The 144,179-nt window shown below is 37.0% G+C and overlaps 1 protein-coding gene across 2 annotated transcripts; it reads left to right on the forward strand.

Annotated features, from left to right (window-relative positions):
• Nucleotides 1–24,879: 24,879 nt before the first annotated feature.
• Nucleotides 24,880–65,435, forward strand: SEM1 (SEM1 26S proteasome subunit). Of its 2 annotated transcripts, none has more exons than XM_082846473.1 (3): nt 24,880–25,055; nt 41,957–42,050; nt 65,316–65,435. In XM_082846473.1, exons 1-3 carry the CDS (start codon nt 24,980–24,982, stop codon nt 65,386–65,388), a joined length of 243 nt encoding a protein of 80 aa, XP_082702599.1. In that variant the 5' UTR covers nt 24,880–24,979; the 3' UTR covers nt 65,389–65,435. The 2 variants fall into 2 exon arrangements, with proteins under 2 accessions (XP_082702599.1, XP_082702600.1); XM_082846474.1 differs by lacking the exon at nt 65,316–65,435 and adding an exon at nt 47,829–48,030.
• The last annotated feature ends 78,744 nt before the right edge of the window (nt 65,436–144,179 follow it).

Raw genomic sequence — 144,179 nt, forward strand, 5'->3', positions numbered from 1 at the left:
CATCTTTCCCTAGAAACTCCTCTCTTCTCATCTGCAAGACTGTTTGTGAGTGAATCATGTACTCTCTTCTACGTGTTTGTGAACTGTATATATATGGACACCATTTCTGCTTTAAAAGTTTAGACTAAGTACTACAGGAATGATGACAACAGAAAATAATATAGCAAGCATGGAGAAAGTTGTAAAAGCTAATAAATCATATAAAATTCTTCCAGTCATAGTCCCTTTGGCTACGATGACACCCTTTGGCTTTCAGTCCTTATTTGCAACAGTGAAGTTCAGAAGCAATAATAAGGAAAAGTGTTGACTGAGTTCCTATTTGTGGATAATATTTATTTTTCAGGAACTCTCATATGTGTGTTAAACAAATTCAGTGGGCATTTTCACAACATAGGAATCAACCCCATGAACATATTATTGGGATACTTACACCCCTTTCCAGAATTCTCTGAATGCTTAGGAGTTAATCAACATGCTAAAAAGGAGAATTTGACTTCAAATTTTATTTTTATCATGTGACTCACAAGAGTAAATAACCAGAATTTTATTAAATATAAATGTGATTGTGAAACAAATGCACAAGGCTCTGTGGCTTGGTTTCTAATTTCATTGTCACCTCTCTACCCAGCAATGTTGCCTGGACTTAAAGTTACTCTAGGATCTTCTTCCTTACTTAGTCCTTAGATCCAGAACTCCATCTAACAGAGGCTTATGTTCCATAAAGTCACCAGAATAGTTTATTAATTTATAATGCAAAATATTTACAATAAGAAAGTTAATATTTTCTCTAGGTATAGAACTCATGAGCTAAGGACAACCACGGGTTTAATGACTGTGGAGCCAGGGAACAAAGCAAAGAGAATGTTTTGAAGCTGAGGATAGCTTGCTGAAACTTCCTCTTACAGTTGAGACATGACAGAGTTCTATCTGCCCAGGAGCCTAAACAATCCTGTCAATGGTCCAGGAGTACTTAGTTTAAGGACATACCAAAAAATTCTTACTTCGTAATTTTCATTTTTTCAGATGCCTTATGAACCCACACCTTTTGAATTCTACATTTTCACCCCCATTGCAATCCTCTTAATAACATTTGGATAATGTGTTTTACATTCCATTTACCTGACTTCCTATAGAAAGGAAGTATCTATGTATCATTATATTCATTGCTGTCAGTCTACAGTAGAACTCACCTTTTTTTTTCTTTTTCATTTATTTTCTAGCATTCATCTTATTTTGGCCTGTTTTGTGTATCCAATTACTTTAATAGCATATGAGAGTAACGTACCACATTTCAAATTTGTATTTATATCATCATTTGAATGGGTACCATAAGCACAAATGAGCAAAATGGTGTTATAAAAATCACAAAGAAGCATCATCTAGGACAAACATTGCTCTGTTCCTCATCCTATAAGTGTGAATGGGAGAATTAATATAGGATGACATAATGGTGAGGATCTTAGCACTTTAATATGTAACAATAAGTAAGGGAGTACAGTTGAACAAACCTATCTTGTAGTCAGTCATTACTGACGTGAGGTTTTTATTCAGAAGATGTTTGTTTGTTCTAAATACAATGCTTACAATGCTTTGATAGACTAGTAGGAAAGCACCCAAAGAGGAAAAAACAGTATTTTAATTAATATTAATAAATATATTATAATTAATATAGCCTATGAAGTATTTTTACCTAAATTTTAAGAAGATCCTAGAATCAACAAGTGGTGCTGGGATAACTGTATATCCACATTTTTTAAAGAGAATGAGGTTGGACCCTTATTATACACCATATACAAAAATTAACTCAAAATGGATCATAGATGTAAATCTTCACGACCTTGGATTAAGCAATGGTTTTTAGAGGTGACTAAAAAGCACAAGTGATAAAAGGAAAAATAGCTAAATTGGATTTAATTAATATTAAAAACTTTTTAACAGTAACTATGTGAGATGATATGTTAATTAGTTTAACTGTGGTAATCATGTCACAATGTGTATATATATCATATCATCACATTGTGCACCTTAAATATACAAAGCTTTTATGTTAAAATATACAAATAAAAAAGATTTAAAACTTTTTGCTTCAGTGGACATCATCAAGAAAGTGAAAAGACAATCCACAGTATGGGAGAAATTGCAGATCATATATATCTGATAAGGGACTTTTTCTCAGACTATATAAAGAACACATCACAATAAAAAAGACAACTTGAAAAAGCTTTTAGCAAAATTCAAGACCTATTTATGATAAAAACTCACCAGAAACTGGGCACAGAGGAAACATACCTCAACATAATAAAGGCCATATATGACAAATCTACAGGTAACGTCATAATCAATAGTGAAAAGCTAAAACGCTTCCTCTGAGATCAGGATCAAGACAAGGATGTCCACTCTGGCCACTATTATTCAACACAGTTTTGGAGGTCCTAGGCATGGCAATCAGAGAAGAAAAAGAAATAAAAGGAACACAAATTGGAAAAAGAAGTAAAACTGTCACTGTTTGCAGGTGACATGACACTACACATAGACAATCCTAAACAGGCCACCAGAAAACTACTAGAGATAACAATGAATTCAGTAAAGTGGCAGGATACAAAATTAACACACAGAAATCTGTTGCAAGTCTGTACACTAATAGTGAAAGAACAGAAAGAGAAATTAAAGAAACAATCCCACATACCATCACATCAAAAAGAATAAAATACCTAGCAATAAAACTACCTAAGGAAACAAAAGACCTGTACTCCAAAAACTACATGACACTGATGAAAGAAATCGAAGATGAAAAGATATACCATGAAAAGATATACCACGTTCTTTGATTGGAAGAATCAATATGGTCAAAATGACTATATGACCCAAGGCAATCTACAGATTCAATGCAATTCCTATCAAATTACCAATGGCATTTTTCAGTGCTAGAAAAAAAAATCTTAAAATCTGTATGGAGACACAAAAGACCCTGAATAGCCAAAGCAATCTGAAAAAGAAAAATGGAGCTGGAGGAATCAGGCTCCCTGACTTCAGACTATATTGCAAAGCTACAGTCATCAAAACAGTATGGTACTGGTACAAAAAGAGAAATACAGATCAATGGAAAAGCATAGAAAGCCTAGAGATAAACCCACGCACCTATGGTCACCTAATCTATGACAAAGGAGGCAAGAATATACAATGGAGAAAAGACAGTCTTTTCAATAAGCGGTTCTGGGAAAACTGCATAGCAACATGTAAAAGAATGAAATTAGAACACTCCCTGACACCATACACAAAAATAAACTCAAAATGCATTAAAGATCCAAATGTAAGACCACACACTATCAAACTCTTAGAGGAAAACATAGGCAGAACACTCTATGACATAAATCACAGCAAGATCCTTTTTGACCCACCTCCTAGAGAAAGGGAAATAAAGACAAAATTAAACAAATGGGACCTAGTTAAACTCAAAAGCTCTTGCAGAGCAAACGAAACCATAGACAAAATGAAAAGACAACCCAAAGAATGGAAGAAAATATTTTCAAATGATGTTTGCAAACTTTACAAACAGTTCATGTGGTTAAATATCCAAAAAAAAAAAAAAAACCCAATCAAAAAAATGGGAAGAAGACCTAAACAGACATTTCTCCAATGAAGACATACAGATAGCCAAGAGGCACATGAAACAATGCTCAATATCACTAATTATTGGAGAAAGGCAAATCAAAACTATGATGAGATGTCATCTCACACCAGTCAGAATGGCCATCATCAAAAAAATCTACAAACAATAAATGCTGGAGAGGGTGTGGAGAAAAGGGAACCCTCCTACACTGTTGGTGGGAAGGTAAATTGGTACAACCACTATGGAGAATACTATGGAGTTCCTTACAGAACTAAAAATAGAGCTACCATATGACTCAGCAATCCCACTCCTGGGCATATATGCAGAGAAAAACATGGTTTGAAAGAATACATGCACCCGCTTGGCTGCATGAACACAGCCTGAACAGAGGTAGTACACCACAGCTGGCCAGGAGGGAGTCCGGGAAAAAGCCTGGAACTGCCTAAGAGTCAAGAGACCACTGCTTCAGGGTGTGCAGGAGAGGGGATTCAGAGCATGGCCTAAATGAGCTCCAGAGTTGGGCGCAAGCCATGGCTATCAGCGGGACACCAGAGACGGGCATGAAACGTTAAGGCAGCTGCTGCAGCCACTAAGAAGCCTCTGTGCAAGCACAGGACACTATCCACACCACCCCTCCCAGGAGCCTGTGAAGCCCACCACTGCCAGGGTCCCGTGATCCAGGGACAATTTCCCCGGGAGAACATACAGCACACCTCAGGCTGCTGCAAAGTCATGATGGTCTCTGCTGCCACAGGCTCACCCTGCATTATGTACCCTTCTCTCTCCACAGCATGAGTGAGCCATAGCCCTTTAATCAGCTGCTATTTTAACCCCATCATGTCTGGGCGGGTAACAGATGCCCTAAGGTGACCTACACGCAGAGTGGGGGCCAAATCCAAAGCTGAACCACAGGACATGTGAGAACAAAGAAGAGAAAGGGAAATTTCTCCCAGAAGCCTCAGGAGCAGTGGATTAAATCTTCACAATCAACTTGATGTACCCTGCATCTGTGGAATACCTGAATAGACAACAAATCACCCCAAAATTGAGGCAATGGACTTTGGGACCAACTGTAGACATGGGGTTTGATTTCTGTGTCTAATTTGTTTCTGGTTTTATGTTTATATTAGTTTAGTATTTAGAGTTATTATCATTGGTAGAGTTGTTTATTGATTTGGTTGCTCTCTTCCTTTTTTTTTTAATATATATATATATATTTTTTCTCTTTTTGTGAGTGTGTATGTGTATGCTTCTTTGTGTGATTTTATCTATATAGTTTTGCTTTAACCAATTGTCCTAGGGTTCTGTCTGTCCATATATATATTTTTTTAAATTTTTAATAATTTTTTTGTTTTAATAATTTTATTTTTTTCTTTCTTTCTTTTTTTTTTCTCCCTTTTCTTATGAGCTGTGTGGCTGACAGGGTCTTGGTGCTCCGGCTGGGCGTCAGAACTGAGCCTCTGAGGTGGGAGAGCCGAGTTAAGAACATTGGTCCACCAGAGACTACCCAGCTCCATGCAATATCAAACAGCGAAACCTCTCCCAGAGATCTCCATCTCAATGCTAAGACCCAGCTCCACTCAACGATAAGCAAGCTACAGTGCTCGACACCCTATGCCAGACAACTAGCAAGACAGAAATGCAACCTCACCCATTAGCAGACAAGCTGCCTAAAATCATAATAAGTTCACAGACACCCCAAAACACACCACCGGACATGGTCCTGTCCACCAGAAAGACAAAATCCAGGCTCATCCACCAGAACACAGGAACTAGTCTCTCCACCAGGAATCCGAAACAACCCACTGAACTAACCTTAGCCACTGGGGGCAGAAAACAAAAACAATGGGAACTATGAAACTGCAGCCTGTGAAAAGGAGACCCAAAACACAGTAAGTTAAGCAAAATGAGAAGACAGAGAAATACACAGCAGATGAAGGAGCAAGGTAAAAACCCACCAGACCAAACAAATGAAGAGGAAATAGGCAGTCTACCTGAAAAAGAATTCAGAGTAATGATACTAAAAATTCTTGGAAATAGAATGGAGAAAATATAAGAAATGTTTAACAACGACTTAGAAGAACTAAAGAGCAAACAAACAATGATGAACAACACAATAAATGAAATTAAAAACTTCTCTAGAAGGAATCAATAGCAGAATAACTGAGGCAGAAGAATGGATAACTGACCAGGAAGATAGACTAGTGGAAATAACTACCATAGAGCAGAATAAAGAAAAAAGAATGAGAAGAATAGAGGACAGTTTCAGAGACCTCTGGGACAACATTAAACGCACCAACATTGGAATACAGGGGTCCCAGAAGAAGAAGAGAAAAAGAAAGGGACTGAGAAAATATTTGAAGAGATTATAGTTGAAAACTTCCCTAACATGGGAAAGGTAATAGTGAATCAAGTTCAGGAAGCGCAGAGAGTCCCATACAGGATAAATGCAAGGAGAAACACGGCAAGACACATATTAATCAAACTATCGAAAATTGAATACAAAGAAAAAATATGAAAAGCAGCAAGGGAAAAGCAACAAATAACATACAAGGGAATCTACAGAAGGTTAACAGCTGATCTCTCAGCAGAAACTCTGCAAGCCAGAAGGGAATAGCAGGACATATTTAAAGTGATGAAAGGGAAAAACCTACAACCAAGATTACTCTACCCTACAAGGATCTCATTCAGATTCAACGGAGAATTAAAAATTTTACAGACAAGCAAAAGCTAAGAGAATTCAGCACCACCAAACCAGGTTTACAACAACTGCTAAAGGAACTTCTCTAGGCAGGAAACACAAGAGAAGGAAAAGACCTTCAATAACAAAGCTAAAACAATTAAGAAAATGGTAATGGGAACATACATATCGATAATTACCTTAAATGTAAATGGATTAAATGCTCCAACCAAAAGACACAGACTAGCTGAATGGATACAAAAACAAGACCTGTATATATGCTGTCTACAAGAGACCCACTTCAGACCTAGGGACACATACAGACTGAAAGTGAGGGGATGGAAAAAGATATTCCATGGAAATCTAAATCAAAGAAAGCTGGAGCAGCAATTCTCATATCAGACAAAATAGACTTTAAAATAAAGACTATTACAAGAGACAAAGAAGGATACTACATAAAGATCAAGGGATCAATCCAGGAAGAAGATATAACAATTGTAAATATTTATGCACCCAACATAGGAGCACCTCAATACATAAGGCAAAAGCTAACAGCCATAAAAGGGGAAATCAACAGTAACACAATGATAGCAGGGGACTTTAACACCCCACGTTCACCAATGGACAGATCATTCAAAATGAAAATAAATAAGGAAACACAAGCTTTAAATGAAACATTAAACAACATGGACTTAATTGATATTTCTAGGACATTCCATCCCAAAACAACAGAATACACTTCCTTCTCAAGTTCTCATGGAACATTCTCCAGGATAGATCATATCTTGGGTCACAAATTAAGCCTTGGTAAATTTAAGAAAATTAAAATCATATCAAGTACCTTTTCTGACCACAGTGTTATAAGATTAGATACAAATTACAGGAAAAAAAACTGTAAAAAATAAAAATACATGGAGGCTAAACAATACACTAATAAATAATGAAGAGATCATTGAAGAAATCAAAGAGGAAATCAAAAAATACCTAGAAACAAATGATGATGAAAACATGACGACCCAAAACCTATGGGATGCAGCAAAACCAGTTCTAAGAGGGAAGTTTATAGCAATACGATCCTACCTCAAGAAACAAGATACATCTCAAACAACGTAACCTTACACCTAAAGGAACTAGAGAAAGAAGAACAAACAAAACCCAAAGTTAGCAGAAAGAAAGAAACCATAAAGATCAGATCAGAAATGAATGAAAAAGAAATGAAGTAAACGACAGCAAAGATCAATAAAACTAAAAGCTGGTTCTTTGAGAAGACAGACAAAACTGATAATCCTTTAGCAAGACTCATCAAGAAAAAAAGGGAGAAGACTCAAATCAAAAGAATTAGAAATGAAAAAGGAGAAGTAACAACTGACACTGCAGAAATACAAAAGATCATGAGCGATTACTACAAGCAACTCTATGCCAAAAACTGGACAACCTGGAAGAAATGGACAAATTCTTAGAAAAGCACAACATTCCAAGACTGAACCAGAAAGAAATAGAAAATATAAACAGACAAATAACAACCACTGAAACTGTGATTAAAAATCTTCCAACAAACAAAAGCCCAGGACCAGATGGCTTCACAGGCGAATTCTATCAAACATTTAGAGAAGCGCTAACACCGATCCTTCTCAAACTCTTCCAAAATACAGCAGAGGGAGGAACAGTCCCAAACGCATTCTACGAGGCCACCATCACCCTGATACCAAAACCAGACAAAGATGTCACGAAGAAAGAAAACTATAGACCAATATCACTGATGAACAGAGATGCAAAAATCCTCAACAAAATACTAGCAAACAGAATCCAACAGCACATTAAAAGGATCATACACCATGATCAGGTGGGGTTTAACCCAGGAATGCAAGGATTCTTCAATATATGCAAATCAATCAGTGTGATAAACCATATTAACAAACTGAAGGAGAAAAATCATACGATCATACCAACAGATGCAGAGAAAGCTTTCAACAAAATTCAAAAAATTCATTTTTGATTAAGACCTTCCAGAAAGTAGGCATAGAGGGAACTTCCCTCAACATAATAAAGGCAATATATGACAAATTCACAGCCAACATTATTCTCAATGGGGAAAAAGTGAAACCATTTCCACTAAGATCAGAAACAAGACAGGGTTGTCCACTCTCACCACTATTATTCAACATAGTTTTGGAATCAGAGATGAAAAAGAAATAAAGGGAATCCAAATTGAAAAGAAGAAGTAAACTGCCACTGTTTGCAGATGACATGATACTATACCTACAGCATCCCAAAGATGCTATCAGAAAACTACCAGAGCTAATCAATGAATTTTGTAAAGTAGCAGGATACAAAATTAATGCACAGAAATCTCTTGCATTCCTATTCACTAATGATGAAAAATCTGTAAGAAATTAATGAAAAACTCCCATTTACCACTGCAACGAAAAGAATAAAATAACTAGGAATAAACCTACCTAAGGATAAAAAACACCTGTATGCAGAAAACTATAAGATACTGATGAAAGAAATTAAAGATGATACAAACAGATGGAGAGATATACCATGTTCTTGGATTGGAAGAATCAAAACTGTTAAAATGACTATACTACCCAAAGCTGTCTACAGATTCAATGCAATCCCTATCAAACTACCAATGGCATTTTTCACAGGTCTAGAACAAAAAATTTCAATTTGAATGGAAATACAAAAGACCCCGAATAGCCAAAGCAGTCTTGAGAAAGAAAAATGGAGCTGGACAAATCATGCTTCTGGGCTTCAGATTATACTACAAAGCTACAGTAATCAAGATAGTATGGTACTGGCACAAAAACAGAAAGATAGATCAATGGAATAGGACAGAAAGTCCAGAGATAAACCCATGCACATATGGTCACCTTAGTTGTGATAAAGGAGGCAAGAATATACAATGGAGAAAAGACAGCCTCTTCAATAAGTGGTGTTGGGAAAACTGGACAGCTACAGGTAAAGGAATGAAATTAGAACACTCCCTAACACCACGCACAAAAATAAACTCAAAATGGATTAAAGACCTAAATGGAAGGCCAGAAACTATCAAACTCTTAGTGGAAAACATAGGCAGAACAGTCTATGACCTAAATCACAGCAAGATCCTTTTTGACCCACCTTCTAGAGAAATGGCAATAAAAACAAATATAAATATATGGGATGTAATGAAACTTAAAAGCTTTTGTACAGCAAAGGAAACCATACACAAGGCGAAAAGAGAACCCTCAGAATGGGAGAAAATATTTGCAAATGAAGCAACTGACAGAGGATTAATCTCCAAAATTTACAAGCAGCTCATGCACCTCAATATCAAAAAACCAAACAACCCAATCCAAAAATGGGCAGAAGACTTAAATAGACATTTTTCCAAAGATATACAGATTACCAACAAACACACGAAAGGATGCTCAACATCACTAATCATTAGAGAAATGCAAATCAAACTACAATGAGGTATCACCTCACTCCGGTCAGAATGGCCATCATCAAAGAATCTAAAAACAATAAATGCTGGAGAGGGTGTGGAGAAAAGGGAAGCCTCTTGCACTGTTGGTGGGAATGTAACCTGATACAGCCACTATGGAGAACAGCATAGAGGTTCCTAAAAAAACTAAAAATAGAACTAGCATAGGACCCAGCAATCCCACTACTGGGCATATACCATGAGAATACCATAATTCAAAAAGAGTCATGTAACACAATGTTCAGTGCAGCTCTATTTACAATAGCCAGGACATGGAAGCATCCTAAGTGTCCATCAACAGATGAATGCATAAAGAAGATGTGGCACATATATACAATGGAATATTACTCAGCCATAAAAAGAAACAAAATTGAGTTATTTGTAGTGAGGTGGATGGACCTAGAGACTGTCATACAGAGTGAAGTAAGTCAGAAAGAGAAAAACAAATACCATATGCTAACACATGTATATGGAATCTAAAAAAAAAAAATGTTTCTGAAGAACCTAGGTACAGGACAGGAATAAAGATGCAGATGTAGAGAATGGACTTGAGGACACGGGGAGGAGAAAGGTAAGCTGGGACAAAGTGAGAGAGTGGCATGGACATATATACACCACAAAATTTAAAATAGATAGCTAGGGGAAAGCAGATGCATAGCGCAAGGAGATCAGCTCAGTGCTTTGTGTCCACCTACAGGGTTGGGAGAGGGAGGGTGGGAGGGTGATGCAAGAGGGAGGAGATATGGGAATATATGTATATGTATAGCTGATTCACTTTGTTATAAAGCAGAAACTAACACAACATTGTAAAGCAATTATACTCCAATGAAGTTTTTAAAAATAAATAAAACTAAAAAATAAATGTTCTCTTTGTATATCAAAAAAAAAAGGAATACATGCACCCCAATATTCATTGCAGCGCTGTTTACCATAGACAAGACATGGAAGCAACCTAAATGTCCACTGACAAATGAATGGATAAAGAAGATGTGGTACATATATACAATGGAATATTACTCAGCCATTAAAAAGAATGAAATAATGCAATTTGTGGCAACATGGATGGACTTGGAGATTATCATGCTAAGTGAAGCAAGTCAGACAGAGAAAGATAAATATCACATGGTATTTCTTATATGCAGAATCTATTTAAAAATGATACAAATGAACTTATTTACAAAGAGAAACAGACTCACAGACTTAGAGAAGCAATTTATGGTTAACAGGGAGGAAGGGTGGGTGGGGGGGATAGACTGGGAGTTTTGATTGACATGTACACACTGCTATATTTAAAATAGATAACCAATAAGGACCTACTGTATAGCACAGGGAACTCTGCTCAATATTCTGTAATAACCTAAATGGGAAAAGAATTTAAAAAGAATAGATACATGTATATGTATAACTGAATCACTTTGCTGTACACTTGAAACTAACACAGCACTGTTAATCAACTATGCTCCACAATAAAATTTTTAAACAAGACCTTACTAACCAATAAATGTCTAATCTGAATAGCTAAAAAAAGGAAAAAAAGACAACTCAATTTAAAATTGGGCAAAGGTTTGAATAGACATTTATCCAAGGAAGATATTCAAATGGCTCATAAGCAGTTGAAAAATGAACAATATTATTAGTCATTAGGGAAATGCAAATCAAAAGCACAATGAGATACTACATCAAAACCATTAGAATGGCTATAATCAAAATGACAGAAGATGACAAGTGCTGCCAAGATTGTGAAGAAACTGGAACCCTCAAACATTGCTGATGGGAATGTAAAATGGTACCATGCTTTGGAAACAGTTTGATAGTTCCTCAAAAAGTTAAACATAGAGCTACTATATGAGTCAGCAATTCCACTCCTACTGAATCCACTCCTAGTTACATCCTAAGAGAAATGGAAACAAATCCACATAAATTTATAATACCCAAAAAGTGAAAAACCCAAATGGGCATCAACCAATGAATAGATAAACACAATGTATTGTGCCCACACAATTTTATATTTTTTGACCATAAAACAGTAAGAAATACTGATACATGCTATAACATGGATGAACCTTGAAAACATTATACTAAGGGAAAGAAGTCACAACGAAGACCATATATTATATGACTCCACTTGTATGAAATGTCTAAATTAGGCAAATCCATAGAGAAAGTAGATTAGTGGTTGCCAGGGCCTGGTGGAAGGGGAAATGGAGAGTGAATGCTAATGGGTATTGGGTTTCTTTTTGGAGTGATGTAAATGTTCTGGAATTAGATAGTGATGATAGTTGCAAAACTGTGACTATACTAAAAACCTGTGAGTTGTACACTTTAAAATGGTAAATTTTATGGTATGTGAGGTAGGTATATGAAATCTCCACATTTATGGTAAAGAAACTATGGTTCAAAAAGGCTGAGAACTTTAAGACTGATTAAACCCGTAGGTCTCAAAATGTGGTTTGCAAATCACCAGCATCAACATCACCTGGAAATTTGTTAGAGACACACATTCTTAGGTTACACCCCAGATCAAAGGAGCAGACCTCTGGAGGTCAGGCTCAGGATTTTGTTTTAACAAGCCCTGAAGGTGATTCTGATAAACACTCAGGTTTGAAAGCCACTGGGTTAGTTACAACTTTAAAGCCTCATTGCTCTTCCACTCACTAGACTTGTAGTCTTTGGCAAGTTTCTTGACCTTTCTGTGCCTCAAATTATTCATCTGGAGAAATGATTCCTTACAAGGTTATTATGAGGATTAAATATTTAAATACAAGTAATGTGCTTGGAAGACAGCTTGCCACTTAATGAGTTGAGTATTCAATAAGAATCAGCTATTATTCTATCAATCAAATGCAGATCCCCTCATCTGGTGGAATTAAGCCACATATATGTTTAAATTTTCTAGCAGCCACATAAAAAAGTAAAAAGAAACAAAATTAACTAATAATAATATAATTTATTTAACACAGTGTATTAAAAATATTAGCATTTCAACATGCAATCAATATAAGAATTTTAAGATAGTTTACATTCTCTTTTCCAAACTGAGTCATCAAAATCCAGTGTACTTTATACTTAGAGCACATCTCAATTCGGACTAGTCACATTTCAACTGCTCAATAGTCACCTGTGGCTGGCGGCTATGATATTAGAGAACACAGCTCTTACTCAAATGCTGTGCTCTTTTCACTCTCTAAAGTTCCTGTGCCTTCAGCACGTAGTAATCTCTGCCTAAGGATTTTCAAAGAGTGGAGGGCCAAATGAAGAGAAGTCAAGAAGCATCCTTTCCTGACCATGTTCCATCTTAACAGGTGATGCTGGGTTGCAGATAGGCCTCCAACCCACGTTCTCAACTACATACTGTTATACAAGAACGATCTGGTAAACTGCCTGAGGAGAATTTTAATGGAGTAACAGATCCCAGGCTTTCGTGTATTGTTCACTCTGGTATCCACAGGGTCTAGAAAACTTGCCTGGCACACAGCAGGCACTCAACACATTTTTTTCCAGTTAATGAATGAATATTAACAGTGCTTTTCTAACTTAACCTCTAATTTTATTACCATTTTTTCAAATATCTGAAAACATCTAATAATTCCTTTAATATTGCCTTTATTTCTTATAAGCAGATCCATTTTTGTCTTCCAAACTGATTTTTAAGCTCCTCCTTATCTTTAAATATTTATCAAGCGCCTAGTAAAGATCAAGTTTCATACAGCATGAGCCCATAATAGAATTGCTATTAGGGGTTTATTTTCTGTGACAGAATACATATTTCATATATGTACAAACATCATATAAAAGTCACAGATAAAATTTTGTTTGGATTTTTCTATTGCTGGTCTAAGAATAAATGGAAGCAAATATCTAGAGTTCCAATATTGATGAGCATTCCTCATTCTTAGTAAAACTCTAGGACATATTTATACATTAAGGGCCCACAATGCTGCATAATGCTGACATGATTAAAACTTATAGACTGAAGGAGCATGCAGAAACAGTGCTGATGTGTGGGTGGAGTGGTTTCCCAGGGAGGCTGACACCTGGTATGAATTAGTTTCTTCACTGAGTTCCTAGGATTCTTGAAGCAAGATAGCGTGTGTAGTTTACTCAGAGTAAGAGATGAGGTCCTAATAACAACCTCCAAGGCCTCCCAGACCTCACTGTAGTAGTCTTCCTTAAGCTTACTCCCCTCCAGCCACACTGGCCTCCTTCCTGCTACTCAGACACACAAAGTTTGCTACAACCTTCCAGCTGTGCTTTAGGTTCTCTTGGACTAGAATGCTCTTCCCCCAATATCCACTTGGCTACCTCCTTTTACTTCCTTCAAGTCTTGCTCCGACGTGTTTCCTCCCTGAGTTCTACCCGGATTGCACATTAAATACAGTAAGCTTCCTGGATTCCACCCTTGCCCCTCATTTTCCTTACCCTGCTTTTTATCCTCCTTAGCACCTACCACCCTTTAATTTATATCATCCTATGTTGTTTATTGTTCCTCACACTAGAATGTAAAAGCCACAAGAGCAGAGATCTTGTCTGTTTTGTTCACTGATGTACCCTATCCTAGAGCACTGGCTGGCCTATAGTAGGCACTCATATCCTTGTACGATGAATAAATGAATTAGTTCACTCATAGACCAGGCACTTTTATAGATTTCTTTCCCTTTTCAATTTTTTAAAAATAAATTTATTTATTTTTGGCTGTGTTGGGTCCTCGCTGCTGCGCATGGGCTTTCTCTAGTTGTGGGGAGCAGGGGCTACTCTTCATTGCGTTATGCAGGCTTCATCATTGCAGTGGCTTCTCTTGTTGTGGAGCACGGGCTCTAGGCACGCAGGCTTCAGTAGTTGTGGCTCATGGGCTCTAGAGCGCAGGCTCAGTAGTTGTGGTGCACGGGTTTTGTTACTCCGTGGCATGTGGGATCTTCCCAGCCCAGGGCTCAAACCCAGGTCCCCTGCACTGGCAGGCGGAGTCTTAACCACTGCACCACCAGGGGAGCCCTCCCTTTTCAATTTACTAAATTTTTTCTAGTATTAAGGTCACCTGGGAGGTTTTGCAAGTCTGTCTGAGAAGTTGAACTCTCCCAACCTGTTGGTTGGTCTTGCTCACTGAAGGGTCCTGTCTCTGGAACTTATTCTGCTGGGCAAGTTGCCAAAGCCTAAATTTGTCCACCTTGGGGTATGATGCAAGATTTAGGTTCTTTTTTTTTTTTTGTCTCTTTGGAAGGGTGTGTTTCAATTTTGGCTGACTTCACTGTTTTGTCTGGGGCTTTATTCTTGTGTTGAGTTTTATTTTTTCCTGGGTTAATCAAGCAATTTAGCAACTATTCTTCCCAGAGCTATGGAATAGTAGAAATTAGAGCTGGAAAAGACCTCACAGTTGATCCAGTCCATCCCCCTTGCCATTGAAGTCTTGCTCTACACAATACAGTGTCCACGGCTTTGTTCAATGAGGTTTTAAATATCCTCAGAGATTCCTTTGGGAACCTACTCAACTAACCTAATACTCTTAACAATTAACAAAAATTCTCACTGTTTGTCTAAACTTTCCCTTTCATATTTTCATTTTATTTTCCCTCTTGGTAGTCCAAGGTAGCAAGACCTTTCTCTTTGGGGATTTTATACCTTTCAGAGAAGTGTGGACTTACATTTCTGCTCTGTCTGTTCCTAGCCAAACTATACATGTGTTCCTCCCTTAATCTTTCTATATTCTCTGTTTAATTTTATTTTTGCTTATTGAATTCCTTCAAACTCTTCATCTTGATTATTAGTATGTGTACTTTCACTAACCATCCATTGAACCACTGTAACATAATGCTTTTCCTTCTGAAAGCTGAAGACAAAGCACTGCCGTCTACCATGTGACATTGCAAATATATCCGATTCACTGTCATAAACAACTAGAGTATTTTTAGTCACCAGAATATTAAATAAGTTCTGTGCAATGCTCTTCACTTGAGTTTAAAATTTTGATGATAATTGTGTAATGTTGGATATCTCATTTAAGCCCTTTGCCCTTTTCTTTTTATATCTGCAAAAGGAGAGAATATCCGCTTCAGCCTCCTTTACTGTAATCTTAATGAAAGTAAATATATGGTTATAGGGCTAGAAAGAAATCTTTCAGGGATAAAAACCTTTCATTTCCCAGCTGTTTTTCAAACAGAATCACACAGGTTAAATTGTTTTCAATACTATGAAGTTCAAATGGCATTCTTTTTGTTTGTTTGTTTACAGTAATTTATGCTAGATCAATGCATCTCAAACTAATTGTAGTAAAGCGAAAATTTTTTAAATCACCAAATGCCATGGACTGAGTTTTGTAAAATACAAAATCACAGGGTTGGGTGAAGTAGTAATGCCAACTGCTCTAAGATTTTCAAATTTACACTCATTTTCTGTATTTATCTTGTCTCAGATGGGCACTGGTCCATGGACTTCATTTTGAGTAGCCTTGATGGACAATCATATTCCTTACCTTCAGATTCAGATACTTTTCAAGATAAATATTCTCTTCTGATGATTAACATAATACTTGCTTTTACTTTTCAGCTTGTTTTCTGCTCCCCTTCAAAGTCAACTTTTAAAAAATATTGATAGAAGAACCAATCAATTAATCATTTCCCCAAAACATCTAGTTATATGTTTCCCATTTATTTGTCTTCACTCTTTAACATGTAGTAATCCTTAATTTATTTCATAAAATTAAATCTGAATGAAAAATACTTTTAAGAAAGAAAACAACAACTTCTTGGAGTTTATACCAAGTCAGTGAGTTATATGATGGTTTCTTGGTCACACATGCTGGTAGCTTCACTTCTGGAACTCTCACTAGTCTCTAGCAATCCTGACCAAGGCCACACTGATAGCAGGCAGAAATCCACCAATCCAGGAAAGATTAAAAAGCACTCTCACTGGGGCTTCCCTGGTGGCACAGTGGTTGAGAGTCTGCCTGCCGATGCAGAGGACACGGGTTCGTGCCCCGGTCCGGGAAGATCCCACATGCCGCGGAGCGGCTGGGCCCGTGAGCCATGGCCGCTGAGCCTGCGCGTCCCGAGCCTGTGCTCCACAACGGGAGAGGCCACAACAGTGAGAGGCCCACGTACCGCAAAAAAAACCAAAAAACAAAAAAACACTCTCACTTATTTCACCCTGTCTGGCATTCTGCCATCAACTTGTAATTTTTGGATTCAAGACACAGATTATATGTCAACAATAACCAGAGTAGCTATTACATAAGCTGGTTATGGGATGCCATGTGCTTTCAACCAGTATCTTTTACAGTTTGGGTATAACAAAAATTTAGTTTTAGCACTCTCTTCTGAAGTAAGCTTCTCTTATTTTTAGTGGCTTTTAATTACTTTGAGAGGGATTTAAATAAAAATATACTGAACTATCATTTCTCCAGGGAATTAAAAAAATAAAGTTTATGGGAAAACATGAAATGTGGGGAAATATTAAACACAGTAAACTGCACAAATGTAATACATAAGTTAGACATCGAGCTTTTTATGATCTAAGAATCTATTCCAAGAAAAAGAAAAATTGAAATTCGAAGACTTATGAGCTTGTTTCAAAAAATAGTAAAAATAAGTTCCAGCTGGTGTAAGAGCATAGTAAAGGTACAACACAGTACGAGGGTAAATAATAGCAGAGGATGGGTGAGGCATTGGTAATGGGAAACTTTAAACATAGAACATTTTACACTGCTTTTTAAAGGGATTTTTACAAAGATAAGGAAAAAATATATACACACACATAATACACAGAAATAACAGAGAAAATGTATTACAACAATATATCAGATGAAGTTTTCTTTACACAATTTTCCAAGAGCAAGCATATGGCTAATATGGATTAATCACTAATGAATTTAATAACGTGAACAGATTATTAGCTCCTAAAGCTAGTTATTTTGTTTTCAAATGTTTCAATGTGCCAGATGTTTCATAAAAACAGTTTTTATTATTTAAAATGATTTATGAAGCTAAATGCCCAACTTTTATTTCTGTGTTAAAATTTAAGAGTTAAAAACCATTTAACAGACAAACAGAATTTGCAGTTCAGTTAGCAGTCACTGAATGTGAAAAGAGTTCTTAAAATGCTCCTCTTTAGAGCCATTCTCGTTCCCATAGAAACCAATGTGAGATCCAGGAAAACAAGGTAAGTTCTAAAATAATCACCATTATAAATACCCATTATATAAATGTAAATACAGGCAGTTGAAATGATTTAGATGATTTTGAAATTGCATATCATTTCCCAAACCATAATGATTCCTTCAGAGTGGTTCTTGTCTGTCACATAAATACAGCATTTACTAAATTTTAAAAATTCTTATGATTTACTTGTGAGACCATAATTGCCTTCTCAAACAAGTCTTGGGCATGCAAATATTGATTTTTGAACATGTATTCTGGTGCAAGATGGGTCTTTTTTTTGGCTGGGCTTTTACTTTATGGTAGATTAAGTACTTATCATTATTAGCATTTGAATTTTACGTAACCATTTCTCTATTCATTATTAATTGCTTTACAATGAGATCTAGAGATTTTAGTTATTTTACAATTACAATTTTTCTCATTTTTATTTGTCCAAGCATTCTGTCATGATAAAAGATCCAAGAAATCTTTTATTGGGATTGTAATTCCTCTCGAAGTCCAGAACCAATCATTGAGTATACAGTACTCATAATATTAATGAAGATGTGAATGTGAGTTGTTATAAATCCCGCTAAGAAGAGCTAAGCCTCCTAATGATTAAGGAGCAAGAACATTTCAGAGGAAAAGTTCCAACAATGAGAAGCAAACATTTGAATTTAGTATGGCTGTTGAAGGAGTTCTGGACATGCCACCCCAAAATATGCCGCTTTGTTATATTATTGTGAGCTGAACACCTGAAAAATGGCAAGAGCTTTCTCTGAACTTCCCTTTACCTGCCTAAAGACAGATCCTCCAAAAGGAATTCAATTGTCATAAACCCCCTCCCAAGGATTGACTCTTATCACCTGGGAAGACACTAGATGTCAACTCCAAACCCAGATAAACTTTGTCACAAACTATCATCATATCTCCCATCTATTCTTCTAAGAGCCCATTTATCATTCTAAAAACTCATTTACTCTCCCCTAGGTTGCCTATGTCTCCCACCTTCCCCTATTAAGACAGTATATAAGCTCTCAGATCTCACTGCTGTTTGGGGTGTTCACTTTTTTTTTCTGTGATGCCCCAGTGTGTTATAATAAAAATTAATAAATTTGTTTACCTTTAATGCTATTAATCTGCCTGTCATAAATTTATTTTATAGACCTAGCTATTGAACCTAGGAGAGCAGACGGAAAGTTTTTTCTCTCCTACAATGTTAAAAGAACCACAACAAGTTATGGACTAGTCACACAGTTTTGTTGGCTGGATGAATTTTCAGAAACTCAGATATTTTCCCTTACATTTCACTGAAACCCTCGATTCTTAAAATGTGGTCTCCAGACCAGCAATGTTGATATCACCCAGGAGCTTGTTAAAAAAGTAGAATCTCAGGTCCTAGGCAGGCCAAATGAATAAGAATCTGCATTTCAACAAGCTTAACATAGATTTGAACGCACATTAAAGTCTGGAAACACAGTCAGTCCCAAATATTTGCTCCAGAAAAATTTAGAAGTTTTATTCTGGTGGACTGATGGAAGCTAAAGAAGCTACCACCTAGGATGTAAATTCTAAATGGGGAAAGACCATGTCTGCAAGTAATTTTCTAGGACCCCTCAACTGGTAAGTAGCAGAGCCTGAGTTTGAACTCAGGTAGAGCCAAAGCTTTTTACATACCTTGAAAAGACATCATAGAGACTTGAGGTGTAGGTCGGCCTCCTCAGTTCTTCATGGCCAGCCAATTAGCTGCTCCCTCCTAAAGTCAAAAGGAAAGTGCCTTTGAAATCAGTCCTTCAGATATCAGCCATTTAACAACCCCTCACCTGGATATAGATATAGAAAGGTCAGTCTTATTGATCCATTCTGCCTAGTTACTGAATGGTCAACTCCACAGCAAACTTAAGGATTCAGGTATTTGTGAGTTAACTTATAGCATGTGGATCCCGAATGGAACTTTTAGGTTTCATTTGCTTGAGACAAATGGAATCACATACTATAAAATCTGCTTCTAACTTGAGTTCCTGTAAAGCCAAATGTAATCAACTAATTATAGATATGACCTGATATGTAGGTAAAGGCATAGTTTTAACTACAATGCTTCTCACTAGAGTTGTGGAGGGTTTCCCCTCCAGAGAGCTACGTCAATCCTAAGGTTGTTTTCTTCTTCATTCTATGGCTTTGCCCTCTGCATGTCTATCTACATTTATGTGTTTTTGCCATTTTCCTACATGTGTGTATGTTTAGTAGTGTTAGAAAGAAATGATTCCAGGCGTTCTTGTGTCAACTGTCTGCCTCTTCACACGTTGATATGGTTTGTTTCTTATCCTTTAAGAGAGCCCTTAGGATCTAATAGCTCCACCACTTCTTAGCACTGTGATTCTGGCCACATCACAACTTCTCTGTGCCTCAATACCCATAAGTATAAAATGGATTTTTTGGTTCTCACTTAATAGGGCTGTTGTGAGGAAGATTCAATAAGTAAATACACAGAAAGGGCTTGGCACAGTACCTCATACAAAGTAAACACTAAATACATGTTACCTATTATTACTTTATTATTATTATCATTGTCGTTATTATTATCATTATTATTAACTTGTGGAGGGCCTGACTTCCTTGCAAAGTATCACCAAGATACCATCTAAGAAACAAAACCCACGTTTAGAGACTTTTAGGAGGGTTGGTATGCAGGATCTGAGATATTTAAAATGTACTTCAGAGAAATTAAGTGATTTGCCTAAACCCCTGTTTAATAGGGATTTGGATTGAGTTTGGATTTATATGCTGGTCCATCAAATACATATTCTTATGTGCTTAATTTAACTAAGTAATAATGCTGCTTACACTTTAATAGCTACCATTTTCCAAAGTTTTTCCATGTGCCATGACCATTAAAATGAGAAGTTGTTCATTGTGCCATGTGTCACGATAATTAAAATGAGAAGTTATTTCAGTGGTTCCAGCTTTCTGGATTTAACGAATCAGTAAAATTTTTTAAATTGGGGATTTAACCTAAGGTTGTTTTTTAACAATTTATTGCCCAAAGACATATTAGTACGTATTTTGTTATCCAAATGTTACTGACCAGAGATGTATCAATATGTTTTCAGAGAGTGATACAATTAACATCACCCTGTGAAGTTGTTAGAGCTTAAAATTGATCATGGTTCATTATACAACTTATGTTGTTATCATTCATATTTTGCTCCGTTAGGTTTTTGTTCCAACCTTGTGTATATTATAAACACAAATTTATTACCGTAAAATTTTCAAAAATGACCATCATAAAATTTAGAGTGAAGAAGAATTTTTCAGTGTATTTTATGCAGACACTTTCTCTGATTGTCCGAGCGACATATATACTAGTGTCTCAGAAGATGACAGTTTTTCAGAATATAGTCCTGATTCAGATGATGTGAATATTCGACCCACAAAAAGACAAAATACCTTAGTGATTGATTTTGATATGGCAAGTGAAAATGAAACTCACAGTGCTGGAGAATGCTCCTTTGCTTCTACAGAAGAGTGGAGTGAAGACAACATTTCATGAAAATTAGAAGATCTTACAGGTGTGTCAGGTGTAACTACTGAATGTAATAACTTGCAAAGGGTTAGTGAAATAACAGAATTAATTTTTGGTAATGACTTTTTCGAGTTGGTCGCTTCTCAAACAAACTTGTGTCACCAACAGAATAAAAAAATCATATAAAAAGTATGATAAGACTTTAAAATGGACTGATGTAACCAACAGTGACATGAAGAAGTTTCTTGGATTAATAATTTTGATGGGACAAATAAGAAAGTCACATTGGAAAGAATATTGGTCGACTGATCCCTTACTTTAAACACTTATCTTTCCAAAGATTATGATGAGGCGAAGGTTCAAATAAATAATGACATTGCTTCACTTTAACGATAACTCAGAAACTCCACTTCCTACAGACAGAATTTCAAATGTTAAACCTCTTATGGATTATTTTCTACCAAAGTTTCAATCGATCTATATACCCAAACAAGAGCTAGCACTTGAGGAGGCAATGATAAAGTGGAGAAGACGACTCAGATTCAAAACCTATAATCCTGGAAAACTTGAAAAATATGGAATTTTGGTCAGGATGGTTAGCGAAACTGCACATATATATGCAACCTTGAGATTTACATGGGTGAAGGAAAGAAACTGCAAGAAACAGTATTATCAGTCCTACAACCTAATCTTGGTTCATGGCACCATATTAACCAGACAATCTTTACAACAGTGTGTCCACATCTGAAATATTGTTGAAAAATAAAACCAGAGTTTGTGGGACTATAAGAGAGAATTGTGGTCTACCAAACCAATTAAAGGAGAAATCTAAAAATCTACAGAGGGGAGAAATGACATTCTTACGGAAAGGAGAAGTGATTCTTCTCATAAGGAAAGACAAGAGGCTAGTCCGCATGGTGACAACTATTCATGATGCCTCCATAGCATCTACAGGAAAGGAAGACAGGAGGACTGGCCATCAGATAACTAAGCCCACTTGCATATTAGAGTAAAATAAATTTATGAAAGGAGTTAATCGATCCAATCAATATCTGGCAAACTTCAATATCCTCCGGAAAACTCGAAAATGGTATAAGAAAGTGGTTTTCTATTTGAGTAATTGCAGTTTATTCAATGCATTTAAGATTTATTGTAGCCTTAGTGCACAGAATAAAATGACTTACAAGCAATTTTTGTTAGCAATAAGCTAGAGAATGGGTAACTGACCATTCTGGTGAATGTAGTGGTACTCCCGCACCTGGTCCTTCTTGTGGCATTTCTAAGAGTCCCCTGAAAAGATCCACCTTGTCGACTATCAAATAAAATAAAAGAACATATTCTAGAGGAAATAACACCCACAGGAGTTAAAAAAAAAAAAAATGCCACCAGAAAGTGTAGAGTCTGCTCTTCCAGGGGAAAGCGCAGTGAAACACAGTATATTTGTAATAGATGTTCTGTTCCCCTGCACAGAGGTGCCTGCTATACTGCCTATGGCACTCTAACAAAATATTAGAATGCTTTAGTAAGACATGTTTAAAGTTTCAAATAAATACATTAAGTGCAAAAAAAGTTGTTGATATTTACTCAAACACGGGTGTTTCAATATTCACTTACATAACAAATTGCTGGCCACAGGCATTAGTCTCTACAAAAATCCCTGGGTCAGTAATATGTTAAAATTATTCCTTTAATTGAATATATTCAGTTTTAGGGGAAAATCATTATACTGCCACTGATTTTGTTCTTTTGCTAAGAGTTAATACAAACGTCATCACATATCAGATTATATAATAGGCCCAGAAACTAGAAATTGAAATTCTTGACGTCTTGGTTAAAAATTTTATAGCACTTCAAAAATTGAGATATACGTACTTCATGTAACATAAAACTAACCATTCTGAAGTGTACACTTCAGTGGTTTTTAGTATATTCAGTATGCTTTGCAACCATCATCACTATCCAGTTCCAGAGGGTTTTTATCACTCCACAAAGAAACCTTCCATCTACTAGCAGTTAGCAAATCACCCCTTATCCATCTCCTAGTAGTCATTAATGTTTCTGTTTCTTCAGATATGCCCTTGGGAAAATCTTTTATCTCTGCACAAAATGGCTGTCTCAGATCTGTGATTTGTTTTTCATTCTTTGTTGCCTAATCAAACTGCCCAAAACTTTACCTTGGTGTGTGTGTTGTCAGCAGCATATGTAATATGTACAATAGAGGGCATAATAGAGAGTATGAAACTCTAAGAGATCTCACTGTCTACATTTACTTCCAGTTTTAGATCTTCCTCATCTTTTCTTTCATTAATTTGGTATTTACTTATATAACATGCCAAATTACACATACTTTGAACTTAATTTGAAGACAGCTAATGTTTTCAGTAATCAATACAAGTCAAAATAGTATTATAAGAACCATCTTACTTTTTAAAATTTACATCTAATTATAGGTTCCCAAATTCTGGTCCAAATTTGTGCTCTTCTTTAGTTGCTCCATTCTCTGTATGCCCATACACTCTGTTCATTTCTCAGATAATTTTATTTTAAAATAGAGATTCAAATGTGTTACTATGTTTCATTGTGATTTATCTGTTTACATGTCTCTGAGTGGAATATGAACTCCTTGAAGGAAGGCCTTTGTCTCCGTATGTTTGATTTTCAGCACAGTGCCTAGTACATGATATAAGTTAATGTTGTTGAATGAAGGAATGGGATTTAAATATACAAACGTATGTATCAAAATTTACAATAATACCCAATAATGTATCTATATATTACACACTATTCCTCTATTATACTACATATACATATACCATGTCAAGTTTTATGTAGTTCACAACTATATTCAAAATGACTTATTTTGAACACCATAAAATGTTACATATATCGAGTTTTACACAGTATTATAATAACCTCTAAACTAGTTATTACACACACACACACACACACACGCAGCACAATGTTTAACAGGTTATTTACCACAGCTTAACCGCAAGACAGAAGAACACTGAACAATGGAAAAGCTTGGAGATTAAAGTCAGGCAAACAAATCTGCTTTTGGGTTGTCTAGCAGTACCTCAGTGACGTAGGCTATTTCTTTCTGAGTATTGTGGAGACATTTAATACCATGTTTAGGGAACTGGTTTAAGGGTGGAGTTAATCTAATTTAAGGGCCTGGCACTTGGCAGGCTTTTAACGAACTTTAGCCGGTACTTCATCCCTCAGCCTAAATCAAGTAAAGGTGGGTTTTTTTTCCACACGTTATGAGTCTTTTCCAGTCACGGAAACCTACCCTGTTCTCAGTTTGTCAAGTCAGAGGGTCCGCGTAAGACGGTAAACGCACAAAATAATCCACCTTGCTAACTCTGAAGGGCTGCTAAACCCGCAGGAAGCGCTGGGCGGACCTCCAGTATCCCAGCATCCCTCGCGCTATCCGGTTGCTCTTCTCCCGCGTCTCTATGATAGAGCCGGCCTGGGAGGCTGCAACGGCGGTGGGGGCTGTGGTAAGGCGAAGTGAGAGGTCCAACTTTCTTACTGGACTGAGAGGTTTTGGCCGCGGAGGGTCGCGATGTCAGAGAAAAAACAGCCGGTAGACTTGGGTCTGCTGGAGGAGGACGACGAGTTCGAGGAGTTCCCTGCAGAAGGTAACCGGCTCGCCCGCGGCCTCTGGGCCGCGCGGACAGTGACTAAGGCCTCCGAGTGGAGGCGGCGCGGGTGGAAGGGCTCGGCCGGGAGGCACCCGCGGGAAGTCTGGACCCCCGCTACTGGCTCTCAAGGCTCTGCACGCGCGACCCTCCACGACCGACTTCGGGTCGAGGTGTCACGGTGGGACTCACCTCAGCGGTGAGGCTAAATGCCTTCTGCTTCCTCACTGGGAGGAGCCACGGGGACCCTGGTTGCCTAGCCCGGTGTCCGGGATGGTGGGGCCTTTTCCTCTTCAGCCCGGTTACCGCCACCTCGTTCATGTCTACATAATCCCTTTTCCCTTTATTTATTGTTATTGTTATTATTATTTGTTTTAGCAGTCTTACTTTGCCTTGAACCCTTCCAGAATTAAATTGTTGTTCCGAGTTAGGCCGATGCTGCCTACATTTAGGACTTAACATATGAAGCCTGTTAAGTAGAACGGGAGGATCAGGTGTTAGTGCTTAATTCCCGTTATTGCCTTCCTCTTGTTCCTCATTAATTTTTGATCACTTAACTTCAAACTAACATAAGTTTAAGGATTTATAAGACCCTAAAACGTCTACATTTTTATTAGCTTCATGGTTACCAAGAGGAACTTTAGTTTTCTCATTGTAGATAACAGCAAATAGCTAACATTGTTTGGGTGGTTGCTTGTCTGAGTATTTTGCTTCTATTAACTTAATTCATTTTCACAAGCCTAGTAAGTAGGAGCTGGTATTTACATTTTTCAGATAAAGAAACTGAAGCTTGAACAGTTAAGAAACTTGCCCAGTGTCACGTAACTGGCTAGAAATGATGGACACCTGGCCCAGTTGACACTAGCACTCTTAAACTCTTTAGCTGTACTGCTTCTGTTTGTTAGATCATTGTTGCCAATCAGGGTTTCAAAATTGTTGGTTTTATCAACTAATTGCTATGCGTGAGGTAAACATTTATCTTATAAGAAAAGGAGGTTACTATTGGGTGACCTTTCTGAAGGTGTAGGAAGAGAACTGTGGTTAATGGTTACAAATCTGTTACATTAGTTACTGCTTCACCAAAATGGTCCTGAGTTGTACTCCCTCATGATCCTACTGTGCATAAAGCCACAAAGCTGTAACATTTGTTATTTTTATTTATAGTGTACTGGGTTGTTCAGTGGAAGACCTTGGAGCACATACTACACAAACTCGTAAACTAACCCAAAGCACATCTATTTTCAGTTCTGGGATTCATTATGTATTGTGGGGATTGTTTTTTGTTTTGGTAGTGGATTTATCTGTGCAGACATGTTTTCTTGATCTCACTTTCAAGTTGGTTCATAATCCTCCAACAGTGAGCTATGTAGTAAAAAACTGGCTTGAGATCAGGATCTGCTTCTAACGCAAACTTCATATTTGATATAGTTAGCGTTTATTGTTTATCATATACAAGATACCATGTTAGGCACTTTATCTACATTATATAGTCTAATTATCACATCTCTGAAGAAACTGAGGCTCAGAGATTTTAAAAGCTTGCCATTAAGTGGTCGTCAGGATCTGATAGGTCTTTCTGAGTCCCCAACCCAAGCAAACTTTAACTTGAATCCCTAACGTTTAGCAAAGTGCCTGGCACATGGTAGATGGTCAGTAAATGCTTGTCGAATGAGTGAACCTGTGTTTAAAATAAGTAGTCGAGAATTGACTGCTTAAAAAGGACCTAAAGATAACTGGGCCTGATGATACATATGATGTTTCAGCAACTTTCATTTCATCAGCTTTTGCAGAATATGTAATTCTTGTACTAAGTTTATGTTGGGAGCATCAATTTGTTCAAAATGTTGGTAGTTACCTAGTTAAAAAAAAAAAAAATCTCGTTAAAGTTAAAAGGAAAAGCAAAGAATATTTTTTCTGAAGACAGACCTCCCACAACAGACTGGTTTATTATCATAAGTAACTCACCATTTATTGGTCACCTTACAGAAAATCTGTCATCTTCAGGTTTGAATATGTAGAACCTCATTCATTCAGGAGATTTTCTATTTAGAATGAGCGGTAACATTTGAAATGCTTTTGCTTGTTTAGGTTTTTGTGTGTTTCTTCTCTGGTTTTTAATTCAGACAGGTAAAGTTGGAGAAGCAGTACTTTGAAACTGGCCTGTTTTGAATCTTTCAGTATTTGAGTTTTCAGATCAGTTATTAGTGCCCTGAATTACCAAGTCCTTTGCCTTCTTTGGAGATTCTTTTTCTTGTGATTGTCTTTATGTTGAATATGCCATTGACAGACTCACAAGTAGATACAACTTAAAATTGCCTGTAATCATCTAATCAATCTAGGGGAGGTCTTACTTTCAGTGGCCCATTGGGTCTCTGTGTTTCAGAAAGTGAATGATGTCCATCGTCTAGGGTAGCTTGCAGTTAAGAGCCTGTTACATGAAAGCATTACTGAAATTATGTGTCCCTGGTTTGACTACAGAATTGTACATTTTTTGAGGGTGTTGTTGCTACATCTTATTCCTGATAAGAACTTGTTTGGTAAGATGTCAATTCAGTCATTATAAGGAAGGGGAATTTCTGTTTTGAAAAGGAAACTAAGATAATGCGTTTTCATGGAGGCTTCATTGTTTCTTCTGAATAGCTCTTCTTCAGTGTGAGGTGTGACGTGTGGGGTGATTTTCTGAAGGTGCAAAGAAATAAATGCTCCTTTTTTATCATTTGGACTGTGGATCTGTGTTACATTGGCAGTTCCTCACAATTCTAATTGGTGGATGTGTGATCTGGTCATTAAGTAGGAACTGTTAAAAATCATGTTTAGGATCTTTGTGAATTCTGCAACTTCTTGACTGTTTAAACTCATTGACTATCAGATTTGTTGGAAGACACTCAACGTTTTGGGAATGATTTAATATAATTTTGGAGGCTTGGCATGGTTAGAATTTTAGAACTGGAAAGCAACTTAAAAGTCTTGAGAAGCTAGAACTTGTCAAGATCATACAGCTAGGTTAATAGTAGTAGGGTGGGGCCTAAAACTGAAATACTCTATAATTTATTTGAAACTTCAAACAATTTTTCAAATCAGACATATATTGAAAAGGTATTAAAATATTTTCATTAATCTCATTTCTCTTACAATTAGAAGTGGATGAGAGTGAAAATGGGAAGAACAAGTGGGCCTTTAATTTCTTTTATTCTGTTCTTCCTATGCCAGAATTGAGAGATTTCTTTCCTTTTTTTGAGGGAAAGAATATTTAAAATGAACCTGAGTTTGCCTTCAGAAGCAATGGTGTTTACAAGAGAATACTATTATACCAAGTAGTTTATAATTTTTCTATAATCACTGGAACTGCTGTGTTATCTGAAGCAGGCTGGCGGTTCCCTAATGCTGCTAGCATTCTGGAATAACTGAGGCACTCTCGCCTGTGCCTATCAAAGTAGGACATCTTATAGTGGTTCTTAACCAAGGAAGTATTTTGGGATATCACATTCACTTGTCAAGTAAGAAAGTAAAATAACTGCCAGCATATAGTGGGTAAAGTTCAAGGATTTTAAATACTTGCTATGCATAGACCAGTCCTGCACAAGGAAGAATTGTCCTATGAAAAATGCCACTGAGAAATATTTATGTGCACATTGGATACCAACTGGACTAAATCCTCAACAAAAGAGTTCCTTAGAATCTTAAATGTAAAAGGTAGATACAGTTAATACTGACTATGTCAGATACTGTACTAGTCAGTTTACCTAGAGCCAAAAGGGCTTTGGTATTTTCAGTTATTAAATGTAATATAGTGGACACATAAATAAATAATAATGTCACATATTTAAATTATGTGGTGGTAGCAAGAAATGAAGAATTCATGTTACTAAAATCTTTTAAGAAAAAAGATAAATATAATGAATGGTAAAGTGCCTATTCGATGTCCATTCATGGTAATCATATGCAAGAAGAAAATTTTTGAGCTCCAGGATGGAATAAGCATGATGAATCTAGGATCAGACCTAGGTTCAAAATCCACCATCCATCAACTTTGTTTTCCCTCAAAATTCACAATTTTATATGTTGTAGAATATGAATACAACAGAGAAGTCATTACCACCAAAAAGGTAACAAACATATCCATCACCCCCAAAAGTTCACTGGTGTCCCTTTATAATAATCTCTCCCTGTCAGTCCTCTCCACATCCCTTCCCATCCCCAGAAAGTCACTGATCTCCTTTTGACATGATAGATTAATTTGCGTTTTCCAGAATTTTATATAAATGGAATCAGACAGTATCTTTTTCCTCAGGCATCTTATACCCAGAATCATTATTTGGAGATTCATCCATGTTGTTGCATTTATCAATAGCTTGTTCCTTTCTCTTGCTGAGAAATATTCCACTACATGGATATACCACAATTTGTTTATTCTTTCACTTTCTGATGAACATTTAGGTCATTTCCTGTTTTTTTTCCAATTACCCTTTTTTTTCCCTTACAAATAAAACTACTATGAATATTCATGTAGAAGTCTTTGTGTGAACATATGCTTTCATTTCTCTTGGTTTAGCACCTTGTAGTGAAATGACTGAGCGGTACAGTAGGTTTATGTTCAACTTTAAGAAACTGCCAAGCTGTTTCCAGTGTAGTTATACATTTTACATTCCCACAAGCAGTGTATGAGGGTTCTAGTTACTCTACGTCTTTGTCAACACATGGTCATTTTAATTTTAGACATTCTGATAGGTGTAGTGGTATCTCATTGTGCATCAGTTTTTAACTTGTCGACTTGTACTAGTTACTTAAATCCTTTAAAATATTTTTGCAGCAAAATATGTAGGATAATTGTACAAGTAACTGCTTATTTAAAATTTAAACCTATGAAAAGTTATAAATTAAAAAGTGAAAGCACTGTTTCTCGCCAACTTTCCCCAAAAACATTTCTTATGCTCCAGTATAATCACTGTTAAACAGTTCTTTCAGTGTCCTTCCTGAATTTATATATATGTATACATATATATATTTATTTGTGTGTGTTTGTATATATCCTCACAAAGGACCATATTACATATACAGTTTTTCTTCTTTTTACATTATATATCTTAGATGTGTGTTCACATTAATATAAACATCTATCTCATGCTTTTTAATAGTTGTGTTCTACTAGTCTACTGTATGCACAATAAATAATCTATAAATATCTATTGATATCTAGGTGGTTTTAGGTTTTTTGCTTATTTTTATGTTTTGTTTTTTTCTGTTACAGAATATGTTGCAGCAAATATTCTTACGTCTTACATCTTTGTTTTTGTTCTTATTTATAAGATAAATTCTTAGGAAATTCCCAGATCAAATTGGCAGGTTCATTTTAATTTTTTTAATATAATTTTTATTTTGAAATAATTACAGACTTACAGAATAATTGAAAGTACAATACAAACAACCTTTTTTTCCATGAGCCAGCCTGATGTTCATCACCCCTAGATATTTTAATGTGTATTTCCTACAAAGACATAACCTCAGTACAACCATCAAAATTGGAAATTAACACACAGGTATATTACTGTCATTTAGTCCATAGGTCCTTTTCAGGTTTCTTCAGTTGTCTTAATAATGTCTTGATTAAGAATCATGGATTACATTCAGTTGTCATATCTCTAGTCTTCTTTAGTCTAGAGCAGGTCTCTGTTTTTGACTTTTGTGATTTTGACACTTTTGAAGATTACAGGCCAGTTATAGAATGTTTCTCAACTTGGATTTGGCTCACGTTTATATATGATTCGATTTAGGTTCTGCACCTTGGCGGGAATATCATAGTAGTGATGCTGTATTCCCATTGCATCCTGTCAGGTGGAACATGATTCTCATTTATTCCATTGCTGCTGATGGTAACTCTATTAAGGTAGTGTCTGTGAGACTTTTCCATTGTTAGATTACTGATTTTCCCTTTGTAATTAATAGATATTTTACTAGGAGGGACTTTGAAACTGTGTAAGCACAGTTTTCCATTCATTATCAAACTTTCAATTTATTCATTTGTGTATTTATATCAATATAGACTCATGAATTTTCATTTGATGGGTTATAATTTGTTGCTATTATTTATTTTGATATTCAGATTGTCCCAATTTGTACATGGGGAATCCCATCAAGCTGTCTTCTGTGACCTTTTGACAAGTCACCATTCTTTGTGCATTTCCTAGCATTCTGACACAAGTAGGTATTCCAAGCTAATCTTATACTTTTCCTGTTCCAGTCCTGGAATCAGCCATTCCTTTAAGGTGCATAGCTTTCAGTGGAGAATGATATTTGGAAAGTAAGATCTTACCTCCAGTTGTGCTGATGGCTTTTGGGATGCTGTCAATGGAAGGAACTAGGAAATAGACAAATGTATGTACATATATACATCTATTTATGTATGTGTTTGTATAAAACCATGAGTTCACATAGGTATCTCTAATTTACAGTTCAACACCACAGGGCTCATTCTAGTTTTTTCCCTTTCCACATTTGTAACTTTCTTCCCCAGCAGTGAGAAACCTGGCTCCCATTATTGTAAATATTGGGTCATTGTCTATTAGGTCATCCTCCTCCCTAACCAATGTTTGTTGTCCCCTACACCCACAGATCCCCTCCTTATCTCACTTTGGCTTCAACATTCTATGCTAGGCCACTGTCACTTCTCCCTACTCCAGCATTGGATGGTTTCTTGACTCTGTCCTGGCTATGACACACCAACCACACAACACTGCCCCTCCACAGGAATGCCTTCCTGGCTCTGCTTGGGCTCTGACACCTCATTCAGGACCAGGTGCATTTTGAATTTTGACATATTCTCAAATTACCTTTTACAAGGGTTACACAAATTTCCATCTACAGGTCACCTTTTACCTGCACTCCATATTAAACATTTTAGTCATTACAAACCTGAGGGATGAAAATGGAATCACATCATTTTGATTTGGATTGATTTCTTTGAGCAAGATTGACCATTGCGTTTTTCCTTTAATTGTTACTTTCTTAATCCTCAGTTCCTTCATGTAATTTGTGGGTAATAATCAGAGTCATGTAACGATTGTATGATTGTATTAGTCTGTTTGAGCTGCCATAACAAAATACCATAGACTGGGTGGCTTAAACAACAGAAATTTATTTTCTCACAATTTGTAGTTTGGGAAGTCCGAGATGGAGATGTTAGCCTGTTCAGTACCTGGTGAGGGTTCTCTTCCTGGCTTGCAGACTATTGCCTCTCATCATGTCCTCACAAGGTAGAGAAAGAGAGCTCTCTGGATTCCCTTCCTATAACAACACTAATCTCATGAGGACTCTACCCTCATGACTTCATGCAACACTAATTGCCTTCCAAAGGCCGCATCTCCAAATACCATAACATTGAGGGTGGTTAGGACTTCCTCATGTGAATTTCAGGATTGGGGGACACAAACATTCAGTCCATAAGAATGATATATGTGTAAAATGTGTAGCATAGAGTTTGGCACAAAGTTGGTATTCTGTAAACATTAGGCTCCTTTTTTTCTCCCTCCTAATCTACTTAGGGATTTGGATTTTGCATGATGTTTGGTATTTATTTAATTTGAACCATTTTCAACAAATATTTTGTAATTTTAGATGTATCCAAAATTAAGCTTGTTGAGCTTGAGAGTTATTTGATTATTTTTTTAATATTAAAAACTTATAAATTAAAAAATATTGTCAAAAGTTTTTCCAAAAGTACTTTAAAAAATAGTTTGATTATTCATATAAAATATAAAGATACATAACACAGTAGTATGTATTGTTTAAGGATGCATACAAATGTACAAGAGGTATAAAGAGACACAGTGGAATGAACCCCCCCCCCCCAATCAAGATATTAGTGCTTGCCAGGGGGTTGTGAGTGGTGTGACTCAGGATATTAAACAGTAAAAACTACTTTGAAAAGCTATTTGATTAGTTATTTAACTGGTTCAATGGAATGAAGAAGCATTAAGCAATTGTGACTGGTGTTCATTGTTACGTAGTAATGTTGTTTTTAAGCATAACTCATTGAAAGACATGAACAGTGAAAACAATGAGGGGAAAATAAAAGTTTCAAAAACTATACTTACACTCTTCTGAAGTATTAAAAATTTACCAGATATCTTTTTTTTCCAGTTTTGTGCTCTGTTATTGATGTAATGCTTGGTAGAAATGGTATCTTTATTCTGCAACCTGTTTCTCTTTTTACCTCCATCACCCCTTAAGTTTCCTTGGAGTGATTAGCCCATAATAAATGATTTATTCTTTCGATATATGTTTGTAGAGTGCTTCCTATACACCTGGCACTGAAAGGTGCAGAGCGAGAATGATTCTAGCTGCCGTTTATCGGTACAAAGTGCTTTAGGTACATTGTTTTATGTAATCCTCATAGCAGCCTTATGACAGCTTTATACTTGGGGCTCAGCAAAATAACTTACCAAGGACAAAGTTAACTAGAGGCTGCACAGAGGCAAATTTGACTCTTTAGATAGATATTTGTCTTTGGACTTAGTGATATAAATGTCAATGGAGATTAGTAAATTTTCATGCCAGACTTGAGCTTTTTAGTATTTTGCAAGTGCTTATGCTAGGAGGGGGCACTCCAAGCCTTTCTCTCCCCACACCCAAGTAAACCAGAACACCTTTGCTTTTGACTGTCTTTTTCTGTTGGGTTTCTGGGTAAGATTTCACTTGGTTTCCTTCCAGTGGAAGCAGGTGGTGGTGGTGGTGGTGGTGGTGTGGAGATTAAACCACTGATAGTAAAGTGCAACAGCAGCTGAAAAGAAGGGGAAATTATTTCCAGTTGTGTACCGCATGAGGCCGCAACATTTGAATAGAGCTTTCAAAAGGTAGAAGTGTAGGAAAGGGGTTTCCAGAAAAAGGGAAGAGGAGTAGATGCTTGGAGGTAGAAGATCAATGTGTATGTGTATTTTATTTGGCTGTGAAATAGTAGTTGTAATTACACAGGTAGTTTGGAGCCTAATCATGGAAGGCTTTAAGCCAAATGACCACTTTGGACTTGATCCTTAGGTAGATGAGATGTGGAGGGGGGCGTTGTTTGTTTGTTTGATATGTGTATGTTTCCTTTGGGCAGTAGGCAGTTTAGGAAAAATTAACCCAGCAGAATTTGAAAGGATAGAAAGTCAGGGAAGCTAATTAGCAAATTGTTGAAATAGCTTAGGTGAGGACTAAGGGCCTGAAATAGGTTGTTATTAGGGAAGAGTGATGCAAGAATTACAAGGGAGCTTTGGCAGCTATTTTGATAGTAAGAAATCAGGGATTGTGATTTTGCACTTGCATAATTAATGGAAGACTGATGGTTGAGTTCACATTGGATACTCTTTCTTTTTTTTTTTTTAATTAATTAATTTATTTTTGGCTGCGTTGGGTCTTGGTTGCTGTGCGCGGCCTTTCACTAGTTGCGGCAAGCGTGGGCTACTTTTCATTGCAGTGCGCGGACTTCTCATTGCAGTGGCTTCTCTTGTTGCGGAGCACGGGCTCTAGGCACGCGGGCTTCGGTAGTTGTGGCACGTGGGCTTAATAGTTGTGGCTCGTGGGCTCTAGAGCGCAGGCTCAGTAGTTGTGGCTCATGGGCTTAGTTGCTCCGCGGCATGTGAGATCTTCCCAGACCAGGGCTTGAACCTATGTCCCCTGCATTGGCAGGCGGATTCTTAACCACTGTGCCACCAGGGAACTGTCCTACATTGGATACTCTTGCCTCAATAAGATGGAGGATCAAAGTGAGAGAATCAGTATGAGTGTAGGGCATGAGTGCTTGGAAAAGATTAGAATAACTAATGGCTTTGAGGAATTTTATAGAATTAAAGGGAAATAAAAGCACTAATCAACCAAGAGAACCAAAGTCAGCATGTTTGTAGTGGAATCATTCTGATATATAATATATGCGCGCACACACACACGTGTGTGTGTGTGTATAAGTCGTTTTGGACCTCTGTTTCAGACTCAGAACCACAAACAACTGAAAGTTCACCAATAGTTTGGTAGCAACATCGTTTAACAGTTGCTTTTGGTTGGTTGCTCTGAAGTACCCCACTGACATGTTTGGTCCTTGTTGGAGAAAATATAAGTATAGTACAATGGTGCTATGCTAGTAGTGATTTCTTAGCCACTGAATAGACATTAGATTTCTAGGGTATATAGATGTTTTTGTATCATGATAACTTACAGAAATGAAATTTTATAAAAAATTTTAATCTGTTTTATACAGCTTAAGCAGGAACATGTGTAAATTTATCTCAGAATGACTAGATTTAGTGTGGCTTTATTATCACATTTATCAGTGTAATGGTGCTATTTGCAGCTATTGCTGTTTCACCTATAGCGGTGAATGTACAATTTAGAACTTTTTAGAACTTTCCTTTGTTTGTTTTATATTTTTCTTCATGTAATGTTCTGTATATACATGCACATTTTTTATTTGAAGCAACTTTGTTGGAGATTAGTTTATTTATATTCAGAGTAGCTTTACTGTTAAGGAATGAATGAGAGTTTGATTGATGCTCCTGAAAATCGCTTTAAAGTAGAACATTTGCAACCCTATTTGGTATAAATAGAATTTCCTCTTTAGTTTTCTCCAAAGTGGTATACTTTATACTTTTTAGAAATTTCATAAGGTATGTTGGAGGGTGGGGGAGAGTAAGTACTTTGAAAAACATTGAGAGAGAACCATTTTTCACACTTAAATGTTAAGGTGATACTTAGATGAAGTATGTGGCATCTTTGGTAACTCAGATTTGTGAAATTTAAAGCTAGTCCAAGATGTAATTCTCACTGGCAGATGTGAACAAAGTCAAATTTGGGGGCAAAGTCTCAAATAATTTAGAATTGCTAGACACTTATGTATTAGGCATCTGTTATTGGTTATTTCCAATTCTGACTTCTTGAAATATGGTAATTTTTTTTACCAGTACACATCTGGAGGCCTGCACACTGAAGTAAACACAGCTGTGGTTATTTAAATGATTAATCACAATCCTGGCAATGCATTTAGTGTTGAAGATAAAGTGTGTACTTTATAGTCATCTACGTATTGAAGGAAGACATTAGACATAAATCAGGTATCCTTGTTTGATTTTATTATTTTGCCCTTTTAAAAAAAGCTGTTTCTGGGTTTAATGCTTTAAAAGTAAGTGATTAAATAAAATTGCATGGTTAACAGTGCAGTGTTATAATTGAAAAGTAAAACACAGTTCAGAGATGCTTTGCAAGAGAAGTCTGCCAAATCCAGAGATTACAACAGTCACATGTTTTTTATGTTCCCCTTCATTTAGTTGAGTTTACATATATTGTAGTTTATATATATTGTAACGTGTATAATATGGAGGACTTATAAGTGTTGGAAATAAATTTGGGGATGTTATACCCTATCACTTAAACATTTTACGTAATATAGTTCAGTACATTCGTAGTTAATAAAGAAAATCTTTAAAGTTTCCACCTCAAATGGATTATAGATTCTGGTTTGTCTTTGTATGCTCAGTAGTGTCGTAATTGTAAAATGCTGTATAATAATACGAATGAAATACAGAGCTACTGTCATGAATCTTTTTGTGAGTGTGTTCTACCTAAAATCGTTTTTTTTTTTTAATTTATAAATTTATTTATTTATTTATTTTTGGCCGTGTTGGGTCTTCGTTGCTGCGCGCGGGCTTTCTCTAGTTGCGGCAAGCGTGGGCTACTTTACGTTGCAGCTCGCGCGCGGGTTTCTCATTGCGGTGGCTTCTGTTGTTGCAGAGCATGGGCTCTAGGCACACTGGCTTCAGTAGTTGTGGCACGTGGGCTCAATAGTTATGGCTCACGGGCCCTAGAGCACAGGCTCAGTAGTTGTGGCGCACAGGCTTAGTTGCTCCGCGGAATGTGGGATCTTCCCAGACTAGGGCTCAAACCCGTGTCCCAGGGAAGTCCTCTACCTAAAATCTTGCTCATAATACTGTTTTCCCTCCATTCATGAGCCAGTTTATTTTTCTTGGGACTTTATTTCTACCTTCTTCCCTTTCCTTTCCTTGCCATTAAAGTAACATGAGATGGTTGTTACCAGAGGGAGAGATACTTGGTGCTTATGCTGAATGATCATCAGAATTCAACTTGATAAACTAAAAATTGTACCAGTTTTAAAATTTTGAAAAAGATACTGTTCAGGGACTTACTTCCCTGGCAGTCCTGTGGTTAAGACTCCACGTTTCCTCTGCAGGGGACACCAGTTCAATCCCTGGTCGGGGAACTAAAATTCCCACATGCTGCTGCGAGGCCAAAAACAAAAAAACAGAAACAAAAGAAGACCGTGTTCAAACTCGTATTTCCCATATTACATAAAGAATTTGATTGGTTTTTTTCCCCTAGCCTTTATGGAGTTAAGGATTGGACCTCCTACAAAATAAGTTATTGAAGCTGTTACGTTTCTTGTTCTAGATTCTCTGAGACAGTAGGGTACAAATTAACAAGTATGTTTTTTTAGTCTCTTAAAGTTAAAAGAATTAAAGTCAACTTGAAGGTATTTGAATGACATCAGTATTAACAATATTGAAATCAACTTTTTTTTTTGGCCGTACCATGTGGCTTGTGGGATCCTAGTTCCCCAGCCAGGGTTTGAACCTGGGACCTCAGCAGTGAAAGCACAGGGTCCTAACCACTGGACCACCAGGAAATTCCCTGAAATCAACATTTTGAATCAAGCCATAATTAGATTAAAAGTCCTGTGGGCCCTGTATTTTTATTGTTCTGGAAAGGGTAGGGTTACAAGATGAGCAGAGAAATGTGAAATAAATATTCTTGTTTTTTATATTTCTAACTTGAATCTTTTGACATTTTATTTCCTTAAAAATTTAGGAAACTGGTTAGTTAGAAGTGGTTCAGGCTGATATGAGGCTTGGTGTCTTAGAACTTTAAAGTTCAATTGTGACTTGAGTTATGTCACCTTCTTTACTCAAGAGCATATTATACAGTTGTAACGTATTCAAATTATTTTGTGGGACATTAAGCTCTGTTAGATATCTTTATAAAGATTCCTTAAAATATCAGTGAAACAAATATTTCGTTTGACAATTCTTATTTCTAGGCTCAACCCAAGTACATTTAAAGTCTAGGATTTGAGTTTGTGAAATAACGGTAGAAAAAAGTTAATAAATATTTTCTTGTAAGACAGTCTTCACTTTCTGTTTTTTTGGTAGTGGTAATGGTGGTGGTTTCAAAGCAAAGTGGGGTATGCTATACAGTGATCTCTAAGGCTTTCTCTGTTTCCAAAATTCTGTAATTTTAAATAATCTTCAGTCTTAGCCATTTTATAAAAACTTGAAGTATAAAGCCAAACTTTGCTGCATTGTTTTAATGAAATAGTTTCATGTGAATTTTTTATACTGGAATGTTTAGTGTCATTAAAACAAATCAAGAAACAAAAACTCCTAAGCTGTCCATTAATATTATTAGATAGCTCAGAACTGTAGGTTATAGGAAGACTGGAGGGAATGGGGAGGAATAGCATGATTCACTTGCTATAAAAGGAATAATGGATTGCATTTTTCCATTATAATAAGTTCAAGGTACAAGAATCTGAATTTCTATGATTTGAAGTGTTTTATTTAATTTTAATTTAAAGAATTAAAATCATGTAGTTGATTCTTGATGATTTAGTATTAGGGAAATATATCTACTTTTTGAGCCCCTTTTTAATTTAAAATCTGATCTTAGCCTGCAACCTGTACCATCTTTACATAATGTTCCTCTCTTGTATACTTAATGCTTCAGTTTCTGCCCCCTTTATTTTTGCCTTAAAGTAGTTCCCTTCTTTCTGAGATTTCTCTGCTCTTAGAAAAACAAAAAGAAAATTTGTATACAACAATGTACATATTAAACAGTTTATTATTGATTGCAATGGCAATATGAGAATAACAGTATTGTTTTAGCCCTATACCTAATGATTAACTCTTAACTAAGTCACTTTGCTCGTTTATAAAAGTTCCGAAATGTTGTTTTTTATCTTTAGCTTTGGAAGTAGATATACTATCTTTATTTCTTTTTTTTTTTTTTGGCCACACCGGCTGGCATGCGGGACCTTAGTTCCCCGACCAGGGTTTGAACCCATGCCCCCTGCATTGGGAATGTGGAGTCTTACTTAGTGGACCACCAGGGAAGTCCCCAGATATACTATTTTTAAAAATTTGGTTGCATTAGCTTTTTCATCACTCTTCCGTAGACTATAGGAAATCCTAAATGTGATTTCCTTTGCTTTAACTTCTTAATCTACTCTCATTAAAAACTATAGGTGGATTCATAAATAGAATAAAAGTTTTCAGTTTGAAAGGTACTTCTATAAGAAAGGAGAACATGTAAGGATATCTGTAGCCCAGTCAGCTTAATTTTGAGATGTAATTAATACTTAGTATTGTTAAGTATTACTACTGTTGAGGACCTCAGAGAATAGTATAGGATTTGAATTTAGATCATTACAATATTTCCTTTTTGAGAATAATATTACTGGGAGATATAAGAACATTTAGGCCAATAAAAATCAGTATTTTTGATTATTGAAAGTTTTTATTAATGAATATACATTTACTACCCTATACCAATGATTAAAGTTGCGTATACATTTGACTGAGCTTCCTAGCAACCTGAAATAAATTGCCTAAGAGAAACTTTCATCTTTTCAGGCACTAATATCTTAAAGAAATTTCCCACATGATCTCTCTTCAGGGAGCATTCAAACAGATGATCGCAAGTCTCAAAAGTATTCTTAGAGTAAATACAGTTGAGAATTCTACACGACTCATTCATAATACAAGATATTGTTATTCTCTTCCATCTTGAAATATATACTCTTGACTTCACTGAAACCACACACTGCCCTCTGTTTTCTTGAGATTGACCACTCAGAGGAAGGGAACTTGAGAAACGTAGTTCCATTTACACAACATTTTTTTGAGTGTCTACTATGTGCCCAGTACTCAGCTATAGACATTAGAGTTGCAAATTTAATAAAATGTGCTTCCTACCTGAATGTTTTGCATAGTTACTTACAGGAATGGTGGTCATTTTGGGCATCAGTGGAAGAGGGTACAGACTGTAAGATTAGAGAGGAGGGGACAGAAAAAAGACCACAATAATAGTCCATGAAAGAATAATCCCTCCTAAATTAACATAGTGGCAGCAAGAATAGGGAGGAGGAGACTATAACTCTGTAGATTCTTGAGCTGAAATCAAAAGGATATAATGGATGGTTATGAGAGTTGAAGGAGAAAGGATAGCTAAGCTGCCTCCCAAATTTCTGGTTTGAGGGGACCAGGTAAATGGAGGTACTTTCTTATATTCTTAAAACATGATGTTGACATATGGCATTTAAAATTTTTTGTTAGATACATATGTAACAAATATAATACCCATATGAACCATTGTTGAATACCTTTAAATCTATATGTGCTTTATAAGAAAAGCCTAAATCATACCTTTTCTTATTGACTTCTTTTTTTTAAAAGATCGAAATGTTCTTAGCCATGTTTCTAATAAGTAATTACTAAGATGAAGCTACTAGGACACATTTAAGAGCATGTGTAACTCACGCTTACTGTTTTTGGAGGGGAGGGATCAAGCAAAAGTACACAAGGTCTGATTTAGAGTTCGTTGCATCTTTCACAACCAACTGTCGTGCATGTGCACAACAGGTATTGTTGTGGCTTAAAAATACAAAGGTAAATAAAAGAGTTTTATTCTTAAGGAGCTCAGATACTAGTAATGGACATAGGCATATAAACTGATAAATATGATTGTACAGTATGTAGGTGCTGTGATAGATATACACAAAGGAGGGGACCTAATCTCTGAAGGAAAGGAAGAGAGGGAATCAGTAAAGCTTCCAAAGGTGATTTCCATACTGGTTTTTTAAAAACTAGTTTTCTCAGATTTTAATTTTGAAACTTAACCCTATAGAAGTTTTAAATAAAGGACAAATGGGGGGAGTGTAATGGGTGAAGGGATCAAAAGATACAGACTTGCAGTTACAAAAATAAGTCATGGAAATGTAACGTATAGCATGATGACTATAGTTATTAATACTCTATTGCATGTTTGAAAGTGGCTAAGAGAGTAGATCTTAAAAGTCCTGATCCAAAAAAAAAATTTGTAACTGTTGGTGACGGATATTAACTAGACTCATTGTGGAGATCATTTCTCAGTGTATACAAGTATCAAATTATGTTGTATACTTGGAACTAATATAATGTTATATGTCAGTTATACCTCAAAAAACAAGAAGGCAACAAACACCCATGTTTCATCAGTTGTTAACATTTTGTCATATTTACTTTATTTCTATCATATGTATGATAGACATGTATGATATAAAATATATTTCAGAAGCATTTACAAGTAAACTTGTCAACAAAATGACACATGATTCTTAAATATTTCAGCATGTGTGTCTTAAAGAATAAGGACATTCTCTAACACAGTTTTACAACCATGTTTAAGAAAATATTTGGTTTACTTTTTGTTATCTGAGTATGACTTATCTTTTTTTATGTTTAGCAGTTTTGAATTCCAGGCCGGTATCGTCCTGCTACTCCTTTTCTGTTATTGGTGCTGTGTTTTGAAAGATTGTGTAATAGACCTTATAAAAATTATCAGCAAAGTAAATATCCTGCTGAAGTTACAATAAATTTTCACAGCAAATAGAATTTTTTGTATTAACTACTGTTTTAGATCTGCAAATTCAAGAATTGAGAAAACAAGATAGCATCAATTGAGATTTAAAGAGGAAGATTACCATTTCTCATAGATATGGTTTTAGATGTTTTGAATTGAGAGAGTTCAGTAGCAAGCTTTCTGAAGTTTTTGTATTTATGGAAATAATGTATGAGAAATATTTAAATGGCATCTGTTTCTGTTTTTAGACTGGGCTGGTTTAGATGAAGATGAAGATGCACATGTCTGGGAGGATAATTGGGATGATGACAATGTAGAGGATGACTTCTCCAATCAGTTACGGTAAGTTTTAAGCCAAATTTTTATATAGCTTAGTATTAATTGTAAGCATGGAATATGTAACTTATATATGACAATTGCCTTTGAAATAGATTTTTGAATTATGAAAAGTAAGATATATTGCCTCATCTCCTGTGTTTCTAAACATGAATACTTTGTGTAATTGCATAGAACTTTTGTTCTTTCTAGTCTCTTTATAAAAGTAGTTAACTAGAAGCATATTTGCTATTTTTTTAAATCCTTGTAGGTTTAATTCTGTCACTGTTAATTTTCTATCAATATTGAACAACTCAGCAGAAATTAGAATCATAGGGTGCTCAGACCCAATGTATTGGTGATTCTCAAACTGGAATGGAGAGTGAGGTGTTGGGAGTGTATTTTTCCATATTCATGTACAAATCTACCTAAAATGATTGGTTGATTGATTATCAATCGATTGAAGTAAAATTTATATAATGTAAAAATCGTTTTAAAGTGTACAATTTAGTGGCATTTTGTATATTCATAATGTCATACAACTATCATCTGTATTTAATTCCAAAACATTTTCAGCACCCTAAAGGAAACACCATATCTATTAAGCAGTCACTCTGCATTCCTCTCCTCCTCCAGCCCCTGGCAACCGCTGATCTGCTTTCTGTCTGTGGATTTTCCTGTTCTGGATATTTCATATAAATGGTATCACATGAATGATCTGTATGTCTAGTTTCTTTCACTTAGTATAGTGTTTTTAAATTTCATCCATGTTGTAACATGTATCCGTAATTTCATTCCTTTTTATGGCTAAATACTGTTTCCTTGTATACATAGGCCACAGTTTGTTTATCCATTCATCGGATGATGGACATTTGGGTTGTTTCCAGCTTTTGGCTGTTGTAAACAGTGTTACAGTGAACATTCATTTACACATTTTTGTTTGAATATCTCTTCAGTTTTGTTGGGATTTAGTGGAATTGCTGGATCATATTGCAATTCTGTTTAACTTTTTGAGGAATTGTCAAACTTTTCCACAGCAGCTGAATAATTTTACATTACTACCAGCAATATAGGAAGTTTCTAACCTCTCCACATCCTCGCCAAAACCTTTTTTTTTTTTTCATTTTAACCATCCTAGTGGATGAATTGGTATCTCATTGTGGTTTTGATTTGCATTTCTTTAATGATACTGATGAGCTTCTTTTCATGTGTTTGTTGTCCATTTGTATATCTTTTTTGGAGAACTATCTGTTCAAGTCCTTTGCCCATTTTCAAAGTTTGTCTTTTTGTTGTTGAGTTGTAAGAGTTCTTATTTATTCTGGCCCTTATGGGACATATTATCTACAGATATTTTGTCCCATTCTGTTACGTTGTCTTTTCACTTTCTTCATAGTGTTCTTTGCACAAAAGTCCAATTTATCTACTCTTTTAAGAACTCACTGCCAAATTCATGGTAATGAAAATTTATCCCTATGTTTTCTTGTAACAGTTCCAGAATTTTAGCTATTACATTTAGGTCTTTGATCTATTTTGCATGAATTTTTATATATGGTATGAAATAGGAGTCCAACTTCATTCTTTTCCATGTGGATATCCAGTTATACCAGCACCATTTGTAGACAATTCTTTCCTCCCTAATTTTGTTTTGATTCAACCCATACATTATCTATCTTGGCCACAAAGATATCTGTGTAAACTATCATTTGCTTTGCTCAAACCATGATATAGAAGTTCTATTGCAATCTTTTAATTTCCTAGTCTCTAGTACATTTTTCTAAAAAGTAGTGAGATAATTTATACTAAATTTTTAAAATTTATTTTTAGTAGTGGTAAGTAGCTTTTGTTCTAAACTGCATTTTTTTATGGGCTCAAAAACCCTACATTCTAAAGACTTTTTAGTATTTTGCTGGAAACTAATAACAGTTTTACCCATCTCATTTCTCCCCTTTTTGGACATAGTACAGTTTGCCTTTCACGGTTATTCTGGCTCTTTTACAATTCTCCATGATTTCTCAAAATTGCTGACTCTCATTTTTTTTCTTCTTTCAGTACTCTGAGATGTAATTATTCAGGCCTTGAAACTTTAAACTACTTTAATGTAGTTTGGAATTATCTCATCTGTCTTAATTTTCAATTTTGTCTTAATGATGTTGTTTTTCTTTTTGCAGTTTTATGGACAAGATAGAGCAGTAGCTGTTGAACAGTAATCTTGCTTCTTCTCTAAAATCTATTCTGAGCATTGAATCTCTCTCTTCTCATTCTTCTTTAGCCATATATGGCTTTCAGAAGCCCTTTTTGTTCTTTTTACAGATCTCATTCCATTCTGGGATTAAATTAATTCTATGTGTACAAGTTTTTGCCACTTTCTTTTTGTATTTATTTTAGGTTTATTTATTTTGCCACATCAGAGAAAACCTTGCTGCTTTTTTTTTTAATGCATCCCTTCTTTTCTTTCTCATTATAAACATATGCTGTTAGAATACTTATTTTCAGGCCTTACAACTCTGTTGATCCCTATTTTGTGTTTTGATTTTAATCATGTATCAATTTTTTCTTTTTGTTATCTTCTTGAAATTTTTAAAGTGGAAGCCAAATGAGTTTTCTTCCTTCGCTATTCAGAAGAGTCAGATTCCTCCCAAGTGGGTTTTGGGGTGAGGGTGTTTTTCATTAGTCAGAAAATAGCACTTTTCTCTTAACAATTAAATCGAGACATTACTGAATACTTTGGTTTTATTAGGGGACTTTTAGTAGTAAATGTACTGATAATTGGATTTCTTGTCACTACTGCGTCTTGCCTTTTTATTGGTTTTGGAAATAGAACATTATGCTTATATTCTTTGTGGCTTGTTGGTTTTATAATATACCTCCACAGTGCTCTTATGTTCTATGTTGTGTTTCTGCCTTTAGGTTTGTGGATTTTTGTAAGTGTATAAATCTTGATACCTCCATTAGTGAATGAGATTTTTCTTTTTATTTCCCTATTTGTGTTGTGAGTTTTTCTTTTTTAAACAAAGTTTTTGATGTATCATTAGTGCTGTCAAGTAGAACTTACTGTAGTTATGGAAGTGTTCTATAAGCTGCACTATCCAGTACAGAAGCCACTAGTCACATGTGGCTATTAAGCACATGAAATGTGGCCAGCACAGCTGCTAAACTGAATTTTTAATTTTATTTAATTTTAATAAATAGCCATATCTGATTACCATATTGGACAAGGCAGCCTCAGATAACATTTATATTCTTGCTTTTAAAAACTGTCTTGATTAACAAGTCTCCTGCAAAGATGTTCTTTTCAGTCTTTGTAAAATGCATCGAGGCCCTTAATGTGGTATTATAAGCCATGGTAAAGAACATGTTTTGTTTCGTTTTTTTGGCCGCGCCGCGCTCATCTTTTGGATCTTAGTTCCCCTACCAGGGATTGAACCCGGGCCCAGGCAGTGAAAGTGCTGAGTCCTAATCATTGGACTGCCAGGGAATTCCCAAAAAATGTTTTATTGTTTTCTCATATGATTGAGTCCTAATTCCATCTAAATTTAGAGAGGCAGTTTATACTCTAAAGTCAGTCAGATTCCCTGAGTTCCAGCCCCTATCTGCATCTTATTTAGCTGCATGGCCTTGGCAAGGACTTAGCCTTAAACTTTCCATGTTTCTCTTTCAGTGTAATTTACCTTCAACAAGTAGAAGTACAAAGAAGGCCAGCAATGTTTCCATGTAACTAAAGATCATTCTGTTTTTACTGCTTTTGAAACATTTGTTTATATACGTATCAGTAGAAATAGGTAGGATTATGAGATTTTTTGGACCTTTATCACATTTTACATAAAAATTCCAAAAAGCCAATAATTCCTGATTTACAATGTCAGATATAGCCAATGTCACATAGCAGAGTAGTTTCTTGGGTAATAAGAGTTCTGAAACCTACTAGTGGCTGTTAGTCTTATTCTTGTTTTGTTGTAAAAGGAATGCTGCTGTTTTTGTTTCAAATAGTGTGTATTCACTATGTGTGCCCTATGATATCTTTCCAATTGTGCTGGATTTCTTTACTTTTTCATCTCTGTTGTATTTTTCCATTCAACAGGCTCATGATATTAGTGTTTTTGTGTTGTTTTGTACTTAGTGGTGTTCATTTATGTTCCTTTTGGTTTCTTACAAGTCCTGAATTCTACCAAAGAACTTTCATCTTTTCTAAGAATTTAGCTAATTGAGAAATATCTCATACTCTCCTTTGTGTTTGTAAACAATTTATAAATGTAATTGGTCACCACCTCCTGTCATGAAGACAAACAGAGACACAAACTCGGATGGATTTGGTGACTTTTTACCTAAATCTTAGGTTGAATTTTAGGGGTTTTTTGTTGTAAAATAAGAGAAAATGAATAATCTACAATGATTTTGTTAAACGCAGCAGAAGTATTGTTTAAGAAAGTTTAAAATTATCTCCATTTTAAATAGGAAACATGAAAGACAGGTATTATAATCTTTAATTTCCTGGGGAGGAGAGGACAAAGGAAGCATTTTAGTTAAATTTAGCAAAGGAGGCGGTAGAGTCAGAAACTTGTGCTGATCTCTTGACTCCTAATCCAGTGTTTTACCACCAGCCCATACTGTCCTCTACACCTGAGCAGAAGACAAAGATGATTCATATGAATAAGCTCTGGCCTTAATATTATTCATGGACTTTAGGTCAGTATTTGTATTATAAATATCTAAAGATTTTAAGGAAGTGAAGGAGTTTGGGAAAATGAATAATAAATATTATACATCGTTCCTACCATGTATTTTTTGCATCACATTTACATTGGATAGTGTGATAGTGTCTAAGCGAAATTATGCTTGAGAACAAATGTCTTTTTATCTTACATGTAATGGTGTAATCATGCTTAACATTTGTACAATTTTATCATAGGTTGGTCCTCACATAATTTTATTGTGAACTTTTTATAAAATTCTGATTTTATAAAATCAGAATTGTGGCAGAAAAGTTGCTGGTGATATTTGGAATGGTAGTTTAAATAAGTGATATTGATTACAGGGCTAAACCTTTTTGTGCAAATGTTTATACAAGGCAGATCAACAATTGCAGTTGACATTTTCAAAGTATGACTGCAATTTCAGGTTGAAAAAATAAATTATAAAAAGTATCTTTTTAAAGTGTTTATGTTTATACCAATATACATTTTTGAGATTTTTATCCACATTTAAAGTTAGGAAAGTAAAGTCTTGTTTAATATTTTATAACTTATTTATTATATTTAGCCTATATATATTTAATACAGAATAATTTTCACACACCCTTACATTTGATTAATAATTTTTGATTTGTTTAGGGCAGTGTATATGTCAGTATGAAAAGCGATCTGTTTATTGTTTATGTGTAAATAACAGTATTGTAATTATAAAATCTCTAAAAGTTTGATAGCAGTGTCTAGTGTTCTTAGCCATATGGTTAATGATTCTTAAAATTTATGTTTAAATATTATGAACAGAATAATTGTACAGTATTTAGAAAATATCAATAATTCCCTCACATTTCTTCCATAAATAGATCAGAAAAATAAGGAATATAAAACATAAGTTTACTAATGGGAAAACAAAATTTTATTAGCATTATGTGGATTCACATCCAGTTTCCTTCTTATATAGATTTCTTTTTGGGGACTAAAGTAAAGCTATTTGGTAGTATTTTAAATTGATGTTTAGGCTTATTAGCTCAGTTATTTATTGTGTTATTTCTAAAAATCATCTGTTTCTTTAATTTATCATGAAGAATGTCTAGTGATGTTGTTCTTTTGTGTTTCTTTATAGAGCTGAACTAGAGAAACATGGTTATAAGATGGAGACATCATAGCATCCAGAAGTGCTGAAGCAACCTAAACTTGAACTGTTTACTAAATTCTAGAGCAGAGAACCCAGGATGGGACACTTAATAAAAAAAAAATGTTTATTTCATTACCTCCTTGGATTTATTTTTGTTTTTGTAACACACAAAATAAATGTTTTGATCTAATATTGGTTTGGTTCAGAAGTCTTGATCTTTTGACTCTCGTCATTAATTTTCTCATACTATTTGTGATTTTTCCAGAGCTTTATTATAGACAGATAGCAAAATTTCCTATTAATGAATTTGTTTTTTTTTTTAATGTTAACTGAGGCTCCGAGAGGTTAAATGATTTGAGGCCAGAATTCATCTGATTCCAAATTCAGTACTTTTCTTAAACCACATAGACTAAATGTTGGTCTTATTTATAAGGTACTCCTTTTTAAGTTACATTTAACCGTAATTTCATCTGTATTTTGAAAGCTTAGGCATTTACTGACATTTCTAAGGTGACCCTTCAAAACCTGTGTTTTTAAAATATTAATCATTTTAAATTGCTGTAATTAGTTCCTGAGCCATTAATAATATTAATAGTTGATAAAGTATTATTAGTTCTTAAAATCCAGAGTGGTTTGATCACACTTATAAGAATGATGTCTGTGTCAAAACTGGGTAAGTGGGCTCAAGATGCTTTGTTAACATGTGCATATTCTCAGATACTACAGAACAGATTCATTTAGTACAATTAAGTTTCTGCACAGTGATTACTGTTTCTACATCTACTTTTGTGAAGGGGGAGATTTAATTTGATTGGTAAAGGATTCTTATAAGACGTAGAATGGGGCTAATATATACAGTTTTAATTTGGAATATTTTCAAACTTGAATGTGTTACTTATTTAGAAGTAGAATCATTGGTACTGTGGAGTAATTTAAAATCTAAAAGTTACATAACATGATGTAGTATTGACACCAAAATAGGAGTTGGGCACCTGAAATATAATTTAAGGTATGCCTCGAAATGATTTTGAACATAAATAAGTTTTCTCCTACTAAGACAAACATGAATCTGCCTTGCCTACCAGGCAGGACTACTGTATGATCAGATGGAATAAAAAATAAGAAAGAACTTTGGAAATTATAAAAAAAAACTTATTGTTTTAATCATATAATGAAGCACAGGCAGCCATACTAATGTAGCATTTGAAGAAATATTCTGATGTATATTTTCTCAGTATTCTGGTAAGTGGTTTACAAGGACATTGTTAGACCCCATACCACCTTGACAATGTCAGATTAGTACCCAGAGGTATGGCCACTTCATATACCTTGAATTTAAATTGGTGAGGTACCATTCTGAGACCTCACAGGAATTGGGCAGAGGTTTTAATGGGTTACCTCTAGTTTTTCAGTGTTTTGTCCTTAATAAGTTTTCAAAATTTAGTTTAGGTGGCTTTCTCTGTTAAGGATTGAATACCTGAAAATTGATAGTTGGCATCAGGATGATGAAGCACATCATTGGTAGGAAGTTAGACTAGCCAGGCAGCTGAAGAAAATTATTTTTATGGGATTTTGCAGTTAGTAGATATTCTTCAACTTTTGATCTTCACAGTGAACCTGTGAAGCAGGCAGGAAGGGCCTGTCTATTGTAGACATCTCATGAAATAGAAAACTGGGTCTCACAGAAAATAAGAAATGAAAGGGTCCAAGGTTGTATAGCCAACAGTTGTCAGATGTGGATTAGAACCCAGGTTTTTTCCTTTGTAATTTTCCGTAATCACTTAATTCCATTTCATTTGAATCATTTTGAATTCAAATTGTAGATGTAATAATGGTCAGTATTTTTCATCAGGCCTTAGATTAAAATTGTTGCCGTTGGATGCCATGTCCCTTCATATTGTTCCCACTAAATATTTAATTTAGATAACTATGATAATGAGCCAACTCCCTTTTGAAAGATTGTATAGTGTATTAATAATGCTTTTTTTGTGGCATGTCAAGATCTGCCCTGTATTTTTTAAAGATATCCATATCTTTTTTCTCCCACACTTAACCTTAAGTTGAAAGAAGGAATATCTGCCACCCTTTGGCAGTGAGCTAATAATTTGCACTACTCTCAGTCCACCCACATATATGACATTGAAGAGTTGGACTAGAGTTTTCTAGCTACCTTAATGGCTCCTGTTTTACTCCACTTTTAAATCTTGGTATGGGTCCAGACTCTGCCCTAGGTCCACTTCTTGCTCTATCCATATACTTTCTTAGTAATCTCGCCTGGTCTCAGTTGCTTAAAACAAACAAACTCTGATTTGATTCTCTATTCTCAGTCTTGCCCTCTCCCTGAAACCCCAAACTCATAATCAGCTAACAACTCCATCACCTCTCCAGTGTCTAATGAGTATCTTAAAGACCACTTGGTGAAAACAGAAACCTTGATAACCTTTCTCAAACCTGATCTTTTCTCTAGTCTGTTGCATCGCAGTGGGTGCCCCCTTTTCCCTAATGCTAAAACCAGCACTGTTAGAACTGTTCTTGAATCCTCTCTTCTCCCAGTATTCAATCCCTTGACAAGCCCTGTCAACTCCATCCCCAAAGAATATCCCATGTATTTGATATCGTTGCCTGCCTACTCAACGTCTATTTCCTCCTTCCTCTTTTCTAACAAATACTCATATTTCCCCCTCAGGTATCCATCCTTCATTCACATAGGCCATGTGACTCAAGGCAAGCCAACCCCATTCCCAGTTCATCTCCTATACAAATGAATGAATGAGGGATGGACAGGCTTAATAAGTGTGGGCCAATGAAACAATGGGTTAGAGTCAAATGGCAGAGGGGAATTCTGGCTCTTGAAATAGCACATAAAGTGAGGCTCTCCCTCTGGATATGAATAAGGGAGCACCTAGTCTCAATTGCTAGTGGCAGTCGTCTAACAACCATTCCAGTTTGAGGGTCAAAATGATTAGAAAATCTGGAAGAACATGCTTCTTTGATGTCATTGAACCTACTCTAGCACTAGGCTTCCTGAAAATAAGCTTTTGAATTTCGTTATTTAAGACATCTTAGGTTGGGTATTTGGTTTCTTAGCATATCCAGAATCTGTCTACTTCCACTTACTAGTGTCTTAGTCTAAACCACCACCATCGTTGACCAGGATTTTCTGCAATGTTCACCTAACTGGTCTCTGCTGCTATTTTCTCTGCCCTATAGTCTTTTGGGAAAAACAGAGGAATCTTTTTAAAATTTAGATCCTGTCACCCCTTAAATGCCATCAAGGGCTTCTTAAAGCAGCATAAAATCTGAAGAATAAGTAAAAAATCACCTAAGCAGAAAATGATTAAACTGCACGTAGTTGCTTGAACATGCCAGGGGCCTTTGTACCAGTTGTTGCCTGCAATGCTTGCCTTCTTCATCCTCACAAGTCAGGCCTTCCCTATTCACTCAGTCTAAGGTATCCACCTAGTTGATCCGTAAGAGGTTACCAGGAAAAAAATGCTCTTCAATAATACTTGATTTTTCCATTAATGTTGCAATGCTAATGATAAGAAAAGTATGTTTTCAGAAAGTAATGGTGAATGATGACCAGAATATTGACTTGGTTTTACTCTGTCTGAAGTTGTCTTGGGAGGTTGATGGACTGCCAAAAAGGTTAATGCAGGATAAATTTCATTTTATGGTAGATATGGTTTGAATCCACTTGTCAGGTTGAATCACTATATTGTTATTCCTTTTGTTCCACAGATGTCATGGAATTAAATGAAGTTTATACTTCTGCCCTTTTTGTTACCCTTTGGCTACCGTTTATTATTCAGCAACTATTAGAACAATATCAGTAATGGCAATAAGGTAGGATGACATTTTAGAGTAAGGTGACTATTAGATAGTCTTACAGTTTTTTCCCAATGAAGATAATATTTAGAGTTATAGGAAGGACCATTACTAACATTGTAGTCGTACACAGAAAATTTAAAACTATCTAGATTGTTATCTTCACCTGAGCCAGCATACGTTTATTTACAATGTAATATTGTATATTTTTCCTCTTGGTATCGTTTTTGTTCTTTGGTTAGTTTGTTTTGTTTATTATTGGTCTCCTGCTTTAGGTTGTGAATTCTTTAAAGGTAGAACCCCTTTTGTATTCATCTTAATACCTCCTTGTCTTAGTTTGGGTTCTCTTGGAGGCAGACCTAGAGATAAGGATTTGAATGTTTATTACAGAGTTCACAGGGGAATTGGGAGAGTGAGGCAAGAAATGGAGGAAAGCTAATAAAGAGTGTATATCAAGTAAGTTACAACCTTAATTCTACCTGGGAATTCTGGGAGGCCATTTATAACATACCTCAGTTACTTGAACCATGGGACTAGTGGGCCAGGGTATTTACCAACTCCAGTCAGTCATTGGTTGAGGGTGAGTCTGAGAGTGGAAAATTGTTAATTCTCCAGTAATTTATGGTTTGGCCCATGTGCATGGAGAGTTCATTTCTCGCTGCCAGGGAAAGACTTCAGGCAGAATCATAGCTGCTGACAGTTGGAAGTGAGGCTGTCCTTGGAAATGGTAAGTGATGAATGAATAAGGACAGGACACTGACAACATCTGCGCATCCCTAGGCTGTACTTGATGTGTCATATTTACTATAAAGTAAATCTTGAAACCATTGATTAGGAGATCAGAAGAAGCATTGGCAGAATCAGCATAGACCAGGAAGTAGAGATATCTTTTAATAATGAGAGATGACTTTTGCCTTCCTTCTTGGTTATCAGACACAAATCCATATAAGTCATGTCATCTAATTGGTTGTACCAATTCAAAACTTGTATCCTGCTATAAGAGTTCATTAGGATCACCAATGACGATGAAATATACTTTTAATTGTTACTTGCAGGGAAAATGTCCTGCAGAAAAATTTTCATAACTTTTTGCTTTGACCAAAATAATGGCATCATTGAAGTTCAGTAACTATTCAATAAATTGATCACATGAATCTTGTTTATATTTTCAAGATTAATCTCAAGGTAAAATAATATGCTTTTATCTACATTAGTGTTAATAAGTAAATAAAGATGACCTTAATAAGGATGTTTGAATTTTGCAAACCTCATACTCAAAGACTCATGGTTGGCATTTTATGTGTAGAAACCTGTGGTCCAAGTTAATGGGAAGTATCTTAATGATGTTGATTATGATATTTCTAAGTAGAGGAATGGACAAAACACTGATTTTATGAGAAGAGAAATTGCTTTTCTTTGTTAAGGCTAAGAAGGTCACCATCATTAACCACAAAGTTGACAATTTATGTTTGTATCATTTAATATTTGTCAGTAGTTTCCCCTTTGGTGATTAAAAAAAGGGCAGATGCTAAATTACGTTGGCTTGGGAGACATATGTATCTTTCCTCTGAAGCAGGACTGTAGGAAAAAATTATACAGGAGAAAGATGTCTTGCTGAAATTTATCAAAATTATAAGCAAAATTTTAAATGCTATTGATTTATATATTGGAGAGTTTTCATATTTTACAATTTAGCTTGTTAAATAAGTAGTAAAATGTTTTAGAAGCTGAATTTTCACTCTGACACAATAGTCTTCATCTGTATATTACTAGTTGTCAGTGGTGTAGGGGATTAATTGGTGTTTGATTTTATTTTTCAAATTAAAATTACTTGTTGATAGACTAACAAATTGTCTAAGTCTTTTTAAAGCCACTGGAAGAGAGCGTGTATACTTTTCCTTTTCCGTGGGAAATTTTTTTTCTTAATCTTTCCTGTCTGAAATTGGTTATCTTGTTTTTAGAACTGTCATAAGGTTCAGAAAAATATAGGGATATTCAGTCAGGAATTAGATGAGTGATGTCAAATGGTGTTCCCAGGAGCCTGTGCGAGAAGGTGTGAGGATGGTGATCCACACATCCGTCTTTGTTTCAGTTGTAGTTTTTTGACCTTTATTTGTTTTAGACATTGGGATTCAGTGTAAGATTTTACTTGAAAAATTGATTCCACTGCCTTTCTTTTAACGTTTGATAACAGAGATCTAGATTTTCTACAATATTGGCAATTTCTCCTAAATACTACCAAGTAAGTTAGGTTTTACTTTCTGTCCAGATTCAGGGTAGAGCCACTTCATACTGTGAAAATTATAAGTATTTTTTTCTAAGTTTGCTGAGTTTCTGTCATCTATATATTTGTGACCATGATGTTAGGCTTATGGAATTGGACAGATTCTTAAAGCGCATGTACCTCTATCACTTCATTTTACAGATGAAGATATAAACCCAAAGCGGTTGTGACATGTCCCCAAGATCACATTGGGCAGAAGCAAGAAAAGATTATATTCCATTATTCTTTCTACTGCATTAAACTTTCTCTTTTAGAAGTTCCGTTTCATCAAATCTTGAATAAGAAGTATTTGTTAAAAGTGGGAAATATTAATGGCATACAGGAAAGGGTGAGAACAAATAACATTGCAGAAGTTAATCCATTCAAAATACATTTATTGAGGAGCTACCATGCCTCAGGTATTGTTACTTACTGAAACGAGGCTGTTAACTTACATGAAAAATCTACATGTGTTCTATGCAGTATGTGGTGTTAATGTAAGTTAAGCAGATGACTCCTGGCCTTGAGGGTTAAAATAATTTCCATTTTTAATACCATATTGGACATTGGTTTCATCTTGGCCACCTATGATACCTTGCCCTTTGTGTTAATAACAACACCCAGATTTCCTTATGGGTAATTAACACCACCACCTCCCTACTCCAACCATCCCCCACCCCCGACTCTACCTTTGGAGGGCCAAAAATCAAGTTCATCCATCCAGCCCTAACCAAAGGGGTGGAAAGCATATGGCCAGTTCTAGGCCAATTAAACTGTTTTTCCTGGGACCTTCTATCTCTGAGAGATACAAACATGGGGAAACTGTCAGAATTCATTCAGTCTTGACCACTGAATAGTTCCCATTTCAGAGATCCTCTCCTTGCCAGAGCATCTTAGGTTCCTTCTCAAGGCTAGCATTTCAGCCTCATCTTTGATTCTCATAACTCTCGTGTTCTTTCACTAAATTCCCTTAAGCTTACGTTAATTAAAGTTGGTTTCTCTCACTTACACTGATACCTTTCTGCAATTCTTTATTGGACATGAAACACAAACTGCTAGAGAAGAACAGGAACTATGAAGTTAGGGTCTTTGTCTCAAAGTCCAAAACCTGAGTCATTGTACCAAGAAATGACAACCCTAATATTCCACCCCCCCACACACACACACACCCCACCCCCCACAATAAACCTTTTAGCTCTTTGTTATATTAACAAGCTTGGTATCAGGAGACCTGTTGCACAATAAAGATAATTCCCTTCTCTAACTTATCTTCTCCCATTTAAAGGCTGATTCCTAAGGAGTGGTACTGGGCCTCTTAGGGCTGTGAAGCACTGTCATCCTTTTCCCAGTCTTCATTTTCATCTGTTAAAGTACCATCACACCAGCCCTCTGCTGAGTGCTGTTGACCTTGTTCGCTGATTGCTTTTAGTGATTCCCTTCAATGATTGATGAGATGACTGGACAGTAAAAAAAACAGAGCTGATTCACTTTGTTTTAGCAGGATTAAAGCCTGAAAACAAATTTAATTTTCTTTTATGGGGAGGGGAAATAGGAACAAAAGATTTTCATCAATGTCTTAAAGTAACATGAAAGGAAGACAGGAGGACTTAATATGGTAAAAGGAAACTTTGTAAAGGAAAGGAAGCATAACTGTTAGATTCCTAACGGAAGGAGTGGTGGTTCTCTAATTTCCTTTTTAACAGTAAATGCCATTCACATGCTAGGCATGTATATATACTAGTTCACAGACCCTCCAGATAAATTTGTGATCTAAACTGGGAGAAAAAGACATGTGGGGGACATAAAACAGTCATGGAAAAATTGAAGAGATTATAATGGAGCTTTGGTCAGCATAATTTGAGATCTTTCCCTTTCCATGATCTCTCTCTATAAAATCGGGAAAATCTAGCTTGTAGAAAATTAAGATATGTAAAAAGTTCTTGAGTTCTTTGAGTTGTTTTTCTGCCAGTGGTGATGAATATAAAGGGTTAACTATTAACTATATTGTAGCACAGAATGTTAGATATTTGTACATATTTTTAAAGTTAAAATTCTAATCCTTTTAATACTTGTATGCAAGTTACAGGTAGCTGTGAGTATGGTAGGCTCTATCATAGAAGGATGAACTACTGCAAGAACACTCCTTCTCATTTCAAATTTTCCTTGCAGGAATAAATAGGTGGTTCAATCTGTAGGTAGAGAAAAAAGCAGCAGAATAGCCCAATGCGATATCATTGCATTACTGTAATCACAGTTTACTTGTATGACTTAATCTCTAGGCCTCTGTTTTATAACTGAAAAAGGTAGGTGTATCAGTCAGGGGCAGGGCCACTGCCTGTCTATACAGTGCCTCTGTGGAAATTGGAAAATGCCTCTCTTTCCTCCAGTAGAATGTAGCCCCTTGGCAAGTGGAGCACAGGCTGGATTTCAGCTCTCCTGGTTTCTTTTGCTGGGTTCTCTTATACAAAGTACTACCTACATAGCTATACATAGTAGCCCTGGTTTGACTTTTTGGTTGTGTGCAGCAGAGACTAACCACAAATATTTTAAGCCAAAGGAGAATTTACTGACAGGATATTGGGGGCTGCAGAAATCTGAGGAAGTGACAAGAGCTAGGGCATCTCTGGTACCAGGAGTTAACCAAGATTTTCAACTCAGGAGCTTCCTGGTCCTTGGGTCCTGAGGGCTGCAATGGATTTGACATCTGCCTCTACCCTCTTCCTTTGTTTCACTCACTCAGGATTTACCATCCCAGGAGTGGTGTTTGATTGCCTGGCCCCTGGGTATTGCAGGGAGCTCGTGAAGGAGCAGGCTCCCCATTTCTGAAGTGGGAAATGGCAGTGAGAGGTGGCACTTAGTGACCTCCCACTGAGACTACACACCATTTGAATTATCCCCAAGGGGAGGCTGGTGTGCTATTAGGAAGGTGGGTATATGTGGAGAGAGTTGGGTGCTGGATAACTACAAAATGATAAATGTATGGTATAGGGCTTAGGTAATAATATCTGCTATTTTTACCTGGATAAGGTATTATTTAGTCCAAGCTCTGGTACAAAACCGCTGTAAAGACAGTGACATAAAAAGTGTAATAACTAAAGGCACTTACGTAACTAATTTTCCTGACCCAGTGTTGTAGTGCATGTCCTTTTCTCTGTGTATGGAAGTGATGGCAGAAATGGATAACCCAGGAAAGAAGAATCTCAGGTGAAAATGTGTAGTGAAATACTCAGAAAGTAATGTTGTGAATTCATGATTCCTCTTGGTTCTTTGTAGTCTGCCCCATAGGGCAGAAGACAGTTTTCTTTGAGAAAGAAGGAAGGTCCCAAATTTCTATTATCTCCTTTCTTACAGATAGAAATGCATTTATTTTTTACCTTTTCTTTTCTTTCTCTTTCTTTTTCTTTTTTTCCTTCCTTTCTCCATCCCTTCCTCCCTCCCTCCTTTCTTTCTCCCTTCATGTTCTTTCTTTTTTTTTTTTTGCGGTATGCGGGCCTCTCACTGTTGTGGCCTCTCCCGTTGCGGAGCACAGGCTCCGGACGCGCAGGCTTAGCAGCCATGGCTCACAGGCCCAGCCGCTCAGCGGCATGTGGGATCTTCCCGGACCGGGGCACGAACCCGTGTCCCCTGCATCAGCAGGCAGACTCTCCAATCACTGCGTCACCAGGGAAGCCCCATGTTCTTTCTTTTTTTTCTACTCTTTCTACCCTTTCTTCCCTTTCTTTCCACCCTTTCTTCCCTTTCTTTCCTTTCTTTCTGCCATACTCAGAGGTAGCAAAGAAGTGCTTGTTATAATCAACAACGTGATCTGCTGGGGGTGGGGTGAGGTGCTGTGTCCCTAGGCTCTTATAAGATCCAGAGCCTTCCACATGACCCTTCCTGGCTCCTCCCTCCTGGTGCTTTTGGACAGGGTTACTAGAATGGCAGAGAGTATAACAACGATTTTGGTTTTCGGTTCTTGCCCCTGACGCTCTGCTGATTTTCCTCTTAGCTGTGAATTTTTTCATGCCCTTGAGTTTCTTCTGTGTACAAAACTTTTTTGTAGTCAAGTCTCTGTACAGATTTCTGGCCCAGCATGTAGTCTAGTGGAACTTGTCTTTCTTCCAATGCCATTGCCCATATTATGAAACAACAAACTTCCTGCTACTTTATATATACTTCTTTTGATGGATAGATGTTAATTTATTTAAAAAAAATACAATAAATAAATAAATAAAAATTTAAAAAATACAAACACTGTTCTAAGACCTAATGATGTTCTAAGCCCTAGTTTATTTTTCTGTTTTATTGGAAAGTACAACCTAGATGTTCTTATAGATTTCTTGTGTATCTTATAGTCTAGTGGTGGAGACAAGGAAAAAACAAGTGGACAAATGTGTAATTATTAATTACAAATTATGAGGGAAATAATATTAAAGAAAAACAGCTCAATATTAAGAATAGTAAGGGTGGTACCTACTTAAGAAAGGATGACTATTAGGCTTCTCTGAGGAACAGATAAGTCATGATCTGAAGATTGACAAGGAACCTATTAGACAGGTGGATGGGGAGGTGGGAGACATAAGGTTGATGTGGGGGCGGGATGTAAGTGGTGTGTATTATTCAGGATGGGCCAGGCTTAAGCTAGGGTAGCAAATCATCGTAGCTTAACACTTAAAAGTTTATTTCTTGCTTACGTGGAGTATGTTCTGTGAGACAGCTATACACTTGGTGAGTCAGGTCCATCACATGGACTTTGATCTTGACACACGGGTGACACGACTTCACCAAAAGCGGGGAGGTTATGCGGTGCTTTTCTCCACTGTTAAAAGACCATTGACCCGATCTGAGTTCACAGCCCTACATAAGTGCAAAGAGCTGGTATGCTCAGGAAGGAGTAGAGAGCTGTGCATTGTTGAGCACGAGTCACATCCACCTCAGAGTCTGTGGGAGTGAGTCAGGAGCTAGAACATTCCAGGCAGAGAGAGCAACCTGGAGGAGAGTTTTGAGGTAAGATTATGGTTAGTATACTGCAGTACTATGGAGTCATAAGAGATCATGCCACCTCCTGTAGTTATGTAGAAGATGCAGAGTTGAAGAGTGACACCATTGTTTCAGTTACCAGAGTTCAGTGCAACATCATGTCTTTAATAATATGGCTTCTAAATTTTAGAGTCCTAGATGAGAAAGAGATAACTACTAATAATTATTAATCTTATGCTGTGTGTGACAAATGTAGCATATGCATTTTCTCATTTAATTCTAAGTACTGTTATTCCATTCTACAGATGAGGAAACAGATGCAAAGAGGCTAAGTAATTTACTTAAGGTCATAGAGCTAGTAAGTGATGGAGCTGGTGTTCAAACCCAGGCAGTCTGACTCAGGGCCTATTTAACTACTAACTCTAATGCAGACTGAAAATGTTTTCTTGGTCTTGGCCAGAAAGGGCCTTGGTGACCAGGTGTTTGACCCTGTAGAAGAGAAAGTGTTATTGCATCTCTCAGACACAGGACGGAGGACAGGAGAAAAGAATGAGTGTAAGGTGCTAATGAAGTTGTATTACCTTTTGGAGTTAGTGTTTATCCTAAGAAATGAATTTTGGATAGTGAGAAGCCATTACATTTTTAGCTTAACTAGATACTGTCCTTCTACTGTTGTTGTTGTTGTTCTTTCATACTGAGTGTTTTCGGAAACTTCATCCTGTTGTAGTTGGAGAGCCAAAGGTACCCTGTACTGCTCTAGTGCCCAAGTCATAGAGGCACCACCCAGGGGGTGGTAGTACCCATCATCAAAGCATAGAAATGAGGGGGACAAAAATTCAATGGGAGGAAGCTGGAAGTTCTTGAACAACTGCCTTTTCCCACCTAGAGTGTCTCCCCTCAAGGCTAAAACCTAGGTGGGTCTGAGGTTCTCTTAATAATGGAGGTTTTCCCCTCCAAACCTTTGAGTAATTGCCTGACAAATTCCATAACTTGGCACCCAGTTGTGACCTTGAGGCAGAGAGGGTACCATTCTTGGTTTCCTGCCCACCATTTTTCTTTCCTTATAGCAAGTGACTCTGGGATAGAAGTGCAAAGTACTGCCTAGAAGCCCTGGGAAGAAACGCCGGTGTGCAGGATATTCAGTAAATAATTTTCAGGGAATTATACTTGAGAAGCCATTGGGTTTCTATTTGTCTTACCTGGAGTCACAGCAAGCTTTCACTCAATGAGGGCACTGACCTGAGAACTGGTGTGAGCTGTGTAACCAACCAGGAGACAAACGGAGTATTTTGGTTTTCTAAACATAAATCCATTTTTATAGAAGATAGCTCTAGGACCAAATTCTCCCTCCTGATATGGGCATCATATAGTAACAATAAGTTTCCCAGTTACAGTGCACACTGAATTTAAAGCTTTTAACATTATTCTCCAGATAGTTAATTTTTTCCATTTAGGAAGGCATGAATTACAATTTTCAGGTTAATTCTGCTCTGTATCCCCATAGCATGTTTTGCCAGCATATTCTATGATATTTCCTGCCTCTTGGCTTTACTCATGCAGTTTCCCAAGCTGGGATGCCCTTCCTCCTTTCTTCAGTTGGATAAATCCTCATTACCATTTTAGGATTCATTTTAGGGCACTATCCCCTCTTGGAAGCCTTCTTTGGACCCCCACGTTGGGCTCAGTGCCCCTCCTCCAGCTTCCCATTGCACTCAATACCTTTATCTTATTTTTTAGCTTCATATAATTGAAATTATCTGCTTTGAGGGTTTTTTCCCCTCCCTTCATTAGAATCTCAAGTCCTCATGGGTGGGGTCTGTCTGTATTCAGCCTTTTCACCTTTAAATCTAGTAAAGTCCTTAATAATGTCAGTTGAGCCAAACTAAATGGGCAAAAGCTGGTCATAAGATGTAGTGAGAGTTCCATAATTCATTCATTTCAGCTTTGGAAGTGAGAACTGATTCTATATAGCCACCATTGAAACAAGGGAACCAAAATTAAGCTCCAGCCATCCCAGAGAAGGTAAATAGAAGACACTGAAGCTAGACTTGAATCGTATTGCTGACTTCTAATTCTAACTTGTTTTGAAGCAAGTTGTTTATTCCATGTGTCTTAATTTGCACAACTGCAAAATGACTATATTATATTCACTGAAATCTGTGAGGCCTGCTATTCTTATTGAACCATTGGATGTCAACCATTATGAATGCAGCTCATTATGCCAAAAACATAGCACGTGCAGTTTCATCAATGCAGAAGTGAAGACCAAGAGTCTTGGAACAGTTGTACTGATTTGACATTTTCCTGGAATCGACAAGGAGATATACTTCCATGTGGCAAGCTACTGGATCCCCCCCAACCTCCTCCTTTTTCAAGTTATAAACACTTTCCTCATTGACATTTATTAGAAAGTAACACAAAGCAGATTGCTGGGTTTGCATTCTGTGGACGTTTCATATTGGGCATATTGTAAGCTCTCTGTGTGCCAGGCATGATGGCATTCTTGGAGGTTAAGCTTTTAAATCCTGTTCTACCACTTAATAATTTCATTGACTTAACCTTTATATAGATGAAGTGTATAATTTCCTCAAAGAATACTTTGTTGCCCCATGCTCGCCGAAAGAATACTTCAGGTTGGAAATTCGGTCTGTGATCTGTCAGGTGATGAAACAAAAGGTTTAACTTAAACACAAACGCTTGGTCACAAAGGGACCTAGGTCACAAAGGATCCAGATGATTTTGTATTTGGTTACAACATCCTCCATCTCCCTGGCATCTCTATCCTTTCGTCTCTTTTCTGCCATCTGTCAATATACTTGAATGAGGAACTTAATCACATATGCTATCAACAGGTTGGTTTGGGTTTTTTTCCACCTTCTTTTTGATGAGGTGGTAATAAAAGAGTATATCATAAAACAGTATCCAGTTTTACATTGTTTTCAATTTTTTTTCCAGAGCTAAATAGTTTAAGACTAAGGCTGGACCCATTAGTAATTCCAGTATTTGAGTCAAAGAAATCAAATGTTATATTTGATCTAACTTAAAGAGGAAAATAAAATATAATTTTCTTCCATTTTTTTGTTCTTTCTGTTCTATCCATTCTTTCCATTCTATGGTGAATTGTATATTTGATTATTAATTGGTTCTTATTTATTATTAATAAAATTGTAGGTTTTGTTATTAATTATAATAATACAATTAATTATAGTAAATTACCACATTTGGAAATTGAACATTTGAAATTAACCAGTATAAGAAATTAACAACAGTATATAAAATGGCTTTATTTATGAACCTTGGAGTCAGAATCACCTGATTTATTCTGGGCTCAGTTAAGTACTAGCTGTGTGGCCTCAGGTGCATTGCTTAATCTTTCTAAGCCTCATCTGTAAAGGGGATATAGGCCTATGTAACTTGTGGGGTTATTGTATGATTAATGAGATAATTGTATACAGCATTTAGCAGAGAGCTTGACACTGTAAGTGCTCAATAAATGATAATAGTTTTCATTTTTAATATTTATTCTATTTAACTTTGACCACTAAAGTAAAGAGATAAAGTAATGAAATGCAGTTTTTAAAAAACCTACTACTCCATTTTTAAATGTGATTCTCAGATGGTTTTATAAAAACTATTTTTATTATACATAGAGAGATATAGCTCCATGAATACAATTATTATTATCTGCAGAAAGTCATCCACTGCTTAGCTTATGTGTCTTGGGTAAAGGCTGCATATTGCTCTTCTATCATGCTTTCTACCAAGTCCATTGTACTAATGTCAACAACTTGGAACAGGATTCAGCAAACTGCAGCCTGCAGACCAAATCCAGTCCCCTGTCTGTTTTTGTGTGGTCTGAGAGCTAAGAATGGTTTGTACATTTTTAAATGGTAGGGGAAAAAATTTTTTAAAGAATAATATTTTGTGACTTAGGAAAACTATATGAAATTCAAATTTCAGTGACTATAAATAAAGTTTTATTGGAACACAGCCACTCGCATTTATTTACATATTATCTAGGACAGCTTTCCATCAGCAGAGTTGAGTGCTTGTTATAGAGACTGCATGACCTGCAAGGCCTAAAATATTTATTATCTGGCCCTTCACAGAAAAAAGTATGTTGACCTCTGACTTCAAATAATAAAAATATATTTATGGATAAGTCTTTCAGAATCCAGTCTTCTCAATTTAAAGATTGTATTTTCGTTTGCTAAGGTTGCCATAACAAAGTACCACAAACTGGGTGGCTCAAACAATAGAAATTTATTGTCTCACAGTTCTGGAGACTAGAAGTCTCAAATCAAGATGTGGGCAGGCCATGCTCTCTCTGAAACCTGTAGGGGAATATTTCCTTGCCTCTTTCTAGCTTCTAATGGTTTGCTCACAGTTTGGTGTTCCTTGGCTTGCAACTACATAAATCCAGTCTCTGCCTTTGTTGTTGCATGACGTTCTCCCTGTGTGTCTGTCTTCAGTGACTGTCTTCTAATAAGGACACCAGTCATATTGGATCATACCCTACTCCAGTATGACTTCTGGAGTCATACTTCTTAACTAATCTCATTTGCAAGGGCCCTATTTCCAAATAAGTTCACATTCTGAGGTACTTCGGGTTAGGATTTCAAAATATCTTTTTATTGGTTGGTTGGGGAGACACAGTTCAACCCATAACTGTCAGGAAACTAGATTCCAAAAATATAAAGGGATTCCCTCAAAGTCACAAGGAGAGTTAGTGGCAGAACAAAGAAGAGACTTTGAAGTCATACAGACTTGAACCAGAACCTGGAAAGCTGAAATTCTAATTAATGAATAATCTTTCCACTACACTATATGGGTTCAAAGTGAATTAATCTCCCATACCTAATGTATATACAATATAGAACTTCTTTGAGTCCTTTTTAAGACATATACATGTCTTATATATATATAAGCATTAATAATGAAACATACTATTTAAATTTCTGGACTATTATTGGCTCAAATTCCCAGTACTATAATTAATTTGTATTTATTAACACTAAGAGAATGAATGTGATGAGTTTTTTCTTTCTATTTCATATGTCAACTGACCATTCCAGAAAACAGAGTAAACTGTATTCATAATCTACATTATGTAGTGAAGCTTCAATATTCTGCTAAACTGTCAAAGTTTACATTTTTATTCAGAAGTGGCATGCATACAAGACAATATTAAAGAGAAAAATCAGTAATTAAATAATAATTTAAGTTCTTTTAAAAATAACATATATAATTTTTTTCCTTTCCCAATGGCTATCACTTTTATCAACCACAAAAACTCAAGCTTAAAGTTATTTCTCTCTCAAAGACACTCTAAAAGTAGTATCTGTAGGTAGGTTCTCACCTCCAGAGGTCTGTTAGTGGTTGTATGCAAGGGACTAATAGAACTTCTCAGTGTTAACATATCGTTAAAATATGGATTATGGGAAAAAGGATCCCTTTAGAACTAAAAGTAATAGACACATGGCAAATAAAAGAAATATGTTGGTGTCACACAAGGGCAGGAAGCAGAGTTGGGAAACTTTTCACCAGACCTTGTTTGCCTGTGAATACCAACTATTCTACAGAGTATTTTTCAAACAGTATCAGATGCTTATGTTATGGGGAAGCCAGGGCACTTGAGGTTAAAGAAAGCCACCTGTGTGATTTAGCAATGCTGTCCCCTTGAGCTAAATCCAGGCTTTTTGGTTTAATGTTTTAGAACATGATTCTGCCTCCATCAGCCAGTATTAGGGCAATGGGGTACATGGCTCAGTAACCCTAGATATTAATGCCTCCAAATGAGCTTCCAGGTGTAACACTTGGACACTCAAAACATACAGTATTTTAGGATTAAATTACTAGACTTTGAAGGAAAAAGCTGACAGTAGCTTCATTACTGCACGGAAAGTTCCAGGTTTAGTGGGCCATGGGGTAATTAATTGTCATAACCTTTGCCTTTGAAGTAGGTGGAAGAAAGAAAAAGTTACCCCATTTAACTGACAGAAAAACTGAGACAAGGGCAGCTAACTTGCTTGTGGTTACCCAGGGAATAGTTGGCTCAGACTCCAGGATTCCTGACTCCACATTCATTGCTGTAACCACCAGACTAAAACCATCTGCCAAAAGCTGTAATTTGGTCTTGAGGCCGTGGCCATAGTTTAGAACCACAGTAGTGAGGGAAACACACTTAAAGGAGAACCTTGAAAATCTTTCAAGGGAATTATGCCTCTTTATCTATGTTGCTTATGCAGTGATTGGAATAAATGCGGGTTTGGGCCCCACCACATTTGTGGTTTGGGGTTAGGCTAGGGTCCCTTTCAGGAAACTGGGAAGGTTTGCCTCACCCTCAGGCCCAAGTTTTTAAACCAATTGTGTTGAGTATATGATGCACAAATCAATGTGTTAACATTATGCTTTTTATTTGGCAGAAGTCATAACATGGGTTGCCATGGATGTAACAAGATGGGCCAGAGAGGAGAGGATTGGAGACGTGGAAACTGAGAGAGCACACTTCTTGGGACCACACGGCGGTCTGGAACGGCCCTGAGGTGGGTGATTTGCAGGGAACTGAATGGGCATAGACTTTGCATTGAGAAAACCTTCAGTGTTTCCAGGAGAAGCAGCAGAAGTAGGTTCTGACCGTGGGTACCAGGCTGAAGTTCTGGAAGGCAAACCTCAAGCATCATGGAGGTTGGGCTGTTCATCTTTGGGGTTGAGGCTCAAAGAGTGGGTTTCAATGTCAACATTCAAGTTATTTTTGAAAGAATAAAGCAACACACTCCACTGGAATGGTATACCAGGTAATAATAATCATCACAGTAATATTAATAATAACTATATGACATCTACTCTTTGTTGAGCTTCTATAGGATGGGTATTATGCTACTAGCTTCTTATATTTTTTATCTTGTTCATTCCTAACTATGGCCCTGCAATATAGGTTTTATTTTTTATATTCTGTAAATGTGGAATTGAGACTCGGCAGGGTTAACTGACTTGTCCAAAGTCACAAGGATACAGTAAGACAGAGAAGGGATTTGAACCCAAGACTCCAATACCACTGTGCATGCTTTATGCTCCTCCTTACTGGAGTAGGGGACATGTCAGTACTTCAGTCCATAGGCATAAGGTGAGAGCCTAGTTATCAGATCTAGGAGGCAAGCCTGATGGATACAGTTGGCAAACTCTTAATGTGTCTTTTAAGAACAAGATTGATTCTAGAGATTAGGCCTTGGCATGTTCATTCAAGTAGGAATGAAATGGCTCTAGAGTAGGAAATTGAAGTTGCTAAGCAGGTCCTTATCCATATGTAAGTGCCTTTCCCCATAATGACAGCTTTTCCTCACTTATTAATGGTTATGTGCATGGACTTTGAAGTCATACAGATTTAATTTCAAATCTTGTTTCAGACCCTTACTGGCTGTGTGGTCACGGGTAATTTACTTAACTTCTCTGAGCCCTAGTTTCCTCACCTGCAGGGCTGGCAGTTCACAGGATTGTGAAGAGTCAATAAAGTCTTGTATACACGTTTAGCCTTTGACAGGTTGTCAGCAGTCCTCAACATTACATTACATTTATTATATTAATTACTTTAGAATCACCCATAGGGCTGTGAAACCCCTGATGGCTGGGCACATTCCAGATCACTTTTCTTTCTATGCTTTCATTTTATTTATTTTTTTATACAGCAGCTTCTTATTAGCCATCAATTTTATACACATCAAATTGTGTGTATGTGTGTACATACACATGTGTATACATGTCAATCCCAATCTCCCAGTTCATCACAACGCCACCCCCACCCACCCTGCTGCTTTCCCCCCTTGGTGTCCATACATTTGTTCTCTACATCTGTGTCTCATCTTCTGCCCTGCAAACCAGTGTACCATTTTCCTAGGTTCCACATACATGCGTTAATATACAATATGTGTTTTTCTCTTTCTGACTTACTTCACTCTGTATGACAGTCTCTAGATCCATCCATGTCTCAACAAATGACCCAATTTCGTTCCTTTTTATGGCTGAGTAATATTCCATTGTATATATGTACCACATCTTCTTTATCCATTCATCTGTCGATGGGCCTTTAGGTGGCTTCCATGACCTGGCTATTATCAATAGTGCTACAATGAACATTGGGGTGCATGTGTCTTTTTGAATTATGGTTTTCTCTGGGTATATGCCCAGTTGTGGGATTGCTGGATCTTATGGTAATTCTATTCTTAGTTTTTTAAGGAACCTCCATACTGTTCTCCATAGTGGCTGTATCAATTTACATTCCCACCAACAGTGCAAGAGAGTTCCCTTTTCTCCACACCCTCTCCAGCATTTGTTGTTTGTAGATTTTCTGATGATGCCCATTCTAATGGGGGTGAGGTGATACCTCACTGTAGTTTTGATTTGCATTTCTCTAATAATTAGTGATGTTGAGCAGCTTTTCATGTGCTTCTTGGCCATCTGTATGTCTTCTTTGGAGAAATGTCTATTTAGGTCTTCTGCCCATTTTTGGATTGGGTTGTTTGTTTTTTTTTAATATTGAGCTGCATGAGCTGTTTATGTATTTTGAAGATTAATCCTTTGTCTGTTGATTCATTTGCAAATATTTTCTCCCATTCTGCAGGTTGTCTTTTTGTCTTGTTTATGGTTTCGTTTGCTGTGCAAAAGCTTTGAAGTTTCATTAGGTCCCATTTGTTTATTTTTGTTTTTATTTCCATTACTCTAGGAAGTGGGTCAAAAAAGATCTTGCTGTGATTTATGTCAAAGAGTGTTCTTCCTTTGTTTTCCTCTAAGAATTTTATAGTGTCTGGTCTTACATTTAGGTCTTTAATCCATTTTGAGTTTATTTTTGTGCATGGTGTTAGGGAGTGTTCTAATTTCATTCTTTTACATGTAGCTGTCCAGTTTTCCCAGCACCACTTATTGAAGAGGCTGTCTTTTCTCCATTGTATATTCTTGCCTCCTTTATCAAAGATAAGGTGACCATATGTGTGTGGGTTTATCTCTGGGCTTTCTGTCCTGTTCCAGTGATCTCTATTTCTGTTTTTGTGGCAGTACCATATTGTCTTGATTATTTTAGCTTTGTAGTATAGTCTGAAGTCAGGGAGCCTGATTTCCTCCAGCTCCGTTTTTTTCCCTCAAGATTGCTCTGGTTACTTGGGGCTCTTTTGTGTCTCCATACAAATTTTAAGATTTTTTGTTCTAGTTCTATAAAAATTGCCATTGGTCATTTGATAGGGATTGCATTGAATCTCTAGATTGCTTTGGGCAGTATAGTCATTTTCACAGTGTTGATTCTTCCAATCCAAGAACATAGTATATCTCTCCATCTGTTGGTATCATCTTTAATTTCTTTCATCAGTGTCTTGTAGTTTTCTGCATACAGTTCTTTTGTCTCCTTAGGTAGGTTTATTCCTAGATATTTTATTCTTTGTGTTGCAATGGTAAATGGGAGTGTTTCCTTAATTTCTCTTTCAGATTTTTCATCATTAGTGTATAGGAATGAAAGAGATTTCTGTGCATTAATTTTGTATACTGCTACTTTATCAAATTCACTGATTATCTCTCGTAGTTTTCTGGTAGCATCTTTAGGATTCTCTATATATAGTATCATGTCATCTGCAAACAGTGACAGCTTTACTTCTTTTCCAATTTGTATTCCTTTTGTGTCTTTTTCTTCTCTGATTGCTGTGGCTAGAGCTTCCAAAACTATGTTGAATAATGGTGGTGAGAGTGGACATCCACATCTCGTTCCTGATCTTAGAGGAAATGCTTTCAGTTTTTCACCATTGAGAATGAGGTTTGCTGTGGGTTTGTCATATATGGCCTTTATTATGTTGAGGTAGTTTCCCTCTATGCCCACTTTCTGGAAAGTTTTTATCATAAACGGTGTTGAATTTTGTCAAAAGCCTTTTCTGCATCTACTGAGATGATCATATGGTTTTTATTCTTCAGTTTGTTAATATGGTGTAACACATTGACTGATTTGCATATACTGAAGAATCCTTGCATCTCTGGAATAAATCCTACTTGATCATGGTGTATGATCCTTTTAATGTGTTGTTGGATTCTCTTTGCACGTATTTTGTTGAGCATTTTTGCATCTATATTCATCAATGATATTGGTCTGTAACTTTTTTTTTTTGGTAGTATCTTTGTCTGGTTTTGGTATCAGGGTGATGGTGGCCTCATAGAATGAGTTTGGGAGTGTTCCTTCCTCTGCAATTTTTTAGAAGAGTTTGAGAAGGATGGGTGTTAGCTCTTCTCTAAATGTTTGATAGAATTCACCTGTGAAGCCATCTGGTTCTGGACTTTTGTTTGTTGGAAGATTTTTAATCAGTTTCAATTTCATTACTTGTGATTGGTCTGTTCATATTTTCTATTTCTTCCTGGTTCAGTCTTGGAGAGCTATACCTTTTTAAGAATTTGTCCATTTCTTCCAGGTTGTCCATTTTATTGGCATAGAGTTGCTTGTAGTAGTCTCTTAGGATGCTTTGTATTTCTGTAGTGTCTGTTGTAACTTCTCCTTTTTCATTTCTAATTTTATTTTTTTTTTATTTATTTATTTTTTTTGGTACGTGGGCCTCTCACTGTTGTGGCCTCTCCCATTGCAGAGCACAGGCTCTGGACGCGCAGGCTCAGCGGCCATGGCTCACAGGCCCAGCCGCTCCATGGCATGTGGGATCTTCCCGGACCGGGGCACGAACCCGTGTCCCCTGCATCGGCAGGCGGACTCTCAACCACTGCGCCACCAGGGAAGCCCCATTTCTAATTTTATTGATTTGAGTCCTCTCCCTCTTTTTCTTGATGAGTCTGACTAATGGTTTATCAATTTTGTTTATCTTCTCAAAGAACCATCCTTTAGTTTTATTGATCTTTGCTATTTTTTTCTTTGTTTCTATTTCATTTATTTCTGCTCTGATCTTTATGATTTCTTTCCTTCTACTAACTTTGGGTTTTGTTTGTTCTTCTTTCTCTAGTTCCTTTAGGTGTAAGTTTAGATTGTTTATTTGAGATTTTTCTTGTTTCTTGAGGTAGACTTGTATAGCTGTAAACTTCCCTCTTAGAACTGCTTTTGCTACATCCCATAGGTTTTGGATCATCCTGTTTTCATTGTCATTTGTCTCTAGGTATTTTTTGATTTCCTCTTTGATTTCTTCAGTGATCTCTTGGTTACTTAGTAACGTATTGTTTAGCCTCCATGTATTTGTGTTTTTTACGTTTTTCTCCCTGTAATTGATTTCTAATCTCATAGCGTTGTGGTCAGAACAGATGCTTGATATGATTTCAGTTTTCTTAAATATACTGAGGCCAAGATGTGGTCTATCTTGGAGAGTGCTCCCTGCGCAGTTGAGAAGAAAGTGTAATCTGCTGTTCTTGGATGGAATGTCCTATAAATGTCAATTAAATCTATCTGGTCTACTGTGTCGTTTAAAGCTTCTGTTTCCGTATTTATTTTCATTTTGGATGATCTGTCCATTGGTGTAAGTTACTGTCCACTATTGTTGTGTTACTGTCAGTTTCCTCTTTTATAGCTGTTAGCACTAGCCTTATGTATTGAGGTGCTTCTATGTTGGGTGCATATATATTTATAATTGTTATATCTTCTTCTTGGATTGATCCCTTGATAATTATGTAGTGTCCTTCTTTGTCTCTTGTAACATTCTTTATTTTAAAGTCTATTTTATCTGATATGAGTATTGCTACTCCAGCTTTCTTTTGATTTCCATTTGCATGGAATATCTTTTTCCATCCCCTCAATTTCAGTCTGTATGTGTCCCTAGGTCTGAAGTAGGTCTCTTGTAGACAGCATATATGGGTCTTGATTTTGTATCCATTCAGCAGGCCTGTGTCTTTAGTTGGAGCATTTAATTCATTCACATTTAAGGTAATTATCGATATGTATGTTCCTATGACCATTTTCTTAATTGTTTTGGGTTTGTTTTTGTAGGTTCTTTTCTTCTCTTGTGTTTCACACTTAGAGAAGCTCCTTTAGCATTTGTTGTAGAGTTGGTTTGGTGGTGCTGAATTCTCTTAGCTTTTGCTTGTCTTTAAAGCTTTTGATATTTCTGTCAAATATGAATGAGATCCTTGATGGGTAGAGTAATCTTGGTTGTAGGTTCTTCCCTTTCATCACTTTAAGCATATCATGCCACTCCCTTCTGGCTTGCAGAGTTTGTGCAAAATCAGCTGTTATCCTTATAGGAGTTCCCTTGTATGTTATTTGTCATTTTTCCCTTGCTGCTTTCAATAAGTTTTCTTTGTCTTTAATTTTTGTCAGTTTGATTACTATGTGTCTTGGCGTGTTTCTCCTTGGGTTTATCCTGCCTGGGACTCTCTGCACTTCCTGGACTTGGGTGGCTATTTCCTTTCCCATGTTAGGGAAGTTGTCGACTATAATCTCTTCAAATATTTTCTCGGGTCCTTTCTCTCTCTCTTCTCCTTCTGGGACCCCTATAATGTGAATGTTGTTGCGTTTAATGTTGTCCCAGAGGTCTCTTAGGCTGTCTTCATTTCTTTTCATTCTTTTTTCTTTATTCTCTTCTGTGGCAGTGAATTCCACCATTCTGTCTTCCAGGTCACTTATCCAGTCTTCTGCCTCAGTTATTCTGCTATTGATTCCTTCTAGTGTATTTTTCATTCCAGTTATTGTATTGTTCATCTCTGTTTGTTTGTTCTTTAATTGTTTTAGGTCTTTGTTGAACACTTCTTGCCTCTTCTTGATCTTTGCCTCCATTGTTTTTCTGAGGCCCTGGATCATCTTCACTATCATTATTCTGAATTCTTTTTCTGGAAGGTTGCCTATCTCCACTTCATTCAGTTGTTTTCCTGGGTTTTATCTTGTTCCTTCATCTGATACATAGTCCTCTGCCTTTTCATCTTGTCTATCTTTCTGTGAATGTGGTTTTTGTTCCACAGGCTGCAGGATTGTAGTTCTTCTTGCTTCTGCTCTCTGCCCTCTGACATTCCAGATCACTTAAATCAGAATCTCTAGGCATGGGATCCAGACATCAGTTTGTTTGTTGTTTTTTTTTCAAAACTCCCTATGTGATTGCATTGTACAGCCAAGGTCGGGCACCAACGTGTAAATGCTGAATAATATTTTTCTCTTGTTTAGGTGAAAAGTAGTTTTCTTCCTTAGTCTAGCAAAAAGCATTGGAGGAATTCCTTAGTAAAAATAACTATGGCTAAGCTAAATATTAAACATAAAAAGAGTGCTTTCCCTCTCATTCTCAAAGGTGTCCTGATGTGGCGAAAAGAAATTGTATGGCCCCCTATTTATAATTAGAGGAGTAACTTTTCATATTTACCTCTCAGGAGTTCAAAGTTTCTACGTTTCCTTTATTTTATTAGGTTTCCTGTTTAGCTATTAATTTGAACAGTGAACAAGAATGAGAAGCCAGGGGCATGTTTTTAAGGATGCGTATCTTTCTCTAAAACAGATCATCAAGCATTGCTCCCCTGCCCAGAAACCCCACCAACATATGTTTCTCCCACTTTGGGAGCTCCTCGTGTTGAGGATTGGCAGTGTCTGTGACCGAGTTGTATCTGAAACCCACCCCTGGGTTCTGGTAGGCCAGGGGGCAGTCCAACCAGAGGCCTGAGTCTGGGACTGGCTCCCAGTGACGGGTGGGTGGAGAATAGTGTAGAGCTGCCTTTCTGGGGTAGAGAATTGTGGAGACAGCCAGTGGGAAGTTTGGAGGCCATCGCCTACAGGGGCACTGAGAGTTTCAGAATTGAGAGCCCACATGCAAATGCTGAGTCCACTGAGCAGGTGTGGGATTGTAAATGAGGGAAAAGTGAATGGAAACTGGGTTGAATCAGGAGCAGACTGGAAACCAGTAAAGAGGTTGCCTAATGATTGTCTCAAACATCACTGTGTATCCTATCCACTGCTCAAACTGTGAGTGTCAAGCTGGTTTTTTTGGTCAAGGTGGGCTTGTAAAAAGGTATATGTCATGATCCTTAAGTCACTCTATGACCAATAATTTTTTAAAAAGTATTGGTTGGCTTAGAAATAGTTGGCATAACTGATAGAACAAACTAGTTGTTAAAAGAGCAAAGAATAGAGTGAAAGTAGGGTGTCTATCCTGGTTTGACAGGTATAACTTAATTATAAATAGGGCTCCCTCTCATTCTCAAAGGTGTTCTGATTTGGCCAAAAAAAATTGTATGCCCCCCTCTGTAAAAGAGTCTTGGTGTTCCATATTCTTCTAAATTGGAACTGACCACACTAATTATATCAATAGACTTAAATAGAATTGGAAAATTAGTGTCTGTGACCACCTGTGAGGATAAAAGTAAAAATGATTTACCAAATTCATTCCTTAATATGAGGGAGCAGTTGTTCCACAGGTTGAAAGCTCTTTATAGCCAGGTGGTAGAAGCAAGGTTTAGCAGAAATTAAGTTCACTTTGGTCAAATTTATCTATTTCTATGCCAGCCCCATACCACTCTAATTAATAAACTATACAGAAAGTCTTTATATCTGGTGGGGCAAGTCATCTCATCTTACTCTTCTTCTCTAGGAATATCTTAGCATTATTGACTGTTTGTTCTTTTCATATGAATTTTAGCGTCACTTTGTTGAATTCCTAGAAACAACTTGTTGAGATTTTGATTGAAATTACATTGAATTTAGGGAACAATTTTGAGGGCAAATTGATATCTTAATGATTTGGGGGTCTTTCTAATCAGAAATGTGGTATATACTTTGACTTATTAGGTCTGAATATCTTTCAATAAAACTTTATGGATTTACCCAGAAAGATCATGCATGTCTTTTGAGAAGCAGTAAAGAATAGAGCCGTAGAGTTTAGAATCTGGCACCAGACTGCCTGGATTTGAATTCTGTCATTTACCAGCTGTGTAATGCAAACTTATGTAACCTCACTGTGCCTTAGTTTCTTCATCTTTAAAATGGGGATATAATTATGCTCACTTCAAAGGGCTATTATAAATGAATTAATATGCAAAACATATAGGAAGAGGTCTGGGAAATAATAAAAACATATAAGTATTTGCTTCTAGTATTCCTAGGTTCCTTTTTTTTGTAATTACATTTTCCTACATAAACATGTAATTGACTTTTATATAATATTATTTTAAACTTAATTATGTTGTGGTCAGATACCATTTATTAGATATTTCTTGAGAATTACTCTATGACCTACTCTTGGTCAATTTTCATAAATATTCCATGCGTTCTTCAGAAGAATGTGTAATCTTAAATTGTTGGGTACAGATTTGTCTATATGTTAATTAAATTGAATTTATGAATTATGTTGTTCAAATCTTCTATGTTAATACATTGAAAGTGTGTGGGTTTCACTAAATTAGTGGATGAAATTGAGTTAGTAATGTAGAAGATCTCTAAACAATTTAAAATTTTCACAATGCCTACTGGAAATTATACATACAACAATCATGAGGCTTCTCAGCTTAAATAAAGCATAAGGTTCCTTTGCTTTTTACTGGGATTAGATTGAGGCCTTATCTTCAGAGTAGCAGTTATTTATATTTCTGATTTTTAAAAATAAAATTATTGTACAACAAAATGCCACTATATTTCTACTAGTGTTTTGTTTTCTTAGTCTCTTTGACCTATTCATAATTGAAGGAGGTGTGTTGAAATCTCCCACTATGAGAAAGGACTTGTCCATTTCTCTCTATGCTTCTGTCAACTTTTGATTTATATCATTTGAAACTATTTTATTTGTTATATGCAATTTTAGAATTGTTATGTCTTCCTGGGGAGTTGAAACTTTTGTTGTTATATTGGGACATTCTCTATCCATAGGAGTGGTTTTTTGTCTCAAAGTCTATCTCATCTGTATTATTATAGCTAACCCAACTCTATTTTGATTAGTATTTACATGGCTAGTTTTTCCTGTCCTTATTTTCCACTATTTCATGTCCTTAGGTATGTTTTTGGTATACTACTTGTAAACAATATATAGTTGAATTTTACCTTTCATCCAGTCTGATACTTCTATTTTTAACTGGCAAGTGTAAGACAATTATGCTTACTTTTTTTTTTTTAACCATCATACTTTGTTTCTTCTATTTGATTCACATTTTCTTTGCTTCCTCCAATTATCTTCCTGCCTTTTGGGAGTTGATGGAATATTTTGTTTTTTCTTACCTCTATTTATTTGAAAGTTTTTCATTGTAATTCTGTTGTTTTAGTGATCACCCTTGAAATTTGGAAATAAGCTTAAAGAAGTCAGTAATCAGTGCCTTAGTCTCTCTCTTGAAGAATACGTATATCCTTAATATATTTTAATTCTAATCACTCTCTCACCATCTTTAGTGTTTCTGTCTTCTTTTAAGCCACCAAATTTGAATTATTACTATTTTATACAAATAATTTTACTTTTCTTCTTGTGGCTCCCATATTTTCTTTCTTGGGATCATTTTCCCTCTTCCTGATAATCGCCTTTGGAAATTCCTTTAGTAAAGATGTTTTACTGATGACTTCAATTTTTTTTTTGGCAAGTTTCAGGATATAAGGTTTATTTTTATTATTTTTTTAAATATTTTAGTTTTATAGGGATATAGTTGATTTAAAATGTTGTGTTAGTTTCAGGGAATATAGTTGATTTAAAATGTTGATTTCAACTTTTGTTTGCCAAAAATGTCTTTGTTTTGCCTTTATGCTTGAAAGACAATTGTTCTGAGGATATAAGTTGGCAGTTATTTTCTGTCAGCACTTTGAAAATATTATTTCACTGTTTGCTGGCTTTCCTCATTGTGCTGGAGAATCTACCTGTAATTTGTGGATCGTTTTTTCCTATTGCTTTTAAGGTTTTCCCTTTGTCTTTGGTGTTCTGTAGTTTCACTAAAATGTATTCAGATAGGGATTTCTTTTTATTTATTTATTTTTTGGCACATGTCGTGCTTCCTGTGTCTGTGAACGCATATTTCCTCAATTCTGGAAAATTCTGGGACTTTATTTTAGATATTGACTTTCTATAAGTCTCTTTTATCTCTTTCTGGGGTTTGGTGCAATACAACTCTGCAGGTACGGACATCTATCAAGACTTTCACAAGACTTTCAATGAAGTTGCTGTATTGTTAGAAGTCGTTTAGAGACAACCACAGTAATGCAACTAAGCACGTCTACAGGACCTCAGCTGGGTGGGTTAGTGCCTTAGTGCAAATTAGAAAAAAGTGCCCCCTTTAGGCAGGGGTAGGGCATTTGATTTAGTGAGCAGAGAGCATGGCCTGGGGAGTAAGGCTCAGGGTAGGTTTTGGTCACTTGTTGCGTCCTTAGCTGGGTGTCTTTAAACCAGGGGTCCCCAACCCCTGGGCCATGGACTGATAGTGATCCGTGGCCTGTTAGAAACCGAGCCGCACAGCAGGAGGTGAGCAGCGGGCGAGCGAGAGAAGCTTCATTTGTATTTACAGCCGCTCCCCATCACTCGCATTACCACCTGAGCTCTGCCTCCTGTCAGCATTATGGTGAGTTGTGTAATTATTTCATTATACATTACAATGTAATAATAATAGAAATAAAGTGCACAATAAATGTAATGTGCTTGAACCATCCCAAAACCATCCCCCCACCAAGATCTGTGGAAAAATTGCCTTCCACAAAACCTGTCCCTGGTGCCAAAAAGTTTGGGGACCACTGCTTTAACCAATCGCAGCACCCCTGAAATGGTAAGACCTGTGGTGGCTAGGTGCAGGGTTAGGGTCGGAGGCACAGGGAAGGAGCCCAAAAGGGCTACAGAACAACAGGGAAATCTTCATGTTGTGCATAGAGGAAGATGGCTTGATGACAGGCCAGTCTCTTCAACAACACTTACACACAGAGACTCTGCCACCTTTTGTGGCTCACCTTCTAACATGGGGATAAGTTATGGGCCCTGTCTCCTAGGAATTGCATAGTTCCTGTGTATGGATTTAACCTTTGTTTCTTTTTACCTACACACTTTATTAAGGGGGGCATGTGTTCATATAAAAACAAATTATTTGGACATTTTTACTAATGAAAAACATCCATGTGATTTAAGCATTTAATCAGTAAAGAAATGAAAACACTGTACATTAGAGATGTTCAGCATACTTTCATTATATAAAATATATACACCAAGCATTCCTGATCACCAGAGTGGGTGCTTAGATACTGACCAAATTCAGAGAAAAGAGAGGCATGAAGATTTACACTCAGCCATTTTTTGTTGGGCACTAATACTGTGCCCAGGACTGGGCTGGCACCAAGCTTTGCACTACAAGGGTACAAAGGGAATATTTTAGCAAAATACTAACATGGTAACCCTTGAGCCCTGAAGCTAGGAGAGATGCAGGCCATTGAATCACACGTCCCATCCTCTGATTTCACTTGGGATTCATCAGCCTAAATAACCTAATTGAGTGTCATAATTGATTTGGGAGACTAATTTCCTTCCCTGGAAATCATTAAAGGTGGCCACGGCTTGCTTGAAGCAACACTTTCTCTAATGGAATCCCCTGGACTCCTTCATGAGGAAGAAAGGCCCTGTCAGCAGGTGGCTGCTCAGCCCTGCTGGCCCAAGGCCTGCCCAGACCTGCCCTCTCCACAAAGGCTACCAGTAGCTCCTCAGGCCTCCCCACTGGGCGCCTTTCAGAGTGGACAAAAAGGGCATATTGCCAATGGAGGCAGCCACCCTGGGCAAAGGGCTGGCTACTAGCATCCTCTTGGCCATCACCCCAATTAGCGAGACACACTCCTTACTACTAAAGAATTTTCAGCAGGAAACTCTTTTGTGAGTGGTTCGACTTCTCCCCTGTGTGAAATACTTAGAGATTGTGACTTCTTTTTCGAAGCCAATGTTAAATTCCTAATTAAATCCTTACCTTTGAGGTTTTCCAGCCAACTGAGAAAACCCACTAGAGGTGGCCCTAAAGAATTTGCAATTCCTTCTGTTTGATTTCATCAATGAGAGGTGAAGCTGGGAGCAGCCACCCTGCTCAGAATACCTTTGGAGTCACAAGAGGTGGTTCTCCTTTTCCTAGATTTTAATCCTCTTCTATTTAGGGTGGAAATAGCCTAAACCAAAAATCTGAAAGAGTGGCATCAAGTCCTGATAAAGATGCTGAATCTTAGAGTCACAAATTGAAAGATGTCCGGGATTTAGTTTTATGACGTTCATTCATCTCTGTAGGTACTCTCTTCTTAATCATGCATCTCTGTCTGCAGTGGAAATTTCCATTTGAAATACTCCCCCTACAGGTGTAAGCCATCCCCAATTTAGAATCACCTCCATAGTGCTAAGATAGCCTCAAGTCTGTAAATGGCATTTCTAAAATCATCTAAGAAAAAATGTCCATGTCATTGGTAAGATAGAAAGGCTGCCCTAACTTGCTCCTTGGTTTAACCATTCTCACTGTTTTTGCATGTTCTCCCACACATCCAACTTAAATTTTCTTGCTGCTGTTTAAATTTCTTGTCTCTGTGGAGATGAATAACAGATGTTTCATAGTTTTCAGGGCTTAAAGACAACATTTCTTTTGTAATCACAATTTAATATTGTAGATTGCATATTTTTATAGTAACAGCTACTGCCCAATTTATAAATTGGCTCAAATTATAAATAAGCCCAACTTATATATTTTTTTAAAATTTCTTTTTATATTTTATATATTTTTAACATGTGCACTCTTCAGTTGGGCTACATCAGCCCCAGTAGTTGAAGAGCACACATGTTAAAAGTGCTAGAGTGTGGCATTCTTATTCAACCCTTTCTCACTTACAGATTTTATGGGACTCAGATGTTATTTTTCCCACTTGATCTTGCATTACTAACTAAATAAATATAGATGATTCCTGATGTGCAAGGTAGATTTCTTAACACTGATCCTGCATTTAGATGAAAGAATCTTACTTTTATTTTACTAGGTCTACACTGACTCTTAAGGACTAAAGAAAAAAAAGTATAATTTATCATGGAAGCTGCTTAAATGCAAAATTAATTAGGCCAGGGGAGGATGGACATGGGGATTAAACTGTCATGCTGGGATTTGATGGTTGGTGACAGATCAGGTGGGCCAGGGAGGCCACGATGTGGTGGGGGTTGATGTGTTTGGTATATCAGAGGCTGCAGGACAGAATTCAGCGAAGCAGTGATGATCAGACAAGAGAGTCAAACTTGGGGAGATGAGCCAAGCTGCAAGGGAAGAATGCTAAGGAATAGGGGACTAAGAATGCTAAGGCTGTAGGAATGGGGGACTCTGGCTAAGAGATTGGGGACAAGTGGGTTTGGGCAACCTAAGACCAGAACTGAGACCAGAGAAATTAGGCTGCATCTTGTATGTGTAGCAGATGCTAACACCACCAGCAAGAATGGAATTTGATTTTGAGCTCTGAATTTGGGTGGAGGGAGACTTTATATGCTTCTATCCAAGGCCAGACCTTGTCTCTGAGAGAGGTCTAATCTGAGCCTAAGGAAGAAAGGAGACTTGAGATAGGGAGCAAAAGGACAGGGAGCTGGAAGTACCCTGCATAACAAGTTTCCTTACTGAATGAGTCCATTAAAGCCTGTGTAGAATCAGTGTGGGAATCTGGCCCAAAGTTTCTGTCATCAAGATTAATGGCTAATTAATATATAGCCAGTTCCATTTTTACTTTCCACTAGTATTATAATAACAGTTGTATCTCTAGTCCTTTGTTTTATAATCACTATCCCTCAAAATATTCTGGTTTTGAAGGTAGCTTTATATTTATTAAGGAGATGATAAAATGGAAGCTGAATAACTTAATCAAAGCCACATGCACCTAAGTAATAAAACAAAAAGGGGGGAAGGACCAAATCTGTTGAGATGAAGGATGGACTGGATTACCGAGCGTCCTGGGAACACTTCTGAGGGGGATGGACTTGTTCATTATCCAGTATTAGTTTCATAGGTGTGGACATATGTCAAACCCTTTTAGATTATACAGTTTAAATATTGGCAGTTGATTATGTGTCAAATATTGTTCTGTAAAGCTGTTGAAAACATGAAATAAAATAACAAATGGTACCAACAGTTGATGAATGTAAGTGAATATAAGCTGCAGTTTTTGTACAACCACATGACAATGAAAATGGGAGTCTATTGGTATTAGATACCTCTCTATTTTTTCTGTCAACAAGACTGAGGGAGAAATTTGAATAAAAGGTAAGGGCTAACTTGTCCAGGATTGACCCCCTGCTGGCTGGCCTCCCTGAAGAGGAGTTGGCCTCCTGAAAAGCTCCATGGAGAGAGACTAGGCCTCTAGTGCTTAGAGCAATGAATCATCTCTGGTCAACTCCGAGGCATGGAGCCTAGCCTCTCCCTGTCTTGCCGGGGGAAGGCATGGTGCTTCATAACCATAACACTGACACGGTGAATGCTCCACATAACTTGCCACTTGTATCACTGTAACTCAAAGTGTATACCTCAACCTCTGATCATACCAGGGAAGAAGCCAGTGACCCTCAGTCATGAACCCTGACCTGACAGTACAGGCTTATGCCAAGATTCCATTATACTGTGTAGGTTTTGTATCCTTGCCCTTCATTATGCCAAGGGAGGGATGATGCTTTCTAATGAAGTAGCTTAAAAGCCTCACAGCCCGAAGTTCAGATACCTCTCCTCGAATCTGAAACCTGGCCTGGCTAGGTCTCTCTATGATGCTGTAGAATTAAATGTGAGATGGGGACCTATGTCTCCTGTCTCCGTGAATTTTCCTCAGTGAACTGAGTGAAGCACTCAGTGAGTGCTTCTTGGCCAGTTGCCATTGTTTGCACAATACTGAGTGACGATACTGATGTGTTCAATTACAAATGCAGGGCTTTCTTCATCAACTTCACTCTCATGGTTCTCTGTAAACCACTTACTCTTCTCTAGTCAGCTCCTAGCTAGATGTGAAGGTTTACAATTCTCTTCAAGTCTCCCACCCAATCATACTCCCTCATTTGGGGCAACTTTGTAGAGAAACAGACAACATTATGTGTAATTTCTCCCCACAAACATATCCTCTGTCTTTTCCCACTACTCCTTCATTCTTTCCTATCTCAGAAGAGAAAGAGGAGACTATATTGTATAACGGGTAGGAGGAAGGAGGAAGGTGGCCTGGGTTCCTGTCTTGTCTGGTATGTTGACCTCGGAAAGGTTATGTAACCTGTCTCAGTGTCCTCATCTGTAATGCAGAGGTAATAATGCTATTGATTTTATAAGTTATGGGGAGGAATAAATGAGAAAGTGAATGCTTAGCACAGTACCTGGCCCATAACACGTATTCAGTCCATACGGGCTGGTATCAACACTATGATGACTCCTTTCTAAGGTGAACTCTGCATTCCCTCCTGACGCCATTCTTGTTCCCATTTCTAGTTCCTGGTTACAATAGTCGCTGCCCTTCTACATCTCCTCCCATGTTTAACTGAAATGTCACCTCCTCTGTGAAGCTATCCTCCCTGGCAAAATAAATTACATTTATTTGTTTGTGTGTCTGTCTCCTCTGTTACAATCTGAACTCAGGGGCCAGATAATCATTTCTGTAGACCCTGATACTTAGGTGCTTACTTTGTTAAGTAAGTCAGATTTAGAAAGCAGTCAAAATTCCTCCTTTTTTTCTATTAGGAATCTGCCTCCTGTGTTAAAAAGCCAAACATGATCATAATTCCCTTTATTGTTTTGTTCTGTGTTTTGAGAGGCAGTGTGTTTAAATGGTCAGCACATGGGTCTGGAGCCATTGAGCCCTGCATGGGAATCATGGCCCTGCCATTTACAAGCCACGTGACTTTGGTCAAATGGCTCTTTAAGCCTCTGGTGCCTTCGTTTGTTCATGTGTAAAGTGGAGCTAATCACAGTACCCACCACCACAGAGTTGTTGTATTAAGTCAGATAAGGCACAGAAAGCATGTAGCCCAATGCTTGGCACACTAGCCATTTCTATCATTATTGTTATTAGAATTGAGGTATCTCCAAAACCATGGTACTCTAGCTGCTAGAAAATCCACCTGGATCATGCTTGTAGGTCAACACTAATGGTACTGTCAAAACTACGGAAAGAGTAGAAATAAAAAGAGAAAAGGAGAAACGTATTTGTTCTGTTCTCTTTTCAATGAATGCTTAAATGATCATCTGTATGAGTATGTGTGTATTCATACAGTTAGCTTTTTATTTCACCTCTCAAACAATTGGAGTACAAAGAGGAAAAAAACGACACTTTCCTCTTTTGGGAAATACAACTGAAGATGAAAAAGAAAGTTTTCTAAGGTAGTTTAAATTTCACTGGGAAAATCTTTATGCTTACAACGTGTTAAAAAAATGGTATTTGATTACCGTGAAAATTGAAATAGCCCAAATAATGGATTGGATTTTTTATGCAGCATATACCTTGAAATGGTCAATTAAATATAAAATCTTCCCTCTTCTTTTTGTGTTGGTGATTATTTTTTTGTGATTTTCCTCCATTTTTAGCAAAAAAGAAGGTATTTCATCATGTCTGCGACATGCCCAAACTAGTTTACTAAAATATATGCAACATATATAAATGCAAAGGATTTTTAACCTTAAAATAGAATTAGCTCATAAAAATTAACAAGAAGTATACAAATGCTCTCATATAACAAATGGGCAACAGACATGAGCAGGAAATTCACACCATAAGAAATACAAATAGCCAGTAAATAATACAGTAAGAAATATTATTTTAACATTAAAAGCTTATTTGACTTGAGTATGCATTTTACCACAAAGTTATTCATTATTCAATTGCATTGAAACCAAACCTGCAGATTAAGAGAGAGATTCTGTCTTTTCAGACAAGTTTATTATGTCAATTTTATATGCTGTTCAAAACCAATGAAAAAAAGAGATAGGAAGAGATATGAAATAAAATAAAAAGTAGAAATATGTTAAATATTCAAACATGAGGCCCCTCTGCTCTGCTCTGAAGTTTCCTAGATAAAGTAATTTTCAGCCTCTTCCCAGGCTTTGAGTTTGGTAAAACTTTTGACCTTAACTTTTTGCATCCTAAAACCCTTTTGTCATCTTGTTCTTGGTCATCCCTGTAGGTTGAAGCTTCTTTTTCAGTCTTGATGATCACAAGTGCCCTTGTCCATGAGCAGAGACCGTGGCATCCACCATGACCTGGTTCTTGACAGTGTCTGTGGTTCTTTCTCTCACGTCCACCTAACATGAATTACATTTGATAGTATGTAATTAGTATGTAATTATGATATTTAATTAGTATGTAAATATCAAATTACATTTGATATTATACTTATTTTAAGTAATAATAGTTTATCTTTGAAAAATATCATCTGCTACTTTAATAAGATATGGGAATTCATTCACATATATAAATAATATTTTAAATAGGAATCTTAAAGGAAGAGCCTAACACCTTCTTCAGTATGGAATTTTAAGTTCTCTTAATCCCTAATTTATTAACACTCTGGCTACAGAGGTGACATTTCCTATGAGGTTTGGGAAATTTATGGCAATACTAATAAAAACCAATCCTTGACGTGCCACCCACGTGCTGTTTGAAGCTGTTCTTTTGGAAGACCTGGAGACTGTGGCATCTTAGATTCCTGACTTTGTTGTTATTCATCCCACCCACCCTTCATATTCCTCCATGAGTAACTGGTTTCCTCTCAGTCCTAGTAACCCAGAGGCAAAGAAGTCCAAAGGCAACAGTCAAATGGAAACATAAATCCCAGACCCTCACACCTGAACACACCACAGGCAAACTGACTGCCAGACTAACTCTGGGAAGCGGCTGCTATCAAATTTCATGGATGAGACTAACCTTATACCAAAAAAGTCTTTGCCTAAAAAACAGAGAAATTTATGTATTTTGAAATGGTTGTAGCTGTCATGCAAGTTTTTTACATGGTGAGAATATTGGATCTTATCTGTAGCTCTGAGTGTGTGAGTGGTGTAAGTTCTTCCATTTGTTTTTTTCATTTAGAAGTTACTGGTTCTCATTGGAATTCTAAGTAATGCCTTTCAGAGACAGAACAACCCTACAATATTATTGTTATTATTAATCTTTCCTCAGATTTTTAAATCTTTCTATTCTTTCATGTTAAAGCTACCAGAACTCAGTCTTCCCAAATGGCTTTGCCTCCTAGCATTGGCTTAGTAAGAATGAGTCAGAGGAAGGACCTGCTGGCAAGGTGTCTCCCCCACTGCCAGGAGAGCATTCCTGGGAGGCTGGGAACCATTGCCTGTCAGTGATGAAAACCTGTCTTCTCATCAACTTGGCAATAGTGTAACATGCCAGGCCAAAGAGGACTTTCTGACATCTGATTAAAGGAGGATTGTGCATCAGTTTCCCATCATTTGTGCCAGGGACCCTTAGTTTTTTGCAAGATGCCCATAGGAAAAAAGATTTTTGTGGTCAAGTCAGTTATGGAAACCTCTGCCTTTGAGCTGTTTATAGATTCACAATGCACATTAGCACAAACATGTTCTGAGACTTCCTGTGTTTAAAACAAAATACTCTGTTTAACTTTGTTTAGCTTAGTGATTTCCAAATTTGTTTGACCACAGAATCTTTTGGGGGGGAAACATTATTAATATTTCATAGAACTGGTGAGCTATAGAAAGCACACAGGATGTACTGATGGACAGTTAGAAGGATGGATCTGATTAACAATGGGAAGGAGAGATTTGGAGTCACAGATCTATGTTCACATTGAACGGCTGTTTACCAAAATATATATAATAATTTTAACTTTAGATCTCCAGACCTCTCTCATTCTCAGTTTGGAAAAAAAGTGGAAATAGTAATACTATTTACTACACAGAGTGCTGGTGGAATGAAAGGAGGCAGTGTGTGAGAGGCTATGGGACTAGTGTTTGGTACAATTTTGATCGAATCTTGACTCTTCTTGAGGAATGAACACTGGGGCCAAATGGCACACTGGAATACATGGCACAGAGTGATTGACTGAAGCCCTGCTGCTGTCTGACATGCACATACATGCTCTGCATATGATGGCTTCATGCAGGGTTGGGAGTAGCAGCTTATTGATGAGCCGGTGCAGTTGAAAGAGATACAGGCATTTCTGTGCCACCAACTTGGCCTTCTTCACAGTTGGTCAAGACTGGCCATCTGAAAGTGACAAAGGATCAGGTTAACTGCTCTTGTGGCACTGGAGCAACTGTATTTTTCACTAAAGGCCAGCAAGATCATTGACTGTGGAGATTTGGTGGACTCTTTCCTCAGAAGGAAAACACAGACCTTTCAATCCCAGCTTTGGCTTGTGATATTTTTCTTATATAACCAAGCAGCTAACATTGAGTAGAGATCTTTTGTTGGTGATTTTGAGACTTTTTCATAGTTTGGAGGAATATTTTCATCTGAATATCTTGTCATAACTCAAAAACATTATCTTAGTTTTCTAACCTCTACCTTGAATAAAAACACATTAGTTTATGAGCTATCTCTATACTAACCTATCTGAAGACATGTAGTACTCAAGCTGTATATAGTTGACTCCTCAGGAGTCCATTGCTAGCTCTTTCTGCTGAATTTCCATTTACCTCCATTAATAGAGGCTTTAATTAGAAGTTCTCAAAGAGCCTTACAAATGAATTGTGGTAGACATGGAGCTGCTCCATCCAGAGCTTCTTTCCAGCATGTGCAGCTTACTAACATCTAGAAGGACCATCAGCAGAGACTTCAGTTCTCAGCTCCTGAAGGGTCCATCTCAGTTTTCCACCTCAGGTCACACCCTCCTCAGAATTGTCCACATCCAATGACTTATCCAGGCAGGGGTAAAAAGACTGCCTATTTTGGCCCAATGTGAGACAGCTTTGATGGCCAATATGTGTTTCAGCATCCCCCGCTGGGTGGGCCACGGCTTTGTCAGGCCTGAATTGCAGTTCGACCTGCAGTGGTCTGCAAAAAAATTGACCTGCCAAAAAACTGCAATTTGACCTCTGCTCAGTCCTACTCCCTTAACTTCTTTCACAAGTATAGATTCCAAAATCTCAGCTTCTGAAGAAGCCAATCTGTGCCAGAGGTTGGCACTTTTTATGCCTCCTAAACATCTATGCAGTGTTTCATGAACACGTTCTCTCTCTAACTTGATTGTAAGTTCTTTGTGAGCAAGAAATATATAGAGACTTGTACATATATGCCACAGTTTCTACTGTTGTGCTATGGACAAAGAATATAGCTGTTAAGTATATTATGAATGGAATGATATGTTTTTTATGCAGATGAACAGCATGCTTCTCTTTTTGAGAGACTTCTATACTAAGCAAGTGGTCATAAATTAAGAGAGCCATGTTAGAACTCTGGAAGTTCTGTCAGTCTTGTTCAGCTTTTTTAGTGGGTCTCTCAGTGTCCACTTACTCTGTGGAAGTTTTCAGGATGTGGTTCTCGCTTCCTTCCCTTTTTCCTTTTTTCTGGGTCCAGAGCTAAAACTGATGTCCAATATTCTTCCACCTATATCCTTCCACATTCTTCTATGATAGCAAAAATGATATTTTTCTTTATGAATTGTTATGTGCAGCAGCATTCTTGACTAATACATTCAAAACTGTGAATGCCATTTTCACCTTAAATAGGCCCCTTTAAACAAATAACTGCTAAGCATTCTTTCCTGTGAATATATAAATAGGTTAAAAATAAAGATGCAGCCAGTGCTGTGTGAATATTATTCCAGCATTACACTTAAGATCCTTTCAGCCCCATTTGCTAACATTTTGTACTCCCAGCCAAAGTGCCAAAAATTGCTCTCTCCTCATGCAATTTTCTAAAATTTTGCTGGCACAAAATGAAGTAAAATCTCTGTCTGCAGGAGAGAGCAAACTTCATTTAGTGTGTTTTACAAAGTGCTAAATAGGTTTTCTATTTCGGGAGTGGAGTGGCAGAATGTGTGCTTCCTGCTATCCTGATCAAACATTTGCAATTCCGTTCCCTCACGGATCACACATGCCAGGTTGTCTTTGGATATATTAACATAATACTTGTGATTTTATTCAAAAGAAAAGGAAAACAATTACAGTGTGTTCAAGGGATGTGATGTCAGTACTGGAAGGTTATTTTTCCTTGTTTTTAATTTTTTTCTGTTATTTAAAATAAAATAGTGGTTACAGTCCTTACAAGAGGCTTTTGTATTCAACTGATTTCAAAGTTAGAGCTCTTATTTCCTATTTTCTAGTGAAAATAGAAAGAAAGAAAAGAAAAAAGTGTCATGGTCTCACTGCTGAGAAATTTAGGGTCCTGGATCACTAGCATTATTTCAAGTAGTCCATCAAATCTGTGTCTGGCAGAAATCATACATGACTAAATAGTCACTGAATATATTTTCTAGGAAAAAAAGTACTTGCCTCATAACATAATAACAACAAAAAGAATAGTAAGTAATATTGATGGATTGTTTAGAGTGTTCCAGGCCTTAGTCTAAGAACCTGACGTGTATTATCTCATGGAAACTGACTTCCACCTTCTGAGATAGTACTGTTACTATCCCCATTTTTCAGATGAGAAACTAAGAGAAGTTAAGGAACCTGGGCAAGTTAGTGAGCAGATGATCTGGGATTTAGAACTTGGCTTGGCTCCAGACCCTGCATTCTTTACTAATATGCAAAACTTATCTCACAAATAAGGGGAGGGTGGAGTGATAGTACCTCACACCCCTAGCAGAGTTTGCCATTTAGTGCATAAGGAAACTTGACTGAGAGAGCATGGAAACAAATAATTAGCGGTGGAAGCTGGAGAGCACACAAGAGGTTGAAATATGTGACTTCTTTGTAAACGTCTCCATATGTACAGCCTAAAACACATATGCTGAGAGTATCTGTACACTTTTCCAGCTTTTCCCAATGCTTAATATGTGGCTTTTGTCAACACCCAGCTCCTGCTTGAAAGGAAAGGAAGTTCCTTCAATGCCAGTGAAGGTTGGAGAATTGACCCAGGCAATTAATTTGTGGAGAGTAATAATGCAGTGAGCACTATCCTTTTCAGATATCTGCTAATTCACCTTTTCAGAAGCAGTTAACAAAAAGAAGAGGTAAATTGTGAGGTTCTTAGATGGCTCCAATTGCATCATTAATCCACAGAGCCATCTCCTAAATGTATCTCCCTTTGTTTGGAAGTATCCTAAAGTAGTGTTGCCTATATCATTTGGGGTAAGGCTGGCAGTAGGGGTGGGGGTAGGAGTGGGCACACAATGGCAGTGTGGAATCTAGAGGCATTCCCCACAGTACCTAGAATTGTGCCTTGAATATTGTAAACAGCCAGCAAGTACTTTGCATATATAGTCCCTCTTTTCAAAAAAGTTTACATTTGTAATTGGTGTAAAAAAAAAAAATCTATGCTTATAGGAAGAGAAGAAACACAAAGACAATATATTGTAAGAGAACTAAAATAACGTGTGCTCCAGGCAGAAACAATTACTAATTCAGAGGAAAGAGAAAGATCATTATGGTCTGAGGACTCAAGAGGAACTTTGAACTGAGCTTTTAGGGATGAGCAGGATTTGGATAAGTCTAGAGTAGATGAAAGGTAAGCAAGCTTTTTTTCTGTAGAGGGCCAGATAGTAAATATTTTGTGCTTTGTGGGCCACTTATGCTCTCTGTTGCAGCTATTCAACTCTGCCATGTAGTACAAAAGCAGCCAGAGACAAATAGGCAAATGAATGGGGTGGGCTGTGTTCTATCAAAACTACAGAAAGAGACAGCAGACCAGATTTTGCATGCAGGCTGTAGTTTACTGACCCCTGGTCTAGACCATGGAGAAGGACATATATTGTAAGGAAGGACATACATATACATCAAATGTATAGGGAGGGATATATTCCTGGGACAGTGAAGAATGGATGAAAGATTATGAATCCGTAAAACATTCTAATGTGTGAAAGAAACCATACATGATTAAATATTCTCAGAATATATTTTCTTTTTGTGGAAGATAGGTGTATCATCATTTCTACCCATGAAAGATGGCATTCTACTAGCCTGAAAAGATGCTACCTCTACTCCCTGAGTCCAGACCTTCATCGTGTTACACTTGAACTACTGAAGCAGCTCCCTAGTCCCCCTACTAGCCTCTCATTCCTACCTGCCTCTAATCCATCCAGCCATCCAGAGTAGGCCATATGAAATGCATATCTGAGGTTACTCCTCTTAAGCTTACTCAGTGTCTCCACGTGGCCTAAATATTGAAAACTAAACTTCTGTGTATGGCATATAAACTTAACCTCTCAAGTCACGTCAAATCATTTGCAATTCCTTGTGCACACTCTGGTCTCTCTTTCATGATTTGTACAAACTGTTCTCTTCTCTTCAAATATACTACCTTCCCACCCTGGCTTCAGCACCCAACTTGTCCACCTAAAGGGCACTTAATCATTCTTAAAAACACAGTACAATTTTCCCCTCCTTGGGAATACTTCCCAGACCTGCTCTGTCTGGGGGTGCTCTTTACTGTTCTCAGTGTTCTCTGTGCCTGCCCTAGAGTAGCACAGATATTCCACTGTACAGTATTTACTCATTGACCTGTCCGTCTTCCCTGCCAGATCTTCAATGCACTTAGGGCAAAACCGCTCACATTTTCTTTTTTTTTCTTTTTTTTCACATTTTCAATCTCTGCATCCTCTCCATCTAACATGGTTCTGACAAAATTTAAGAAATAATAAGAGAATAGAGATCAATCAATTTATTGATCATTGAATGAATGTCAATATCCTGTTTCCTATTTTTGAACACAGGAGCAATTCTCTTATATTCTAACACTTATATGATAAAAGGATAAAGATAGCACTAAGAAAAACAGAAAGAATATGTAGCAGGAAGCCTTAATAGTAGTTATCTTTGGGTGGTAGGATCATATATGATTACATTTTTGTTTCAATCTAACTATATTTTCTATGGTAGGAACGTATTTCTTTTATAATTGAAAAAGAGCAATAAAAGATAAAAATGTGTATAAAAATTGTTGGTATCCAGTTAAAAATGGAATTGAACAGGCTGCCTAGTGGTAGCCTCTTCCCACTTCCCCCTTGAACACCTATGAAAACACAAAAAATATAAAAATAGCAAGACTGAAAACCAAGCCTTGCAGAAAGTCTACTGAGAATCTGGGTGCAGTCTCTGGAATCTACTAGGCTGATAGAACTTGGTCAAGACAATCTAACCCTCTCCTTGATTGGTAACATTGCCAAGCTTTCCCTCATGAGACAGGGACCATAACCCAGAGAAACAGAACTGGCTCCAGCCAGAAATCTCCATCACACAGTTGCTGCTTCTGGAGGCTTCCTGAGCACTGTCCAAACTGCCTTCCAACCTTCGGTGTCATGTAGAGGAGCAAGCCCCAGAAAACCATGGGCCAGTAGGGGTTGTGGCCAGTGGTTTATTACATCCTAGGAGGTGGAGTCACCACAAAGATGTTGGGGGTAGGGACAGAGACTGTTAAAACTTGGGATTGAGCATGGGGCAGTGAACATCGTCACCCAGGCTTCCAGCTGGAGATTTAGATATATGCAGTTAACAAGGAAAAAGAGGTGAGCAAAAGGCAGTCCTTTATTGTCAAATACAAGCTCTTTGTTGTTTTTACCTTACTTAAGAATAACTAAAGGAAAAACCAAACAAACAAATGAGAGACCATGGAAAAACAGTACAAAATAAGGGAAAGAAAATGTCATGCTGAGGACTTGGAAGAACAGAAACAGCTTATCACTGAAAAAGACTAACTGTATGATCCTGGAAAAAAGTTCAGAAAATTGTTTGGAATTTCCAGTTAAAATCAAGAAAACATAGCCTCTATGAAACTGGAAGTAAAAGTAATAAAGAAAAAAACAGATTAAGAAAAAAAGACAGCAGGATAAGATGAAGAAATAGATCTGATGAGAAGGAATTATAAGAACTAAAAATATAATAGTGGGACTAAAATCCATATTACAGAAAAAAACATAATTTGGCACATAGGAAATAAATTCAGTGATATGAAGGACTAACTTGAGAACCTTTCCTGGAAAGATAAAATAAGAGGCAAAGGTGAAAATTTTATGAGAAAAAAAGAGGGCAGAAAACAGAAACCAAAACCAAGGAAGAAGCTAGAATACCTGGAGGAAAAATAGCAATTTTAAAAAATGTAATTGAAGAAAGTTTTCCTGAGATGAGACTACTTGGAATATGTAGATTGATATCCTAAACTGAAATCTACATAATTACAAACTTTTAAAATTCTATAATTTTAAAATTAATAAAATTTAAAAATCTATAAACTTCAGGTAGAAAAATTTTATCCTATAAGGGGATAAAAGACAGTGTCTTCAACCTCCTTCTCTGAACTCTAGAAGTTAGTAGATCAATATTTAGCTTAGTGCTGTCCTATAGAACTTTCTGTGATGACGGAAATGTTCTACATATGTGCTATACAGTATGGTAGCCACTAGCCACATGTAGGTATTTGAGCCTTTGAAATGTGACTGGTGATCTGAATTTTTAATTTTATTTAATTTTAATTAATTTAAATTGAAGTAGCTGTGTATGATTCACACTTATATATTGGACAGTGCAAATTTAGAGTTTTGAAGTTAAGAGATTTTGACTTATATTCTTACTCCTATCAAGGCTGTCTTTCCCATATGAAGGAAACAGAAGGACTTTTTTTCATATTGAGGAACTTAGAAAATATACCATCCATGAACGTTGTAAAAACAACCTTCAAAGATCTATTTAAACCATAATAAAAATAAAAACTAAGAGCTCAAGAATGGGGAAGTTTTGAGAGGGACCTTCAAGATGGTGGAGGAGTAAGACATGGAGATCACCTTCCTCCCCACAAATACATCAAAAATACATCTACATGTGGAACGGCTGCTACAGAACACCTACTGAATGCTGGCAGAAGACCTGAGACTTCCAAAAGGCAAGAAAATCCCCACATACCTGGGTAGGGCAAAAGAAAAAAGAAAACACAGAGACAAAAGAATAGGGATGGGACCTGCACCTCTGGGAGGGAGCTGTGAAGGAGGAAAAGTTTCCACACACTAGGAAGCCCCTTCACTGGTGGAGATGGGGGTGGGCGGAGGGGAAGCTTCAGAGCCATGGAGGAGAGTGCAGCAACAGGGGTGCAGAGGGCAAAGTGGAGAGATTCCCCTACAGAGGATTGGTGCTGACCAGCACTCACCAGCCTAAGACATTTGTCTGCTCACCCACCGGGGCAGGTGGGGCTGGGAGCTGAAGCTCAGGCTTCAGAGGTCAGATCACAGGGAGAGGACTGGGGTTGGCTGCGTGAAGACAGCCTGAGGGGGCTAGTGCACCACAGCTAGCTGGGAGGGAGTCTGGGAAAATGTCTCGGCTTGCATAAGAGGCAAGAGACCATTGTTTCGGGGTATGCGAGGAGAGGGGATTCCTTCCGCATGTGCCCACAGAAGGCAGAGCACCACCTAAGCGACCTCCAGAGGCAGGCATGAGCCATAGCTATCAGCTCGGACCCCAGAGATGGGCATGAAACGCTAACGCTGCTGCTGCTGCTGCCACCAAGAATCCTGTGTGCAAACACAGGTCACCATCCACACACACACACACACACACACACACACACACACCCCAACCAGAGCCTTTGCAGCTTGCCACTGCCAGGATACCGTGACCCAGGGACAACTTCCCTGGGAGAACACATGGTGCACCTGAGGATGTTGCAACATCACGCCAGCCTCTTCCACCACAGGCTGGCCCTGCATTCCAATTATGATGACTGTACCCCTCCCTCCCCCTGGCCTGAGTGAGCAAAAGCACCCTAATCAGCTGCTGCTTTAACCCCCTTCTGTCTGGGCGGGGAGCAGATGCCTGAGGGTGAACTACATGCAGAGGTGGGGCCAAAACCAAAGCTGAACCCAGGAGCTGTGCAAACAAAGAAGAGAAAGGAAAATCTCTCCACACAGCCTCAGGAGCAGCAGATTAAATCCCCACTATCAACTTGATGTACCTTGCATCTGTGGAACACCTGAATAGAAAACGAATCATCCCAAAATTGAGGCGGTGGACTTTGTGAGCAACTGTAGACTTGGGGTTTGCTGTCTGCGACTGATTTGTTTCTGATTTTTATGTTTATCTTAGTTTAGTTTTTAGCGCTTGTTATCATTGGTAGATTTGTTTATTGGTTTGGTTGCTCTCTTTTTAATTTTTTTATATTTTAATAATTTTATATTTTTATTTATTTTTCTTTCTTTTTTTCTCTGCCTTTTCTTCTGAGCCCTGTGGCTGACAGGGTCTTGGTGCTCTGGCCTGGTGTCAGGCGTGAGCCTCCAAGGTGGGAGACCCAAATTCAGGACATTGGACCCCCAGAGACCTCTCGGCCACATGTAACATCAATCAGCGAGAGCTCTCCCAGAGATCTCCATCTCAATGCTAAGACCCAGCTCCACCCAACGGCCAGCAAGCTCCAGTGCTGGATGCCCCATGCCAAACAACTAGCAAGACAGGAACACTAACCACACCCATTAGCAGAGAGGCTGCCTAAAATCATACTAAGTTCACAGATACCCCAAAACACACCACCAGACATGGCCTGGCCCACCAGAAAGACAAGATCCAGCCCCACCCACCAGAACACAGGCACCAGTCCCCTCCATCAAGAAGCCTACACAAGTCACTAAACCAACCTCACCCACTGGGGGCAGACACCAAAAACAACAGGAACTATGAACCTGCAGCCTAGGAGAAGGACACCCCAAACACAGTAAGTTAAACAAAATGAAAAGACAAAGAAATGTGCAGCAGATGAAGGAGCAAGGTAAAAGCCCACCAGACCAAAAAAATGAAAAGGAAATAGGCAGTCTAGCTGAAAAAGAATTCAGAGTAATGATAGTAAAGATGATCCAGAATCATGGAAATAGAATGGAGAAAATACAAGAAACGTTTTACAAGGAAATGGAAGAACTAAAGAGCAAACAAACAATGATGAGCAACAAATAAATGAAATTAAAAATTCTCTAGAAGGAATCAATAGCAGATTAACTGAAGTAGAAGAACGGATAAGTGACCAGGAAGATAAAATAGTGGAAATAACTACCACACAGCAAAATAAAGAAAAAAGAATGAAAAGAATAGAGGACAGTCTCAGAGACATCTGGGACAACATTAAATGCACCAACAGTCAAATTATAGGGGTTCCAGAAGAAGAAGAGAAAAAGAAAGGGTCTGAGAAAATATTTGAAGAGATTATAGTTGAAAACTTCCCTAACATGGGAAAGGAAATAGTCAATCAAATCCAGGAAGCGCAGAGAGTCCCATACAGGATAAATCCAAGGAGAAACATGCCAAAACACACATTAATAAAACTATCAAAAATTAAATACAGAGATAAAGTATGAAAAACAGCAAGGGAAAGCAACAAATAACATACAAGGGAATCCCCATAAGGTTAACGGCTGATCTTTCAGCAGAAACTCTGCAAGCCAGAAGGGAGTGGCAGGACATATTTAAAGTGATGAGAGGGAAAACCTACAACCATGATTACTCTGTCCAGCAAGGATCTCATTCAGTTTCGATGGAGAAATTAAAACCTTTACAGACAAGCTAAAGTTAAGAGAATTCAGCACCACCAAGCGAGCATTACAACAAATGCTAAAGGAACTTCTCTAGGTGAGAAACACAAGAGAAGGAAAAGACCTACAATAACAAACCCCAAACAATTAAGAAAATGGTAATAAGAACATACATATCGATAATTACCTTAAATGTAAGTGAATTAAATGCTCCCACCAAAAGACATGGAATGGCTGAATGGATACAAAAACAAGACCCATATATATGCTGTCTACAAGACACCCACTTCAGACCTAAAGACACATACAGACTGAAAGTGAGGGGATGGAAAAAGATATTCCATGCAAATGGAAACCAAAATAAAGCTGGAGTAGCAATTCTCATATCAGACAAAATAGACTTTAAAATAAAGACTATTACAAGAGACAAAGAAGGACACTAAATAATGATCAAGGGATCAATCCAAGAAGAAGATATAACAATTGTAAATATTTATGCACCCAACATAGGAGCACCTCAATACATAAGGCAAATGCTACCAGCCATAAAACGGGAAATCGATGGTAACACAGTAATAGTAAGGGATTTAACAAGCTACTTTCACCAATGGACAGAGAATCCAAAATGAAAATAAACAAGGAAACACAAGCTTTAAATGACATGTTAGACAACATGGACTTAGTTGATATTTATAGGACATTCTATCCAAAAACAACAGAATACACTTTCTTCTCAAGTGCTCATGGAACATTCTCCATGATAGATCACATCTTGGGTCACAAATCAAGCCTTGGTAAATTTAAGAAAATTGAAATCATATCAAGTATCTTTTCTGACCACAACACTATGAGACTAGATATAAATTACAGGAAAAAAACTAAAAAATACAAACACTGGAGGCTAAACAACATGGTACTAAATAATGAAGAAGTCACTGAAGAAATCAAAGAGGAAATAAAAAAATAAGTAGAAACAAATGACAATGAAAACATGACCCAAAACCTGTGGGATGCAGCAATAGCAGTTCTAAGAGGGAAGTTTATAGCAATACAATCCTACCTCAGGAAACAAGAAACATCTCAAATAAACAACCTAAAGCAATTCAAGAAAGAAGAACAAAAAACCCCAAAGTTAGCAGAAGGAAAGAAATCATACAGCTCAGATCAGAAAGAAATGAAAAAGAAATGAAGGAAATGATAGCAAATATCAATAAAACTAAAAGCTGGTTATGTGAGAAGTTAAAGAAAATTGATAAACCATTAGCCAGACTCCTCAAGAAAAAAAGGGAGAAGACTCAAATCAACAGAATTAGAAATAAAAAAGGAGAAGTAACAACTGACACTGCAGAAATGCGAAGGATCATGAGAGATTACTACAAGCAACTATATGCCAATAAAATGGACAACCTGGAAGAAACAGACAAATTCTTAGAAAAGCACGACTTTGTGAGACTGAACCAGGAAGAAATAGAAAATATAAACAGACCAATCACAAGCACTGAAATTGAAACTGTGATTTAAAATCTTCCAACAAACAAAAGCCCAGGACCACAGGTGAATTATATCAAACATTTACAGAAGAGTTAACATCTATCCTTCTCAAACTCTTCCAAAATATAGCAGAGGGAGGAACACTCCCAAACTCATTCTACGAGGCCACCATTACCCTGATACCAAAACGAGACAAAGATGTCACAAAAAAAGAAAACTACAGGCCAATATCACTGATGACCACAAATGCAAAAATCCGTAACAAAATACTAGCAAACGGAATCCAACAACAAATTAAAAGGATCATACACCATAATCAAGTGGGGTTTATCCCAGGAACACAAGGATTCTTCAGTATATGTAAATCAGTCAATGTGGTACACCATATTAACAAACTGAAAGATAAAAACAGAATGATAATCTCAATAGATGCAGAAAAACCTTTTGACAAAATTCAACACCCATTTATGATAAAAACTCTCCAGAATGTAGGCATAGAGGGAACTTACCTCAACATAATAAAGGCCATATATGATGAACCCACAGCCAACATCGTTCTCAGTGGTGAAAAACTGAAACCATTTCTTCTAAGATCAGGAACAAGACAAGGTTGCGCATTCTCACCACTATTATTCAACATAGTTTTGGAAGTTTTAGCCACAGCAATCAGAGAAGAAAAAGAAGTAAAAAGAATTCAAATTGGAAAAGAAGTGGTAAAACTGTCACTGTTTGCAGATGACATGATACTATACATAGAGAATCCTAAAGATGCTACCAGAAAACTACTAGAGCTAATCAATGAATTTGGTAAAGTATCAGGATACAAAATTAAGGCACAGACATCTCTTTCATTCCTATACACTAACAATGAAAAATCTGAAAGAGAAATTAAGGAAACCTCCCATTTACCATTGCAACAAAAAGAATAAAATACCTAGGAATAAACCTACCTAAGGAGACAAAAGACCTGTATGCAGAAAACTGTTAGACACTAATGAAAGAAATTAAAGATGATACAGACAGATGGAGAGGTATACCATGTACTTGGATTGGAAGAATCAACATTGTGAAAATGACTATACTACCCAAAGCAATCTACATATTCAGTGCAATCCTTATCAAGCTACCAATGGTATTTTCAGAGAACTAGAACAAAAAATTTCACAATTTATATGGAAACACAAAAGACCCCGAATAGCCAACAATCTTGAGAAAGAAAAACAGAGCTGGAGGAATCAGGCTCCTGGACTTCAGACTATACTACAAAGCTACAGTAATCAAGACAGTGTGGTACTTGCACAAAAACAGAAATATAGATCAATGGAACAGAATAGAAATCCCAGAGAAAAACCCACGCACATATATACAATATACAATGGAGAATATACAATTCTCCAGAATATACAGTGGAGAAAAGACAGCCTCTTCAATAAGTGGTGCTGGGAAAACTGGACAGCTACATGTAAAAGAATGAAATTAGAACACTCCCTAACACCATACACAAAAATACACTCAAAGTGGTTTAAAGACCTAAATGTAAGGTCAGAGAGTATAAAACTCTTAGAGGAAAACATAGGCAGAACATCCGTGACATAAATCACAGCAAGATCCTTTTTGACCCACCTCCTAGAGAAATGGAAATAAAAACAAAAATAAACAAGTGGGACCTAATGAAACGTAAAAGCTTTTGCACAGCAAAGGAAACCATACACAAGATGAAAAGAGTACCCTCAGAATGGGAGAAGATATTTGCAAGTGAAGCAACTGACAAAGGATTAACCTCCAAAATGTAAAAGCAGCTCATGCAGCTCAATATCAAAAAAACAAACAACCCAATCCAAAAGTGGGCAGAAGACCTAAACAGACATTTCTCCAAAGAAGATATACAGATTGCCAACAAACACATGAAAGGATCCTCAACATCACTACTCATTGGAGAATTGTAAAAGTATAATGTGGTATCATCTCAAACCAGTCAGAATGAGCATCATCAAAAAAATCTACAAACAATAAATGCTGGAGAGGGTGTGGAGAAAAGAGAACCGTCTTGCACTATTGGTGGGAATGTAAATTGATACAGCCACTATGGATAACAGTATGGAGGTTCCTTAAAAAACTAAGAATAGAACTGCTGTATGACCCAGCAATCCCACTACTGGGCATATACCCTGAGAAAACCGTAATTCAAAAAGAGTCATGTAACACGGTGTTCATTGCAGCACTATTTACAATAGCCAGGACATGGAAGCACCCTAACTGTCCATCAACAGATGAATTGATGAAGATGTGCCTCATATATCCAATGGAATATTACTCAGCCATAAGAAGAAATGAAATTGAGTTATTTGTAGTGAGGTGGATGGACCTAGTGTCTGTCAGAAAGAGTGAAGTAAGTCAGAAAGAGAAAAACAAATACCATATGCTAACATATATATATGGAATGTAAAAAAAAAAAAGGTTCTGATGAACCTAGGGGCAGGACAGCAATAAAGACGCAGACGTAGAGAATGGACTTGAGAACATGGGGAGGGAGGAAGGGTAAGCTGGGACGAAGTGAGAGAGTGGCATGGACATATATACACTACCAAATGTAAAATAGATAGCTATTGGGAAGCAGCCACATAGCACAGGGAGATCTGCTTCATGCTTTGTGACCACCTAGAGGGGTGGGATAGGGAGGGTGGGAGGAAGATGCAGGAGGGAGGGGATATGGGGATATATGTATATGTATAGCTGATTCACTTTGTTATACAACAGAAACTAACAGAACACTGTAAAGCAGTTATACTCCAATAAAGATGTTTCAAACAAAAAAAAGAATGGGGAAGTTTTATTATAAAAGGCTTTATAGTGATCACTGAAAATAGAAAATATGTAATGTAAAACTGGAACATTTAAGAGAATGATCTGTGCCTACAACTCCAAATTACGTTAGCAAAAACAGAAAGTGAATAAGAGGTAGGTGTAGGAGGCATTCTAAATTCTTTGCTTGTGTGTGTGGTTTTAAAGATGCACTTTACTTTTTTTTTTTTTTTCCCCCGCGGTACGCGTGCCTCTCACTTTTGTGGCTTCTCCCGTTGCAGAGCACAGGCTCCGGACGCGCAGGCTCACGGGCCCAGCTGCTCCGCGGCATGTGGGATCCTCCCGGACTGGGGTACGAACCCGTGTCCCCTGCATCGGCAGGCGGACTCTCAACCACTGTGCCACCAGGGACGCCCGATGCACTTTACTTTTTAATCAGACAAGAAGAGAAATATAGAATGGCTTTATATAGGTACATGTTGAATTTAAAACATGATACATCTATAAAAAACTGGAGAAGATAAAAGTAAAGAAACATTCTTCTACACTCAGAAAAATCCATAGCATTCAATTCTTTCATTATTAAAGAACAATTAATAACTTAGGCGTTCAACTCAAGAAGTTAGAAAAAGTGCAACAAAGCAACTCTAAGAAAAGCAGAATACAGGAATACTAAAAGGTTAAAGCAAAATTGGTATACTAGAAAATAGAAAGATGGTAGGATAAAAATGAGCCTGAGAACTGGTTGTTTGAGGGAAAAAAACAAATAATCTCTAGCTAACTTAATGAAGAAAAAATAGAATAAAATAGCCAAAGTTATGAATAAGAAAGGAAATATGATGGTGGATATAAAGTAGATTTATTTTTAAAGAAATAGAACACTACATTAAAATCTTGAAAAATTTTTTCAGGAAAGCATAGTGTAAAAATTAATTTAAGAAGAAGTAGAAAGCTTGATAACTATAGAAACAAATTTTAAGTTTTTAAAATGTTACCTCAGAAAGGCTGGTCTTGGAGGTTTTGAGTAAGCTCTTTCAAAACTTTAAGGAAGACAGTTCTTTTTAATTGTTCCAGAGCATAGGGAAGAGATGGGAAACTTAAAATTCATTTTGTAAAGACCATAGAGTTTTGATACTAAACCTGACAAAATTTGAGTAATGGAAAAAAACCTGGACATCATTCCCACTTCTAAATACAGATGAGAAAACTCAGCAGTATATGAAGAGGGCATGACAAAGTAGGGTTACTTTCAGGATTAAAAAGCAATTGAAAACACTTCCTTAGGACTGGTTATATTCTAAGATCTGCTCATGTATTAACTCAATTCTCACAAAAATAAATGAGGTGTGTTCCATTACTGTATCCCTTTTACAGATGAGGAAATTAAAGTACAGGAAGAGCAAGTGACTTAACCGAAGTCACACAATGAGTAAGGGCAGAGCCAGGGTCAAAACCAGGTGGTCTGGCTGCAGAGTCACACCCTTACTACTGTATATGGCCTTTTATTGTCAGTAGATTATTGGAAAAAACCAAAGCACACATCTCAATAGTTGTAGAAAAGGTGTGTGATAACATTTAGAATCCATTCCTGACTTAAAAAGAAAGCGCTTTAACCCAGGAGACAGTTATGTTTTTCTTTATGTGGTAAAATCTATCTGAAATCAGTGTCTGAGAATATAATTAATAGGGAGACTAGAGCCATTCACTCTAAAGTCATGTACAGGCAAAGATTCCCATCATTATTTAATATTGTTATGGTAGTTCTACTGAATGCAACCAGACAGGGGTGGGAGAGGGAATAAAGAGTTTAACTTTTGGAAAGGGGAAAAACAAATTATTGTTATTTGCAGATGATATGATATTCTACCCAGAAAACTAAAGGGAATTAGTTAAAGATGTAGTAAAGCCAATGAAAGAGTCCAGTACAAGTAATATATAGAAAATAAATACAGAAAAATATCAACTTTCTTGTATATCAGGAGGTACAAACTCAAATGCCTTTAAAGGCTAGGTGGTAACCTAAATGCATGACCTCTCCTGGTGTAGGGAATATGCTGTTCACAATAGCAAGAAAAGTATAGACTAGCTAAGACTTAATAAGAAATACAGAATCTTTATTCTGAAAAACATGAAAACTGAATACAGAAATATATACTATGTTTCCAGATCATTTGGAGAGTAAACAGGTGATGCTAGCCAGGAAAGTTTATAATAATGAGAGTAATGAGGGAGAACTTTCACTATCTTTATCAGATATTAAAATGTATATGATAGCTGTAGCAATTAATAGTGTATTTTCTTTCTGTTTGGCTTTGTTTGCTTGTTTGATAGAGGAATAGATTAGAAAAGAAAACCCAGGAACATACTTAAGTATAGGTAAAATGCTAATTTATGGTACATTCATTCATTCAAAAATAATGTCCTAAGCTCTAGTCATTGAGGATACAATGGTGAATATGGTACACAAGATTCTGTTTCTCTTTGCATTCTGGTGGGAGAGATAAGCAACGTATAAATATACCAAAATAAATAAGAAAAATAAAGATAATTCAAGTAGGGTGGTAATAGTGACTTGAGGGAACATTTAAGCTGATAAATGAATTACTAGAAGGAATGAGCTATGTGTAATTCAGGGGAAAGAACCTTTTAAAGTAAGGAAATATCATGTGCCACCCAAAGGTATCAGGTTTAGTATGTTCAGGAAACAGAACGAAGGCCAGTTTGGGTGAAGAAGAGTAGACAAGGAGGCAATAATACAAGGTGACCTCTGCAGGAGCTAGGTCTCGTAGGACTTTGCACCCAAGATAAGGAGTTTGAATTTTATTTTTTAAGTATAAAATGAAAACACTGGGAGATTTTTAAGCAGAGGAGTGACATAGTTTGATATAGTCATTTATAAAGATCACTCTGGTTTCTATTTGTAGATGCAAAGAGACCATCAGGGAAGCAGGTGACCAGTTAGGAGCCTGTCTGAGTAGTCAGGAGAGAGGAAGATGGCTGGATTAATGTGGTAGTAGTGGAAGTAGAAAGAAGTGGATAGGTTTGGAATATGCTTTGGTGGAAGAGTCAAAAGCACTGGATTGGGACACTGAAGAAAAGAAAAGAATCAAAGGTTGTTCCTAGTCATGGGCTAAAAGAACTGGATAAATGATATTAGGAAGTCTGAAGGAAGACCAGGATTGGGGTTAGTATAGGGAATTGAGGGTTTCAGATATATCAAGTTTTAGATGTTGTCAGACATTGTGAGGAGATAACAAGTAGGTAGTGGAATATACAAATCTGGTTTTCTGATGAGAAGTTGGGCTCAAGGTAACCACTTGGGCAGTAATTAGTCTACCGATGATATTTAAAGCCAGGTCACACGTGAGAGTGTTAGAGAAGCAAGGAGGCCCAGAAAGGAGCCCTGTACACTCTGATATTTGGAGGTAGGCAGAAGAGGAGCAAGGCAGCAATGGAAACAGGGAAGACGTAGCCAGTGAGGCCGGAGAAAAACCAGGCAGGCATTGAAGCTGAGAGAAGAAAGCACATCAGGGAGGGTAGTCAACTGTGATAAGTATGGCTGGGAGTTCAAGTAAGACAAGAACAAAATGGAGGTCACTGATTAGCTTGGAAAGATAATCTTGGTGAGGTTGGTGCATATGGGATTCCTACTAGGATGAGAGGTGAGGAAGTGGAGACTGCTACTTTCGACAACTTTTTCAATATAAGTAAAGTGGCATTTCAACCATTTCAGTATGATGGTAGTTCAAATCGGTTGGAAGAAAAAGGATTATTTCATAAGTGATCTTGATATTATTTCTTACTTATTTGGGAAAAAAATAAATGGTTTTATTACATTGTTTTAGAAAAAAAGAAAGTAAACTTCAAAAAGATAATGTCATCTCTCTAAGTGGTAGTATAATGGGTGTTTTCCTTTTGTAGTTATACATTTTTAATTTTAATGTTTTCATTGTATATACTCTTTTTTAGTCAAAGAATTAATGTCTTTTCATGAAAACCAACCACTTCTAGCAGGCTACTAGGTTCCAAACCAAACTAAATCAAGTCAGTTCAGCAGACTATTAGCATTGCATTACAAGCCTACCATCTAGAAAGGTGTGAATTATAAGACCCTTAAGAGTTATGATACAAAAGTGAAAGCAAGGTGAGTGTCCTAAGTGAAACACAAACACCTAAGAGAAGTCAAAAGAAGGGCTTATAACTTGGAATTATGGAAAGTGATTAAGTGCAACCATCAAGCTGTCTTTCCTTTTGAGCATATACGTATGCTTCTCTTTGTGGCAATGGTAGGTGAAGACTGGCTTTTCATTCTCAATATGATAAAAGTCTGCTATGATTTCTTTATCTAGGCAGTTATAACTCATGGTCACTGATCATCCAGTAAAACTCTGAAAATGGAAGGACTTCATAAAGGGAAGATCATTGTGACTGGATCATTATGAGCAACATCACTGCAGTGGGAAGGCAGAATTTGTACCTCACTGAGTCACTCTGTGGGAGAAATTCACAGGACATGGTAACCAACCAGCAGTTACCCAAAGGGCTTGTCAGAGCAGTTAGTAACAGGGGAGAAACCCAAAAAGCTCCCCTTCTTTCCCCTCAGGAATGTTTGTTCATCAATTCAATAGAGAATAAGCAAGTAGCATGTATAACCCAGGATCTCCAAAGGGTGTGCACACACGTGTGTCTCCAGTCACCACAGATCATAATCAGCTGTTCACAAATGGCCCTGGATTTTTTCTGGATCTTGTTTCCAGTGCTCAAGTAGCTTGTCCAAGTCTAATTAGAGAACGGTTAGTTCTGATTAAGTTTAAAGAAATGTGGTTAGTGAATTCAGAGACCACACAAGGGAGATTTCAGAACTGGAGTTGGGTGGAGACACCACTCCTCTCTGTTTTATATGGTAGCTGTGATTGCTGTGGGTTGTGATTTGCTGGACTCGTCCATTATTCACCTTAAAGTCCACCTAGTACTGCTTGTTACAAAGATGAGATTTGGAGATCTGGATTTTTGCATCTGGCTCAGCAGAGGATGGAGGTGCCTCCTTGCAATCGAGACAAGTACTCTCTGGGTGGGAAGGAGGAGTAAAGTGGAAAAAAGTATGTAAGCAAGAGGTGATTCAAAATTCTACTCATTTGTGACTCAGAAGCAATAAGTCTAAGGCTATTGTTAGCTACCGTCCCTGGCTCTCCACAGTCCCTAGGCAAGTGCCACAGATGTGGCGATCTGATGTGGAGAGGGAATGACTGGACTGCTTCTATCAGGAAACCATGAGTTCGCCAGGGTGTACTTAGACATAGAAAAAGATTTTTAAATGTAAGTGGCATTACTCACATGTCTTTTCTGGCTGTCTCAGTATGTTCTTCACCCTCACACAGAGATTGGCACACGTTTCCCTTGTCCCTGATCAAAAATAGAACACAGTACTCATTTCAGCTCTCAAACCATTGAACAGTGTGTTGCAAGCTTTTGTGATCTTCTTCAATTCACAACCTAAAGCCAACACAAGCAAGGTGTCATCTGGGTGCTTTTAGTATGTTTATGTCCTTAGAACTTCCATTAACTAAATTATTTTCTTTTGAGGTCCTTCTCATTGCTGGCAAGTCCCATTTTTCAGCTTATATTTCCCTTTATTTAACTTTATTTTGATGCCAGTGGGTTATGTGCTTGATTGTGTTTTCTGTTTAATTTCAGGATGTTGGGTTCTTAGCAAAGCATAATTAGCAGCCTAGTTCATTCTCAGTTCAAGTGCAGGATAATGTGCTTCTGCATAAGATGAAATGAAAGCCTCTCTTATGGCTGCCCTCAGTCTAGTTCCGCCTGTGAACCAGCTGGGCATGGGCTTATGGCCCCTGTTTGAACTGAGTGCTCCCTTCCTTTCTCTGGCTATCATCTCCTTCTCTCTTATCACACTGACTAATTCTTACTCTGACTCCTGATGTGTACCTCTGGCTGTCTCTGTTTGCTGGTTTTATTCAGACTTTCTTCAAGTCGATAGCCGCCTTTTTCCTCTACCCTCGTCCTCCCTGAACTTCCAAGGAGAATGGCAAGCTCATCAACTTACTTCTCTAGCAAACCGGTCACAGAGACCACAGCTAACAGCTACGAATGAAAAGTAAATTAGCAGACACTGTTGTGATCCGTGTGTGGGTTGGAAGAAGAATTTCCAGACACAAAGTATTTTAGATGAGAGTGAGTTTATTGAGAACAAGGAGCAGAGTTACTGAGGGGTGCTGCAGATACAGCGGGCCGACTTCCTGATAGACCAGGGAGAGCCGACCCCCTTTGTGGGCTAGTAGCCAACGTTTATAGCCTCAAGACAAAGAAGATTCCTCAGGGTGGCATTAGGTGATTGGTCAGGATGCTACATGGTTGATACATGGTGAATATTTTACCTAATACGGAGTCGGGGGCTGTCCGGTTTAGGTCAGGAGAGCCCATGGCAAAGTTGCTGTGGGGGCTCGGTTAATTCCAGAGATTTTCGTCCTGTGCACTCGATATAGGGCTCCAAAGACACTGCCTGCAGTTGGTGTCTGGCCTGGTCATCTCATCATTTGCTAATTTTAAATTTTCTCATATGGCATTGTTTCTACACTCAGTGTTAATGAGTCCTACTTAGCCACATTTCTCTGATCTACCTGTTTCAAGATGATTTGTGATCAAGACTATGTTAGCACCTTTCAGAGAAGGCCAAAGCCCAAGAATTCATACTTAATTGGCACCTAACCTTTATTCTTTGAGCATTCCCCTAACTCTGATCATTCTCAGATGGTGCCACAAATACCTCTCCCTTAAAGGGCAAAAAAGAACTTCTTCTAGTTGGAGAAACACGTAAGATGCTCCATGAATTCTTATTTAGAGTTTCTCATTCTTTAGATTTGACCTGCTCCACTTTTCTCTTCATTTGCATTTTAAACAATATATTTTTTCTAATTACAAAATAAATGCACATGTGATAAACTCAGAACATACAGAAAAGCTCCAGTGAAGAGACATAGAATCATCTATAATCTCCCTATTCATTATTAACTGTTTGATTTATATCTTCCTAACTACTTTTCTATATATTAGCACAACTAGGATCATATTGTATGTATGTTTATATCTCCTTTTTATTCAACAATTCATCATTGATATTTTCTCATAGTAATAAATATTCTACTACGTTATGATTATTAATGATTGCATAAGGTACACTACTCCCTAATTTAATAAACCAAATCTCTGATGAATATGTTAATTGACTTGATTATGGTAATCTTTTTCAATGTATATGTATATCAAATCATGTTGTACACTTTAAATATATAAAATTTTGTCAATTATACTCAATGAAGTTGAGGGGAAAAAGAAAGCAAAACAACAGCAAAATTAACCAAATAGCCTATTGTTGGACATCTAGGTTTCTAATTTATTGACATTATAGATAATGCTTAAGTGAGCATCTCTGCTCATACCTTTTTGTATTCATCTTTAATTCCATCAAGCCACTATTTTCTCATGGAGTCAAGCTCCGCGTTGTCCTCTCTATTGTCCTCTCTATTGTCCTCATTTGCCTTGCCAGTTAAATGAACAGTATTTCTGTACTAGTGTTTATCTTCTTCAACTAAGGCATGCTTATTTGGGGGACATACACTAAGCCTGTTTAGAAATAGTCTCCAGGATTTCTTACAAATTCCCCTGACATCTACCTTCTGTTGTAGTTCACCTGTCCCAAGTCGGGTAACTACATGGTGAATGTTTTAAGCTTTCTCCTCATTAGAGGTTGGTACTTATGGTCTTAATTATGTAATGATCATGATTACAAACTGGTTTACATAGGAATTCTGCCTACACTAATTCCTGTCCATGTTTTAGAGCCAAGTCCAGGATATGTCTTTTCCACATGTATTCAAAGTGCACTTACGCCAGAGGCTGTAATGTCTCCTATCCAAACCTCATATCCACAGTTCATCCCTATGATGAGCTCTGCCAGTTTGGATGTGGATACTGATCAAAACCCAGTTTTGCAGCCTCCAGTGTCATTTAATATTTCCTGGCCTGTCTTGAGATTTTCCCTCATAACTTTGTAGTGTAATGTATCCTTATTACTGCTAACTTTTATTGTTTTGGTATGGAATCCACCCAAGAAAATGTTATAATATTGCCTATATCTTAATAGGCCATTAAATATTGACTTTGTACCCACTATGTGTAAAACATTGTGCTGTTTTTAACTCTGCAAATAAGCAGATTAAAGGAGGGTTTGAATATTGATGTACTAATCTAAACCCATGCTTAATGCTTCTCTAACTTCACTATTATCTACCAAAAAGTTAGATATATTATTACAAAATAACAAAGCAAGTAGTTGCTGTACTATATGTGTATGTATATTCATAACTGACATATGTTCTCCCTCTAAACTATGTCTACTCCTTCTATAACAATTAAAGATGTTTTCTAGTTCCTTCTTCCTATATCTATGATAGGGATTCTTAACCTGGGTGTGTATAAGAATCATCTGAGATTTGAAATATTCTGATGTCTGGGCCCTTCTTTATACCAATTAGATCTGGACTTCCAGGTGTGGGTCCCAAGCAGTGTTATTTAAAAGCTCTCCAGAAAATGCTAACATTCAGCCAGTAGAGTCACTTGGTATTGAGCAAAGCACTTTGAGTCTGGCCCTCCATGACCTCAAGAAAATCAACAACCTCTATACCACTGGTTCTCAAACTTTGCTGAAGGCTAGAAACACTGGGGAACTTTTAAAAATTCAAATGTCCGGATCACACTCAAGAAACAATAAGAATCTCTGGGCCATCAGTCTTATTTTATACTCTGCAGGTAAGTCCAAAGTGTAGCCAAATTTGAGAACCAGTGCTCTATACCGTTGCAACTCAAAGTGTTACTTGTGGTCCAAAAGCATTGGCATCACCTGGGAGCTTGTTACTAATGTTGGGTCTCAGGCCTACCATGTCTGTGGATGATTTTTGTCACATGGAAGTTTTAGTGGCACTCTTTATACAAGGGTTTCAGCCTTGCATCTTAGAACCTAAACTTTGAGACTTATTTTGTTAATCATTTTAATTTATTTAGTGGGGAGTAGAAAGTGAAAACACAATGGAGTGGTTCCAAAGATTTGTTTGAAAAAAGCATCTGGACCTTTTAGGGAGCTGCATGTCTCCTTGGGATTTCATCCCTGTTGCTCTTGCTTATTTCATCTTTTTTGCGGTAGCGGGCCTCTCACTGTTGTGGCCTCTCCCGTTGCGGAGCACAGGCTCCGGACGCGCAGGCTCAGCGGCCATGGCTCACAGGCTTAGCCGCTCTGCGGCATGTGGGATCCTCCCGGACCGGGGCACGAACCTGTGTCCCCTGCATCGGCAGGCAGACTCTCAACCACTGCACCACCAGGGAAGCCCTGCTTGTTTCATCTTTCAGTTTTTGGTGTAGTTCCTTCATTTCTCTTGTTCCTAATACAAGGTCTTGCACGTATTTGGTGACTGCAAGAGGTTGAGGTAAAGTATGATGCTAAGTGAGAAGTGAGGGAGGCAAAAGTCTTCATGCTCTTGAGCTAAAAATGAAATGACACCCTGAATGTGAAGTGTGAATTGCCTGGAGATGCGCCAACACCCTGAGATGTGGGAGGAGAAAGTGGCAGCCTCAGCACTCCACCTGAGCGGGGCAAGCTCCACTGGCATTTGAAACAATGGGTTTTCCTAATTACATGATCACACCTGGGCCTCCTCCAACTCTCCACAGTAGCAACCTCCTCATGAGGCAGAGGGAGTTGGTCTTAAATAAGTGCGTTAGCGTAGATTGAGTCCTGAGAAATAACAGTTCCACTTTGGTTGAGTCATAGTCACTTAGCATTGAAGCAGCTTCCTAGATATACTAAGTATTTTGGGAATTTGCAGTAACTCCTTCAGCATCAAGGCTAAGAATCAGGCCCTGGGCAATGGCTGTTGGGGAATTGCCTAAAAGTGTACGAGAGCTGTCCTTATTTTCAGAATTTCCCTACCTCCACAGTCACTGCCTCACTCTTCCCCCAGGCCTGTCCTCTGCCCCTGTGCAAGTACCTTACTCCCTGTATCCCTTCCTGCTCCCCACTGCCACACACACACACACACACACACACACACACACACACACACACACACACACACACACACTGTAGGCCCCTGTGTCTCCTTGCTAAGAGTGTTCTCTTAGCTAACAGTGACCCTTCTAACCTGCTAAGAATCTTTCTGTAGATACTAGGTTGAGGTGTAAATTCCCCTCCCTGCATCCCAGACAGGGATAATCATATTTTAACAGAGGAATTTTAAAGGTTGAAATCCCACAATAGTCAACATAATAATGAAATAGCTAGTATTTGTCAGACCTGTATTTTTGCCAGGTACCTCATGAACACTATTTCTTTTAATTCTCACAACAATTGTCTGAAGTCAGTATTATTATTATCTCCATTTTATAGATGGAAAAACTAAGTAACTGACACATGATCCCACAGCTTGTCACTGTCAAGCCTGGCAGGATTCAAGGCCAGGCATTGTGACCCCAGAGCCCACACTCCTATCTCCTATACTGAAATAACTCCCTAACTGAGGCTCTCTTGACAAAATAAGGAATTTTAATTTGGTTTATTATGAAAATTTTAAGCATACAAAAATTAGAAGAAATAGTACAATGAACTCATATATATCTACCACCTAGATTTATCAATCATTAGCCTTTTGTCTTATTTATTTCATTCACATTTATTTTTATTGAATCATTTTAAAATAAATTTCTGAAAATACGTCATCCCTGTGAAGGGGATGAAGTGGGTTGAATGGTGGTGCCAAAAAGGTGTGTCCACATCCTAATCCCCAGAACCTGTGAATATTACCTTATATCGTAAAAGATTGAATGTTACCTTATTTGGGAAAAGGGTCTTTACAGATGTATTTAATTTAAGGATCTTGAGATGAGGAGATCATCCTGAATTATCCTAGGGCCCCTACATCCAATGACAAGTGTCTTTATAAGAGAAAATCAGAGGGAGATTTGACAGAGACAGTAGAGATAAGGCACAGATGAGAAGATGGGAGGCAGAAATGGGAGTCATGTATGCTTCCAGCTACCTGAAGTTGGAAGAAGCAAGGAAGGATTCTCCCCTAGAGCCATCAAAGAGAGCATGGCCCTACCAACATCTTAATTTCAGACTTCTGGCCTCTATAACTGATAGAATAAATTTCTGTTGTTTTAAGCCACCGAGTTTGTGATGATTTATTATGGCAGCCCTAGGAACCTAGTGTAACCCCTTAATAATTTGTATGCATCACCAAAAAATTAAGGATATTCTCCTACATAGCCACAATGCAATTATCACACCTAACAAAATTCACACTAATTCCTTAATATCATTTAATATACAGCTTATATTCAAATTTTCCTAACTGTTCTCCAGAGATATTTTAGGGCTGGTTTGTTCAAACAGGGTCCAGTGAAGGACCATACATTATATTTGGTTATTGTTCCCTATAAATCTGTTTTAATCTAGAAAATTGCTCTCTTCACTTCCCCCCTTTTCCACAGCACTGACTTATCCAAGAGCCTTTATAATGACTCACATTCTGGATTTGTCCAATTGCTAGAATGAGGGACTTTTACAGGTTAACAATTCTGGTGGGCAAAGGTTTTCTCAGGGTCCCCTCGGATTCCACTCAGTTTGTAGCACCTGCCTGTGGGCAGAGCTGACTGGAAGTAATGACTGAGTAGGGAGGTGTGTTCCACCAGCTGCACCTTCCTGGGGCTTCCTCAGTGGGCTCACACCTCTCCTTTCTTATGTAGAAAGATCTTAGAGTTTGATGCTCCTCCTGGAGAAAAGGTGGAACAGGGGTTCTTTCCCACTAAACTGGAATTGATTTGTGGCAGCCTAGAGAAGTAGGAAGTTTCATTTTCAGAATTTCAAGACTGCACTGACCCCAAAGCACTTGTATACTTGTATTCCACATAGGGCACACTGAGGCTGGGATTCTACCATCTGAGATACTTACAATTATGTAAATGTTGTTTATTCCCTTTGAAAATGCCACATTCCTAGACAGGAAACTGAATTATGTTGCTAACACAGTGGTATGAATTGGTTTTATAAACATGGCTTTCCCACTGATCAGGTGGTCAAGGGGTATTTGAGGCTGATGGATGTTTGACAGAGAAAATATTCACCTATTTTCTAGTTTGGCCTATGGCTAGATACCTAGAACTGGAGGACTGGAGAGAATTGCTAGTACCAAGGAAGCAAGTTTCACATTGCTCATGCAGCTAGTGGGAAGGAAGCCAAAAATACCCTCTTGGCATATGAGAGCTTCCATTAACTCTGGAAGAAGACAGAAAGGAAATGATACCTTCTGTTTAGAAATTGCCACCAGTGTCTCTTGGTGATCAGGTTACTTCTAAACCAATGACTATTGTGTTGGCCCAAAAGTTCGTTCGGGTTTTTCAGTAAGAATCTTATGGAAAAGCCCGAACAAAATTTTGGGCCAACCCAATATTTTCCCTGCAGCAATTCAAAGTGGAGGAAGTGTTTTCTCATCACTGTGTGTCTCAGGGCTCTAAAATAAGGCATCCTTTCCTGTCTATTATTTGATTTAAGGTCTGCTTTGCGCACTTATTGAACTGATTAGCACATTAGTTTTATTATTCTCTTCCATGTCCTTTTATATTCTGGTGAGTTTATTAGGTGAGGCCAGTTTCTTTCCGAGAGTTTAATCCAAAGGCCTTTACCAGAAGCCTAGCATATTTCCTTTTCTCATAAAGATAAGAAAACTTCAACAGGGAGACTGTCTGAGCCTGAGTTATGGAAAAGATTCCATATCAAACTTCCCAGTGAGATTGACTTCAACATTTGCTGGCTTACTTCTCCTGGTACCTGGTTCACAACTGAGACAAGTAATCCCCTGAGGAGGGAACTGGTCATATTCCATTACTTACTTATGGATTCTCAGTGCATTTTTTTTTTTTTTTTTTTAGGTTTTTGGTAGAAAAGACATGGAATGTGAGAGAAAGAGAGAAGTTAAAGATATTTCTAAAATTTTTGACTTGAGCAAAGGGAAGGATTAAATTTTCATTTGCTGGCATGGAGTAGACTACTTGAAGAAAGTCTTTCATGTAGGAGAGGGAGGGTACAGAGGAAATGTCAGGGATTTGATTTTGAACATGTTAAGTTTAAGATGCCTATTATATGTTTCCAAACTGAGATATTCAGCTAAGCAAACAAGACTTAAGTTCAGGGAGTTGTCATCATATACCTGGTATTTAAAGCCATATGAGAAAGATTAGATCAAGAAGGGGAGAGGCTCTCTGTTGTTACAGCAGGGTCAGCAATCTTTTTCTATAAAAATTCTAGGCTTTTCAGGCTGTATGGTCTCTGTCACAATTACTCAACTGTGCCTTTGTAGTGAAAGCAGCCATATGCAATATGAAAAGGAATGGCTGTAGCTGTGTTCCAATAAAGCTTTATTTATGGAAACACCAGCAGGCCAAATTTGGTCCATGGGCAATAGTTTGGTGACCTTTGTGTTAGAGGTCAGAGTCATATAGGCTTATAAGAAAGAACAGTTAAATTTTGCGCTTATACTTTAAACACTCTTCCTTTCCAAACAAAGCAGTTGTGTGTGTTTGTGTGTGTGTATACCATATATTTGTGTAAAAGGCAAGTTGAATATCTCTGTGGACCAGAAATAGAACAGATGCCTACAGCTGTTCCATTTCTGAGCTGAAGCCATATACTAGGTCCTCTGTGCAGAAGGAGACAGACAAAGTTCTGTAACCATGAGACTGTAGAGAACCCAAACCCCCCCCTGTATGGTGAGAGACCTGAGCTGGACTCATTGCCTGAAACCAGGAGCTAGGTATTGAAGGTGGGAAGAAGGAAAGGGTGAGAAAACTGACACTGCTGTCTATGGCTATAGCTTGCATAAGGTATAAGCTATGGCAAGAAGAAACAGAAAATGTCATTCAGAAAGTTCAGGGTCTGGACAGAACTCCCTGCTGTCTGAGTGAATGCATCTTGATAGTCACAGTTCATCTTGAAACTGGAGCTCCAAACTGTTTATTTAAGACCTAGTTCTGCTTCTGGACTAGAGAACTTTAGTAGGAAAACTACACATTACAAAGTCAGACCACAGACCACAGACCAGGAACATAAAACAATGAAAATACTTTCCGTTCAAAGTGAACATACAGATTAAATTTTCAGAGCACATTAGTAAATTTAACATCAAGAATGAAACCAAAACAAACCACAGAGGAGGTAAATAGATAAATTCACACATGACAAAATATAAACAATAAAATAATCTCAATGTGACTTTAAAATAAGTATATTTAAGATCCTCAAATAGATACAGAAAAGAATTTTATCCAGAGAGAGAATTATGAAAATAAAATAGATTGATATGAGCCAAAAACCAATTAGAAATTCTGGAAATGCAGAATATAGTTATTGGAATAAAAATCTTACTAAGCAGAGTGATTTCTGAACTGGACTTAGTTAAAAAAAGAATTATGGAATTGAAAAATAGTATAGAGAAAATCACCTAGAGTTGAACACAGAGAAATAAAAAAGATGAAAAACATGAAAAAGACATTAAGAGACAAAGAAGCACTGAAAGATTTCAACATATATAATAGGTGTCTCAGGGAGAGAGAAAAGAGAATGGTGGAGAAATAATATTTGAAATATCACAGGTAAAATTGTTCTAAAAGTGACAATAGAATGAGTCTTCAGATTAGAAGTGCACACCAAATGCTGAAAGAGGTAAAAGAAAAAAAACCAACTTGTTTTTATTATACTGAAATATCAAAACCTCAAGGATTTTAAGAAAAGAACTGAAAAGCTAACAATGTAAAAAGAAGATTTAAAAACTTCAAAGAAAGGCAATTAGACAAAAATCAGATTTCTCATGAGAACAATAAATACTTGAATTCAGTGGAGTAATATCTTCAAAGTGCTAAGGGAAAATAACTACTAACCTAAAATTATATATCCAGCTAAATTTGCTTTCAGGAATGAAAACAAACTAAAGACATTTTCAGAAATGCAAAAACTAACAGAATTTACCATCCAGAAGACTTTTGATAAGAGAATGTACTTTTTTTTTTTTGGCAGAAAGAGAAGTAGACTTAGAAGGAATAAGATATAATGTGATACAAGAAACAGTGGGAAACACAGACATTGATAAAATATATTTTAAATATTATTAACTCTAATCTGTAAAAGAGAGCAACCACCATAATTTTTGCTTTATATTTGTTAAGGTAAAAGCTTAAAAGTAAAACGACACTCTAATGTCTAGACTAGGGGGTCTGAAAACTTTCTATAAAAAACCATATAATGAATATTTTAGACTTTGTGGGACATATGGTCTTTGTTGTAACTACTCAACTCTGCCATTGTATCAGGATAGCAGCCATAGGTAATATGTAAACAAATGAGAGTGGCTGTGTTCCAATACATCTTTATTATGGACACTGAAGTTTGAATTTTATATAATGTTGATGTCATGAACTATTATTCTTCTTTTGATTTTTTAAGAAAACATTTTAAAATGTGAGAACCATTCTTAGCTCATGAGCTATTCAAAATCAGTTGGCAGGCAGGATTTGGCCTGTCATCTGTAGTTTGCTGACCCCTGGTCTAGCAAGAGTAACAAGGAAGATGGACAGTCTGAGGGGTAGGGAAAAGGGATATTTAATGGATAGTTTGATAGAGGAGAATAGAGATGCTATGTATTTATAGTCATTAGAAAAATTTAAGAGTAATTACTAAAATACTAGAAATACAATCTACAACTTCAAAACCAGCAGAGGGAAAAAAGTAAAATAAAGAATATTTACAAATACCACAGAAGGTAAGAGATGAGATGCAAAGACAAAAACATAATAGAAGAAACCACAAGATGAATTGGTGTAAGTCTAAATATATTAGTTACAGTGAATGTAAATGGATTAAATGCATCTAAAAAGAAGGACCATATGATTGGATTTTTCAAAAAGCCAGTTATATTCTGTTTGCAAAAGTCACACTTAAGGGCTTCCCTGGTGGCGAATGGTTAAGAATCCGCCTGCCAGTGCAGGGGACACGGGTTCGTGCCCCGGTCCAGGAGGATCCCACATGCCATGGAGTGGCTAGGCCCGTGAGCCACAACTACTGAGCCTGCACGTCTGGAGCCTGTGCTCCACAACGGGAGAGGCCGTGACAGTAAGAGGCCCGCGCACTGCAACGAAGAGTGGCCCCCACTCGCCGCAACGGGAGAAAGCCCACACACAGAAACGAAGACCCAACACAGCCAAAAATAAATAAATAAATAAATTTATTAAAAAAAAAAAAGTCACACTTAAAATAAAATGACATAGACAGATTGAAAATAAAAACATAGAAAGAAGTATTCAAATACTAAACAAAAGAAAGCTAGCTAGTAGAGAAACAATAATATTAGGCACAATGGAATTTAAGGAAAAAGCACTAAACCCTATAATAATATTAATTAAAATAAAGAGGAACATTATATAATGAGAAAAAACAACAGTACATCAATAGATAAAATAATCATGAAAGCATATACACTTATCAACATAGCCCAGAAAAACTGACAAAGTTACAAAAGTAAATGTATAACCATAGTGGGAGATTTTACTACTTCTGTCTCAAATGTACCAAGCAAACAAAAAATTTCTGCCTACTCTTTTGTCCATATAGAATATATATTCTTTTTACCAAATGGAACATTTATAAAAAGTGCTTAAAACTCATAAGTCTTAAGCATTCCAAAGATCAATATCTTATGTAGGTCATATTTCCTAACAGCAATGCAATTAAACTAGAACTCTAATACAAAATAGTACAAAACCCAACTCATATTTGAAAACTAAAAAAATAAACTCTTAAAGAATGCAAGGGGTTAAGAAATCAAAACAAAAAAATTGCAAAACATTAGAATTGAACAACAATGAAGTAGTACATTTCAGAACATGAGGGTGTAATTAATATACAGTGTATAAACAGGAAAGAGAAGGAAGGAAATAATCAAGATAATAACAGAAGTTAATAACTTTAAAAAGCAAGTCAACAGCAACAAAAATTATAGAAACAATTAGCGTAATCAAGTATGTATTTCTAGGCAAACAAAGAAAAAAGTGAAGAAAACAAAGAAAAGACAAAAATAAACACTTTAAGGAATGAAAAATGTGGGCATAATAAATATAAAGAAAAAATGAGTATAGAAAACTGAAAAACTTGAGGCCAGAAAATTGGGAAGAAAATTAATATTTTTCTAGAAAAACAAATATCAAGTTAATCTCAAAAGAAGTAAAAAAACCAAGTACACCACTAACCATTAAAGGCATTGATTACACATATCAGCATGAAGAGATCTCAAGTAATTATTGTTAAGTTAAAAAGTTGCAGATAAAAATATTGCAGATATATGGAGTATGTTTTTAAAATTAATTATCACCATACATTATTTTTGAACATGTATATATTTAAGAATTGTATAAAGGCATGACTTGGATCCACACGAAATTCATGACAGTAGTTGCCTTTGAGGAGAGAAGGAGGAGAGAAACAAAATGAGACCAAAAGGGAAAATCTAGTATATATTAAATTCCTGTAAGGATTAATTAACTTTAAAAAAAAGATTAGAAGAAACTGTTAAAAGATAATTTTCAAAAACTTATAAAATCCTGACTCTCATACTGATATAAAATGAATACATGTTACAGATTTTCTTTAACTTAACGAGGGTACTAGGCAGGTGTTGTAATGTGTTCGAAAGAGAATCCATGAACCGACAGATTTATAGATCAGGAATATTGAAATGTATAAGGAATTGTTTTTTCAGGGTAAGAGAAGAGACATAATTTGTATGTCTATAGACAAGAACTGTTTTGCACTGCTATCAGTTATCTACCGTATACATCAGCTTGTACATCAGCTGAAGCTGAAGTTGTATATCAACTCCCGTAGAATCAGAATGTGGTAACTCTGAGAGTTCTCCTCTAGAGTCTAGACAATGCACAGTTTTCTATTAAATTACAACTTTTTCTCTATACAACCATGATCAAAGGTTAACATTTGCTCATTTTAGTTTTCAGTACACGTGTTTTTTTATATTATTTTCTGTACTTTATTTAAAAACAATTCAATTTTTTAAGTTAAAAAGACTATATCCTCGTCGCTGCTCCCCACAACTCCATAGTCCCCAGCCCCAAACTCCAAAGATTCTGTTTCTGTAGGTCTGGAGATGGATCTGGGAATTTGTAATTTTTTTTTACCTAACCCAGGTTACTGTGATGTGCAGCTAGGTTTGGGCACCTCTCACTTGATGGTAACTAATATTCCTCCCAACTTGGAGATTTATAACTTGTGCCCTTGTTCTCTTGTTTGGGGGCAATTCATAAGTTTTTACTTTTGTGCTGTTCGGAGTAGCATGATGAAAATTTTGCACTGTCCTGCTCTGTCCCACCTGGGTTGTGAATCATCTCTTTGTCCCTTGCATCCTTTCTTTTAGTCACTTAGTAGCTGCCTTGGTTATCAGATCGACTGTCGCAGTGCTTGTGTTCAGGTAACATATTTTACTTTATAATAGACCCCAAACACAAGAGTAGTGATGCTGGCAATTCAGCTATGCCAGAGAAAAGCCATAAACTGCTTCCTTTAAATGAAAAGGTGAAAGTTCTCGACTTAATAAGGAAAGAAAAAAAATTGTATGCTGAGGTTGCTGAGATCTATGGTAAGATAGGGAGTTTGGGACTGACATGTACACACTGCTATATTTAAAATGGATAACCAACAAGGGACCTACTGTGTAGCACAGGGAACTCTGCTCAATATTATGTAACAACCTAAATGGGAAAAGAATTTGAAAAAGAATAGATACATGTAAAACAGAATCACTTTGCTATACACCTGACACTAACACAACATTGTTAATCAACTATACTCCAATATAAAGTAAAAAGTTTTATTTTTAAAAAAAGAATCTTCTATCCTTGAAATTGTGGAGAAGGAAAAAGAAATTCATGCTAGTTTTACCATCTCACCTCAAACTGCAAAAATTATGGCCACAGTGCACAATAAATGCTTAGTTAAGATGGGAAAGGCGTTAAATTTATGCAATAAGATATTCTGAGAGAGACTAAATTCACATAACTTTTATTACATTATATTATAATTGTTTTATTATTAGTTATTTTGTCAATATCTTACTCTGCGTAATTCATAAGTTAAACTTTATCAAATTATGTATTTATAGGAAAAAAAGGTGTATAGAGTTGGGTACTATCTGTGGTTTCAGGCATCACCTGGGGGTCTTGGAACTTATACACAGCAGATAGGGATGGACAGTTGTATTTGAAAAAATCTAATAGACTCTGAGTCATAAATTGACCTGTAGGTAGTATGTCTAATCAATTTAGGAGCCCAGTGGTGTAAACAAGATAGTAATTTATGTTGAAATAGAGTTGAGGTTAGCTAGCACTGGGTTGAAAAGCTCCACACTTGATAAGAGTTGTTCAAGAGTAGAATGGGAGGAAATTGATGAAACAGGGGAATCTGTGATTGCTTTGTAGGTTAGGCTGACCCAAAAGCTCTTATGAGAATAAACAAGTAAAATCCTCAAAAAACAGTACTCACTGAACTCATCTCTCTGGCCTCTCATTTTCTTGCTCTGTGGTTATCTGAAACCTACTCAATTTCCAGACCCACTTTCTTCCTCTGTGAATCTTCCTTTAACTGCCCACTATAGCTCCCAATTCTTTCTCCCTCTTCTGAACTCCAAGCAGCACTTCTGGTCTCTATGACTCGTTTGGTTTTGGCTCATATTCCATGATGATTGTTGTAGATGACTTGCTAGTCCTTGTTACCTATTTTGTCTCTTCCTCCTCAGATGATAAGCAACCTAAGGCAACAGCAGTGCTGTATACATCTTAGGATTTCCCAGCCTAGTTTAAAGGATTGCAGACTCTGGCAACCTCTCTAAATTATGTGAGACATTGACCAAGACTCTTGAAATATCTAATCCTATGTTGGAAGAAAATGAGACACACAGTTTTTTCAAGGTTTATGGCATAGATAAATTTTAGGAATTCACTAGATCTTTCTTTCTTTTTTTTTTTTTTTTGACTGCGCCGCACGGCCTGCAGGATCTTAGTTCCCTGACCAGGGATCGAACCCGCATCCCCTGCAGTGGAAGTGAGGAATCTTAACCACTGGACCACCAGGTCCCCACTTGATCTTTCATGTTAAAAGCAAAAACCTTGTCACTGAAAGTAGCTGAATCTCGAGAATATTTAAGCCAGAGATTTGAACACAACCAGGACTTTGCCTCCTCTCTTTCTTATCTAGCTTATCTTTGGTATCCATATTTTTCACCTTCACTGACAGTTCTCCTCCACATAGTAAAATACCTGATTATCAAAAGCTGCTGCAATTTATAACTTATGGTTACCATAATGAGAAGGGATTGACATGGTTTTTTCCTTTCTCATGTTCACAATTATTAGGAAAATGTCTTTAACTGGTCCAGCTTGGGGCAGGTGATCATGTCTACACCAATCTGCTTTAGTCAGGAATGAGGGTGAAGTCACATTAAAACATGGATTCTCCCATCTGAACCACGTGGTTGGAATTGGAGGGTGGGAGGAGAAACAATTCCCAAGAGAAGGATGGAGGATTTTGTTTCTCAAAAGACAAAATAACAGATTTCAACCATACTTTCAAATCTCATTTCTCACTATTAAAGCCCCCTTATTGTTTCCTTACACATCTTACTGCTTTCTGCCTCTATCATTTCTCCCTACACCACCCTCCTGCTTTATTTATAAGACTTTGAGTCTCCTTTTCCAAGAAGATCCCCCTGCCTCTGTCCTCTGCTATCAGTTACATTTGTACAAGTATTTGAATTAAATGCTATATCATTAATGCCATGATGTTGTAATTTTGTAATTCATTAGCCATTAAGGAAATGTGAATAGAAACAACAATTGTATGCCACTTTACACTCACTAGGATGGCTATAGTTAAAAAAATAACAATAACAAGTGCTGACAAGGATGTACAGAAAAGGAACCCTCATATATTGCTAATAGAAATGTAAAATGTTGTGGCCACTTTGGCAGATACTTGGGCAGTTTCCCAAAAAGTTAAACAGAGTTGTCCTATGAACCAGCAATTCTACTCCTATGTATATACCCAAGGGAAGTGAAAATGCACAAAAACTTGTACACCAATGTTCATAGTAACACTATTCACAATAGGTGAAAACTGGAAACAACCCATCAATAGAAACTGATGAAAGGATGAACGAATGTGTTATATTCATACAATAGAATATTATTCTGCAGTAAAAAGGAATGAGGTATTGATACATGCTATAACATGGAAAAACTTTGAAAACATTTTATTAAGTGAAAGGAGCCAGTCTACATATGGTATGATTCCCTTTATATAAAAAGTCCAAGTCTTTAGAGACAGAAAGTCAATTAGTGGTTGTCTAGGGCTGTGTATGTGGGAAGGAGATGGAGAGTTACTCTTAGGGAGTATAAGGCTTCTTTTTGGAATGATGAAGATGTTCTAAAATTAAATTATGGTAATGGTTGCATAACTCTAAATATTCTAAGAACCATTGCATTGCACACTCTAAATGGGATGACCATTATGATATGAAAATTATCTCAATAAAACTATTTTTAAAATGTAAAAGGATTGAAAGTCTTCAAAAGAATTAAAAACATAGTAGAAGTAGTGCCTTGTGCCAACAAATGGGGATAGTAGCAATGTTCAGAAGCGAAGTCCCAGCCAACACGCTCAAATTCTGGAGTTTAAGAACTGGAGTTAGAACCTCCAGTCTCTCCGTTGGGCTGTTGGCAAGAGCTCTTTCACAAATCTTCATTTCTTTGCTAACGTACTTTGCTCAGTTTGACACGTCCTTCCCTCCTCACCCGCCTAGTGAATTCTTATTCATCCTTTGAGAATCATCTAGGTATATACTCTGAATTCTTTCCTATGACCTCTTCCCTTCCAGACAATGGTAGTGGCTTCATCATCTTTCTTTCCCATAGTGCCCCACACATACCATTGTTAGCGTGTTGGCCTTGCTCATTCATGATTTTTATGGGTACGTCTCCTTACTAGACTATGAGCCCCTCAAGGGCAGAGGCAATTTCTTTATTATTTTAATATCCCCAGCACCTGACATGATGACTGATCCAAGTAGATGCTCAATAACTGCTTGCTAAATAGATAAAAAGGGCACATGCCCATGAAATAGACTGAAACACAAGATAGAGATTTAGATCAGGGACTCAGCAACAAAATCCAAGGCCAAAATCCCACTGTAAAAATATGAGGTGGGGGCTGCTGACATCTCTTATTACCTGGTTGCTTGTTACTCTTTTCAATTAAATTATAAAATCTTTAAGGGCAGGGCTATAAATTCTTCTTTTATATGTTTCATAGATAATCCACAAATGTTTGTTAAATGAACTCCTTTTACCCTAAACATCTTCTTCTGAAAAAGAGTGAATGTTCTGTTTCCTTCTTGGTGATTCATTATTCCAACTCTTTTAAAAATGAAATAAAATAAAATAAAATAAAAGATAGAAAAGTGATTCTCTTCCAATTTGAGATAGATACTGTGGGTTTGGGGAAAAGACTTTATCATTGAAGAAATAATTCAAATTGTGAAACTAAGTGAAGGGAAAAATAGTGCCTATCATTGTAGCAACATGATATAGCATTCATTTATTCATTATTTGTTATAGGTTATCTTTCCACACCAGTAAGTAAGCTCTATGAGAGCCAAGATTTTTTATCTGTTTGGTTCACTGAGGTATCCTGAGCATTTGAACAATTTCTGGCACATAATGGGTACTTAATAAATATTTGCTGATAAGAGGAGACAGGGAAAGAAAAGGGAGGGGCTGAGGGAAAGAAGACTTTTATGTATGGAAATACGTAAACACCAGGAATTAGTGCTGGATCAATCTTACTTAATATTGTTATAAGTGATTTGAAAAAATGTCTGCTAGAATAAAATTTTCTGCAGAGCTGTCTGTGTAGTGACATACTGAGGCAATAAGAATAAACTGTAAAAGGAAATAACTTGGCCATATGAGTGTGTAGAAAAATGGCAAATAAGCTCCATGTAGACTGATGTAAGATGATAACACATTATGGGAAAATGGTACAAATGTACCTATAAGATAATGATTTCTAACTATCAGATCTGAACCAGCAGAGAATCCAAAGAGTTGTTGAATGCAACCTACTTTATGCCCAGGGGTCACTCTGCAACATCAATGCAGTGAAAGAAATAATTCCCACATTATTTTAATTATACATCTCAGGCAGGACTTGGGTGAAAAATGTCTGTGGAAAATAAAGAAATCCTTTTGTAATGGTTGTGTCACAATTTCCTCTCTGCTTCCTGTGTCCTCCATTCTAGTCTGTTGTCTACGGATGTGGGCTTGTTTTTTCTTACCAGAAAAGCAGTACAGGTGACACAGTTAGGGTGCCTGCTCTGCAGGAAGGGTTTCCACAGCTCCTGCTATGGTAGGCTCAGCTGCTCTGAGTAAGTTGGACCCGTAATCCTTCTGGCTACAGCTAACTAGATTCTGAGCAGCATTTACTGTCCACATTTTTTTTTTTTTTTTTGCCCTTATGCCATGTATAAATCTTCCTTACTTAAAGTTGGCTTGAGTAGGTTTCTATTTCTCGCAGTCAAAGAAATCCCAGATAGCAGTAGGTAATGTATTTCAAGAGGAAAAAAATCCCCTATCCCATCTTGCGTAAAACTCAGTGCAAATCAATTTGACGGGTAAAGAGGCTTGGAAGTAGATTCTGGAAAGGACTGAATAGTTTACCCTATTGGAAACAGTCCTAACTCAAATGTACCTTGGCCTGTATCTGGAGAGCCTTTGTTTACCATTCAACTCTGACATGGTGAGGTCTGAGGGGAACTCCTGGCCAACTTCCCAAGCATTGCTATCTAATTTCCAGTATAGAAAATAGAGTTACTTTTGTGTCAACAGACTAAGATTTGCAAATCCATGACTCTGTGTGATCTTACTGTTGTTTTCCACTGTTGGTTTTTATATTAGTCAGGTTCTCCATAGAAACAGAGCAAATAGGATATATCTATATGTCTGTCTATCTATCTATGTATTTATCTATCTACCTACCTATCTATCTACCTGAATAGATTTATTATAAGGTATTGGCTCATATGATTATGGAGGTTGTGAAGTCCTATAATCTGCCATCTGCAAGCTAGATACATAGCAAAGCCAGTGGTGTAGTTCAGAGGCCTGAGGGGCAGAGAGCTGATGGTACAGATCCCAGTCCATGTCTGAAGGCTTGAAAAACAGGAGCACAGAGGGTTCATGGAAGATGTATGTCCCAGTAGATCATAGAAGATTTATGTCTGATTTCAGCAGTCAGGCACAGAATGAATTCCACCTTCCTCCACCTTTTTATTCTGTTGAGTCCCTCAATGTTTTGGATGATGCCCATCCACATTGGGAAGGGCCATTTGCTTTACTCAGTTCACCAGCTCAAATGCTGATCACTTCTGGAAACATCTTCAGAGACATACCCAGAAAGAATGTTTAACCAGCTAACTGGGCATCCCTTGGTGCTGTCAAGTTGACACATAAAACCAGCCATTACAGTTTTCCTGGTACATACTTACTTTGGAAAAAAAAACCAAAACACCATAGTTCATTTGAATTTAATTCTAGTCTCTGCACCTCGTGAATGACTATGTAGAACTGAAGATAAAAGAGCAATCAGAATAACTGGAAGAACTGATGGTCACCTACGTCGGTTAATTTTATTTTAAAGTAGGATTGTAACATAAAGGGCAAATGTTGAACAGGGTTATTATTAAAACCAATAAATTAATAAATGATATGTAATTTACATATATTAACTTATTTAATCCTCATAACAATGCTATAAGAAAAATATGATGATTATTCTAATTCACATATCAGAGGTAAAGTAATTTGCCTAAGGTCTCATAGTGGCAAAGCTGGGATTTTATTCCAGCTAGTCTGGTACCAGAGTTTATGATCTTAACTATTGAATACCTACTAGATGACCTCTGATGTATATTGAATTAAACTCAACTGTTGGAATACTTACAAAACTTGTAAACTTATAAAACTTATAGAACTCTTTATACCAAGATATAGCAATGGCTCCAAATACCAATAGGCATGACTACTAACTTTAAGAATGTTAAATCCATAATGTAACATGAATGGACATTGGGGAAATTGGAGGGTATCAACCTGTAGATGCTGATGAACTGGGGACAGCCATAATGTCCCCAAACTCTGCCTAAGAAACACTGTTCCAGACAAACCAGAGAAATGTGTGGAAGTCAGGTATAATCTAGTATAAAAAGTCTCATGTTACTCTTGCACGTCATAATAGCTACAGAAAGAATATTAAAGATCTTTGAGGGTCTTCCTGCAGCTGGCCACTCCCATTGCTGGTGATAAAAAGTGTTGAACAGTCAGTAGACCTGATCCTGGTGGCTTTCTCATGCATGTATTCATGCTGGGCATCCTCCTGCTGCTTTATTTCTTTGCTAAGTGAAATGGGTATTTGTTCATATCTTGGTTTTTAAACCCCATTTATCATCTATTGAATATTTCATAATCAAAATTAAATCTATTTAAAAGAACTTTTCTTTAACAAATTTTTAATTTCATTATCAAGTTCTACAATTTCATGTGTAGCCACAAATACAAAATTGATGGTACCTGAGTGGGCCTGAGGCTTTGCTGTATTAAAAAATTGTTCTGTAAATTTCAGTGCCCATTAAATGTGAGAAATATAAGTTTGGTGAATAGATTTTTAAATCTCTCTACTTGCTTAAACATGTTGGTATAGAAAACTGAAAAGATTAAAAAAACAAAAACTCCTGAGGTAGGATTGGAGGGAGGGAGGAGAGCTGTTGGGAGAGATTTTACTTGGTGACTGTTGCTATAGGAACCATTTACCAATTGCTCAAGATAACAGTTCCCAAGGAAGACAGGAGTAGCAAACAAAGTTAAACCCCCAAAATGAGGAAAACAAAGGGATCTGGCACCCCTTAGAAAATATTAAACACCTTTTTATGTACATGCATTTGAGATGGTATTTTCTCAGGGAGAGAGGGCATAGTGGGGAGATGCCCAAAATATTATGACCACTTCTCTTTCAAAGATCAGATAGTAATGTGTTAGGAGGCTGCCACATTCTCCTCCAAAGCTCGCTACCATTCCATGGATCAATCTTGAGGATGATCATAAGCCTCAACTGCAATTCTTTTTCTTTTCAACTAGCCTGCAGAACCAGATCGTGGACATTCAGTGTGTTTGTTGACTGGCCAACTAATCTCCCATTTAGATCTTAAGATTGCCTTTGAGACTAGTGAATACAGAATCTCAGTGCAGGGGTGTGTATTTGAAATCTCAAAGGAGAAAAGGATTTCTTGCTCAAAGCCTTAGGGCCAAGCATATTTCTTTGTAGTTACGGCTCATTCACAATTTCCTATTTCCTCCACACATGAAGCCACTTTCCAAGTGAATTGTCAGGTTAAAAACTAAATGTATTATTTTTTTATTTTCCAATTAATACATACTTTTATGCTGCTGTGAAAGCAAAGTAATCATGCTTGATTCCTAGGGCCTCAACTTTTCAGACTTAACTGGATATCCATCCTGATTATTTCTCAATCCATCGTTCTCCTCTTGATTTCTTTTCCTCTTCTTTACCTATACATGACCCTGCATTTTATCATTTCTAAGATCTTTGCTTCTATTTCAAAGCTGACCAGGACTCAGGTAGTACTTTAAGTTCTTGAATGGAAAAAAGGTTGAAAAACTCACTAATACATTCATATTTGCATATCATTCTCAGACCATCTTTCTCCTTATTTCTAGGTAAGTATTCAGACTCAGATTTACCAATGGACCAGACATCTTCTCCATGAAGATTCTGGCTGGATCTCCCAAATACAATTAGGGAAAAAGCTAGACTGGTTCAAGGTAGGGGTTATTACCCTTAGGCAAGAGGTAAAAATATTAGTACTATCAGTATGTATAAATCTGTACCAGGATTGGCAGACTCATGTGCCCCAGAGTCCAGGCAGGTGATATGAATTAATGAAACCAGCCTGGTAGAGATATTGGCCCACTGGAGAGCATATGGACGGGACTAGGGGAGGGTAGAGGAGAATGTTCAACAATTATTCTGCTTCAGCTGATTGACGACATGCAGAAATGTGGGTTCAGAGTTGCCACGTTATCCCATTTTCAGAAGAAGACAGAAATCTGTACATTTTTGAAGCATTTCTCCATTTTCCAAATCTCCTAACATTAGAGGTTTTGGTTCTCTTATTTTCTCCACCCACTCTTGCAACATCATTCAGGCTCATGTCTTTAAAACCACCTTTTGCCAATGGATTCCAAATTTTTGTCTTCAGCTCAGATTACTTCCTTGAACTCTGACTTGCATATCCACCTGTCTCTTTGACATCTCCATTGGAATATCTAATAGATACCACCAACATAATGGAGAAAACTGAACTCCTGATCTTTCCTGTGAAGCCAGCTCTGCTTTCTCCATATAGCTAAGGGCAATGTCATTCTCAGGCCAGAAACCTCACAGTTATTTATTTATTTTTTTTGTATCTAAATATCTATCTATATATTTTTTAATTGGAGTGTAATTACTTTGTGATGTTGTGCTAGTTTCTGCTGTACAAAGAAGTGAAGCAGCTTTATGTATACATATACCCCCTCCCTCCTGGGCCTTCCACCCCCCACCATCCCACCCATCTAGGTCATCACAGAGCACCGAGCTGAGCTCCCTGAGCTATACAGCAGGTTCCCATCAGCTATCTGTGTTACACATGGTAGTGTATTTATGTCACACCTAATCTCCCAATTCATCCCATCCTCCCCTTCTCCCTCTGCATCCACATGTTCATTCTCTATGTCTGCGTCTCTATTCCTGCCCTGCAAATAGGTTCATCTGTATCATTTTTCTAGATTCCACATATATGCGTTAATATACAATATTTGTCTTTCTCTTTCTGACTTGCTTCACTCTGTATGACAGACTCTAGGTCCATCCACATATCTACAAATGACCCAGCTTTGTTCCTTTTTATGGCTGAGTAATATTCCATTGTATATATATGCCACATCTTCTTTATCCATTCATCTGTTGTTGGACATTTAGATTGTTTCCATGTCCTGGCTATTGTAAATAGTGCTGCAATGAATGTTGGGGTGCATGTGTCTTTTTGAATTATGGTTTTCTCAGGGTATATGTCTAGTAGTGGGATTGCTGGGTCATATGGTAGTTCTATATATTTTTTTTTTTGCGGTACGCAGGCCTCTCACTGTTGTGGCCTCTCCCATTGCGAAGCACAGGCTCCGGACGCGCAGGCTCAGCGGCCATGCCTCATGGGCCCAGCCGCTCCGCGGCATGTGAGATCTTCCCAGACTGGGGCATGAACCCGTGTCCCCTGCATCGGCAGGCAGACTCTCAACCACTGCGCCACCAGGGAAGACCCAGTAGTTCTATTTTTAGTTTTTTAAGGAACCTCCATACTGTTCTCCACAGTGGCTGTATCAATTTACATTCCCACCAACAGTGCAAGAGGGTTCCCTTTCCTCCACACCCTCTCCAGCACACTTTTTATTTCAATATCTTCTGCTTTTCTGGAATTATGAACCTTACTTTTTTCAGACTCAGTTGCTTTTTAAAATTTTTTAAATTGTGGTAAAATACAGATAAGTTTATCATCTGAACTATGTTTAAGTGTAGAGTTCAGTAGTGCTAAGTACTTTCACATTGTTGTACAATCCATCTCCAGAACTTTTTCATCTTTCAAGTAAACTATATACCCATTAAATAACAACTCCCTATTCTCCCTTCCCCTAAGTCCCTGAAAACCATCATTCTACTTTGTCTCTATGAATTTGATTACTCTAGGTACCTCATATAAGCAGAATCATACAGTCTTTCTGTGATTGGCTTATTTCACTCAGCATAATATCTTCAAAGTTCATCCCTGTTGTAGCATGTGTCAGAATTTCCTTCCTTTTTAAGGCTCTGTCACTTCCTGAAAGTGTTTGTTCAAATGCCACGTTCTCAGTTAGGCCTCCACCCACCCACCCCCACCTTTCTTCTAAACCCCCATTATCTTAATTTACATTTTTTCCTTAGCTCTCACTTCCTAATATACTATATGTTAATCATTTATTATGTTCATTATTTATTGTTTGTCTCTCCCTGCTAGAAGTTCCACGAGGGCAACTTTGTCTGTTTGAGTCTTTGATGAATTTTAAGCTTCTGAAACAGTGCCAGGCACATGCCCAATAGATATATGTGAAATGAATTTTTATATGTTGGCAACTACTTAAACAAACATTGTGTGGGCTAGATAAAACAACCCACAGGCCAAGCCCATAGTCAACCTTTTGGTAGCCTCTGGTTATGAGAAGCGATGTAACCCCTACATCTCTCTTTCCCTTATGCCCCTGGTCTAGCCAGTCTACATAAGCATGTTTTCTATTCCAAATTATCAAAGGCAGATAGTAAACAAAACGGTGTATGGAGGGTGTTGGTTCTAGGCATATCCTTGGCTTCCTCTCTACTTCCTCTTTCTTCCCTGCTCTCCCCAAGTTGCTCTAATCCAGGGGACAGCACTGCAGGCTCCAACCTGCAGACAAAGGGCCTGTGGAGAAATCCAGGAAGAATGCTACATACCCACTGTGATACCTGCCTACCTACCTCCTGGAGTAGTTGAGGCCAGAACAAATCACCAGGAGCCATAACACTCACATGACAAAAGGACATCACTGTTGCTTTAAGTCTTGTCTTACAATAGCTGTGGGAAAACAGATATGACATGGCACAGTGAGCTCCCGAGCAGATGGAGTTAAATCCTGGCTATGCCATTTACCTTGGGCACCTTACTCTCATGGAGTTGTTGATTCCTTGCCTGTCAAATGGAAGTCATCTTATTTGTCTAAGGATTAAACAGGATAATAAATGCCAAACACTTGGCATATAGTAGGTAGTTGATTGATGATTGCTTCCTTGCCTTCTCCCAAGCCAAATGTTTGCTATAACCATTTTAGGGAATTTGGTTCCTCCCCTTCACTTAAATCACATTACCCTTACCCTTTTTGAACATATTATTTTCAAACTATTAGGATTTTTTTCAACCTACTGTGCATACTGTATTTCCTAGATTTTGAAGTCTCTCCTTAAACACTTCTCTGCAAAACATATTTTTTTATTCTGTGTTTCTCTCTCGCACTTAAAAAAAATTGTTGATACTGCTACATGAGAGTTAATCTTCTGGTCTTTACTTTCAAAGACTTTCATGGTGTCTGTATATTTGCTACCTAAGACTTAAGCAGAAAAGCCAATTACATAGATTGATTAAAATAAAACAAAAGCAGGAATGGCATTTAAAAGTATATAAATTCACATTTTTTGAGTTCCTTAAACATGGACTAATTTTTAAAATATTCTCTGCCTCACCTCAAAATGTTTGGTTACTGGTTTTTGTCTAAATGCATCCAGTAGCAACAGACTTGCATGTTCCTTTGTGACCTGGAAATTCCCAAGTAATCACTTTTGAGTAGCAGATGTTTAGATAAGCTAACAAGTTCTTAGGGAAATAAATCCTTTTATGATTATTTCAGTGGGGATCTGTATGTTTGGTTCAGTACTTTAGTGGAACTACATTCTCAACAGGTGAAAATAAATACATGCAGAGCCAGGGTTTAAACTGAGAGAAGGAGATCTGGCACCTATTTTCCAGTGACTATATAAAGACAGGCCAGGGGGCTGACCTCAGGATGGGTGTGGGTCAGAAGGGCAGGAAGGGAATCTGCTGGTCCTCTTGTTCTTTTTGAAAGTCTTGTAAGAGCAAAATACATGTCAATTTTTTAAAGGGGGCCTGGGAAAGGGAGCATGGTAAGAAATTTAACTTAATACTTATAATACATACAAAGATAACATTATCATGTCATGTGTACAGCCAAGTGGGGAAATAATATCACCTGCTATCAATAACATCCGCAAATATTTATTACACATCCTCGGGGATGACACAAGTAGCAGACAGGCGTATGGACACCTAAGGGAGTGTTGGAGTGACCTCCATGTGTTTAGGTAATATGTGAGTAGGAAACTTATTACTCTGGGTTTTATTTTTTGATTTTTTTGCTAGTCCTCTTTCCTGTCAATTTCTGCAGTAGAAAGGCTTTGAGCCACCAATACCTTTGTGAAAAAGAGAACATTACTCATTAGCTTTTTCCTTCAGGCAAAACCAAGTGCTATGTTTTAGCTCTCTACCCCTGATAAAGCTCTAAATCTTTCATCTTGATGGGAGGCAAAGACAAAGGCAGCAACCTCAGTTCTAAGAGATTCATTCCTTCCTCCCTCCCTTCCCTTTTTCCTTCCTTCCTTTTCTGTTTTTCTTGCTCTCTGATGGCATAGCTTCACTCTTGGTTGTAGTCCTCTTTGTTTGAACTTTTCTAATACTCCAGGGTTATCCACAAACCTCATACGATTTCTTTAAAGAGAGACAAATTATATTAATCTCAATTAGAGACCACACATGCCTACACAATTTTGCCCACATCAGGATGGAGGTTTAAAAAAAACACCCTAATTTTTTTTAACAGGCAAACACAACTGTAGGATCATAGACCCTACATTTTCTACATAGTGAACCTATAAACTCAGTGGTCTGGGGCCCATGGTCAGAAAGACATGGTAGTTCTACACTCTTCAGATCTTTCCAATTAGAACTTGAAAGCCCATTTCCCTCCCAGAGAAATGCCAGATGCATTCTTCTTTAATGAGCTTAGGACCAAAACTGCAATATGATCTCCTGCTTCAGGTGGAACATGGATAACAACTTAGAAAGAAAGGAGAATGGGGTCTGGAAGAGGATGTAGATTGAAGGATTACCTTAATTAAATGTAAAAGTAGGATCAGAGAGGTAGAAAGACCTTAAAGAAACACGAGTTCTGTGGTCTGAGAGACAAAGCCCTGTAGGGCAGCTGTTCCCATGTTTGGAAAAAAATCAAAGTCAGTCTGGATGTTTATACAATATTTAAAGAAAATAAGGTGGGCATGACAAACACTCCATAGAATATAGGCAACCCAAGACAAAAGCCTCCTGAGAACTAGTAACATCTTAAATGTTTTTAGTTGACTCTATGTTCTAATTCCATGCATTTTATTTAACTCAAACTCATAAATCAGGTTATTCTTTCAAATTATCCCTGATTCCACAGGCTCACTATGTTTTCTAGAGTCTTAAAAATTCAGTCTACAGGCAAATAAAAATTTAATTCAAAGTTTAATACAAATGAAAGTACATGGAGCTTGCCAGATCATATTTTTTAGGGTGTTTCTAAGAGCGACCAGAACTTTAAAATGCTGCAGTTCGGATTAAATAAATTATAATCCGTTAAAACAATGAGATATTATGCAGCTGTAAAAATCAATGAGGAAACCATGTACTGAGATATAAAAAAAAAGTCTCCAAGATATAGTATGAGGTAAAAAAATAAGATACAGAACAGTATGCAGAGTGTATTACTTTTACATAAAAATAGGTGAGAACAATATGTATGTATGTATTTACTCAGATATAAAAAACAAGCACAGGAAGAATACACAATGAATTAATAACAGTGGTTATTTAGGGCAGGAAGACTGGGCAGAAGGTAACTGGGCTGATTGGGACTAGGGGTGAGGAGATATTTTACTATAGACAGCATTTATACTGTTAGATCCTTGAACTAATGTGACTATATTAGCTATATACATATAATTCTAAAGTCCTTTATTATACAAAAAAAAAAAACAAGAAACAAAATGCAGTAGTTCAAAGGTGATGAATCTATAGGGGAAGTCTATATTACTGACCTATATTTTATTTTTAGGCTCTGTCATCTTGTGTCTTGCTAATATCTCAAGGATAAACTACCAAATGCCTACAGTTTGACCCCTAGGTAAAGGAGAGATCAGGAAATTTCAGAAAACACAACCACCCGATAATCTTCTTAGAAGCATTTGGTACTGCTCAGTGATCCATGAATGTCAAGGCAAAACTCTGATATGCCTCTTCCAGGTTCTATATAAATCTCTTTATCTAAGGTAAACCTTGGGTCAATAAGAAATACTTGTGACCTTTGTTTTATGTTCCTGAGTGTTTTAGAGGCATTATTTCACATATCTTTCCAATAGCTCGTGAAATATACAGCCTTTCTAATATCTTTTCATAAATAGAGATGTTAAGGCACTGAACAATCCAGCTCTGTGACAGTGTGTTCAGTGGTAAAGAAGAGCACACGTCTGTTTCAATTCATGGCCATACAATGACAAAGATTCACAGACTCCCCCAAAACATTCTCCATTCTCCAGTTGAGGCACTAGCTCCAGTATCATTTTAAGCTCGTTTCTCATGTACTTAGATTCCTTTCTTTTCTTCAGATGGCAAACTTGCCTCTATCTGGTATCTGGGGAATGCATATCATTGGAATTATTAAATGTACAAGCTAACACAGCAAACCACCAATTTGTTATTTTGATGAAAATATTCTTGCATTTTCAGCAGATGGCTAAAAATGTTGCCTTTGTTATACATACTTTGTTTTGACAAAAACAGAAAAATAGAGAAAGAAAGCTCTGATCATTTTTCCTGTGAAGCTTAATCTAAAACCAAACAATTTGGCATGTGACTTCTGAGCGTGTTCCATGTTTCATCTCTAGAGCCCATTTCCCTGGCAACCTCCGCCCTCTCCCAGCTGCAGAGGTCAACACAATAGACTTGTCACAGGTTTTAAGTTGGGTAACTACTTTTAATTTGGAGAAATTATTACCCAGGGAGAAAATAGGCTGGTCCTGTACTTCAAAGAAAAAAAATAGAAATCAAGATGCACACAGCCTCCTGAGTTGGACTAACTCTTCATGTTGCTGTGTACCTCCTAAGCAGCTGTTCAAATAAGTAGTTGCCCGAGGAAATGTATATTCAAATGCTCCTTGTCATTTGCCTCTCCGAGCTTCACACCTAAAAGCCAGATGCAAGCTCTTCCAGGGCTAACAAATAGATGCCTTCTGGTGGCTCATTATGGTAATTACTGGCCGTATATTACTGCCATGTGAAAAGGGTTGTGAGACAGGCCAGCCCAGGGGCATTTACAAGTGGTTTATTTGTGTTGAGCTATTAAGAATCCTCAAGTTATCAGATCAACCACTGCTCTTTGGGTTTTACAAGCAAGTTGTTCCTTAACAATCTGATCCTTCATCTGCTACCTTTGTGATATGTTTAAGCACCACTTAGGGACCTAACATGCTGCTTAGGAAAGTTACTTTACCTGTTTACAAAGAGATTCTCAAGTCCATTGTGTCCTGTGCACATTTTCTGCATGGCTCCTTCCCAACACCACCCACCCCACCCACCCCCATCCCTCCAAAGGCTGCAGTGCTTTCCTCATTCTTTGATCTTCAACTGGGCTACACACCTCTTTGTTGGCCACAGACACCTTCTTGGTGTAAACGAATGTTGATGCAACTGAGCTTTATGGGTTTGGACAACATCAGGGTTGAATCCAGGTACATAGGGTCTGAAGCTCATACAAATATGGAGGAGGCCCTGTTTAGCAAAAAGAATGAAAAAGTTTCTGAATATACAATTAGTTACAAAAATGAATATTTGGAATGAGAAATTACAAAGTTTAGAAAGCTGACAAATCTACAATCATCACAAAATCTAAAACAACAGCAAAGACCTTAAAAATCAGCTGCCTGACTCTCCTCTGAACTTTTTTCTTACTTTTGGCAGGGGTAGGGGTGGGGGTAGAGGCAGACTCTTTGCCTCTTCATATGCCAATGGTTTTATAATTGTTTTATAGAGAGAAAAGAAATTCAGTCTTTCCTCTAGCGACATTGACTGAAAAAGCTTTTATTATTAATAGCTTAAGTTTCTTTCAGCTTCTCATCCTGATATTGGTAATGTTGTAGATTTTTAGAATCCTTATTAAATTTGGGAAAACATTAAACTTTTTTATACACAAGCTATAAAATTTCAGGGTATTTCAAGTTTTATTTTGCAATGATTAATCTTAAATACACTTCAAACTGAAATATACTCATTCACTAGCTTGTTTTACATGACACCATTGAAATATATCCCTTTCTTAATCAATTACTGCTTTTGTTTTAATCTCAAAGTTTTTTTTACATTGCTCTTTGTATCAGAATTTCTATTGATTTCATCACTCATCTTTATTGCTTTTTTTTTTTTTTTTTTTTTTTGCGGTACGCGGGTCTCTCGCTGTTGTGGCCTCTCCCATTGTGGAGCACAGGCTCTGGACACGCAGGCTCAGCAGCCATGGCTCACGGGCCCAGCAGCTCCGCAGCATGTGGGATCTTCCCGGACTGGGGCACGAACCCGTGTCCCCTGCATCGGCAGGTGGACTCTCAACCACTGCGCCACCAGGGAAGCCCATCTTTATTGCTTTTAACTTCATATTCCATTAATTTTTTCCCTAAATTTCCTTTTAGTTTTTAAATACATTTACAAAGGACAAAAATGGTACCCTTCATAAACATACAAATCAGGAGGATGCTGTAGGTAAATTTTCATTTGTTTTATTGAAGCATCCCAAAACATCTTTCCAAATTTGTTCCTCCATGTTAGAATAATTTTGCAGATTTTAAAAAGCAAACTCTTTGGAAGGTGCTGTGCAAATAAGAGGCCACTGAAACTTAAGCTTCATTAAAGTAATGAAACATCTGCCTTTGGACCTCTGGGCGATGACCCAATAGGTGTGACTTAATGTGCCATTTGGGGATAGGTTGTGCCTTGTTCCTCAGTGCTTCTCTGCTCAATGCAGTATATAGCTAAATACATAGCTAAAGCTTCAAGCTAATATTGGGGAAGGAAGTGGGGGGTGGTGTCTCTCATATCCCCAGAATTCTCAGAGGACAAGGGATGGGGAGTGGAGTGGGAAGGAGCTCTTGGTTTGAAGGCAGGGAAATGAGGAGGAATAACTCTTGGGGACTCTCCCCATTTCAGCCTGATGTCAGGATCCATAAGCGCATTTATAAAAACCTACTTTTAATAGCATTTGGTTGTTACAGTTTTGTGAATCCTTTTCACATAAGAGATAGACCATTCAGCAAATTCTTTGTGATTGACAATGTTATCTCACTGATTATGATAGCAAAATTGGAAATAACCCAAATATTTAAAAGTCAGGTGTTGGTTAAATACATTATTACATATCCACACAACAGATGCATGCAACATCTACAAATGTTCCATAACAGTATATTTATTGATTTGTAAGTTGGTTGTAATATATTTTTGCATGAAACAAACGATATAATATGAATAGTAAAATCCCAGCTTTACTTTAAAAAAAGGAGTCATTTACATATGTAGATATGGATGTATATGTACTAAGGTGTTGACAGTAGTTGTCCTTGGGCAGGTATGATTGTAAGATTTTTGTTTTTATTAAAAAATACTTATTTGTATCATTAAACTTTTTTGCTGATAAGGATCTTTTATTTTGATAATAAGAAAAACATTTTTAGTGGAAAAAAGAAAAAATAGCATTTTGACATTGGATTTTAATCCTTTCAAATAAAATAATGGCCTGAACTTAAATTTATACATGAAGTTCAATATTAAAACTCCATTTCCAAGAGACATTAACCTATTTCTAAGAAGGATTATTCTGTAGGACTTACTGTAGCAATATGAGATAGGTCAGTCTCCCATACAGCACACTATGGGATCTGCAAATTCCATTCCTTTGATTGGGGAAAGGCCAATGTACAAAAAAACTAGTCCAAGGGGGGCTGTAAGAGAAATGTTTTATGCTTAATTGAATCTTTCTAAAATGTGTATGTATTATACTTAAAGTATTATCTGGAAAATGTTATGCTTATTCCTTCACACTTATAATATAGGAAAGTACAGTGACCTTTTAGAAATTTGGGCTATGTGTAGACAAAATGGATGAATCTGAGTTGCCATCAAGCAATATTTATTGTTGTGAATGCAGTGTGAGCCACCACTTAGAATCTATGAAGCTCAGAACACATTTGTTTCCATAACCTTACTCTATTCTTCCAAGATCCTTACAAGTTCTCAATCTTTAGTATGTAAAAGAAACACCTGAGGAAACTTGGTAAAAATGCAGATTCCAAGACCCCACTCTCAGACATTCTGATTAAGTAGATCCGGGATGGGACCCAGGAATGAGTAATTTGAACTGGGGCCTATGCTTGGAGAAACACCATTTTAAGAAAGTGTGCTTCTTTTAATACTGGGAAAATTATAGCAAAGAGCAGAAAAGAGCCTGACCTACTATGATAGGTTCAAAAAAGAACCTACCCAAGGACTGTGATGTGTGAAATACACACCATGATGAGACGAGATGAAAAACATTGCCTCCACTCCTGAATCTTTCTCCATCTCTCTTTTGCCAGCTGACCAACATGCTCCCTGAGCTGTACAAAGTGAACCCTTTGACCAAATTATTCAATGCCTCAAAACTGTCCCTTTGGCAATTAATGAAACCATACTGTGTGGAAAAAACAATCCTTTTTTCTTCAGAGTAGCTTGAAACCCTGTTAAGATAATGACTTGGACCTCACTTAAAAACCTGCCGCATTCAACCTTCTAACTCTACACTCCTACAGATTGCTGCCCCAAGTACATGTGCTTTGTCTCCGCTGGTGCTAATGGTTTTCTACGTTCTGCTCTAGACACGTGACAGCCCAGTGTCATGGTGCTGCTGAAAATGCATTTTCTGTGCCCAGGAAGAACCTGTATAAATATTCTCGATAAATAAGTAACAGTTGTCATTTTCAGAATATGACAATTTTAGCTGCCTGTGCTTAAAGTGAGAGACGTGTCATTTATCCTAATAGATGTGAACACATGTATTGTACATACCAGTGAGTCACCTAATTCTTATTCACTCCAGCCTTGGTCTCAGTTGGGGGCAAGTGCCTCTAACAGGGTATGGCTGGATCAAATCACAAGCTAAAAAATCTTGGTCAATTATAGAAGCCTGAGGCTAAGGAGGGTTTTCAGGCCTCATAGACCCCTCCTCTTCCCAGGCTTACTGAAGATGCCAGTCAACCTCCCATCTGTGGAATTTCTGGGACTCTTTCTCCCCCCTGTAATTTAATGTGACTCAGTTGTTCTCTGTCCTGATAATACAAGTGGTGAGAAAGTCACCTAATCCTACTGGCATCCCCTCTTGTCAGCACCTCTTTATTTCCCTCTTTAAAGGCTCAACATGTTTTGATTTACAATCCGCACCAAGATAACTGCAGATGCCCTCTCTAAAAAGCAAGGTTAACTCACCTGAGATGAATTCTTTTATTGCAAACAAAAGCAGCACATGAGCAGGAAATACAATTAGTACAGGTGCTTCCGTGAAACTTAGCAAATGCCTGTTGTCTTGAAAAGAAAAAAGTCTTCACCATGGCCCGGAGGTTCCTTTCACGCTATTTCAGTGAGGGAAGGATTTGAATTAAAATACATTTAAAGGACATTTTGTGAAATGCTTTTTCTGTGTAAATTGATATGATTATACAACTTTTCTTCTTCAGACTGTTAATACCGTGGATTACATTAATTAAATTTCAAATGTTGAAAAAAATGTAAAAATAAATGTAATGGTATAATTTTTAAAAAGTGCATTTAAAGGGGAAAGGAGAAACCCCAAGAAAGACCCCATGTAAGGAGCTGTAAATTGTTTAAGGGCTCAGGTTATTTGGGGTGAGGACAGTGTTGAGCAAAACTGACCCCAACATCAGCATTTTGAGGTGAAATCATCCATCCAATGAAATCCTATCCAGTGAAATCATCAGTTTTGTATGGGTGCATGTTTTGAGTTATATTCTTGCTAAATAACTTTTTTCAGTACTCTGGTTAAGGCAACCTTTGTAGAACCTGTCATTTTATTCTCCTTGAAAATATGTAATGCATATATTAACTCCAGGAAAGCATTTTGAATTCTGTTAGATGGAGGCTGATGTGCTAACTTGATCTTCAGTTTGCTCGAGGTTCAGAGTTCACTATTCTGATAGTTGACAGTTCATCACTTTAAACTTCAGGAGTTAATTGAAAGTCTTTTATCATGAAATATAGGTAACTCTTTTTAGGTGGTGTTAAAGGTATTTTCTGTTTGTGTTAAGAAATGATCAAAAAGGAAATCATGCAAAATAAATGCTTGTATAGTTAAAGAGAAAATTAAGATAAAAAACCCATGAAAAACAACAGAGGATATGGTAGACTTAACAAGAACACCTGATAAGTAGTTATAGTTAAATTGCCAAGTATTGCCATCTATTTTTGAAAATCTTGATCACTTCTCTAAACAAGTAATGTGTCTTCTATCTTTTTACTCCTGAGTTTCATCAAGTGAAGTATTACTTTTCAGCCCTGGCCAGGGTACTTTCTAATATTAATTGACCTTGGAGGCCACATTCCTATGTTTGCAATCTGGACCCTCCCTCTGACAATATCCTCCTTCCCCAGAGCATCCACAAATAGGGTTTCAACAAATGCTTTTGGCAAAGTCACACTTCCTCAATGGCAGAAACTACTTACTCTTGGAATGACAAGATGACAAGATTGCATGCTCAATTACACCTGCTCCTCTCTTTAAGTAATTGCCTTAGATCTTGACAAATTATGTGCTAGTTTTCTCAGGCACTCTAATTTAAATTAGAATGAAGGTACTAAACTTTTATTAATTATTGCAGCCTGATTGTTTGAAGCAATGTCTTTTTGTTTTCTAGAATTCTACTATCTTTCATGACCCAATTAGAAATAGCTAAAAATTCCTGCGATTTTGGACCCCTGTATATGTTTCCTTTTACATATTCTGAATATGAAACTAGTTTCCTATATCTGGATTTTTATGTAACAAAAAAGAGTGCTACTTTGTGGAGTTTTCTATGATTTGTAGAAATAAAAGCAGTAAAGGAGTTAACTAGAGCCAAATTTGGTAAATAAAAATACAACATGCCTAGTTGAATCTGAATTTCAGATAAATAATTAATTAGTTTTTAGTGTAAGTATGTCCCATGCAATATTTGGGATCTAATTATACTTTAAAAATTACTTGTCTATCTGAAACTCAAATTTAACCAGGTGACCTTTATTTTATCTGGCAATCCTAGAGTTGAATAAAGGCAAAATTGATTTATGTATGTGTGTTTTCTATGAATCACATTTTATTAGGAAGCAAAGGAATGAATTATATTTCAATGTTGGTATTGGGGAAATATGAGAAGATCAATTTAAATAATAGGTAAAAATAAGATACTATTGACAAGAAATATTAACCTGAATGGGGCTTTCATGCCTTTTTTCACATTCTAGTAAAATATAAAATTTCTCTCTATGTTTATAAATATGAAACTCCATTGTTTTCTGCCTTAATTAGCATTTGTAATTTTTGTTCACAACCCTCTAAAACACTTTCCATTACCCAAGTCATCAGCAGTCACTTAAAACTGGTGAAGCCTTACAAGAATAGCAAATGGAGGAATAGTAGTCTGATTTAAATTAGTTCATTTCAAGGAAGAAGGAACTCTCTGCTTTAAATTGAACTGTCATAAGCAAAATATTAGGGAACAAATACTTCAGATAACTTTCAGATTCCAAGCAAAGTGTACTAAAGACAATTTCATTTCAAAATCATAATTACAGTAGCAGAATGTTCTAATTTTTATTTTTAATGGCTCATGATTTTAGCAAAATAGTCACAAAATCAATTGAATGTGTTTCATGATTTTCTTATGATTTCTTTCATCACAAATTCTATACTAAAGGCCAATTAAAAATATTCATTAATAAAGTTAAGAAATGTGCTACAAATAATTTTGATTAATATTAGAATTTTATATATTTCAAGGTTTCTAATGTATGCTATTATCCACTCTGTATGAATTGAAATATATTCTGAATCTTAAAATTAAATTTATTTTTTTTGCTTATATTATTAGCTTCAGTCTGCTATTAATAATTCCCACTTTTCTTTTCTTCCTTACTCTTAAAATAAATAGAGTTCAAAATGGAAAGAAGAGAAAGTTTGGTACTTTTATTATTACAAGGAAATGGACTTTTATTATCACATAATACACCTATCTTGTTAAACCTAATGCTGCTATTATAATCTGAAGTTCCCAAAATGAAATGCCTTTCTTTTTAATCGGCTTGATGAAATGTAAGGCAGTTACAAGTGCTTCTTTTTTGTACTTTAAGGGGTGAACTTCTTAGTTCACATGACAAAATACAGGCACTGGATCTTCTGGTATAAAAGTTTTCTCTAGCTTTTTTATCTAGCTTTCCACAGTGTTCAGTGTTACATGTTTACTGTCTCTTCAGTGTCTGTAGGAAAATGTCAAATTTATCATGCAAGTTTCTAATATAGGTAAATATGTATTATATATAGTCTAATATAAGTAAAGTATCTGTTAATTTACTATACACTATCCAGTTCTCTTGTTTTATCAGTACCAGTAAAATAACATCAGTTGCTTTGGAACAGTTCAGCATGTCATTTTTCTGGGGGAAAAAAAAAAAAGAAAGAAGGTCTTGGTTCTAAAACAATAGAAAAGATAGCCAGAAAGAGTCCCAGTTGCAGTGTGAGAACAGATCTGCTGTCTGGACCAGCCAGAAGCGAGGTGCACACTTCAGTGCTCACTGGGGCTGAGGAGTCAAACCCACTCTTGCCAAAGCTGAGAATCAGGGAGATTCCCAAAAAGGGAGAAAAAAGGAATAAGTAAAAAGAGGGCTTCCCTGGTGGCGCAGTGGTTGAGAGTCCGCCTGCCGATGCAGGGGACACATGTTCGTGCCCTGGTCCGGGAAGATCCCACATGCCGCGGAGCGGCTGGGCCCGTGAGCCATGGCTGCTGAGCCTGTGCATCCGGAGCCTGTACTCCGCAACGGGAGAGGCCCCAACAGTGAGAGGCCCACGTACCGCAAAAGAAAAAGAAGTAAAAAGAAAGAAAAACTCAAAGAAGACAGTAGAATGTAAGGGTAGTAATGAATCAGAAGCAGTGATGGCACAAAATCAAGACTTCTCTGGGGAAAGAGAACAAAAGCGTAATCCAGAATAGAGGAAGGATATTATTTCTCCAGCTGAGTTCTATGGAAATTAGCGTCCAAAAATGTAAAAGATGTGCCATGGAAGGGGGTGGGGAATTTTCTGTGGTTAAATATGCTCGAGAAATATATATAGTCCCATCTTGAAGATTTACAACACATAATTGAATATTACAATTTCTAAGCAGTCCTATTGTTTAAAAACTTTTTAATTTTGTAAGAAAATGTATGCATGATTAATATAGATAAATATTAATAAACAATATTAGCATTAATATGTGATATTAATAAAACATATAACTATGGAATTATTTTTTCAGACCATCTGCTAACATTCTCTATTGTATGAGTGGTTGAAGTAATGAACTCGTATTCTGTGGTTATTAGTTATTTGGAAACTTAGGTCTGGGTAATATCTATACCGATGATACCGAAAATGTTGCTTCATCACATCCATGATGTTCTTAGTGTTGACCAAAATTACAAGGTCATTAAGAGCAGAGCTATGAATTGAGAATCCCTGGATTCAAATCCTAAGTCTTCTACTTGCCTCAGCGGGTCCTTGACTTCTTTAAGCCTCAGTTTCCTTCTCTGTTAAAGAGGAAAGAACTAACAATGATAAAAGGGCTTATGTCATAGGTTATTGGGGGAATCAGATGAGATATTCCTTGTAAAATACATAACTTGATGCCCAGCAATGGGAAACAAAAAAATTTCTTTTGAAGTTTAGTCGATTTGCAATGTTGTGTTAGTTTCAGGTGTGCAGCAAAGTGATTCAGATTCTTTTCCAGCAAAGTGATTCAGATTCTTTTCCATTATAGGTTATTACATGATATTGAATATGCTTCCCTGTTCTATACAATAGGACTTTTTTGTTTATTTATTTTATATATAGTAGTATGTATCTGTTAATCCCAAACTCCTAATTTATCACTCCCCCCCACCCCTTTCCCCTTTGGTAACCATAAGTTTGTTCTCTTTTTTTTTTCATTAAAAAAATTTTTTTTATTGCAGTATAGTTGATTTATAATGTTGTGTTAGTTTCAGGTGTACAGCAAAGTGAATCAGGTGTACAAATACTCTATTTCACATTTTAAACTATGTACATTTAATAATTATGATATTTTTCATTAAAAACATGTCACATCATAAGTTTGTTTTCTATGTGAGTTTGTTTCTGTTTTGTAAATAAGTTCATTTATATAATTTTTTTAGATTCTACATATAAATGATATCATATGTTATTTGTCTTTCTCTTTCTGACTCACTTAGTATGATAATCTCTAGGTCCATCCATGGACCTGCAAATGGCATTATTTCCTTCAGGAAATGAAAAATCTTAGTATTATAGATCCTGTGCTCACATCTCCTCCTTTGTGAGTTCTCTAAGCACAATTTTTATCTGGCTACTCAAATGTTTTTTGGAGATTAGAGCTTAAATGAATTCTGAATCTCTGGCCAAGCAACATGGTGCCTGGGCCTATGGCCAAATGTAAATAAGTATGATCTTATCAGTCCCATGGTGAGTAGAGAGGATTTAGTGAGATTACATGCATAAGGGGGTTAATGATTTGATGGGCAGTAGCAGGTTATTTAATTGTGGCAAGGATGAACTGACAGGCAATATAAATGAGATAAGTTGGTTTTCTTAGCCCTTTACGTTACTCGTTCACAAGCTTTCAGTATCTGCTTTGCTGAGACGTATATGGGCTCCGGGATTTGTGTCTGTGAGCTCAGGTGGGAAGAGTCCTTCTTACACTGGCAGTTGGCATTTTGAAGGAAAGATGAGACACCTGAGAGAGGTGGGGAACCCTCAGAATGGAGATCAGAAAGCCAAGCCTGCACTTGCACTTTCCCCAGAATTGAAGAAAAATCCCTGTCTTCATCCTTTTTAAAATTGAGACGTGAGGAAATAGATTTTTAAAAAAACTTTTTAATTTAGAAATAATTATAGATACACAGGAAGTTTCAGGGATGATACAGAGAAATCCTGTATACCCTTCATCAATTTCCCCCACCTTTTAGGTAACAGTACTACAATATCAAAAGCAGGGAACTGAAATTGGTATAAAGAGTGTGTATAGTTCTCTGTCATTTTATCACATTCACCTCCACAATCAAGATACAGAACTTGAGATTTTATTTTACCTGATTTTTCCTTTTCAAGAGGCAAAATAAAAAGTTTACATTAGCATAAGTGTTGATTGACTTTAGTAATTATATTTCAACTTTCACAACTGGAAGTAGGCAAGAGCAAAAAGTAGTTACTTGAGGGTTTTGATATCATAATTCAGGATTTTTATAGGATTGTGAACATTTCTTCTATGGTTGCAATGTGCTTCCCCTTCCCTCTTTGTAAATCTGGTCATCATATGTAAATACTTTGGGAAGTTACTTTACATTCTAGTTCAGTTCTTCTTCTTTGTCATCTTTTGTGATTGCATTGTGGAAATGTATGTGTTTTACAAAAAGCAAAATGTGCTGAAGAAAGAACCAAATGGTGAAACAGATCCCATTTTTAAAAGCCATAAACAAGCTTACAGCATTAAGTGGTGACATGAATAAATTGCTTTTGCAAGAAAATGCAGACTTAATATCATTACTAAGCAACAGCTGAAAGGCATAACTATATTTCAACTGGTAGTAATGACTGACACCACTGGGTTAGAAATGATCTCATGATGGTATTATAATGATTTTTCTTATGTTTTAAAAAACAGAGGAACCTTAGAATTTCATCATGGTAGTTAAGGATGTAAAAGTTCAATGTTGACATAACTGGTTTTATACTATAGTCATTGCCATGTTCTTCTCTGGCCCTTAATACAAATATGTCAAGATTTAAGAGACTGATTCTCATAGTTTTGCATGGCTGTGACTCCTAGCTTTTTATAAGGCATACCCATGGCATTCATAGTTCAACAAATTGATCTCCAGACTGATGAGCACTATTCTAACCAATAATTTTATCCATAAAATGAGTACTTCAGGATAAGTGGGTGGGCACCTGTACTCACTAACCACATCAGCAAAGAGGCTGGTTCTGGCACCCCACCTGGCGTTAATCAGTAGCATTTCCCAGAGTGTGTCTCATAAAATATGATAGTCTTCTAAAATGCTCTATGAAAAAAATTTCTATTTTTAACACCACAACCAGGACATGATTGTTCTCAGTACAGATTTGCCAACATGTTTACCAATGTCTCTTAGCATTCTTTCTTGCATCTTAGCCCTTCCTTTTGGAATCATGTGTGTGTGTGTGTGTGTGTGTGTGTGTGTGTGTGTGTCAAAGTTTTTAGAAATTTCTTTAGAAGAGAGA

Source organism: Leucopleurus acutus, assembly GCF_964270905.1.
Source record: "Leucopleurus acutus genome assembly, chromosome: 9".
In the NCBI taxonomy this organism is placed as follows: Eukaryota; Metazoa; Chordata; class Mammalia; order Artiodactyla; family Delphinidae; genus Leucopleurus; species Leucopleurus acutus.

Excerpts from the sequence above, each read along its gene's own strand:
- SEM1 (XM_082846473.1), top strand. The coding sequence starts at position 24,980 with ATGTCAGAGAAAAAACAGCCGGTAGACTTGGGTCTGCTGGAGGAGGAC. Across the intron at positions 25,056-41,956 it reads CGAGGAGTTCCCTGCAGAAG|ACTGGGCTGGTTTAGATGAA; the intron begins GTAACCGGCTCG and ends TTCTGTTTTTAG. Across the intron at positions 42,051-65,315 it reads GACTTCTCCAATCAGTTACG|AAGTCATAACATGGGTTGCC; the intron begins GTAAGTTTTAAG and ends TTTATTTGGCAG.